This window comes from Sapajus apella, unplaced genomic scaffold (genome assembly GCF_009761245.1).
Source record: "Sapajus apella isolate SASKATOON/1434 unplaced genomic scaffold, GSC_monkey_1.0 scaffold58, whole genome shotgun sequence".
NCBI classification, from domain to species: domain Eukaryota; kingdom Metazoa; phylum Chordata; class Mammalia; order Primates; family Cebidae; genus Sapajus; species Sapajus apella.
In genome coordinates, this window is record NW_022436998.1 from 5,773,013 (window position 1) to 5,917,191 (window position 144,179).

Genomic DNA, 144,179 nt, shown 5'->3' on the forward strand with positions numbered 1-144,179 from the left:
CATATGAAAAAATGCTCATCATCACTGGTCATCAGAGAAATGCAAATCAAAACTACATTGAGATACCATCTCATGCCAGTTAGAATGGCGATCATTAAAAAATTTAGAGACAACAGATGCTGGAGAGGATGTGGAGAAATAGGAACACTTTTACACTGTTGGTGGGAGTGTAAATTAGTTCAACCATTGTGGAAGACAGTGTGGCGATTCCTCAAGGACCTAGAAATAGAAATTCCATTTGACCCAACAATCCCATTACCGGGTATATATCCAAAGGATTATAAATCATTCTATTATAAGGACACGTGCATACGAATGTTCACTGCAGCACTTTTTACAATAGCAAAGGCCTGGAACCAACCCAAATGCCCATCGATGATAGACTGGACAGGGAAACTGTGGCACACATACACCATGGAGTATTATGCAGCCATCAAAAAACGTTGAGTTTGTGTCCTTTGTAGGGACATGGATGAACCTGGAAACCATCATTCTCAGCAAACTGACAGAAGAGTAGAAGATCAAACACCGCATGTTCTTGCTCATAGGCAGGTGTTGAACAATGAGAACACATGGACACAGGGAGGGGAGCACTACATTCTGGGGTCTATTGGGGGGAAATAGGGGAGGGACAGTGGGGGGTGGGGAGTTAGGGAGAGATAGTATGGGGAGAAATGCCAGATATAGGTGATGGGGAGGAAGGCAGCAAATCACACTGCCACTTGTGTACCTATGCAACAATCTTGCATGTTCTTCACATGCACTCCAAAACCTAAATGCAATAAATTAAAAAAATAAAAAAATAAAAATAAATTAAATAAAGGTATAAGATATGAAAAGAAAAAAACTTCACTGAAATAGAATAAACAAAAGACAATCACAACTTCTGAAAATAAAGGACACACTTAGAGAAATGCATGCACTGAAAAGTCTCAGCAACAGAATCAAAAAACAGAAGAAAAAATTTTAGACCTTGAAAACAAGACTTTTCAATTAACCCAATCTAAAAATGACAAAGAAAAAAGAATAAAAAACAAAAGCAAAGCCTCTAAGAAGTTTGAGATTATGCTAAACAACCAAATATAAGAATAATTGGTGTTCCCAAGAAAGAAGAGAAATCTAGAAGTTTAGAAAACATATTTAAGATAACAATCAAGGAAAACTTCCCTGGTCAGGCTAGAGATTTAGACATGTAACACAAGAAGTTCAAAGAACACCTGGGAAACTAATTGCAAAAAGATCATCACCTAGGCACATACTCATCAGGTTATCTCAAGTCAAGACAAAGGAAACTATCTTAAAAGCTATGAGGCAAAAGCATCGGGTAACCTAAAACGGAAAACCTAACATATTAACAGCAAATTTATCAGCAAAAACCCTGCAAACTAGAGGGGACTAGGGCCCTATCTTTAGCCTCCTAAAACAAAATAATAATCAGCCAGGGATTTTGTATTCAGCTAAACTAAGCTATTAAGCTTCACAAGTGAAAAAAAAAAGATAGTCTTTTTCAGACAAACAAATGCTGAGTGAATTCAACACTACCAAGCCACCACTATAAGAACTGGTAAAAGGAGTTCTAAATCTTGAAACACATTTCAGAATACACCAAAATAGAACTCCTTAAAGCATAAATACCGCAGGACATATAAAACAAAAACACAATGAAAAAATAAAAATGCATTCAGGTAACAAATAGCATGATGAACAGAATAGTACGTATCTCAATACTAACATTGCATGTAAATAACATAAATGCTCCACTTAAGAGACGCAAACTGGAAGAGTGAAAAAGAATTCAACAACCAAGTATCTGCTATGATCAAGAGACTCACCTAATATATAAGGACTCATGTAAACTTAAGGTAAAAGGGTGGAAAAAGAATATTTCATGCAAATGAACACCAAAAACAAGGAGGGGTAGCTATTCTTATATTAGACAAAACAAACTTTAAAGGAACAACAGTTAAAAAAAAATAAAAATAAAAGAGACATTATATAATGATTTTAAAAACTCATCCAACAGGAAAATATCACAATTCTAAATATAGGTGCACCTAATACTGGAGCTCCCAAATATAAATTTGGATAAACAATTACTACTAGATCTATGAAATGAGATAGACAGCAACACAGTAATAGTGGGGGACTTTAATACTCCACTGACAGCAACAGACAGGTCACCGAAACAAAAAGTTAATAAAGAAACAATGAATTTAAATTATACCTTAGAACATATGGACCTAACAGGTATTTATAGGACACACTACCCAGCGACTATAGAATACACATTCTATGCATCAGCACATGTAACATTAATTCTTCAAGATAGACCTTATAAGCCATAAAACAAGTCTCAATAAATTTAAGAAAACTGAAAATTATATCAAGTACTCTCTCATATCACAGTGGAATAAAATTGAAAATCTACTCCAAGGAACCCTCAAAACCATGGAAATACATTGAAATTAAATAATCTGCTCCTGAATGATCAGTGGGTCAACAATGAAATCAAGACAGAAACTTTAAGATTATTTGAATTGAACTATAATAGTGACAAAACCTATCAAAACCCCTGGGATACAGCAAAGATGGTGCTAAGAGGAAAGTTTATAGCCTTAAATGCCTACATCAAAAAGTCTGAAAGGGCACAAATAGACAATCTAAGGTCAGCCCTCAAGGAACTAGAGAAATAAGAACAAATCAAACTCAAACTCAGCAGAAGAAAAGAAATAACAAAGATCAAGCAGAACTAAATGAAATTGAAACAACAAGAAAAATATAAAAGATAACTGAAATAAAATGCTGGTTCTTTAAAAAGATAAATAAAATTGACAGACCATTGGCAAGATTAACCAAGAAGAGAGAAAATCCAAATAAGCTCAATTAGAAATGAAACGGGAGATAGTACAACTGATACCACAGAAATACTAAAGATCATTCAAGGCATTTATGCCTTTATGCGTGTAAACTAGAAAACTTAGAGGAGATGGATACATTCCTGGAAATATACAACTCTCCTAGGTAAAACCAGGAAGAAAGGGAAACTCTGAACAGACCAATAACAAGCAGCTAGATTGAGATGGTAAGAAAAAAAATTGCTAACAACAAAAAAGTCCAGGACCAGACAGATTCACAGCTAAATTCTATCAGACATTCAAAGAAGAATCCTATTGACATTATTCCATGAGATAAAGAAAAAGAGAATCCTTCCTAAATCATTCTATGAAGCCAGTATCATCCTAAAGCCAAAACCAGGAAAGGACATAACAAAAAAAGAAAACTACAGACAAATATCCCTGATGAACACAGATGCTAAAATCCTTAACAAAATGCTAACTAACCAAATCCAACAGCATATCAAAAAGATAATCCACCATGATGAAATGAGTTTCATACCAGGGATGGAGGGATGGTTTAACATATGCAAGTCAATACATGTGATACACCACATAAACAGAATTAAAAACAAAAATCACAGGATCATCTCAATAGATGGAGAAAATGCATTTGACAAAATCCAGCATCCCTTTACCCTCAGTAAAATCAGCATACAAGGAATATACGTTAACATAATAAAAGCTATGTATGACAAACCCACAGCCAACATTATACTGAATGGGGAAAAGCTGAAAGCATTGCCACTGAGAACTGTAACAAGGATGTCCATTTTGAACACTTCTATTCAACATAGTACTGGAAGTCCTAGCCAGAGCAATCAGACAAGAGAAAGGAATAAAAGGCATCCAAATTGGTAGTGAGGAAGTCAAATTGTGGCTGTTTGCTGATGATATCATTGCATACCTAGAAAACCCTAAAGACTCCTTCAAAAAGCTCCAAGAACTGAGAAGTGAATTCAGCAAAGTTTTAAGACACAAAATTAATGTACACAAATCAGTAGTTCTGCTATACACCAACAGTGACCAAGCTGAGAATCAAATAAGAAAGTCAACCCCTTTCACAATAGATTAAAAAAAAAAAAAAGCTTAGAAATATACCTAACCAAGGAGGTGAAAGATCTCTACAAGGAAAACTACAAACATTGCTCAAAGAAAAAATCATAGACAACACAAACAAATGGAAATACTTCCCATGCTCATGGATGGGTAGAATCAATATTGTGAAAATGACATACTGTCAAAAACAATCTACAAATTCAATGCAATTCTCATCAAAATACCACCATCATTCTTCACTGAAGATACATCATTCTCACTTGAAAATACTATGCTAAAATTGATATGGAACCAAAAAAGAGCCCACATAGCTAAAGCAGGACTAAGCAAAAAGGAGCAACTCTGGAAGCATAATATTACCTAACTTCAAATTATACTATCAGGCCATAGTCACCAAAACAGCATGGTACTTGTCTGAAAACAGGCACATAGACCAACAGAACAGAATAGAGAACCCAAATATTTACAGCCAACTGATCTTTGACAAAGCAAACAAAGACATAAAGTGGGGAAAGGACACCCTTTTCAACAAATGGTGCTGGGATAATTGGCAAGTCACATGTAGAAGAATAAAACTAGATCCTAATCTCTCACCTTATATAAAAATCAACTCCAGATGGATCACAGACTTAAATATAAGACCTGAAACCATACAAATTCTAGAAGATAACATTGGAAAAACCCTTCTAGACACTAGCTTAGGCAAAGACTTCATGGCCAAGAACCCAAAAGCAAATTCAATGAAAACAAACAGATGAGACTTAATTAAGCTAAAAAGCTTCTGCACAGCAAAACAAACAAGAAACAGAGTAAACAGAAAACCCACAGAGTTGGAGACCTTTGCAATTTACACGTCCAATGAAGAACTAATATCCAGACATATCAGCAAGAAAAAAAAAATCCCATCAAATAGTGGGCTAAAAGCACAATTCTCAATTGCAAAATCATGGATCAGGTCCAATCCAAATGCCCATTCTTGCTTTGGCTATGTGGGCTCAACAAGTGGATAGAGAAACTGTGGTATGATGGAATACTACTCAGCAATAAAAAGGAATGAATTAACAGCATTCACAGCAACCTGGATGAGATTGGAGACTATTATTCTAAGTGAAGTAACTCAGGAATGGAAAACCAGGCATTGTATGTTCTCACTGATATGTGGGAGATAAGCTATGAGGACTCAAAGGTATAAGAATAATAAAATGTACTTTGGGGATTTGGAGGAAAGGGTGGAACTGGGGTGAGGAACAGAAGACTACAAATAGGCTGCAGTATGTACTGCTCAGGTGATGGGTGCTCCAAAATCTCACAAATCATCACTAAGGAACTTATTCTTAATACTAAACACCACCTGTATCCCAACAACCTATAGAAAAATGAAATTTTAAAAAAAGAATAGAAAATATTTGCCTTGTTATCTACTCCCCCCACCCCAAAAATGTGGGCTAAATACATGAATAAACAACTCTCAAAAGAAGATATACAAATGGGCAACAAACATATTTAAAAGGCACAACATCACTAATTATCAGGGAAATGCAAATCAAAACCACATTGCAATACCACCTTACTCCTGCAAGAATGGCCATAACCTAAAAACAAAAAAATAAGTGATGTTGATATGGATGTAGTGGGAAGGGAACACTTTCTCACTGCTGGTGGGAATGTAAACTAGTACAACCACTATAGAAAACAGTGTGGAGATTCCTTAAAGAACTAAAAGTAGAACTACCATTTGATTCAGTAATCCCACTACTGTGTATCCCTGAGGAAAACAAGTCACTATATGAAAAGGACACATGCACATGTTTATAGGAGCATGATTCACAACTGCAAAAATATGTAACCATCAACCAATGAGTAAACCATGAAATTAAATGTCCATCAACCAATGAGTAAAGAAAATGTAGTACATAAGGGACTAATACTCAGCCATAAAAAGGAATGAAATGATGGCATATGCAGCAACCTGAATGGAGCTGGAGACCATTATTTTAAGTATGTAGCTCAGGAATGCAAAACCAAACACCCTAAGTTCTCATTCATAAGTGGGAGCTAAGCTATGAGGATACAAAGGCATAAGAATGATACAATGGATTTTAGGGATTCAGGGAAAGGATGGGGGGGGTGAGGGATATAAGACAACACATTGGGTACAGTGTACAGTACTCAAGTGATGGATGCACCAAAATCATATAAATCACCACTAAAGGACTTATTCATGTAACCAAATACCACCGGTTTGCCTAAAACATATTGAAATAAAGATAATAATAAATTTTTTTTTAAGTCAAAATGAGGGAAACAGGCTTAAGGAAAGACTAAATTTTTTGGTGAGTTCAATGCTTGGGGAAACCAGAAACTTTAATGTGTATGCAAAACTCTGACAGAGGCCAAATATTTTTTCAAAGGTGTAAGTCATCTATAATAAATTAAGGACTTTGAGGAATCAAATCAGCCAGTAAAAAAAAATTCCCATGGAATGTCCCATTTGGTCACTCTTTGGGATTTGGCCAAAGCAACCTAGATGCATATTGCAGCCTATATGCTTTACAAAATACATGGAGAGGAAGAAAAATGCCCATTTGGATTAAACTGTAATTGCTGCAATTACAGCTGTAGTGATGGCTGGAAGCAGAGGTGAAGTAATTAGTACCTGAAGAACTTCTAGCTGGATCCAAAATAGTGAAGGGAAGATCAAGATTAGGAAGGCCAGGCAGCCAGGAGGTGAAGTGCAATTTCATATAGTAGATTAGGTTAAGCAGGACATCTCATTTATTGTTCCTCTTTTGGGCTGTGATAATAGGAAGACTCAGGTCAGTGAGAATATTCAGTATACTGGACTGTGACTTTACAAAAACCAAGTGATGAACAAACTTCCTGAAAAGCCGTTGGAATAAAACATAATTTAACATGCCCACCAATAAATCATATTTTCCTGAATTTCTTTGGAGCTATTTCCTTGACTTAAATATTCTTAATCTCTCTTGCATACTACTGAAGACTAAAAAATCACAATCAAAGAAGAATGCAGTAGCCATATCCTATCTCCATTTTTAGAGATAAAATAAATGGCTTTCTTCTCTTATGCTTTTAGATAGTACTTATCAACAATTTTTGGTAAGCATTTGCTAAATGACTTGTAATCACATAAAAGACATAACCTTCTGTAAGAAAAAAATAAAATTTTAAATCCATAAAACAGAAAGTGATTCTATTTAAAATTTACTTCCTTTACAAAAAGGCTTCACAACACAATTCCTCTAATGATCTTCCCTACAGCATTTAGAATGAATTCAACTTATACACCATTTCCTGTATCATCTATTGAGGAAGAATAGGGCCTGGAGTCAGGGAACCTAATGTCAATTCACACAGACTTCCTAGAACTAAATCAAAAGTAAAACTACAACTTTCCACACCCAAGTAACAAAAGGACTGGAAGCTACTCCCTTTGCAACACCCACCACTTTTTCTGTGTAGCAGATGAAAAATTGAAAGTATCTCTGATTGGTACCCTTCTGCAACCAATCAGGCTTGTGGCTGGCCAAGTCTTCATCTGACTGGGTATAACTTTGTAACTTCACTTCAGCCTTACTCTCCTCAACCAATTAGACATTTGCATACAGCGTAACTTTGTCACTTCACCTCTGATTTGTCCCGTCCCTCAACCAATCAGACTGATTGTGGGCCACTACTTCACTTCTGTTCATGTCCTGTTAGCTTTTGATATTGTTCCACTGGACACCAAGGCTCTGCTTTCTCCTTTCAATCTCCTTTATTCAGATTGTATAATTTACATTGTGTCTTCAAGCTCACTGACACTTTCTTCTGACACCTTCAATCTGTGTTTAATTTTATCTAGTGGATTTTTCATTTCATTATTTTACCATTCTGTTGCGAAATTGTTCGTTTTTATCTTTGTGCTTTCCATTTCTCTTTCCTTATTGCTTTACTCATTAAGATGACATTTCCTTTACATCGTTGAACATGTGCATAATAGCTCCTTTAAAGATTTTGCAGAATTCAACATTTAAGCAATGTCAAGGTTTTTCTTGACTGCCTTCTGTCTTTACTGTGGGATTTTCCTGTTTCTTTCCATACCTAGTAATTTTTTACTATATACATTACATTTTAAAAGATATGTTGTCAGCCGGGCATTGTGGCTTACATCTGTAATTTCAGCACTTTGGGAGGTCAAGGCAGGCAGCTCACCTGCGGTCAAGAGTCTGAGACCAGCCTGGCCAACACGGTAAAACCCCATCTCTATGAAAAACACAAAAATTAGCCAGGCATGACGGCGCATGTCTGTAATCCCAGCTACTCGGGAGGCTGAGGCAGGAGAATCACTTGAACTGAGGAGGCACAGGTTGCAGTGAGCCAAGATCATAGCATTGCACTCCAGCCTAGGTGACAAGAGCGAAACTCCATCTCAAAAAAAAAAAAAAAAAAAGATATGTTGGCAAAAATCTGCATTGTATCTTCCTCTCAAAGTGCTGATTTTTGTTCCAGCAGGCATTCTGATTACTAGATGGCTGCTTTCAACTTTAGTTTTATGCTTTATTAGTATAGATCTGTGAAAAGCTCAAGGTGTTTTGCAGTCCTTTTAATTTGTCAGGACTTGCTCTGTAAATTCTGTCTCCCTTGATTTTAATCCATATTCTGGAATGTGGATACTTATTTACAGTGCTGGAACAAGAAGGTAGAGTGTTTATCTTATTCAACCCCAGCTGGGAATGTGCATGTTGGGAAACTCAAATTTTTGTCACTGTGCACGTATCCACAACTGACTACAAAAGCACTGCATTAATTTAGGGTATATAAATACATTTTAGCAGGTCAGCAAATTTACAAATATAGAATCCATGAATAACGAAGACCAACTACTTTTTTTCTAGATAGCAAAATGAAAACATTTTAATGCTTTAAAAAGGCTATGTTGATATAATGTCTTTAATGGAAATTTTCCCTAAATATAATGTGTGGAGCCCCTAAACAAGAATCGAAGATAACTTGCCTTACTGACTCAGGGTCGTCATTTTAATAATCAAGTCAACAATGCTAAAATTCAATAAAACCTTTGTTTCAACTGTATCAATGTTATGTTCCTAAATTTAAAAGCCCCAGATTGCAATAATTCTTAAGGTTTCTGCTTTACCTTGTGTTTTTTTTTGCCTTTTATTGGTGTTTTTTTAAACCAGTAACTCAATACACCTTAATTGTATGACCTTGCAGAATTAAGTAAACTTTATGGCTCTTAGTTTTCTCACCTGTAAAATGAAGAAAATGTATTTCTAATGTTCCTCCAGGTCTAAATTATCTTTCTTTTCTAACTGTCATTGTTTTGGCTTCTAGATGCTCTCTCTTCTTCCTAATTTTCTATGTCTAATCTTCTGTGTCCTGAAAAAAATCAGAATGCCAACTGTATTATTAAAAAATAAAAGACAAGAGGTGTTGGAGCAAGATGGCAGAATAGAAAGCTCCACCAATAGACTCTTGACAAGGACACCAAGTTAACAACTATCATCTATCTACAAAGAAAAAACACCTTCATTAGAACCAAAAATCAGGTGAGCACTCATAAGTGGTTTTAACTTCATATAGCTCAGAGGCACTAAAGAGACAAAAAAAAAAAAAAAAATAGTCCTGAATCACCTATGCTACCCTTCCCCTATCCCCAGCAGCAGCATGGTATTGACAGCTTCTCTGGGCACTGAGGAAGAACATAGAAAATTATGAGGCACTGAACTCAGTGATGTCCTGTTACAGCAGAAAGGAAAGCTGAGTCAAAGCTCAGCTGACATCCACCCATGGAGAAAGCAATTACACCAGCCCTAACCAGAAGGGAACAAATCAGCAGTCAGAACTTGAGTTCCTGCAAACTTCATCAATGCCAGCTACAGGAATCTGTGTCTCCAAGTAAACTTGAAAGGCAGTCTAGGCCATAAGGACAGCAATTCCTGGGACAGTCTTAGTGCTGAATTAGGCCCAGAAACAGTGGACAGGAGGGGCACACAACATCTGAGGCAGTCAAGGGGATGCTAGCATAACCCCTCCGCTAACACCAGGCTACACAGCTCACGGCTCCAAAAGAGACCCCTTTCTGCCACTTGAGGAGAAATGAGAAAAGAGTGAGGAGGACTTTGTCTTGCATCTTGGATATCAGCCCAGCCACAGCAAGATAGGGCCCTAGTCAGAGTCATGAGACCCCCATTCCAGATTCTTCCTCCCAGAAGACACTTCTACACACACTCCAAGACAGAGGCGAACCCAATGCCTTCAAGGAAAGAAAACTATCCTGGCCAGCATTCCTCACCTGCTAAATGAAGAGCCTTTGGGCCCTAATAACTAGAGCAATACCAAGATACTACAACAAAGCCTTGGGTGAATCTCTGAGACTTGCTGTCTAGACTCAGCTGATTAAGCTGTGGTGGCTGTGGGGTAAAACTTCTGCTTGAGAAAGCACAGGGAAATGTAAAGGAGACTTTGTCTTGCACCTTAGATACCAGCAAGAACACAGTAGGGTAAGAGCACCAAGTGGACAGGGTCCCCAATTGTAGGACTTGACTCTTGGATGGAATTTCTGGAACTCCCTTGGGCCAGAGGGGAGCCCACTGCCCTCAAGGGTGGATAACAGGCCAGGCAGCATTTAAGACAAGCTGACTTAAGGGCCCCAAACCTTAAGGGAATATCCATGGTACTCTGTTACTACTCCTTGTGATGGGGGTGGGGAGTGGCTACAGGGTGAGGCTCCTCTCCCTTTGGAAAGGGGATGAAAGAGTAAGAAATACTGTGTCGGGTAGTTTGAATGCTGGCTCAGCCACAATACAACAGAACACCAGGTAAATTTCTAAGGTTTTTGACTCTAATCCCTGACTCCCAGACAACACTTCTGGACTCATCCAGGGTTTAGGGGCCCTCACCACCTCCATGGGAAGGACGCAGGCCTGGCTGGCTTTGCCACTTGATGATTGTAGAGCCCTGGGGTCTTGAGTGAAAATAGGCAGTAGCCAAGGAGAGGTTACAGAAGGCCTTGGGCAAGACCCAGTGCTGTGCTGGCTTCAGGTAAGACCCAGTGCCATCACAGTGGTGGTGGCCACAGGAGTGCTTGTGTCACTCCACTCTCAGCTGTTATTAAGGGGTTCAAAATACAGTAGAGAGAGAAAAAAAAAAAGGAACAAGAATTTCTGCCTAGTATTACAAAGAATTCTCCCAGGGCTTGCCCAAGACCAGCATGGCTGTACTCCCATACGCCTGAAAGAACCACAGTGTTACTGGGCTTCAGGTGTCCCTTAAAGTAGATACGGCTAAGATCACAACACCCAAGTCCTTTCAAATATCTGAAAAGCATTCGCAAAGAAGGGCAGCTACAAATGAGCCCAGACAGTGAAGACTATAATAAATATCTAACTCTCCAAGGCCCAGACACCAAAGAACATCTGCTAGCATCAACACCATCCAGGAAAACACAACCTCACCAAATGAACTAAATAAGACACCAGGGGCCAATCCTGGAGAAATAGAGGTATGTGACCTTTCAGACAGAGAATTCAAAATAGCTGTGTTGAGGAAACTCAAAGAAATACCAGATAACACAGGGAAGAAATTCAGATAAATTCTGTAAGAAAAATTTAACAAAAGGATTAAAATAATTTTTAAAAAATCAAGCAGAAATTCTGAAGCTGAAAAATATAATTGGCATAGTGAAGAACGCATCCGAGTCCTTTAATAGCAGAATTGATCAAGCAGAAGAATTAGTAAGCTTGAGGACAAACATTTAAAATACGGTCAGAGGAGACAAATAAAGAGAAATAAAAAACAATGGAACATGACAATAGGATCTAGAAAACAGCCTCAAAAGGATAAATGTAAGAGTTATCGGCCTTAAAGAAGAGGCAGATGGGTAGAAATTCAAAGGGATAATAAAACAGAACTTCCCAAACCTACAGAAAGATATCAATATCCAAGTACAAGAAGGTTATAGAACACCAAGCAGATTTAACTCAAAGAAGGCTACCTCAAGGCATTTAATAAACTTCCAAAGGTCAAGGATAGAGAAAGGACTGTAAATGCAGCAAGGAAAAAGAAACAAATACACAAGAAGCTCCAATATGTCCGACAGTAGACTTTTCAGTGGAAATCATACAAGCCAGGAGAGAGTGGCAAGACATACTTAAAGTGCTGAAAGGAAAATACTTTTATCCTAGGATAGTATAGCCAATGAAAATATCCCTCACACATGAAGAAGAAATAATGACTTTCCCAGACAAGCAAAAGCTGAGAGATTTCATCAATACCAGACCTGTCCAACAAGAAATGCTAAAAGGAGTAAGAAAGACAAGGGCATTGAGAAATAAACAATCACCTGAAGAAACAAATTTCACTGCTAGTAGTACGTACACAGAAAAACATACAATATTATATAATTCTGTACCCATGGTGTGTAAACTACTCTTATATTAAGTAGAAAGACTAAATGACAAACCAATCAAAAATAACTACAACTCAAAACATAGTACAATAGGATACAAAAAGAAACAACAAAAAGTTAATAAGCAGGGGTATGAACTTAAAAGGTGGAGTTTTTATTCATTTTACTTCTTTACGTAAAAAATTAGTGTTGTTATCAGGTTAAAATAATGGGTTATCAGATAGTAACTGCAAGCTTCATGGTAACCTCAAACCAAAAAAATATATAATGGATACAGAAAAAATGAAAAACAAGAAACTAAATATTATCACTAGAGAAAATCACCTTCATTAGAGGAGGTCAGGAAGGAAAGACCGACCACAAAAACAACAAAATGATAATAATGAGTCCTTACTTATCAATAAACATTAAACATAAATAAACTCTCCAATCTAAAGACACAGACTGACTGAATGGATGAAAAAACAATACCCATTGATATGTTACCTATAAGAAATATACTTTGCCTATAAAGACACATACAGACTGAAACAAGGAGATGGAAAAACATATTCCATGCCAATGGAAACCATAAAAGCAGGAATCACTACACTTATATCAGACTAAATCGACAATATAACTATAAAAAGAGACAAATAAGGTCATTATATAATGAAAAAGGGATCAACTAAACAAGAGGATATAACAATGGTAAATATATAAGAACCCAACACTGGTACATCAGATATATAAAGCAAATATCATTAGAAGTAAAAAGAGAGGCCTCAATACAATAATAACCGGAGACTTCAACACCCCACTTGCAGCATTGGACAGTCTCTCTTCACAGAAAATCAAAAAAGAAACATTAGACTTAATCTGTACTACAGACCACATGGATCTAATATTAAACAGATATTTACAGAACATTTCATTCAAGAGTTGCAGAATACACTTTTATCCTCAGCACATGAAGCATTCTCAAAGACCACATTTTAGCTCACAAGATAAGTCTTAACACACTCAAAAAAACTGAAGTATCATCAAACATCCTCTCTCACCACAATGGAATAAAACTAGAAATTAATAATAAGAGAAATTTTTGAAACTATCAAAATACATAGAAATCCATGTGCTCCTGAATGACCAATGGGTCAGTAAAGAAATTAAGAAAGAAACTGAACAATTTCTTGAAACAAATGATAATACAAACACAACATACCAAAACCTAGGGTATATAGAAAAATCAGTACTCACTGGGAATTTATAGCTATAAGTGCCTATATCAACAAAGAGGAAAAACTTCAAATAAATAATCTAACAATTCATCTTAAAGAACTAAAAAAGCAAGAGCCAGCCAAACCCAAAATTAATAGAAGGAATAATAAAGATCAGCACAGAAATAAACAAAATTGAAATTAAAAAAATACAATCAATGAAATAAAAAGTTGATTTTTGAAAAGTTAAAAAAAATTGACAAACCTATAGCCAGACTAAGAAAAAAAGACAGAGGATTCAAATAAAATCAAAAATGAAAAAGGAGACATTACAACTGATACCACAGAAATTAGAGGCTACTATGTGCAACTATATGTCAATAAATTGGAAAATCTAGAATAAATGGACAAAATTCCTAGATATACACAACCTACCAAGATTGAATCAGGAAGAAATCCAAAATCTGAAAAGGCCAAAAAGTAACAAGATCAAAGTTGTAATAAAAAGTCTGCCAGTAACGAAAAGTCCAGGACCCAATGGATTCACAGCTGAATTCTACCAAACATTTAGGAACTAATATCAATCTTATTCAAACTATTCTAAAATATAGAGGAGGAGGGAATACTTCCAAATGCATTCTACAAAGCCACTATTGCCCTGATACCAAGAACAGACAAAGATACACCAAAAAGAAAACTGCAGGCCAATGTCTCTGATGAATATTGATCCAAAAATCCTCAACAAATTACAAGCAAACTGAATTCAACAATACATTAGAAAGATCATTCATCATGATTAAGTGGGATTCTTCGATGAGCTGCAAGGATGGTTCAACACACACAAATCAATGAATGTGCTACATCTTATCAACAGAATGAAGAATAAAAACCCTATGATCATTTCAATTGATGCTGAAAGGGCATTTGATAAAATTCTACATCCCTTCTTGATAAAAACCCTCAAAAAGCTGGGCATAGATGAAACATACTTCAACATAATAAAAGCCATATATGACAGACATACAGCTAGTATCATGCTGAATAGGGAAAAACTGAAAGTCTTTTCTCTAAAATCTGGAACACAAAGATGCCCACTTTCTCCACTGCTATTCAACCTAGTACTGGAAGTCCTAGTTAGAACAATCAGAGAAGAAAAAGATAGAAAGGGCACCCTTGAAAAGGAAGGAGCCAAACTATCTTTGTTTACTAATGATACAATCTTGTATTTGAAAAAACGTAGAGACTACAAGAAAACTATTAGAACTGATAAATTTAGTAAAGTTGCAGAGTACAAAATCAACATATAGCATTTCTATATGCCAACAGTGAATAACTTGAAAAAGAAACTTAAAAAGTAATCTCATTTACAACAGCTACACATAAAATTAAATACCTAAAAATTAACCAAAGTGAAAGATATCTATAAAGAAAACTATGAAACACTGATGAAGAAAATTGAAGAGGATCCCAAAATATGAAAAAACATTCCATGTTTATGGATTGAACAAATCAATATTGTTAAAATGTCCACACTACCCAAAGCAATCTACAGTTACAATGCAATCCCTATCAAAATACCAATTACATTCTTCACAGAAATAGAAAAAAAAAATCCTACAATTTACACGAACCCACTAAAAACCCAGAACAGCCAAAACTATCCTAAGCTAAAAGGACAAAACTGAAGGAATCATATTACCTGACTCCAAACTATACCACAGAGCTATAGTAACCAAAACAGCATGATACTGACATAAAAGCAGATACAAAGACCAATAGGATAGAATAAAGAACCCAGAAAAAAATCCATACAATTGCAGTGAACTCATTTTTGACAAAGGTGCCAAAAACTTACAACGAGGAAAAGACAGTCTTTTAATAAACGGTGCTGAGCAATTTAGATATCCTCATGCAAAAGAATTAAACTAGACCCCATCTCTTGCCATACACACACAAAAAAAAACAAATTAAAATGGATTAAAGATGTGGATCTAAGACCTCAAGCTATGAAACTACATCACTAAGGAAAATCTCCAGAACATTGGCCTAGGCAAAGACTTTTAGAGCAAAATCCTCCAAGCACAGGAAATCAAAGCAAAAATGGACAAATGGGATCACCTCAAGTTTAAAGCTTCTGCACAGCAAGAAACACAATCAACAAAGTGAAGAAACACCACACAAAATGAGAGAAAAGATGTGCAAACTATCCCTCTAACAAGGGATTAATAACCAGAACACGTAAGGAGCTCAAACAACTCTATAGGAAAACATCTAATAAACTGACTTAAAAAAAAAAATGGGCAAAAGATTTGGATAGACATTTGTCAAAAGAAGACATAAAAACGGTAAATAGGCATATGAAAAGGTGATCAACATCACAGATTATCAGAGAAATGCAAATCAAAACTATAATAAGATACCATTCCATCCCAGTTCAAATGGCTTACATCCAAAAAGTAGGCAATAATAAATGCTGATGAAGATATGGAGAAAAGGGCCACTTGTACACTGTTGGTAGGAATATAAATTAGTACATCCACTATGAAGAAACATTTGGAGGTTCCTCAAAAAACTAAAAATTGAGCTACCATATGGTCCAGCAATCCCACTGCTGGGTATGTACCCAAAAGAAAGGAAATAGAGATATCTGCACTCCTATGTTTGTTACAGAACTGTTTACCATAGCTAAGATTTGGAAGCAATCCAAATGTCCATCAACAGATGACTAGATTAAAAAAATGGGGGACACATTTAGCCATAAAAAAGAATGAGATCCTGTCATCTGCAGCAACATAGTTAAAACTGGAGATCATTATGTTAATAAGCCAGGCACAGGAAGACAAAGACTGCACGTTCTCACTTATTTGTGGGATCTAAAAATAAAATCAACTGACTTCATGGACATACAGAATAGAAGAATGGTTACTAGTGGCCGATAAGGGTACTCGGGGTTGTTGGGGGAGATGAAGATGGTTAATGGGTACAAAAACAAAATAAAAAGAATGAGTATGACCTACTATTTGATAGCACAACAGGGTGACTATAATCAATTATAACCTACTTGTATATTTTTAAATGATTTAAAGAATGTAATTGGATTATTTGTACTTCAAAGGAAAAATGCTTCAGGGGATGGATACCTCATTCTCCATGATGTACTTATTTCACATTACAGGCCTGTGTCAAAATATCTCATGTACCCCATAAATATATATATGTACTATGTACCTACAACATTTTTACAAAATAAAGAGACATATCTAATTAATAACGAGATCTTTTCTAAATAATGTATATACATGTTCTGTGATCTGTACACACTTAATCTCCAAATCCTAGCTATAATCCAAACAGATATGTAAAATCAGTTGTATATCATAACAAAGTAAGAAAAATTCACAAGACATTGTTAAATATAAGTAAATCAAATACCTGACCTAGTACATCCTGTGTTGCAAAATAAATGAGAATAACAGCCTCTTTCCTAGGATCTTCATTGAACCAATGCCTGAGATAATAGGGAAATACAGTTTGAAAGAAGCTATTATTAAAAAGACTTATAAAAATACACAAATGTTGACTTATTTATTGAATTAAAATTATATTATGTATAAAACTGCAATCTATATGCAGAGCAATTTAATGTACCATAATATACACAATTATCTTGACAAGTCAGGATGCAAGTTCCAATGATTATGACTAAAAAATTTACATTAAACATTTTCCATAAGTGATTCATTTGACTGTTTTCGTTCGAAGTCGTCGTTTGAGAATCTGGTGATCACTCTCCTTCATTTTCTGGTCCATTAAAATCTGAAATTAATAATTTCATAGTTTTTTCAAAGCTTGTAAGTGAAAATAAAAACAAAAGCTTGTCTATAATGAATAAGACATGTTCATGTGCTTAGTAACTAAAATGATACATTAGAAAATATTTTTACTCTTAGACTAGAGATATACAGTCTTCTACAAAAATTTCTTTAAAAAATAGACTTTGTGAAAGATTTTACACTATCAAATTCTAGAATTAAAATAACCTAGAATCTACTGAATGCAAGGCAGACATAGCTTAAAATAATTACTAAAATATTTGGAGACAAATGCCTCAAACGATTTTTAAGAAATGATCTTTCGTGGCAACAAATGTATAACTTAGAAAGCAGAAAGTACATTATATAGCAACTAAGAAAATGATTTTCAGTCAAGGGAAGAAATTAGGTACTAATCAGACAGATGCTCAAAAGTGAGTGATGGAATGGTACTTACAACAGCATGCCCTAATCTACCCTAACTCCTTACCTCTTGCATTCAAGGATCAATCTCATATATTTCTGAAAGCTACTGTTGCAAAAAAGGTTTCTCCTGATTTTTCTTCGCCAATTCCTTTTGATTCAATTTTTTTACATTTCTTTTAATTACATTTTTACCTTCACTTTCATCCACTAAGCAAATGCAAGCATGACAGAAAATTACAACTTTCCCTGTGACAGCACAGACTGTTCTGAGTCAGAATGAGTCACAGAGTCAGGGTGATAACTAGTGATTTCTTAATAGACCCTCAGAGGCTTAGGGGAAAGATGGGAAGAAATGGCTTAATGTCAATTTTATATTTTTACCATGGGCCCAGATTTGTACAACTCTTGTGATTTAAAAAAGAAAAATTAAAAAAAAGAAAAAGATTTTGGAGGCCAATAAGTTGCTAAATGGTGACAATTCTATTATTGGAAATAAATTCCTCTGATGAATTTTCAAATGCAAATGAATGATACTTGTATACATTAATACAGTATTTATATTTAATTAGTATAAAATTAACACATGTGAGACCAAAAGCATGACCTTTAAAGCATGGGTTTTGAGAGATCTAATCTAAAGGACTGAAATTTAAACCACTGTAAAAAATTAAAAAGAACATGAACAGTTTTACATTGATGAAAGTGGGAATACTAGCTTACCACTTGGCCTGATATATCAATAGGAGATGAAATTTCATTTGTGTATAATTTCCGTTTGGCTCGTTTTGGTTGAGACACATTTTCTTTACTTGCTTCTACATTTGAGAGCTTTGAAGAGCTCATTGTTTCGATTATCTTCTTTGCTATAAGATATAAATGTTAATTAGCTCCTGAAATAAATAATTTTCTAACTGCAAAGGTGGTTTGAAATCCTTAATAAAGAATGGGCATAAGGAAACTAAAAATACTGCAATATACATATGGTGAAAGCACATAAATAATTCGCAAAGAAAAAAAATGCCAAAAAAAAAATGAAATAATGATCAAGAGCAAAAAATAGCAAATAAATAAAACATCATTTGATTAATATTCAATGTAGTAAAAAAACTGAGGTTCTTTAATGACTTGGAAGTGGTTTATGCTATGTTAAATAAAAGAGCAGGATATATACTTAGTGGACCACGCAGCATTAAAAATAAGGTGGTAGATGATCTAGTTCAATGATCACACACAAAGTTATGTACAATGAGTACTGAGTGAAAATACTCTGTAAACTCCTGAGAGTCCACACACAGACGAAACCAAACTGTTAACAATTGGTTGCTTTTAGAGAGTAGAATAGAAATGTTTAAATCCCTATGTACGTCGCTTTATTTTAATAGAAAATATATTTCCATCTGGGAAAATTCCTGAATACAAATTCACATACGTGTAGTATCAACTTTATTTTTAAAAAAATAGAAAAAACATTTAAGGAAATAGACTCAATTGAGAGACTATTTGCTAAGGGCTGAGCTGAGCTTGAACAAGCTGACAGTCCAGTATCAGAGTAGCCAATTAAGACAACAAGCCAAAATGAAAGTAACAATCTAGTTTTTTAACCACTTATAACAACTGTATATGCAAGAAGCTAAACCTGAGAAAGGACCAGCTCCTACCTCTTCCATAGTCCACCACAGAATAATATAGATCAGCATAGGAAGAAGTAGTCACTTTACTATCCAGGCAGCCCCAAACAAAAGGCTCTTGCAGTTTTATAGGCCTCAGGGCTGGAGGTTGGGGGTAGCTATCCGTGGAAAAGTACCAAGTTACAGTGGAGAAAAGTGACTTCAAGGCTCCCCCTCCCGTTCTCCTCCATAAGAAGGCCTCCACCAAAGGCCTCAATAAAGAGGCTCTGAATGGAGGTACTCAGGCTAAATACGAGTAAGAGCATGACTAGCTTCATGGGGCTCAATCACTGAATATAACTCCCTTAAAAGATCATAACATATTGGCTATGTATCAAATCTGATGTAGAAAGGGAGGCTCATCACGTAAGTCTTTGTAATTGCCTATGGTACAGCCTAAAATAATAAAACTGTTTAAAAATCATACATATGTTGGTACTCAGTAATATTCCTCACTCTGGTCTCTAATTCATCCTATTGCTATCAACTCATCACTCAGGTAACCTCACAAAAACCCGTTCCTCCACCTCACCCCTAAAATAGTCCTTCCACATTCCACATGTCAGATGCATCTTGCTGCCTGTAATTGCATAAACATTTCCTACATTTTTCTGATACTCTACCTGTGTTGAAACCCTTCCTTCTGCATACGAGCAGACACATATGTGTGTATATCTTAATATATACATAGGTATCAATATGTCCACATTATATTATAAAGAAAAAAGCACTAAGCATACTGTTTTTGCAGCTGAACAGGTATTTATGAAAATACATGTTTTTGACATATTATACATAAACAGGTAATGTTTACATATGCATAGAAAAAAAAAAAAAAGCTAGAAGGATATATACCATAATACTAACACTGGCAAGCTTGTCCAACCCACCTTACTTTGTTGTTTCTGTTCTGTTTTGTTTTGTTTTAGGCTGCTAGCCATGGTTTTTAGTTTCTGTCTCTAGTGATAAGCAGAAAACAAGGATGAGGAAGGGAATTTCCTGGCCCAACCAAAAATAGAAACTAAGAACCCATGACTGTATTCTCACCCTTGGACAGCTAGAGGGTGTAATCCTGCCCACATTCAATACACAGGGTAAATCCCATCTCTCCCATAAAATCTTCTCAAAGCCCCCTTATCAGAGTAGCTCTTTTCCTTACAATATTATCATACCTTTGCTTGTACCCCTATTACTATATTAAGCAGCCTGCTCTGGATCAATTACTTAAATATAAGCCTTTCTCCTCTAATGCACAGTGAACACCTAGATCTATCATCCTTTTACATGTTTCTTCCCACGGTACCTAGTATAGGACAATGCCTGTTTGAAGTATAATATTCACTGAACAATCACTGAATTTATATATCAATTAGGTATTAGAATGTGCCCTACATCCAATAGAAAAAGGTCATTTAATTAATTTTCTGCAAACCTTTTGATTGAAGAATTGCCGGAGAATGTTGTAAGAAGTCTCCAAATTTCTGTAGTGTTCCTTCTTTTTTGTTAGTGGCCAGGTTTACACCAATTATGGATGCCTGACTCCGTAAAGAATATGTTTTCTTAGATGATGGATGTGTGGAAACCTAAAAAAACAAACATTTTTTGTTATTGTTAATGGGAAGAGTTAGAAGGAAATAGTTATGGCCACAGTTGAATTCAAGAGGCTGGAGACAGATTATGAATTCTCAGGTAGGAAACTTGGGATTAAGTACATAAGGAAAGGGATAAAAGGACTAGAGAATGGCAAAAAGAGTTTGGCAGGGAGATTGTTAAAGTCAGAAGTAAACACATGAAGCAGCTGCTACTGGCCAAATGCTAATTTCAACTGAATCAGACATAAAGGAAAGAGAAGATAAATGAGTTATAATTGGACACAACTAGATTTCTGGATAATTGCTACAATTTTGGACAAATTAAAAGACAAACCTTTTGTTCCTTTTTGACAGAAGAATTTCTATCCTCTGAAACAGGAAATTTCAAATTAGTTCTAGGTGTAGTATTCTTCTTATTTTCACATTTCACCAAATCCTAAAAAGAATGAATTTTAGCACCAGTTAATTTCTTGACAATATTTTCTTCCTCTAGACTCAAAAAAGAAAATATGTAAAAAGCTATATCATCACTTAAAATAGTGATTCTTAACCAGGGGCAATTTTGAACTCAGAGGACAATGGCAATGTTTGAAGATATTTTGTCTTTGCCAGAAAGAAGGGGAGGGATATTATTGGCCAGAGTGGGTAGAGGACAGGAATGCTGTTAAATATCCCTACAATGCACAGGATAGCCCTTAAAAAGAGGTATATAGCCCAAAATGTCAGCTGTGCTAGAGTTGAGAAACTCTGACTGAAGGTGTGAATTTTTCACACATATCACAAGTAATGAAATTACATAAGTTAAATGAAAAACATGGAAAGAATACTTTTATTTGAAACTTTGCTTTAAAATACAGGATAGCAATATACCTACCTATTGCCTAACTCCCAAACAATACAAGCATCTATGTTTAAGTCCTCTCAATGACTGACATTTGACAATATCAAAAATAAAATAAAAACAAAACTTCATATAACCACAGGTAAAATATGAAAAAAATTAAAATATTATCTTTCTTCTCTTCTACATGGGCATGGCATCTTATTCTTCTTTTCCCCACATAACCTCACATAGTACAAAATCCTTTACAGACATACTCACTAAATTGAACTGCTGCAAATTCTAGTTGTACCAAAGATTATAAGCATAAAAGGGGAAAAAAAGGACAAGAAGAGAAGAAGATAAAAGATCATGAATGAACCTCCGAATCCGAGTTAGAAAGCAGAAGTTATAAGGGTCATGAGAAGCAGACGCCACGACAGGGGGAAAACAGACGGTAATCATGGGAAGCAAGTGGAAAGAGACCATGAGGCCACCTCCACACACAGTCATCAGTAAGAAGTTCTTTGGAGTCTTCACTGGATTAGAATATAGCATTGCATAAATGATTTTCATGAGGCCCGATGTACTTAGTTTATTACAGCAGCAAAGATCTAGCAAAATTAGTTAAAAATTTTGAAGTTTCTACGTGATGTATCTACAACAATCTGTCAATCTTTTCTGAAATATACATGAAGGACATATACCAATAGTAAAATTAATAAAATATTTACATTTTAGCCTTCTTGAGAGCTATGCTGTTTTTCCTTCTTCCTTGAAAAAAAAAAAGGATCAAGAAAAAGCCAACTAGATGGTGAAACTCAGTGTTTTAATGGTATTTTTAAAAATTAAATAAATATAAAACAGAAGTTAACTAGTAAGACTATACAAAACAATCTCTAAAGGTGTTACATGTGTAACAGAAAAACTATGCTAAATAATATTCACTCAGCAAATTTATTACCTAACAGAGAACTTCAGGAGTATGGTTAATACTATTTCTGCTCTTCCACCAGCTTGAAAATATACTACTCTTTAAAGAAGTAAAAGAAAGTTGAAGAAAAGTTATTTTGCTAGAGAGTCTGTAATTAGTTTTAAGCTCTAAACAAGTTACTTTAAAAATAAATATTACCATTTATTGTGTATCTGCCACTTGCAGAGCAAAAGCTAAGCATTTTTAAATATGTTAATCCACTGTCTCAAAAAGGAGAAAACAGGATCAGAAACCTCATCTGACTTGCCAAATTTCCACAGCTAGGAAATAGATTTGGCAACCCTACAATCAAGAAACTGCAGTATGAAGAGGTAAATAGTTTTTAGCCTAACACTACATAGAGACCCAAATTTTAACACTGGCTGATGAAAAAAGAATTCCTCTTTTAAAACTTGCTATGATCACAAAGATTAAAATTTTAGTTAAATGACAAAGATTATACCCAAGCAAGTTAGCCATGTCAGTTTCTCTGATTTCTACATCACCCTTTTTTCTCTTCCATTACAGGGAAAGTGACTTAAGTATGAACAGGACTTGTATACTGAAATAGCTCTCCAGTAAAATCCACCATGATTTGATGTATTATGGTTTAACTGAAGTAAGAGACAAGTTATATATTTTAATATACATAGCTTTTTATCTGAAGACCACTAAGCCACAATAATATTCTTTAATTTTTTGAGATCAAGTCTTGCTCTATCGCCCAGGCTGGAGTGCAGTGATGCCATCTCATCTCATTGCAATCTCTACTTCCTGGGATCAAGTGATTCACCTGCCTCAGCCTCCTAAGTATCTGGGATTACAGGTGTGCACCATCATGCCTGGCTAATTTTTGTATTTTTAGAAGAGATGGGATATCACCATGCAGACCAGGCTGGTCTTGACCTCAAGTGATCCACCAGCCCCAGCCTTCCAAAGTGCTGGGATTACAGGCATGAGTCACCGTGCCCAGCCCACAGTGATAGTCTTAAAGGGTATAAAATATACCATAAATTGTGATTTTGGTCTCTAACAGCAGTGCCTATGAACAGGAAGACAATATAGCAGAGTTTAACTATATACTATAACAGCTTTATAATAAGATTTGCTTGTTTAATTTACTAATCAGTTTTACCTCTTCCATTTCATTACTCTTCCTCTTCCGAGCTTTGGAAATCTTAACTGTCACTGGTGTGGTACAACCAGGGTGTTTCACTGCCATTTTGTTTGGCTGTAATGGTGTAAATTGAATCTCTAACTCAGGTTTTGGAAATCGAGTGCTTTGATCATTTTCTGCTGACACTTCACAAGAGTCAAGGACTACAGATCCATCCTACAACAGAATTTAAAAGTAAAAAATATTATTTGTAGAGTATCCACTTATAAACTACAAAGAATCAATTCTCTCAAATGCCTATTCAAGGCACTGCATTGGGAAAGACAAAAAGTGTGCTGGGTCACACCAAGGACAAAAGATTGAGTTATCATCTACCCTCTTCAGACTCTTACATGGTATGCTATAATTAGGGGCAACTCAGATATCGGTATTTCCCAAACTTGTATGATCATAAGAATTACTTACAGAATTTGTTTTTTTAAAAGACTCCTGGGCCTACCACAATCTCCTCCCTTGAAGATTTCTAGTAAATCAGAAATCTCCAAGGGAGGAGGCTGGAATTTTTGACAAACACCCTGCTTATACTAAAGTAGGCTGCAAATACTGCTACTCTTCCCATGAGAGTTTCTCATTCCCCTCTATTTGAATTTGGGCCTTATAGCCAATAGGATGTGGTAGAAATAACATTATGGTCCTCTAAGGCGCAATCATAAGAAGCATTATAATTTCTGTCCTGTCCTCTTAGAATACTTTCAGGACACTCTCCCTCAAAATGCTCCATCTCAAACCAGACACTATGCTGTGATATATCCATTCCACAGGCAGAGGCCACAAATTAAGTCCAGTGGAACACCCAGAATCAACTAACAGTTAAGCGAATTAATCATTTTGGACTTTCAGCCTAGTTAAGTGTATCAATTATATGAAGGCAAGAACAATACAAAGCAGCATAAAAATATGATTCCCCAAGCTGTGGAATATACAATAATTGCTGGAATTAGAAAATTGGAACCAGGAGGTTTTAAGACAACATACATAAATTGGTGAAGAAAGAAATGTTCCATTATATGTGTTTGTCCAATAAAAAATTAAGCCTTGTTTATGGATCAACTTCAAACTTTTCTGTGAACTCTGTGATTTGTATTAGTCCCCAAGGTCAGTGCTAATTATTTGAAACGTCTAAGAACTGTCAAGGAAAAACCAAGAGAAAAGGAATGGCTCATGTTATTTTCCCAGATTAAAATGCCCTTCTCAGTTGGGCATGGTGGCACACGCCTATAGTCCCAGCTACTCAGGAGGCTGAGGCAGCAGGACTGCTTGAGCCCAGGAGTTCAAGTCCAGCTGCCAGAGAAACACAGTGAAACCCCATTAAAAAAAAATTTTTTTTCTTCCCATTGTCTGCTTAATAAGCTTCTATTCATAAGACACAATATGGTATCATCTTTCACAACCACTCAGGCAAAATTCATTTTAACTTTTTCAGTGTTCCTTATAGTACTCACTTTATATTTCTACTATAACACATAGCCCATAAAGTAAAACCAAACAAGTCAGTCACTTATATATCTACCTTACTAGATTCTTTACTCTTTGAGGATGGCAATCATGTCTTATTGATATTTGTATCCTCAGTGCTTAGAATGGTTCCCAACACTGAATGCTCCCAATAAATGTGTTTTAAAAAGAAATTTAAAAAGTAATTTTATCTTCAAAAATTTTAAGTAACACAGAATTTTTATCTAGTTCATTTCCAATCTGAGAAACTCTGTAGTATCCAAAGTTATTCACAGAACCCCAAACCCAATACAAATTAAGGAAACTCATGAGTTGTTATTGAAGACTGGTGACAAAGCTATCAAACGGATACAATTCCAAAAAAATACTATTTAATACAATGCTTATTCAAGCAACCTTTAATGATAGCAAGTTATCCCTATTTTATCTTTTGTAGGATTTCCTATTTCTAACCATCAAGTCTGTTTATATTAACAGATCTATGGCTTTTAAGATGAGATTAACATCATTTGGGGATATGATCTCCCAAAAGAATTTCACCTCTCCTCAAAAGCCTCTAGTTTCACACAGCACAGAGCACACATAGTTAATTGTGCAGTAAGATATCTTCAACAATTGATTACTCCTGCAAATGTTATTTAGTAATGAATAGTGGATAAAGAGAATAAGTAAGTGGACTGTGCTGCCAAATACTTACCTCTACTTCACTTCTTGACATTTCAAAACTTGTTGATTGAGGCTCACTTTGAAGTTTGTCAGGATTTGCTGAACTAACATGTCTGGGCTTTAGAGCCATGATTTGTGTTTCCTAAAGTAAGGAAATATTAAAGCAACGGGGCATTGTAACCTGAAAATATATTGAAACACTTCACATAAAGAATATAAAATCAAGATTTGCGTAAAACTAAATAGTGGAAGTAAGTAAAGACATCTTTAATGACCACCTGGCCCTCCTATTTCTCTTTCATCCTCAGAGACTCAGTAAACGTTGGGTCACTTTCTAGTTATTGAGTCTGATCTAAGGAGAAATTTGAAAGATTGCTTGCAACTTCCAAGTGTTCTGCATACATTCTCTTGTTTTATTTTCATTGTAACTCTCCAGGAATGTCTGGCAAGAATCATTATTCCTACTTTCAAGATGAGGAAATAGAGAACTACACATGTTAAATGGCATGGTCATGCTCAGTATCCCAACAGTTGCTTTTGATAACACAATTTTGAAAAACTAGAGGCTTCTCAGGAATGCAACTACAGCACTAGAGTATAAAGGGCCATAATGAAAACGAAATCTTTTCTTGCAGCACATTCTTCATCCCATTTTCTCAGTCATAAAATAAGTTCTATTTCAAAACTCTACTTAGGCAATTTATAAAGAAATATCAGATTACATTTTTAAACTTAATAAATTCTAACACAGACCCCCTCATCACAGCCAACAAAACCAAAAGTCAGGTAAACCTCTTATGTCACTTCCCCATTACTGTCAAATAAGAAAGACTCTATTGAATTCATAAAAGGGGAAGTAACTAGCATGTATTGATTTCCACTGGAGTAAGAACTGTGCTACTTGTTTTACAATCTTCATTAAGTCCACAACTCTTGTTAGAAAAATACTATTATCTGTTTTAGATAAAGATCAAAAATGTTAAGTAATTATTCTCAAAGGTCCCAAAACGACAGCGACAGTGGTTGATACCAGGTTTTTCTGACTTTCTAGTCTATATTAAACAATACAATACTACCATTTTTTAAAGCAGGTAATCTCTCTTAGAATCATAGTCTTTTGATGTGACACACACATACATATTTTTCCTATTGTCTGAAGGCTTTAGAGTAGCAGATTTTTAAATACAGATTATTTATTCTGGAAAGACTAACTTCAGATGTACCCAGATCCTATTTACTGGGAAGCAGCTATGTGTAAAAGGCAATTTTCTTCTTTCAGGATTTCCAATCCCTAGGTAATATAAAAGTAACAGCTGAATGACTCATGGTGTCTCTCTACCATTAGGCTTACTTTCATAATTTGAATCTCTTTATAAAATAAGGATGGGCCCAAGTGTTCAAATTTACCAAGAGTTCATACTGAATCACATTTTCATATTTTAAAGGTATATTAAGGACTAAACCATAAATTGTTGATTTTCTAATTACTCTACCTGAGCGATATAACCAAAATATTGGAGAAAATGCTACATCTCAGTCATTAATTGACAAATCAATTTTAACGATAAACTTCAAAACTCAAAATCATGAGAAATCTCCACATTTTAAATACTCTTGATTTCTTTCTGGTCTATTCAGACTTACACCTTTTTTATCCTTTAAGAGTTAATCAATTAAGTAATTACTATGTTCAATTAAAAAGGCATAGAAAAAAAAGACTCTACTGACTATTTTAGAAGTCTCTGATACGATCCTTTTTAATTGTTCAATTTCATTATCTTTCTGTATATTACTGGATATCAGTGCTTTTAGCTGTATTTCTAAAGCTGCAACCAGTTGGTCTCGTTCTTCTCGCCACTTTTGAAGGTCACTATCTTTCTCTGCCAGCTGTGCTGTCAGTATTTCCTAACCAGGAAATAAATAAAACATTAAAATAAAGCTTGATATATTATGAATGTAAGAATGTTTAGAAATTATTATATGTAACACCATAAATATAGCTTCAAACAAGATATGACAAATTAAGTAGTCTAGATAAAATATTTAATTATAAAACAAAATACATATCATTTTATACATTAAATGTCTACATTTTTTTATCCATATCCCATCTCTTTCCAAAAATCGGCCTAATGGTAACTTCTTTCAAAACACATTTACAGCTATTGCTTTCAAACGAGTATCATCATTTCTGCCAATATTTGGGAAATTAGGAGGTAAAATTACAGCAATAGCAATAAACAATAGAAAAATAAAAATAGAAAACAAGACCATTTATAATGGGTTCAAAAATCATGAAATACTGATAAATTAAAGAAAACATGTAAAACCTAACATGAAAAATCATATAATATTTCTGAAAGAGATTAAAGAACACCTAAATAAATGGAGAGATTGGTCTGTGTTCAATGACCAAAATACTAAATATTGTTAAGATGTCTCCCCCAAATAGATCTATACAGTGAAAGCAATTTTAATCAAAATTCAGTATGTGCGAATATGTGTAGAAATGGAAAACCTGACTCTAAAAATTATATGGAAATGCAAATCATCTAGAATACTCAAAATTATTTTGAAAATGAAGAACAAAATGAGAACAATTAACTATGTAATTTCAAGCTAGCACAATAATCAAGACAGTATGTAAAGACAGATACAGTAATCAATGGAACAAAAGAGGAAATCTACCAATCTATGCTAAACTGACCTACAAAAGTGGTAAAAAAAATTTAATGAAAAGAAGGACAATCTTTCCAGTAAATGCTGTTGAAACAACTGAATAACCAAATTTAAAAAAAAAAAAAAAAAAAAACACACACACACACACCCAACCCTACTCTTACATCACATACAAAATTAACCCTTGGGCAAATGATTTATGACAAAAGTGGCAGAGCAGTGAGTAAGGAATAGTCTTTTCAATAAATATTTCCAGGTCAATTGGTAATCCACATTAAAACAAACATAAAGAGCTCTGACCCCTATCTCACACCAACACAAAAATCAATTCTAGTATCTAAATATGAAAGATAAAACTTCAAAGGTTCCAGAAAATAACTTAAGACAGCATCTCCAAGTCCTTGGGCTTCATTAAAAAAAAAAACTGGTAAAATTATCTATAGTAATACTGTAAAATTATCTATAATTGTAATATCTTCAATATCTACAATAATGATTTATAAAACTTCTACTCATAAAAACGCAATAAGAAAAAGCAAACTAGAGATAGAAAGAAGGTACTTGCAACACATTACAAAAACGGCTTCTATCCAGAAAAGTATAAAGAATTCCTATGAATAAGAAGAAGCTAGACAATCCAACAGAGAAACAGGTAACAGAACTTGTAAAGGCACACCCAATAAACAAATGAAACAATCATCAACTTCATTAGTAATTAGGGAAAAGCACATTAGAACCATTTTAAAAACTGACAATACCATCTCTTGGTGGGACTATGTAGCTATTGCAATCCTAGTTGGAGTATAAATGGGTACAACTGCTTTGAAAATCAGTGCAGCATTCTACTAGAATTTCACATATATATACCCTATCACTTAGTAATTGTCTTATATGTACACATACAACAGAAATATATGCACATGTGTACCAAAAGGAATGTATAAAAATGTATTTAAAAAAACCAGAAAACAATCCAAATATCTTCAACATTAAAATAAATTAACAGTGGTATATTCATACACTTAAATATGCTGCAATGGAAGTGGACTAACTCCAGATACTGCATGGAAACATGAATAATTCTCACGAACATAAAATAGTGAATGAAAAGAAGTCAGGTACAAATGTATGCATATATTTCAATTTACATAAAACCCCAAAACAGACAAAACTGAAATGTAAAACTGAAGAACAAATTAGTTATTACCACTAGAAAAGTGGCAGAAGTAGGACCTTCTAGGGTGCAGCAGTGTTCTACTTCTTGAAATAGGTATTAGTTAAGTGGGTGCTGGCTTTACAGTAACTCACGAAACTATGTTCTATTTACTTTCCATGTTATATGTTACAATTTTACAACAAAAATTAACACTGCATCAAAACCGTGTTTCTTAAATATGGCAAACACATACACAACCTAAGTATATTATAAAGAAACATACGAGAGAAAACAGTAAACTAACTTTCCCTAGATTTAAAATTCAAAGTGGGTTTACATGCTGGCATTGCTGCCAGAAAAACCAATGATTTGGAACTGGAGCAACTCTCACAGCCTTCTGTTTTAATTTTACTTATTGCCTCTAACTACTGGTCAGGAAGGTTGGGTGATAGGTATACAGGATCTGTACTCGTTCTGTAACTTTTCTGTAAATAAAATGATTTGAAAATCAAAAAGTAAACATTTTTTATGGGAGCAAAGAAAGTTTATTTATACCAGGTGACACGAGGACAGAGCATTCAACGCTAGTCCCTCTAGCTTCAGAAATGACAGATATTTCAACCAAAGGCTTGATTTCTAGAGCAGAATACATGTATGGTCTGGAGTTTAGCAAGTATGTTGTAAAGTTTAGCTCACAAAAGTCTCATTTTTAATAAAAATTGGCCAACTCTGACCAATGTTCAATGTTAAAAGCAGCTTTAAAGCTAGGGGGAAAAAGTGGGAAAACCATCCTTACCTTATTGAAAATTAACATTCCAGGCCAGGTACAATGCATAGTGGCTCATACTCACAATCCCAACACTTTGGGAAGCTGAGGTAGGAGGACTGCTTGAAGCCAGGAGTTTGAGACCAGCCTGGGCAACACAGCAAGTCTCCATCCCAACAAAAAAATAAAAAATTTAGTTGGGTGTGATGGTGTGTGCCTGTAGTCCCAGCTACTTGGGAGGCTGAGGTAGAAAGATTGCTTGTATCCTGGAGTTTGAGGATGCAGTGAGCCATGACTGCCCCACTGCATTCTAGCCTGGGTGACAGAGCAAGACCTTGTCTCTTTAAAAAAAGGAGGGGAGGGAGGGAGGGAGGGGGAGAGGGGAGAGGGGAGAGGACTGGAGGGGAATGAAGGGGAGGGAAGGGCAGGGCAGGGCGGGAGGGAATCTTCCAGTTTTTATAGGAAAGTTTAACTGTTTTCAGTCAAACGTGGTCATTAAAAAAAGGAAATGCCAAGAGATAACAATATGATACTGCCAAATTACTATTTTTATAGACACTGGTTTTTCATTTTAAAATTATCATTGTTGCACAATAGCTTTCCTATGATTAATGATAACGTTTAGCTTTTTTCCAATTGCCAACATTGCACGTCAAACAGACTAAGTGCCAATTAGAAAAAAAGAACACGCTAAGATAAAATTGTTACAAGAGCTACAGCTAGTAAATGTAAAACTGAAGGTCTTTTCTACTATGTGTATAGTCTTTTAGAAATTAAGTGACTTTATGTGATAAAATGTTCACAATATTAGAATCTACAGTTCAAAATGCAAAGTTCTAAAATGTAGTAGGGAATACTCCATAATGGTCAAAAGGAAGAGATTCTTAACTTCAATATCTAGATAGTAAGAGGCAAGAAGGTATTTTCCCAAGAGGCTAAATGGATAGAAACAAGTTAAAACAAGAACATTACTGAATGTCAAGACAAACTGGGACAGAAAAGTTATCTTATAAGACAACTTGCCTTTATAAAGCCAAAAACAAAACCATGTAGAAACTAGTAATTCCAGAAATACATTTAACACATCAAGGAAAGCAAGTGAAATACATCAAAGATAGAATTGTTACCAACCACTTGATTCTGTTGCTTTAAACAACGTTCCCTGTCTTCAGCATATTTTTTCATCTCTTTATTTCGTATATTCTCTGCTTCTTTCGCTTGAGTAATAAGCATCATTTTTTCTTCTAACCATTTCTTCCTATCGGCATTATATTTCTGTTCAGACTCCTATATATATAAATGGTATAAGTTATTATCACATGCCTACAAAGTAATCAATGCATGTTTTTATAATATTTTCATACTATCCATTACTTTTCCCCTCTGTAAAAACTAAGTATTTCACTTTAATGAAAAGATCAAAGTTTCATATTAAAAAAAAAAAAAAAATTAGCTGGTTTGCTTTCCTAAATTGTATTTCCTTTATAAACTTTATTTTGCTATGAAGTCCTTTTAAATACTTTTATCAGGGAGCTTAAGAAAAAATAAAAAATTTAAATTTCTGAAACACTTAAATTGACTCAAATCTTCCTAAATGCCAAAAAGATAAAAAAGACTTTGTTTGTGGTGGTCATTTCTAACTGGATGGTTCTAAAAATAAAATATTCCTGGGCCTCCAAGATGCCAAATAAAAAATAAGCTGCGCAACAACACAAACATTTACTAAAAGAATATCTAGAAGAGCTGGACAGAAAATACTGTTGATCAGTAATTTTCTTTTTTTTTTCCCCCAATTTATTTATTTTATTGCATTTTAGGTTTTGGGGTACATGTGAAGAACATGCAAAATTGTTGCATAGGTACACACGTGGCAGTGTGATTTGCTGCCTTCCTCCCCATCACCTGCATCTGGCATTTCTCCCCTTGCTATCTCTCCCCAGCTCCCCACTCCCCACCGCCCCTCCCCTATTTCCCCCCAACTGACCCCAGTGTGTAGTGCTCCCCTCCCTTTGTCCATGTGTTCTCATTGTTCAACACCCGCCTATGAGTGAGAACATGCGGTGTTTGATCTTCTGCTCTTCTGTCAGTTTGCTGAGAATGATCAGTAATTTTCAAACCGGTACTACGGATTCTTGGGGTTTAGAAGCATATAACAATATATATAAAAAGTCCAAGTAGAACTTCATTTGAAATAAAAACAATACTAAGACTCCTAAAATCACTGTACTACAAAGTATGGCAGTCCATTCCAGGATTACAAAGTTTATAATCTACACTAATGTGATTACATCATCTTAGAACAATGCAAAATACACAAATACTTCCTTTTGTTTTGTTTTAAGACGGGGTTTCACCATGTTGGTCAGGTTGGTCTTGAACTCCCGACCTCCGGTGATCCGCCCGCCTTGGCTTCCAAAGTGCTTGGGTTACAGGCGTGAGCCACCACGCCTGGCCACACAAATACTTTTTAATGCAAACTTTCTCAATATGGCTGATACACCTTTTTCATAATTAATAATGTATTTATTTTGTTCTAGCTGCTTTTGGAATTTCAAAATGAAAAGGGTAAATTCTAGAATATATAATATGTAATAACAAAAAAAGTATATTTTTGTATTTGTTTTTGGCATATGATTAATACACAGCCTGAATTTTTTTTTTAAATTTAGATGCACCCAATCTCCCAAAACCATTATGATGTTTTCTTCGGCCACTGTTATGAATGCCACTTCTAATAAAATGTACAAAAAACGGTATTTGGTAAATCCCATGAAAAAAAAGTTTCTCCTATATGTTGTATGTTAAAGCTGAATAGAATACCTTCTATATTCTATTCTATATACACAAAATAGAATTCTATTCTTCACACACAAAATAGAATATCTTCTTATAGTAGAGTTTTATATTTCAGTGTTCCAATATACAACTCTATTCCAATTTATTAATTAAACTTTGAAGAAATTATTTACAGTAATCAAAATAATTCTCCTGATGGTCATTTTCTCCACAGCAGTATTTGATGAGTAAGAAGTTTAAGGAGTAAAAAACTGAGCACAAAGACATTAGAAGTGGTGGTTTAAGAATTAAATATGTAAAATATAAAACTGAGGACCCAATCACTGTATTTCATTGGCACTTAATAGGCTGTATCTTGGAATTTCTTCCCCATGTCATTTTAATGTGCACTGAAAAGTTATATTTACATATTAACATTTGCCAAGTATTATTTCACTCATATATCTAAGTTAATTACAAAATATAAAATACTGAATTATCCTTTTATTAGAAATACAATGAAGACAGATACATACATACATAAAAACATACATAAAGTCATACCTGTAATTCATCTTGAAGATTACTGAGCTTTCTAAGTACATCTGTGTTGTCCTCATGTTCTTTATTTGACCTCTGATTGTTCTTCATTTCCAAATCTTTGCATTTTTCCTTCCATTTTTCCAATTCTGATTTGAAGACATAAAATTATTTTTTAAAGCATATGCAAAAGTTATACCATGTAGAGACACACTTGACAAGGGCTAAAGAAACAAATCAGTAGAGCCCAGATAAAGAACACAGACCAAAATAGGCCTGAGGCTACTCTGTAGTTGAACTTTTAGGAGTTCTTACTAAATTCTTAGTGAAGGAGAACTACAGGGACCTCTTAGGAACCCAACTGAATAGTGTTCATAGCATAGTATAATAAATTCACTGTCAACCTTATTACATAGGAAACTTCATGCAGTTCTCAAAAAAAAAGGTTTTTCATGTCCATGAAAGTGGCTAGAAAAATATGAAGTCACACAGGCTCATTGTCCTCATCCTCATCACAATTTCATCCACCAAAATACAGTTATTGAGTTTTAGGGCTTACAAAGCACTCTTATATTTTTTCATCTCAGCTGATCTTGATAAGAATAATATACAATATGAATCTTCAAGTCAGACGATTTTAAGAAAAGAATAATGTGCAATAGTATATAAGGCATTATCATCATCAACCACATTTTCCAGATGAAGAAAATTATGTTGAGTAAGCACAAGTGCCCTGCCAAGATTATATATAAAATGGCATAGGCCACTTTCTAATTCTAAATTTCTTGCCCTTTCTACAAAAATCACACATAACTTTATTATTAGTAAATGTTATGTTTTTCCATATATACTCTAGAAAAACTCTGACAGTATTCTGAAAGCAATGAAATAGAAATATTTATTGAGATCAACATTCAAGATAATGCTAAAACTCTGACAAAGGTGAAACTCAGTTGAAAGCTTTCTCTTAACATCTGGGGAACATTGCAAGTTACGATACATAACTTGCAATTTTTAATTCGTAAGTTATCATGGCCCTTACTCCTTTACTACATATAATTTTACTGAGATAAAACCATTTTTAACACAGTGGAAAATGACAAGTAATAGGACATTCAAAAAACACCAAATACTTTTCCATTATGAATCACTGTAAATTCATACTACTTTAACAAGGAAAGATCTAGGAATTTTTTTTTTTTTTTAATGAAAAAGTATAGTTAGAGAAATTTAAGTAATCTTGTTTTACCTGTGGCCAGCCTTTCAACTTCCTCTAATTTAGCCTCAAGCACTTGATCTTGTTCTACCTGAGTTTGTTCCTGTTCTTCTAGTGTCATTCGCATGTCTTCAATTATTTTCTCTTTAACATTTAGCTCTAAAAATTGGGGGAGAACATTGTAGAAATTAATAGCCTCTAGATATCCTATTTTTCTTAAGTTCTTCTAAAATTAAAATATATTTTTATTAACTATAATAGAATATTAGTTCCATATAGGCAGAAACTTCATCTTATTCATTACTATATCCTCAGTGTCTACAGCAGTGCTGGTATACATGACATACTAAATATATATTTGGTATAAAGATGGATGCTTGGATGATTGCAAAAGTGGATGACTGAAAAAAGTTTTTTCAGATAAAGTTAACAATTTCTAATACAACTAAACTATTCCAATAAAACTAAATTATTACTATAAACATAGATCTTAGGATTTAGGGGGAAAAAACATTATTTTTTAAAATACTTATTTTCAGTGTTAAATATTCTCAAATCAAAACTAAAATCTTTACCACCTAAAACTAAAAAAGCTCAAACCCAACTTGAACTGCTTTTTTAATCTCAAGTAATTACTTTCTAGAAAAATATTCAAAGTCAAATATTTCTTTCTATTTTAAATTTTTATTTAAAACCAGCTCCTCAGAAATGCCTTTTGGAAAGCTATTATTACCAGCCTTATTAAAATTCTTTCTGGCCCTTGAAGAATGACTACAGCAATTACTTGTAAGCAACTCTATATTAACCCTGTCTGTAAGAAACGGATAAAGAGAGAAGATCAGTTTGTTCCCTTTGATGATGGCATATAGTAGCAGGGCTCATTTCAGAGAACTCTTACCAACTAAAGGTGATAAAGGTATAAATGCGTAGCTCAATCTCAGGCTGCTTTTAGTAACACAAATGCCCAAAGATGGCTGCCTCAAAGTGCACATAAAGCAAATGTAAAATAAACTAAACAGTAAGAGAAAACTGTATGAGCAGCTTTTAGTATTTGTCCATTGATGTAGGCTTCCAGCTATGCTAGTAAAACAGAATTCCTCCTAGGATTAAAGTTATCTTCATATCAACATATAAATCTTTTCTTTCAAAAAGCATGATTTTAAAATATATTCATATTACACAATTAATTATAATTTTATTCAAAGAAGTCCCTCCCTTTTACACTTTGCATTTTGACTCTAAACTGAGGACTAGAAAAATGAATCACAAATCTAGTTATCAATTAAGAAATTCCCAGAACACCAATGATAACCTCACTAATGGCTAGTCACCTATTATTTGAAAGCTAGCAAACTACAGCAGTAAAGGAAAAAAGATAATTATCTAATCAGTCATTGCCTACAGTAATTTACATTTTATTTCAGAAAAGAACCCCAAAATACACAACCAATAAAATGGAAAATAAAGCAAAGAAGTTTGAGATAGGTATCTCATTGTAGCTATCAAAAGATATATCTAAGGATAGCTATGAGCTATCATAGCTAAGTAAATGACTATCAAATGAACAAGTAATCAAGTGCTTCACATTCAGCATTTGCTTACCATCCCCAAGAAAATTAAAAATATAAGTTTAGTCAAAAACTTGCATATAAATGTTCGTAAAAGCCAAAAGTGGAAACAACCCAAATGTCTATCAACTGATACATAAATATGTGGAATATTATCCAGCCATAACAAGGAATAAAGTACTGATACATATACAATAAAGGGGAAATTTGGAAACATTATTCTAAGTAAAAGAGTCAAACACAAAAGGTCACATATTGTATGAACTGATCTAACACGAAATGTCCATAATAGGCAAATTCATATAGACAGAAAGTAGATTAGAGGCCAATAGGGGCTGGAGAAAGGGGTGAATGGGGTATGACTGCAACGGGTATGGGGTTTCTTTTTGAAGAGGCAAAAATGTTCACTTTTGTCACTTTACATTACTATAAACAAATAGTAATTAGATATTGTTGATGGATGCACAATTCTGTGAGTAGAAAGTAAAGCCCACTAAACTGTACACTTTTAAAAGGTAAATTTTATGTTATTTGTATTAGATCTACATTGTTTAATAATTCAATATTAAAGACAGGTAAATGAAAGGCATTCAGCAAACAAACAGAAATTTAGGAGGCAGGGAAAGCCTTAAGAGTTGAAGATATAGTTTTGTTTGTTGTTTGTAGGGAAATGTTTCATACACAACTAAAATCATAGGAGCATTTTTTCTCTAAGGGAGAAAATGAAGAAATAAAAGATGATGATATCTTAATCAGGAAAGTTGCCAGAGTGGCTGAGACTCACTCTGAGACAACGGTGGTAAATAGTACAGAATAAATTATAAAGCTGAGACAGCAGAATTTCAAAAAAGAGGAGCTATACCCCTTTGTATTTAGAAGAAGTACACTACAATAAATACTACTTTATAAACATAACAGAGGAAAAGAAGAATGTACAATAACATCAAATTAATAAATAAATAAAAAGCAGGGATTGCAAAATGCTGGTAGATTTTAAAATATGTAGGCTACAGGTGACTTAGAAGCAAAGAAAGATGGAAGTCAGATTAAAGTAGTCACGGTAGGCCTATGCCACTTCTCCATATTTGGCAAAAAAAAACCCCAAAAATTTAAATATGATAAAACTATAGGACATTCTAGTCCAAGGGTAGACTTTTTCAGAATATTTAAGATGTGTCCACATTCACCAACGGGGACAAAGAAGCCAAAGTAAAGGGGAATCCTAAACGATAAATATGAACTATCTCCTATGAAAACAGTACTGTGTGCAGAGATACAGTTTCACATCCAAGTTATCCATCAGGTTAACCCCACCAATGTACAAGTCAGCTAAATAAGTAATAATCTGCTCATCTTACCCTTTCTTTCGTTGCCTAAGTACAAATAACATGGATTAGTAAAGAGCCTGAGACTTAAGACTGAAACAGACCTGGGTTCAAATCCTAGCTCTCTCACTCACGGAATAAAGAAATTAAGGAGTGAGTAATACAGAGGAGAAGAGTTTGTATAATTTTAATAAAAGAAATATGTATCATCTATAAAAGTAACTTTGTGGCCAGGCACGGTGGCTCATGCCTGTAATCCCAGCACTTTGGGAAACAGGTGGGTAGGTCACCTGAGGTCAGGAGTTCGAGACCAGCCTGGCCAAATGGCGAAACCTTGTCTCTACTAAAAATACAAAAATTAGCCAGGCATGGTGGCAGGTGCTTGTAATCCCAGCTAGCTACTCGGGAGGCTGAGGCAGAAGAATTGCTTGAACCAGAAAGCGGAGGTTGCAGTAAGCTGAGAACGCGCTGCTGCACTCCAGCCTGGGCGACAAGAGTGAAATTGTCTCAAAAAAAAGTAATTTTGTAATATTTGAAACAATAAATCAATATAATCTGAGTAAGAAAAGCATAATTCATAACTCAGCACCTAGGATTGGAATCTAAATTATTAAGTGGCTTTTAAAATCTTTTTTAAAATCCTGTTTTTTTAATTTAAAGATATTTTATTTGAAGTATATTCTTTACACAATTTTGTCCAGAAATCTATGCCATTCATTGTGATCTATATAAAACTTTGACTGGCTTTATTCTTCACAAAATACCGGCCATTACAAGAAATCAATGTTGCTTTGACTGAGTATTTGTTTTATTTTTCTAAGAATAAAGTTTAAGTTAATAAGCTATTCATCAGAATCACTACTTTTCTCTTTTGATAAAGCTACATCTTATGTTGCCTTTACTTCACTTCAGAATTTTCAAAGAAAAATGTTAAACAATTCTTATTGCAACTACCTATTTTATAATCGTTTTAGTACTGGAAGTGATACGGGAGGTGGGCAGGGAAGTGCTGGGTACAAAAAGGCAGGGTCCCTGGTGAGGGCTTCACCCTCAGGCCTGTGCCCACAGACATAATTGAGGAGAGGCACTCCTGTTTTCACACCCAAATGTTGCATTTCCCAAGACCAGCCTGGCACTCCTGTTTTCACATCCAAATGCTGCATTTCCCAAGACCACGCCCCCATCCTGTGCCTAGAAAAACTCCAAGACCCTAGCAGGCACACACACACAAGCAGCTGGATGACTAGAGGAACACACTAGCAGAAGAACACACTGGCAGATACCAGCAGATGCTGGCAGGCCATCCACTGTGAGATAACACGGAACTCAGTTGGGGGCGGTCAGAGGCGAGTCCAGCCACCCAGGATAAGACCACCTTTCCGCTCCATCCCCTTTTGGCTCCCCATTCATCTGCAGAGAGCTAACTCCACTCAATAAAACCTTGCACTCATTCTCCAAGCCCACATGTGATCTCATTTTTCCAGTATACTAGATTAAGAACCCTGTGATACAGAAAGCCCTCTGTCCTTGCGGTAAGGCAGAGGGTCTAATTGAGCTGATTAACACAAGCCGCCTATGGATGGCTAAACTGAAAGAACACACTGTAACACATGCCCACTGGGGCTTCAGGAGGTGTAAACACTCAACCCTAGACACAGCGGTAGGGTAGGAGCCCACACTCAAGACCTGCCATCTGCATGCTCCCACTAGGGGTTTGAATTGCAGGGCACCAAGAAGCAAGCCATACCTCTATCACATGCCCTGCAAGGGGGGAAAAGGGAACTTTTCCCATTTCAGAGGTACAAACTTGTTACTGACCTTTGCATGCTCTCTCATACTGTTGTATAGCTTCTTCCACTTTCTGATTATTTAACTGCTCCTACAAATTGAAAGAATATGAATTAAATATAAATTAACTTAAAAACACAATATTTAACAGTGGATCCTGAAAACAGGGCTCAATATTAAGTTTCAAACCAGTCTCCTATAAAGCTGGCATACCAGCTGGTACCTGTCTTAAGCTTCCAAGTTTCTTTCATCTTGGAGAAAAGAGTAGGGTGAGAGCAGGAAAAAGATACAGAGGGCAAAAAAATATATACTTTTAATCTAAATTATGACCCAGTTATTTTACTTAACATTTTAGGTAAATGTTTTCTCACAAACCACAAAAAGCAGAAATAAGGGAAAATCAAGTTCTATGCATTTAACGTAGAAGGAACAAGAAAAACCATTAAAAAGTTCGTCATTGATAAACTCAAAATGCAGGAAAAAAAGAGTTCTCCACCCCTTTTACCTAGAAAGTAGCTGCAAGATTTGGATTAAAAAAAAAAAAAAAAAAAAGCTTTAAGAGGCAAGATTAAATTATGAGGACCAGAGGGCCTACACTTCTAGTTTTAACTTATCATATAATCCAAACCTCACCCCCAAACTCATCTGATGTCACCACTGTTCCTCACTTTGTAAGTCTGAGTGTGAATCATTACAGAACATGAAGCTCTCAAATTCTATTGTTATAGAATGCTTTATTATGATTATATTCAGTTAAGAATTAAAATCATGTATTTATACCTGAATATTAGTTTTGCTTCATTTAAAAGCAAACATGAAAATAATATAACAAATCTATATTTTTTTATTGTTGCCTCATCCATTTGGTTGATACCAAGCAAAAAATAACCATATACAGTAAAGGGATTTTTGCCTTTTAAGTATCATTTTTGAAAGGAATTTGTTGTAAGACCTGGACTACTTTTAGTTTCTTTGCATTTTATTTCAAAATAATTTTAGCTTTAATTTAGCTTTGCAAGAGTTCCAAAGACAGCTGTATAACCTCAACTCAGCTTCCCCTAATGTTATCATATTACACTCCCATGGTACCTTTATCAAAAAAAGTCAAGAAATTAATATTGGTATACTACTATTAATTACACTGCAGACTTTGCCACTGTTTACCACTTTTTCCACTGCTGTCCCTTTTCCACTCCAGGATCCCATCCAGAATATAACATCACCTTTAGTCATCATACCTCTTTAGTCTTGTCCAATCTTTGCTAGTTCCTCAGTCTTTACTTGTCTTTAATGACCCTGACACTTTATACTTCATACCGGTCAAGCACTATGTAGAACATCCGCAATTTGAGTTTATCTGAAGTTTTCTCATGAAAAGGCTGAGGTTATAAATTTAGGGAAAGAATACCAAAGAGGAAAAGTGCCCTTCTGGTCACATCAAACCAGGAAGCACATAGCATCAATATGACTTACTAATGGTAATGTTATTCTTAAACCCTTGGTTAAAGTGGTATCTGCTACGTTTCTTCACTACAAAGTTATTATTATTTTTTTTCTTTTCCATATTTGTTAGAAGAGAGTCACTACTGGCCGACTTAATTTTATCTTATTTCTTCTTTTCTGCCTATTTAATTTTAAATAACTTATTTCTAGATTCTAGAAAAAGTCAAAACAGAATGTTATTAAAAACAAACTTGTACATTTTGTGTACACTAAAATATACCAAGAGAATGCACTTTAATCATCTTTTAAAACTGTTTACCTTGAGTTGCTGAATGGTTCGCTGTTTCATATCTATTTCCTGAGAACACTGGTTTTTCTTTTTCTCTAGTTCATTAATTTTAATCCTCAGTAATTTCTCCTCATCACGCATTATGGATACCTACAAAGTAATATTTATAAAACAAATGGAATATTTTTAAAATATTAATTGCTTTTTGTTGTTTAAAATTCATGGCCACTATGTTCAAAGATTCACACCCTTTAAAGTCTAAAAGAAAAATAAGACTCTAATATACTATAAATCAAACATACTACAGCTTCAAATTATTAGCAAATGTTTTAATACTCTATTGAAGAATGTATATGAAAAACTCAATTTCTTGTTCCATTATCTTAAGAATCTCAAACTTTGTAAGTTCTCTCAAAAAAGGATCATCATAACATCTGTATGTAATAGCAAAATAATAACCAAGGAAAAATCAATAAAGATATTCTGAGGAAAAAATACTGATTCAAATTTCCAGTTTATTGAGTAATATAATCCAGTAATACAAGAAATACTTTAAAAACTAATAATAACATGCAGGGAAGAAAATGGAACAATCACAATGTCAAAAGGTATCCACGCAAGTGAGGGTCAATTGATTTCTGCTGTTGCCAGTAACCTAATTCCATAAACATAGAGAAATCAGAGGTAGTATGGACTAATATGTAATTCCTCACCCAAAAAACTAAGGTAGGTACATCCTTATACTAGTTTCCATCATAACAATCCTCTCTGGAACCTTTCAGTACATCTTGCCAGGATTTCCAGAGGGAAGTTATCTGACTGGCAGCAGAGCCTTTTCTTCTGGACTTTTGTGGAGCTTTACTGCCAAAACTCCATTTTCACACCTGCTAGAGAGCTCAAAAACTGAAGGAAATTAAATGAAAAGATGTCTTATAAAAAGCATGGAGATGCCCTTATTATAGTAGCTCAGAGTGGTATGGTTTCAGAGGATTCTTATATTGTTTTAAGCTTTATATTCCAATATTACATACATGATAATCATATATTCATATTTACTTATTTTGTTTAAAAATATGAGGCTTCAAGTAATAAACACCATCTTCATCAACTATACAACTGACAATAACAGAGGCTATGTGTTGTACAAAGATGCATGTGAGGACTGCCTCAGTTTCCATTGTGGCTCTAGCACTTACTGCTGAGTGAATTTAGACAAGTCATATAGTAGTTCCCCCTTATCCACAGGGGACATGTTTCAAGATCCCCAGTGGATACCTGAAACACTGGATAGTATTTCAAGGTTCCCAGTGGATAGTACTAAACCCAGATGCCATCAATTGAAACACATTTCTGTTCACATCCTCCACCCACAAATTTAATGCCTTTTCCAACTTAGCTAAGCAATTATCATGAATCGTGGCCATAACTTTTGCAGTGAGGTGCACCAACAAAACTAGCATAAATTTCTTTTTCCTTCTTCACAATTTCACAGATGGAAGATTTGTTCTTACCACAGATATTAGCAACCTCAGATTACAGTATTTTTTTCTTTATTAAGAACTTTTACCTTTTCACTTAAGGGAAGCCCTTTACAACAACTTTTTGGCTTATTTGAATTGCCAGCATACCTACTTTTGCATGTTGGGACTGTTATTAAGTAAAATAAAAGTTACTTGAGCACAAACACTGTCCCTGATGCCGTAACAGATGATCTGATAGTTGAGATGACTAAGTTTTAATAGGTAGCACAAACAATGTGGATATGCTAGACAAACAGATAATTCCAACTCTAGGCAGGACAGGACAAGATAACCCAAGCTTTCAACACACTACTCAGAATGACCTGCAAGTGAGTTGTTTATTCCTAGAATTTCTATTTAGTATTTTCAGCCCACAGTTACCCACAGGTAACTGAAACCACAAAAGCAAAGCTGCTGGTAAAGGGAAACTACTGTGTCTCTCAATGTTTGTTTTCTTTATTAACAAAATGGAGGTTAAAAACAGTATCTAGGCAGGGCGCAGTGGCTCACGCCTGTAATCCCAGCACTTTGGGAGGCCGAGATGGGCAGATCACGAGGTCGAGACCAAGACCATCCTGGCCAACCTGGTGAAACCCCGTCTTTACTAAAAATACAAAATTAGCCGGGCATGGTGGCATGTGCCTGTAGTCCCAGCTACTCGGGAGGCTGAGGCGGAAGCATCGCTTGAACTCAGGAGGTGGAGGTTGCAGTGCGCCGAGACTGCGCCACTGCACTCCAGCCTGAAGACAGAGCAAGACTCTGTCTCAGAAACAAAACAACAACAAAAAAAAGTGTCTATATCTAATACAGTGTGAGAATTAAAGAAGATAATATGGCAACTCAGCATAGTAGCAGGCCTAGACTAAGTTGCTACAATTATTATTATCTGCCTTAAAACTACACATTTGAGAAATAGAACACACTTTTAATACCCATCACTAGAGTAATGTTAAATAGTCATCTATACAGAGGGGGATCCTCAGCCTCCTGGCCACAGACCAGTACTGGTCCATTGCTTGTTAGGAACTGGGCCACACAGCAGGAGGTGAGTGGCAGGCAAGGGACTGAAGATTCATCTGTATTTACAGCCACTCCCCATCGCCCACATCACTGCCTGAGCTCTACCTCCTGTCGGATCAACAAAGGCGTTAGATTCTTGGGAATTCTATTGTGAACTCTGCATGTGATGAACCTAGGATGCACATTCCTTATGAGAATCTAATGCCTGCTGACCTGCCACTGTCTCCCATCACCCCAGGTGGGACCATCTACTTGCAGGAAAACAACCGCGGGGCTCCGACTGATTCTACATTATGGTGAGTTGTATAACTGCTTCATTATATATTACAATGAAATAATAATATAAATAAAGTACACAATAACTGTAACGTGTTTGAATCATTCTTAAAGCAGCTCCCACCCCATCCATGGAAAAACTGTCTTCCACGAAACCAGTTGCTGATACCAAAAAGGCTGGGGACCCCTGATCTATACAATAAAATATTACTTGAAAGGAGGTACCTCTATAAGTAGCAATACAAAAAGATCTTAAAAATACAATAAATTAAAAAGTAGCCAGGGCATGGTGGCACACCTGTAGTCCCGGCTACTAGGAAGGCTGAGGTGGGAGGATTGAGCCCAGGAGTTCAAGGTTACAGTGAGCTACATGATCACACCACTGCACTCCAGATTGGGTGACAGGGCAAGACCCTGTCTCAAAACAAACAAAATACATAAACTTAGAAAAAAAGCCTCCTTTTAATCAGACCTGGATTTATGCTAATAAAATAGCTTTGAGTGAGGCTCCTTTGAAATAGCTTAAGGGTGGGGCTTAATCACCAAAAGACCAAAAATGATTAGAGAGTAGAAATTTCAATCCTACCCATGGACCTCTATGGAAGAGAGGAAGGCTGGAGATTGACTTATAAAAACTATTGTACAGTGAGATTCAGTGTCTCGCTTGGTGAGCGCATTGAGGTCTTCGGAGGGTGGTACACCCTGAGAGGGCACAGAAGCTCTCCACCACCCTCCATCCCCCATAACTTGTCCTGTGTATCCCTTCTAGTTGTCTGTTCTTGGGTTGTATCCTTTATAATAAACCGGTAAATGTTAAAAAAAAAAATACAGCATAAAGAAAAACTACACTTAAAAAAGAACAGCACAATTAAAATATGAACAAATGACTTCACAGAGCAGAAAGTGGGACAGATAAAAAGCAGAAGTACGATTAGAAGCTGAACTTCATTAGCAATCAAAAGAATACAAATTAAAACTACCATATAAGATAACCCTTCATATCATCTCACCCAGTAATTCCCCTCCTGTTATATAAACTTTTGCACATGTGTACCAAGAGCATTAGAGGATATTCATATGATTTCTATGGGCAAAAAAATAATAAATAATCTAGATGTCATCAACAAGAGACTAAATAAATTGTGGTAAGTCATACAACAGAGCTACTATACAAAGCTACTATACAGAGGTGAAAATGATTAATTACAACTGTACAAAATAAATCAATCTCAGAAATATGTGAAAAATGGAAGTCTGAGAAGAACATGCTGTTTAGATTTTAAAAACAAATATGGTTAAATTATATTTTTAAAAGTTTAGATAAACACAACATTCAGTGCAGTCACTTTTATAAGGCAGAAATAGCACTTGTGGTATTAATATTTGTCAGACCTTACACATTTAAGTATTCTTTAGTAACTATCTCAAAGTGAAAAAAAAAAGTGTTCCAACCTTTAGAGAAAGTCTAAGTATGACAGAAAATGATGTGGTCATAAAAGTAAATGGGAAAGAGGGATAAGTGCAGAGCAAAAAAGAAACTGGTAACATTTGATGCCATGAAGGTAAACTTGACAGCTGGGAGGAGTGGGATGGATTTTTTTCTCACTGAATACATCTTATTATATTTCAAATTTGGAATGAGATTGCATTCCCTATTTAAAAATTAAATTATAATAAAAACTAAAAAAATCGTACTGCACATTCTCCTAAGCACTATCTGCAAACAAAAGGTGCTTTCCATTTTCTAAGGACTTATATTTAGCAACTCTTAAAGAAGAAAGAGGCTAATCTTTCACAAGGCACATATCTTTCTTCATGTTGGACATTCTTCAGCTTGTTTAAATTGGCTAAATTTTCTCTCATGAAGTAACTGCTCTCATAATTTTAAGAAAAATTATGAAGTGGATAAATGTTCTGTTCAATTCTAAGATTAATGTCTAAGCTTGCTATACAAGGAAAACAATCTTAATCATATTAAACTGGCCACATAACTTTTCAAATAACCTACCTCTTTCTGTACTTGTTCAATCTGCTTTTTGGCATCAGTCAGTTTCTCTTTCAGCTCAGCATAATCTTCTTCCTTCCTCTGAAGATCTGCTTTCAGATTCTGGGTAAGAGCAGAGCTTGAAGAGAGTTCCTCTATCAATCTAAAAAACATAAACCACTTTTCTATGGTAATGCACCATTAGCCACATAGAATCATACATGTAAAATGGCAACAATCTTTACAAAATTACGTCTTTTCACAAATTTGGAATATCCAAACTATGAAGGAGTTCTTCAGAGAGGATTTCAAATGATTTTTATAAACACATCTTTTCATATAATCTATGGCTCCAAAGGTTTATATGGACAAAGTTCAAGGTCTTCACTCATCATACATGCTGTGCTTTAGCAGATTAAGTATGACCATCTAATTGTTTAAAAGCTACATAGCAAAATGAATGCTGTGTATTTTAAAATATTTTGAATAACATTTAGCTTACTTTTCTGTCTCTTGCCTGTTGATTTCTTTTTCTTCTTCTTTTAATTGAAGTAAATGCTTCACATCTTGCAAATTATTTGTTAATTGTGTGATTTCTTCTTTCAATTTGACTTCCTTTACCCTTAAATCTTTGGTGTTTTTGATAGAATCCTGAAGATGTGCTTGCAATTCCTTCGTATTTCTTTCTAGCTTTAAGATGACAGATTCCTTTTCCAAAATGTCTTGTTCTAACTTGGCTGAACGACTACATTCATCTTTCTGAGTCTCTAAGATTGTTTCAAGTTCCTTTATTTTTGTCTTATAGCAATTAACAGTCTGTGTAAGTTCTGAAAGTGCTCTCTTTTCTTTAACTACATGCTGTATTTGAACATTTTTTTCTTGCAATTCTTCTTTCAGTTGCTGTATAAGAGTTTCTTTTTCTTTTAGTAGGTCATCTTGGTTTTGATGTTCCTTCTCCTCTATTTTTAGTCTACTGTTTTCAACCTTATAGCCTTTTACTTCTGCCTGCAATTTTTCAATTTGTTGTTCCAGTTCCTGAATCTCATGACTTTTTTTGGAGGAGGCCTTCACAATCTCCTTACATTCTTCCCAAATAGCTTCAATACTAGAGTGGAAAGAACTTTCCCTACTGGGTTCCTGAATTTGATATTCTTTAACTTGCTTACTTACCAAATAAGCATTACCTAAAAGGTGTAACTGTGTGTTCGGAAAATTATCCTCCCCAGAACCATTTGACAGATCCCTGAGATTGAGCAAATCTATGTTTGAGATCTGAGAAATTGAATCAAGGGTACGTAGTTCATCTATTTTCGTGTGCATTAATTTTATCTGTGAAACATTATTTGTAATGCTTCTTGTAGCAGTTTCTATCTCCTCTGACAGTTTCATGACCTTTTCCTCCAGTTCTTTATTTTTACTTTTCTGCACATGTAATTCTGCAACTGCACTGTCATAATTTGACTGAATTTGTTGGACCTCTTTACTTAAAGTTAAATTGTTTTTTTCAGAAAGAGAAAGTTCCTGCTGCAAACAAACAATCTGTTTATTTACTTCTGCTTTTTCTTCCTTTTCATTTTTAAGTTCATTCTCAATATTGAGTAAAAGTCCTTTCAGTCCTTCATTATTTTCTTGTAAAACTCTAATATCTTCATCTTCTGTAATGTTCTGCTGCATTTCTTCACTTTTCTTTTGGTCTTCAGTGATAGCTGAACTAACATGGATAGATCCTTTAAAAATAAGAAAAGTGTTATTAATCTAGCAAACCTTAATAAAACAAAAAGTCACCATACCATATAAGCCAATATTCAAACATACAAAACATGTAAAAGTAAACGTCCAATTAAAATGAAATAAACTACTGAGAAAAAAAAAAAAAAAAAGGTTACAAAACATGTGTAGGAGCCCATTTATGTAAAAAATATTCTTTTACAAGGTAATATAGACAAAGTTAGCAAAGGAAAAAGCTGTTGAGAAAAAAAAAAACAAGTTACATAACATGTGGTATAAGCTCATTTATGTAAAAATTATTTCACAAGGTAACACAAAGTTAGCAGAGAAAGTACCCCAAAATGATGGCAGCTACATAACTCTGAGTAGCATTACCAGCTATTTCTAATTTTCTAACTTTCCGTATTATTTAAATTTTTTAGCACAAATCTTTATTTAATATCATTTTAATATGGGACAGAGGGGAGAAGATGACAATGAGAAACCCTAGGCAGACATCACATATCCTAAAGAACGGTTTTAAACTACAATTATATTGTGGATTTTACTATATTAGTGATAGGCAAACTGAATACCTTAAATTTTCATAGGTAAAATTAGAAGAGAAATGGTTAAAACTCTGGGAATTCATATAGTACAGCCTAACTAGCTGGATAACCGCCAATAAACTGCTTCATACTATGACTGTTTCCTCAAATGTGAAATGGAAATAATCATACCACCTATCTCAGAGTTGTGAAGATCAAGATAACAAATGTGTTTACAACACTGTGCATTGGATAGATTTAACTATTAATAGAACCTAAAAATCTATACAGAAGAATTCAACTAATTGAAAATGCGTAAGTTTGCTTTTTTCAGGCTTAATATCTGTATTTCCAGAATAAGGGTATCCCTACTTGACCAACTTACTCTACAGAATAATGCTAAGAAGCTAAAATGAACTAATACACAATGCAAGTTAAATGACTTTGTAAATGTTAGATACATATAAGAACTTTAACCATTATAATCAATACAGATTAAATTATACTCTGAACAGACACACTATTAGCTAAAATTTAATTCCTAAGTTCATGCTGACAAATAAACTCACCCCATATACATTATTATATTCTATTATGCTTTCCTCATAGGTTCTATGATTAAACCTTAAAATATAATTCTCAATCTTCTAGATACATAAATTTATACCTACATATCTTTTTATTTTTCATACAATTTCCACTAAGGGTCAGAGTGTCTCAGATCCTTGAAACCTTACTTCAAAATAGGCAAGAATCTCTTATTTTTAGAAATTTTTTCCTGTTTTGTTATACTTCATGGTTTGATGTTTACATAATGTTTTTAAGTGGACTTTGTAACATTGTTCTGGTACAATTTGTATGTGAATTTTCTACACCACATTCCTTTAATACAATCAATTTCATATGTTCTCATGATCCCCATTCACTCTCTCATTGACCATTTTTCTGTTGCATTCACCTGTATTTTTATGTGGTATCCTCACCAAGTATGTAAGAATCAAATTGCTCATGCTTAAAGATCCCAGATATAATATAAAGTACAAGGGTTACTAATTTGTAAGAGCAGAAGACAATTATAAGGCTTGAAATCCTTGTAGTTAAGAAAGCTACTACTTTCAGTTGGTATCTAGCTGACTCTCAAAAGTAGATTGTATGGTTTTCTTTTTAATGAGCCCTGAATATAATCCTACGCATCTTAGCTCTTTATATTTTATTGAAATATGTTTGTCTCTCTCATCTGCTAGATTGTAAACTCCCTGATGGTATACCCCATATATCTTACTCATCATAAACAATAAACCTAAATAAAATGTAGTTTTTTTGAAGCTTAACTATACCACACATATGTTTTTATTTTCTATCTCTAAGACATATCACTGTACAGAACATAATCTTTATAAATATAATTTTTGCAATAGTAATTTATTCTGCTTCTAGATATGTAAGTTCATGAATCTGACATATTCCAGTTATATTAATTTGGTTACTTTATGGTAACTTTGTTTAAAATTTTAATGTTCTCTGTTTAAACATTCAAAAACATTTATTTACACAACAGTGATTTTCTAGTTTTATTAGGAGGAATTATCCAGCGATCTTATTAAAACGCAAATTCCTAGCACCAAATACTAAAGATACTCATTCATTTGGTAAGTCCGAAATGTATTTTACATGCAACATTTTGAGAATTAGTGTTTTGGGCTATTATTTTTGAAAATTTCTAGAAGTTGACAGTGGCTTCTGTAATACCTTTGGGATCTTAACATATCAGTTTGTTGTATTACAAAGCCCCTAAGTGACAGCACTCCTGCATGTAATTGTTCCTTAAGAGCCAAATGTCAAACCTCTTGTAGTTGTGAGATTCAAACCAAGTTTTAGCCTGCCTCTCACAGGCTCTTGTGCATCTTAGTTGTGAGATGATAGTAGCCCGTAGGATTCACAAGCAATGAATCTGTTCAATGAAGAAGGTAGCATCTTTGAGATCATTAAAAAGCTCTTTAAACTGAAATCTGCCATGTCATACGTAAATGAATTTCTATTTTCCTATATACTAATCACAGTTGAAACTATGAGCAAAATAAAGGAAAAGCCAAACATTAATGAAAGGTCCTTCAGGTACTACTATAAAGAAGAGACGAAAATACTTATGTGATTGTTTGTTTTCAGTAAATACTGTGACCTCCCTGCTTTTTTTTTTTAAGATGGAGTTTCATTCTCGTTGCCCCAGCTGGGGTGCAATGTGCGATCTCAGCTCACTGCAATCTCTGCCTCCCAGATTCAAGAAATTATCCTGCCTCATCTTCCCTAGTAGCTGGGATTACATGCATGCACCACCACACCAGGCTAATTTTTTGTATTTTTAGTAGAGATGGGGTTTCAACATGTTGGTGAGGCTGGTCTCGAACTCCTGGCCTCAGGAGATCCACCTATGTCAGCCTCCCAAAGTGCTAGGATTACAGCTGTGAGACACTGTGCCTGGCCTATAACCCCTTTTGGTAAATTTAAATCCCCTAGCTCTCTCAAGATACTAATTTGTCCCCAATGAGAATATGCCCCTACCCAAAAAGAATCACTATAAAATATGGACTCTTACCTCCCTATCCCATCTAGAATTTACCTAGTTTTACCTTCAGTAATGTATACACAAAAAAAAACCATTATTTGTAAGTCTTCATTTTTCAAATGCAATCTAATTCTACAAACTCACTGGACAAGGTTTGATTATCTATAATTTACACTGTCTCTCCAGCCTCAAAGAGGAAGCGGTAAAATATGGCATTATCTCTGCTGTATTTTCTTAAAAGCTGCTGAGTTTATTTTTGAAGTTTTCCTTATGTTTGCAGTTTACATTTTCCTAATTTATTTCCTCAGTATTTTCGGTTTATTCTAAAGAGTCCACCTTCTCTAGAATTCAAAGGTTTGCCCTTCTTTATATTTACAACAAACTTGCCTATTTACTCTTAAAGATTTTTTAAAAAATAATCTTCAACATGTATTATTTTTCATCAGACTGTCTCCTGGTATCTCAAATACAGCATGCATACATTTATTATTAGTAATATTAAGTTCATTGTCTTACTGTAAAATATCCTTTTCTCCAAATGAATAAAGAATGCAAAGTAAGAAAACAAAATGATGTGCAGGGATTTGGGCAGAAAATACTATATTTATGAAATGAAAAAAATGAGTTTTAACTATTATAAGCACAGAAACTATTACATAGACATGCAAAATAAACAATAAAAGCACAATTTCTAAAAACATATTTATTAAAATAAAAGCTTTAACTATGCCCATCCCTAGACAGTTCATAACTTTCCATAATAAAAATTCGTGACATTTAGATTTTCTCGACTTTTCCTCAGGCAAATGAATGTCCCTCTATTTGCATCTTTCTATTTACTGGTTTAGAAACTAGCTTTCTTAAGCGCCTGCTGCTGGCAGCTGAAGTAGTACCTTTCTTTGCTGGTGGTTCATCTTGTTGAGGTTCATTTTCATTCACTCTTTTTCTTTCTGAACAGGTTTTAGTTTTGTTGTCCTTAGGCACTTCAACTGTTTCATTACAAATCAATTTATTGTTTATTATTAAAGAAGATGTATCAGCCTTGTCCTAAAGCAAAATAAGTTAAAAATAATTCACATATAGAAAGCTACAAAAAATGTACAAACCATAAATTACATAGTGTACCATAAAAAATTTTTCACATTTGTTGAGACCTTTTCTGTTATTTCTTAAGTTTTGCCCTAAAATAACTGATGGCTCTAGCAAATAAGTAACATTTGGGGATAACTGGAGAATCCTAAGAACACTAATCTCTGAAGTCGTATCAGAAATATACTTGGAAAGAAAAATATGAGACTCAACTATTTATTTTGTAGCCAAAGCCTCTTAAAGATTAATATTGTCTTAAACGTTAACAACTTTCAGAAAAATAGTTTTGACCTTAGCTTTAAGTCTACACATATTCAAAGAGACAGTCTACAGACAGCTTTAAAACTGAGCTTCTAGACATTTCACTTAGACTTTTTTTTTTTTAAGTAAAGACTGCTTCCCTTAAACAGGCTAGTAGCAACTAAGAACAGGGGCTCATGCCTGTAATATCAGCACTTTGGGAGGCTGAGGCAGGAGGATTACTTGTGAGCCCAGGAGTTTGAGACCAGCCTAGGCAACACAGTGAGACCCCATCTCTACAAAATATTAAAATGCCAGGTGTTGTGGCCCATGCCTGCAGTCCCAGCTACTCAGAAGGCTAACGAAGGATCTCTTGAGCCTAGGAGTTCAAGGCTGCAGTGAGCCACAGTCACATCACTGTACTTCAGCCTGGACAACAAAGTGATGAGACCCTACCTCTAAAAAGAAAGAAATGGGGTGAGGGGAGGTTGGGGGGGAGACTTCCAAAAAGAGGGTATAATATGGACTTAGAAGAAGGGTAAAACACAGCATTTAAGTGCAAGTCTATAGAGTAATCAAAAGTATGGTAAAGACAGAAACTTCTGGCAATCAATTTGAAAAAACAAAGTATATGATAAAACAGAGTGCCAAAGTGTCACTTACATCAGCAAACATTACCAAAAGATGCACATAAAAATAATTTTTTAAAGTCATAAAGTAATGGGTTAAGAAAAAAAGCAAAGTTTTTCTAGCTATCCCTGAACAAAGGATGTGACAAAGAATAATCTCCATGCTTTCTCACAATTAGTATCACAATTAGTACCTTAGCGTCATTGATAAATGACAAAATCATGCGACAGGCAGATCACACCTCTGACACAGCTCCATAACAAGGCCAAGTTGTTCCTTCCCTGACCCTTAGTACCTATCAGAATGACCCAGTCATTTTCCCCACTTCAAAATATACAATCCTCACCAAAAATCTATCCAGAAGTCACAGTTATGGAAAGGAGGGTTTTCTGCTCCCAGGGTATGCTTGGGTAGAAAAAAAAGAATTCAAACTAAATTTTTTCATTATTGGAAAAGTGTTTGTTCTCAAGACAAGATCTGGAACTTGTTGATCCTAGATCAAATGTTAATCAGCACAATTAAGTAAGTTCCAAACTACTTTGCATTTGTTTTATGTATTTAAGTGAACAATTTAAATTTAGCACACTGTATTAAGTTAGCTGATAAAACAAGGTCTAGAATCTATAAAGTTTATTTATAGGCAAGGACTAAATTACAAATATTGCTTTTTTACTATTATTTCCTTAAACACTGCTAATATATTATGGTTTACAAACATACTACAGAAATAAATATAATCCCATGTGAAATTTCCAACTATTTTCTTTTGACTTTGTAGTCACCAGAAATGATCTGTCTCTGACTTTCCTTTTTGTTTTTATTTACCAAATCAAAGATCAGACTTAAAGAAAGCAAAAAGCATGTGATGACTAACCAAATAAAAGTTCTGAGGGCTGGAGGCCCAGCAATTAAGTTACTGCCCCAAGTCTCAGAAGTCTTACATCCCCTTACTTCACAAATCAATTTCCTCTTCCTTAATCTCTACCACTAGTACCCTAAATCGAAGTCCTCATCAACTATTAACTGAACTGTTCCAAGAAGTAGCTAACTGGTCTCTCTGGCTGTAGTCTAATTCCATCTCAAACCTATCCTCCAAGTTTTCAAAAACATCTACTCAAATTAAAAACTCCTCTTTGCTATTCCTCTGCTTAAAATGACTCCCCACTGCCTCCCCAAACTCTTCAATGCAGTTATTTAAGGCCTTTCATCTTATCCTATTTTACTACTCCTAGCCTCATTTCTCACCTCTTCTTGCTTCACACTTTCTTCCTGAACAACCAATTGTTTGTATTTTCCTGCACTGACTGAAAGATTTCTCATTTCCATGACTGTGCACTCTGACCCTGGTACACGGAAGGCCAGTGTATCTTCCTGTCCCTTGTGACAACCGCTGTCCCCTTCCTCTACTTTCAAATGGCTAGATTTTACCCACCCTTTAAGGCTCAACTTAATCATTATCATCTCCACACAATACTTCCTAACTACCCTCCTACTCTCAGCTTCCTGCACGCACACTACCATTGCACATTGCATTATAACTATATGTTGTTTTTTTCTTATTGAGGGATTTTAGGGGAGTAGATTTTATTACTCTGCATAATTCCAATAATCTAGCACAGTACCTGGCACACACTGGACACTCCCTAAGTGTCCTTATTAAATACTACTTATTTACTAAATAGTTAATTATCAACATATTAAATATTAGGATATTTCTCCCAGTTCAGGTACAGAAAAGCCAGAGATTAAATAATGTATCTAATAATATCAAAAGAAAGGCCTGCTACAGGAGATTAGACAGCGTGCTCTTCTAGAATGCTTCTCATTTAACCCTGTGATATCAAAAGCCCATTTAAAGTTCAGATCATTCAGGGAATGTTGGTGGGTATTAGAGTTGACAATCAAGATACAAAGGAAACCCAACAGTCACTTTTTATAAGATACCACACCTACTTCTTTTGGTCACAGAAAAGACATAAAAAAAGCACCTTTCAACAAAGCAACATGGTTAGCTCTAAGTATACTCAACCTACTACATTATTACCATATATTTTACCATTTCCATATAAAAAAAATTTGAAGGAGTTTAGCTCCAAAAAAGAAAACCAAAAGCCATTTTTTAAAAAAAGGATTAAAAGAGAAGCTGATCATTTTAAGCTGAACTGAATATGAAAGTATCTAAATTTGCATGAAAGACAAAAAAAAAACCCTGAAGTCTTTACATGTAACAATTCATAATATAACTTTTTAGAAAAAAAATCCTTGCTACTAAGCATAGAAACAATAGCAACAATACGTATAATAAAAGCAAGCTTCTAAAGAAAACCCTAATTTGACTGAATTTCATGTTATAGTTCCCTGAAACATCATAATCTAGTTATCGAAATACATCTAAATTCCTTTCTCCTCAAAGCTCTTCTCCCAACTAGCTGAGGCTTAAACTTCCAAAGGCTACATATTCTTCTCCTTTTCGTGTGCAAAGCACTGCAGACTAGTCTGTCGAAACGTATGTTCAAAGACGTCAAACACCCTCTTCTAAGTTCTCAAAAATTCACATTTGCACAATAGTAAATTGAGTTCAATGTTGCATAAGTAAATGAACATTCTGAGTAAATTAGTCTTAGTTGCACAAGCCATTTTAAATTATTTCCTTTAAAGCAAAACATATGCTTTTTTATCTTATTTATTAATAACACAAAGTTAAATTCTTACATTGCATTTAAATCCATCTTCCATATACAACTTTAGGTTCTGAAATTTGTTCATAGTATCTTCTTTTTGATCAATTATATTTATCAGTTCTTGAATTCTTTGATTCTGTGTAATTATTTTCTTTGGAAAGAAGAAAAAGTAATGTTCCACGAATAAACTTTGAGATAACTAAAATGCAAACAGGATTAATAATGCAAAGTTTGATAATTCCTCCAAATTTTAAGGTTAAATAAAGAATCAGTGGCAACACACTATGCACAGCATGATCTTATTTTTGCCTTTAAAAAAATTACATATATAGGCCAGGCACGGTGGCTCACATCTGTAATACCAGCACTTTGGGAGGCCAGGTCAGGCAAATCATTTGAGGTCAGGGGTTCAAGACCAGCCTGGCCAACATGGTGAAACTCCATCTCTACCAAAAAAAAAAAAAAAAAAAAAAAAAATTAGCCAGGCATTGTAATTCCAGCTACTGGGAGGCTGAGGCAGGAGAATCGCTTGAACCCAGGAGGCAGAGGATGCAGTGGGCAGAGATAGTGTCACTGCACTCCAGCCTGGGTGACCGAGCAAGACTCCGTCTCAATAAAAAAAAAAATTACATACATAAGATAGACAGATATAGATAGACAGACAGACAGATACATAGATAGATACAAAGAAAAGAGAAGCTATATAGCATATAAGAGGAATCTGGAGCAAGACTGCTTGGGCTCGAATCCTAGCTTCTATACCTTTTAATATGTCACCCTGGGCCACATACAGTGGCTCACGCCTGTAATCCCAGCACTTTGTGAGGCCAAGGTGGGCAGATCACCTGAGGTCAGGAGTTTAAGACCAGCCTGGCCAACATGGTGAAACCTGGTCTACTAAAAATACAAAAATTAACCAGGTGTGGTGGCAGCCACCTGTGACCCCAGCTACTCAGGTGGCTGAGGCAAGAGAATCACTTGAACGTGGGAGGTGTAGGTTGCAGGAGCCAAAATCACACCACTGTACTCCAGCCTGAGCAACAGAGCCAGACTCTGTCTCAAAAACAAAAACAAAAAAACCGTATGTCACCCTGGGCAAGTTATTTAATGTCTCTGTAAAAAACAGGAAATACTAACAGCATCCACATAATAAAGTTGCTCTAACACTTAAATGAGTTAATAAAAAGCATTTAAAAGAATGTCTGGTAAATGTTAAGTGTTCTATAAATATAAATACATATATAAAGTAACAGTTTAAAGAGCTTCCAAGCAACTTGGTTTTGTTTTGTTTTAAATTTAGGAGGAATATTATGGGAACCTTTTTATTTTCTATTTTATATTACTTAATATAATTAAATAGGTACAACTAGTGTCTACTATTTTCATAAGCAGAAAAAATACAAGATAAGAATTGTCTAAATAGTTATGCAATTTTAGTTAGTTCTTTAGTTCTTTAAATACTGGATACTAAGATACCAAGATCTTGAATTATTTATATCTGATCATATTTTAAAATATTCAGCTTTTTGAAAGGATAAATGTAAGTTAAAATAAGGAGAACCAAGCCAGAAAAGAAGAGAAAAAATAACAGAAGAAAACCAATCCCCCATGCACACCAAGAGACAACTACATTACTGTTTCTTTACTTATTTTTTAAAAGAAACATATCTGGTCATCATTCATATCCCTTTGTTAATACCTTATCAAGTCAAAATAAAGCTTAAAGCATTACCTTATTAGACGTCTCAAGCTCTTGAATCAATGAATTTGATTCTGAAAAAGTAAAGAATATTGAAAATAAATATCTAAGCATCTAAAAATACATATCACTGAATAACTATGAAACATATGCTGCTGTAGTAACACTTAACTGTTACGTTCAATAAAAAGGATTTTGATGGCACTAGAAGCACACCCTATTCATTTTTTAAAATCTGCTAATTCAACCACAACAGGGTAATGTTCCAGAGAAAAGCCACTTTTAAAACTTAGGATAAAAATAGGTGGCATATGCTAAATAGTAAAGAACTGGCATAACATCAGAGAAGAAAAGAAGCTAGTGCCTTTTTAGTACATTTCATAATGCAAAGGCACCACTTACATGTGATTTTCTACCCATCTTGTTTCACACAAGAAAGGGCAGAGACCAGGGCAGTTATTGCAACTAATTCTTAAAATGCAGATATTATAAACAATTCTATATCTGTATATAAAATGCCCTCAGCATGGTGGCACATGTCTGTATTTCAAGCTACTCAGGAGACTGAGGTGAAAGGATCACTTGAGCCCAGGAGGTGGAAACTGCAGTTTCCATGATCATGCCTCTGCACTCCAGCCTGGATGACTGAGTGAGACCCTGTCTTTAAAAAAAAAAAAAAAAAAGGAAGAAAGAAAAAAAGAAAAAAAAAATGTCCTCCTACTTAGACTGAAGCATCAATCTAACAAATTGCTTTAAACCACTCCACAGTAGTTACTCTACCCCAAGAGTTAATCTTCTAAACTGCGAGAGTTCATAAAGAATATAGAACAAGGCCAGGCACAGAATGGCTCGGGCCTGTAATCCCAGCATTTTGGGAGGCTGAGGCTGGGAGGATCACTTGAGCCCAGGAGAAGGCTGCAGTAAGCTGTGATGTCACCCACCACTCACTCAGCAAGACACTGTCATTTAAAAAAAAAAAAAAAAAAAAAAAAAAAAAAATATGTAACAAAATTTACAGCTTTACTTTTTATAAAGTTAATACTTGGTTTGATTTTTTGTTGTTGAGAAGCTCATTTTCTAACAACATTGGTACAAAATAAATGAAGGTCAAAAAACATTTTTAGTAATAAATTACTACAAAGTCATACAAATGGTAAAATATTAAAATACGTTACCTAGATGAAAGAATTTTCTGGTCAGTATGGTAAATGAGCTACATAAATCTTTTATACTTACCAAGAGTATTTTTAATGTGTTTACAATATCTAAATAGAGGTAAAATATATCCACTTACCATTTTCCTTCTTTTTTAGCTTTTCTTTGGTTTTGATTAATTCTTCTTTGGTTTTAGCTAATTCAGCTTTAATTTGATTAAACTTTAGTTCTAAGCAAGCAATAGCTTCCTGGGGGTCAGCAAGAGATGCAATATATAAGTGAGCAATTTCAGCCTGTTTCTTAATATCAGCGACATTATCTTGAAGAGAATCAATAATATCTTCAAATCCTACATAATTATGTGCTTCCTAAAAATAGCAAAAACCACATGCCTAATATTAACAGTAGAGTTCACCCTTTACATGCGGTACCATCTAACTTAGACAGTTTTTTTAAAAAAGCAAAAAATTCACCACTTGAAATTCTTGAAAATAAATTATATAGAAGCATCTTCAATTACGAAAACACTGTATTCTATTATTTATTTCCTGTTGTATAGACCATGAGGCATATTTTCTCATAAAAACAATGTTACAAACTGTGACAAGTCATTATAGAACAACTATTATTATCTAGTTCAGGTATAGTTCCAATTACATAATGAGCCTTAAAACACTTTGTTGGGATAGTACATGAAACAAACCTCCATTTTCACAGCTCAGTCAATCCCAACACATGTCAAGGATATGTAAGGTTTGACAGAAGTCTGGACATCACTGTCACAGACCCCTGAGCTGAGTGATTAAAAAACAAAAACAAACAACTCCCCCAAAAAAGCTGATCAATTTCAGCTTCAGTGGAAGCAGCAGAAAAGGATAAGTTTCCTTACATTACAAATAAGAGAATAAGCTGAGCACAGTGGCATGCACCTGTAATCTCAGCCACTTGGGAGGGTGAGGCAGGAGGACTGCTTGAAGCCAGGAATTCAAGATCAGCCTGGGCAACACATTAAGACCCTATCTCTAAAACTATAATAAATAAATAAATAAATAGACAAATAAACAAAATTTTAAAAGAGTAGGAAATGGTAGTTGCCCAGTAAGAGCAACCATTTTACATATAAACATTTTTGTTTTAATCAGAACAGCAAGTAAATGACCTCTTAGGTCTCTTATACCTTTAAAATATTTTTTATTTAAAAATGTTAAGCAAGACAAATCTGAGGGGGCTATTCTATAATCATAGAATATAGAATAATAATAGCAAAAAAGAATCTATCTGCCGACAATACAATGTTTCAAGCAATACCAACATAAGATACAAATATAACAGAGTTATAAATTTTTCAAAGACCAACTACTACATTTAAATTCTTTTTGCTTAGATTCCTAACAAAACATGCCTAATTATAATAAAGTTACAACCCTAAGCATCGTTTTAATTCTAAACTACCTGATATTTCTCATCATTGATGTGGTACACTAAACCCTGGAACCAAAACCTCATTGGATATATTTAAATATTTCAATTAACAAACCTGAGTTTCAACTTTCATGGCACAAACCTCTCTTGCTGGTTCTTCTTGAGTGTCACATTTACCAACCAAATCCTTGAAGATAGCCAAACGACGTTCAGCATTTTCTTCTAATATCTCTCGTTCTTGAAGCAGAGTTTCCCTTCATAATACAAATGAAGCCCATTAAAAAACAGAAAAGAAACTACTTTGTGTTTCTGTTTTAAACATCTAAGATTAAGTATATTACAGATTAAAAGAAAATTTAGGCCAGGCGCAGTGGCTCACACCTGTAATCCCAGCACTTTGGGAGGCTGAGGCAGGTAGATCACTTCAGGCCAGGAGTTGGAAACCAGGCTGGCCAACATGGTGAAACCCTGTCTCTACTAAAAACACAAAAATTAGCCGGGTATGGTGGTGCGTGCCTGTAATCCCAGCTACTCCGGATGCTAAGGCAGGAGAGGCTAAGGCAGAAGAATGGCAAAATCCTGGGAGGTGGAGTTTGCAGTGAGTCGAGATCGCACCCCTGCATTCCAGTCTGGGTGACAGAGCAAGACTCCATCTCAAAAAATAAAATTAAGGCTAAAATTTTAAAAAGAAAGAAAGAAAATGTACATAACCATGCATGGGATTAGTAACAGCTATAACCTTTTCTTTTTTTTTTCTCTCTGAGACAGAGTCTCACTCTGTCACCCAAGCAGGAATGCAGTGGCACAATCTCAGCTTACTGTAATCTGCACCTTCCAGGTTCAAGAGATTCTCATGCCTCAGCCTCCCAAGAAGCTGGGACTTCAGGCACACACCAGCACACCCAGCTAATTTTTCTATTTTTAGTAGAGACGGGGGTTCACCATATTAGCCAAGCTGGTCTTAACCTCCTGACCACCCGCCTAGGCCTCCCAAAGTGCTGGGATTATAGGCATGAGCCACCACACCAGACCAGTAACAACTATTTTCGAGCTTGTATAAAAAGATCGTAATTCAGAAGCCACCTAATATGAAAACAAGTAAGTTAAGTCAAATAAACTTAAAAAGTAAATAAAATCTTCAATTTTTACCTGGACATGAAATAAATAACTTACTTAAAGTCTGCTTCCCGTTGAGCCCAATATTGAGTAAACTCCTGTGTAACTTCTTCTCGAATTTTAAATTCCAATGTTAACTTCTCCTTCTTTTCATTTATCAGTTTTTTTTTCAAGTCTTCTATTAAGTCCAACAGTTTCTGTAATATGTGTAAAAAAATCTTATAAAAGAATAAATATATCCCAAGAGAAATACCATCCAACTGTTCAAAAAATTAAACTTTTCATTTAGTCAATTATGTGTCCTTTTTAATAGTGACAATGTTTTCTCTGCAAAAATTATACATTTGCAGAGATTCATTAATCTGAAAAATCAGGTTGCCCTCTCCACTTTTTAGAAATAGACCTTTGGTAACTGAAATGTCTCACTGTGTAGTTACACTAAGAAATAAGTAAAGTATAATTTCAGCATTTATTATCTATCAAGAACGACTCTGGGGAGTTCCATATTTGTTTCATTTAATCCATACAACTTTCTGTGAGCATGGCATCATCCACATTTCATAGGTGGGGAACATAAGGATCAGATCTCTGGTAAATGCTAAAAGTTTAGTTTAAAAGTGGCCTCTAAAAGTTTAAAGCCCAAGGATTGTATACAGCAGAAAAGTTGTTAAGAACACCCACTAACCAATCTGTCAAAGAAAGATGTTACATAAACTTATCTTATTAGGCCGTTATAACTATCCAGATGTCAGCAGCAATTCTATAGCCTTTGAAATACATAATCATGAAAAATGTACAATATATAAAGCAACAAATAAAACATGACCAGTATACATTTATAACATAAATTGTAGCATTACAAAAACAGCTTCATATTCTTTTTAATGTTTCTAATTAAAGCTACTGAACAAATTAAACAATAAACTCTAAGCTACGGATCTTTCAAACTTTATTTGAAAACAGTTCTATAGATAGCCTGACTTTGAAACTCTGCCTCTAAGAATTTATATTAAAGAAATAATTATAAATGACCCAAACCCATATTCTGGCTGTATGAACACTGATCACCGTACTGTTGTTCTGTGGTAATAGTTGTGTTTAAATAAAGAAAAAGTGAATCCAAATTAACCAAACTTAAGGGATTGGTTCAATTATGGTACTATCATACAGCAAACCATTGTAATCAAGAATGATAACCTATACTAATAATTCCAACTTTTCTTTTTCTTTTTTTTTTTTTTTGAGAGAGTCTTGCTCTGTTGCCCAGGCTGAAGTGCAATGGTACAATCTCAGCTCACTGCAGCCTCTGCCCCGCCACATTCCAGCGATTCTCCTGCTCCAGCCTCCTAGGCAGCTAGGATTACAGGAGCCTGCCACCATGCCTGGCTAATTTTTGTATTTTCAGTAGATACACGGTTTCACTATGTAGGCCAGGCTGGTCTCACACTTCTGATGATCTGCCTGCCTCGGCCTCACAAAGTGCTGGGATTGCAGGCATGAGCCACCATGCCTAGCCAACCTATATTAATAATTCATACTTTTCACAATTTATTTTTATATAAAGAATACCAGGTTACAAAACAGTAATATGTAATAAAAATCCATTATCACTGGGTGGTAGATTTGAGAGATCTTTATATTTAAATTTTCTTTTTCACTCTACTATACATAATACTACTTTAATAATTTTAAACAGCTACACACTTTCTGTGTAAAACAATAAATAATAACTACCGAAGGAAAAATCAGAATGAATGTGGAAAAACCCTGGGAGTTTAATAGTTTTCAATAATTAGGTTTTAACATTGTTAGCATCTGATTAAGTTGTTGCTGAAAAATATTCAGGCTATTATTGCCAAATGAATTTAAGTATATGTATGCTAATATCAAGGTATTTTATAATGGTTTTTAAAAGTCCCAATCCTCTCATTAAAATGTGAATAAAGGGCTGGGCATAGTGGCTCACATCTGTAATCCCAGCGCTTTGCAAAGCAGGAGGATTGCCTGAGCCCAAGAGCTCAAGATCAGCCTGGGCAATAGAGCAAGACCTCATCTCTACAAAAAAATTTTAAAAATTAGTTAGGGGTGGTAGCATGCGTCTGCAGTCCCAGCTACTCAGGAGGCTATGGCAGGAGGATCACTTCAGCCCAGGATTTCCAAGTAGCAGTGAGCCAATGACTATACTATCACACTCCAGCCTAGGAGACAGAGCAAAACTTTATCTCTAAAAGAAAAAAAATAAAACAAAGCATGCAACACCTAATTATGTTGATTTTTAAATGTCAAATATTAGACAACATCTTGATGAATTTCCTTAAAATATCTAGTCAATGTTATAAGATATGCATTTGCACTATATAATCCATTGCAAACTATAGCATTAAATATTTCTCTCTAGTAATTTCAGAAATTTTACTAACCAACATTATATAAAAATTTCAAGTTTGAGATGAAAAAGAGTAAAACTGGGTTTTTTAGTTTGTCTGTTTTAAGACAAGGTCTCACTCTGGTACCCAGACCAGAGTGCAGTGACGCAGTTATGTCTCACTGCTGCCTAGAAATCCTGGGCTCAACCAATCTTCCCACTGCAGCCTCCCAAGTATCTGGGACTACACGTATGTGTCGTCATGGGCTAATTGTTTTATTTTTTGTAGAAATGGGGTCTCACTATGTTGCTCAGGCTGGTTTCAAACTCCTGCGCTCAAGCAATCCTCCTACCTCAGCTTCCCAAAGTGCTGGAATTACAGGTGTGAACCAGTACACCAGCCAATCTAGACTATTAATGGCTCCCTTTTGTCACTGCAGGAGGTACTATTTAATACATTACAAAAGACAAAGTAATAAGGTCTAATCACACAGTGAGCAGATAAACTGAGACTTGTACTACATCTGAAGCTATCATTCTTGTTTCCAAACATATGTTCAATAATCGCTTTCAGGGACATGAAAGTAAATTATTAAAATGAGTATTTAACCCAATATATCATCCATCTACTTGTACTTTTACAATCCAAAAGGGTACTGTGATATGTGATATGTCAAGACCATTAAAGCACACCCATGAACACGGGTCTACTAGTGTTCCTCAGGCACTGGTAAGAGGACTCCATGTATACTCACGGAGTTATAGCCAATTAAAGAGGGGAATGGGTGGCCAAATGCAGTGGCTCACGCCTGTAATCCCAACACTTTGGGAGGCTGAAGCGGGCAAATCACGAGGTCAGGAGTTTGAGATCAGCCTGGCCAAAATGGTGAAACCCGTCTCTACTAAAAATACAAAAAAAAATTAGCTGGGCATGGCGGCGTGCACCTATAATCCCAGCTACTCAGGAGGCTAAAGCAGGAGATCGCTTGAACCAGCGAGGCAGAGGTTGCAGTGAGCTGAGATCGTGCCATTGCACTCCAGCCTGGGCAACAGGGTGAGACTCCGTCTCAAATATAAATAAATAAAGATATATATATATATATATAAATATAAATATACATATATATTTATATATCTCCATAATTGGACACAGGCTAAAACAACAACTGTTAAATCTTATTTATTTGTCATAAAAACAAGATAACAAACAATTTCTGTTTTTGAAGATATGGGATCATAGGTACTTGGTAGGTATTTTTAGCACTTGTACTTGAGACTGCAAACTAAAAGTCTGATGGAATACATAAAATCACTTAGAAAAAGGATACTCACATGGTCTATAAGTATCACCCCATAGATAATACACTTTTAAAATAAAGATTTGAAATACTGTATCTTAACCAAGTGAACAAAACTTAGCAGCTCTAAGAATGGAAAAATCAGACATCATGTGGCTCTTGGTGTGATTCGATGGGAAATTCACAACTTAACCTATATAAAATGCTTTCTTAATGTATTAAACCTCAATCATGAAGAAATAATCAGACAAATATAGGCTGCAGGTATTCTATGAGAAAAGTAGCACCCACTTTTCAAAAATATCAATGCTAGATCAGAAATGACTGAAGAAACACAAGAATCAAAAGCAATGTGTTAACTCTGGCTGCAGACAAAAACAAAGTGGCTATAAAGAACATATTGGGAACACTGGAGAAATCTGAATACAAACAGTATATGAGGATATATTAGTGTATCAGTGTTAAATTTCTTGAATATGAAAATTTCATGGTCTTGTTATCATAACAAAATGTCCATATTCTTAGAAAATATATGTTCAAATATTTAGTTGTAAGGTATCATTATGTCTGGATCGTATTTTCACATAGTACAGGCCAAAAACTGTGTATCTGCATACTTATAAAATGATAACTGGAGAATCCAGGTGAAGAGTAAATGAGTATTCATTGTACTAGTCTTTCTACAGGTTTGAAATATTTCAAAATAAAAGTTGAACACAAAGACTTCAGTGTATTGTTGAAAAAAACTGACGAGAGCCATAAGATTTAACCTTAACTTCAGAATAAAAAGGCAAGCATAGAAGTATGAGTTCTTAATACATACTCTGTTCTCCTCGTGGCTAATGAATGCCTTATTTTCCTCTAATGTTTTATCTAGATCTTCATTAACGAGTTCACTTTCCACATTTTTAGTATCTTCAGCGTTTTCTAGCTCCTCAATCAAATCCTCGTCTTCCACCAAATCTTCTAGACTATTTTCCCATGAAATGGTGGCTCTTTTTACATTTGATATTTTATTATCCGAATTACTGTCTAGTGATACATCTTGAGAAGATCTGACAGATCCAAATAATTTCTCTTGAGAGGAATTTAAAGTGTCTGGAACACAAACCTGTTAAAATAGTCAATGTGACTTTTAAAACAGAAAAGACAAGAATTGTCCACTAGAAAATGATTATTTTAAAAATTTAAGTCAAAAAAACCTCAGCATTAAAGGAAAAACTATTCAAACAAACATACCAACAGGAACTAGCATCCCTAAATGAACATTCTGATAGGAAAAAACTTTACATATGTAAACTAGAGAAAAAAATCTATCTTCCTGGGCTAAGTTCTTAGTATTAATCTTTGCAGAGGGTTTTCCAATTACCTAGGAGTACTAAATGAACCAGATGAATGGCAAAAACACAATTCATTCCAAAAATACTCATTAATTTCTAACTGATGTTTATTATTAACTCATTACTAAAGGTCATTTTAATCCTAGCATGGGCAACCTTCAATCCTTTTTCATGTCTTCCTACTTGGTCAAATACTTACATTTTTAATTTTCAGTTATCTTTTAGGCTTACTGTATTAAGTCTAAAATATTTATTTCAAGAAAAACAATATTCTAATAATAAGAAGAGGCTTAATGAAATACATATTTACTTTTTGTGCAATGGCTGAGAACTTCAATACATTGAGTGTTTCATCATAGGCTAAATAACACTGGCTGATGTTGACAATCATACATATTTTCCCTTTACCATTAAAAAAGCTTTGAAAATAGTGAGTCAGTTTACTTTCCCGGAAAGGCACATGCTGTTGAAACCTATGAAAAAAATTTTCAAAAAACATTGTAAGTTAAAACAAATCTCATGAAGTCAGGGCGCTAACAAATTTTACAAAGAAATAATTAATCCACCTATCATGAAATTAAACTTTACATTAGTGTTTAGTTCCAAATGTAATAGTCCCTCTCAGTTTTCTTTTTTCTTGTTTGTTTTTATTTCTGTTTTGAGACAGGGTCTAGCTTGATTACCCAGACTGGAGTACAGTGGCACAATCATAGCTCACTGCAGCCTCAACCTCCTAGGCTCTAGCGATCCTCTTGCCTCTGCCTCCAGCGTAGTTGGGACTGTGGGTGTCTGCCACCACATCTGGTTAATTTTTTATTTTTATTTTTAGTAGAGATGAGGCTGGTCTTGAACTCCTGGGCTCAAGTAATCCTCTTGCCTTGGCCTCCAAAAGTGTTGGGATTATAGGCATAAACCACCATGCCTGGCTGTTTGTTTTAACTGCTGCTACTTACTAACAATAACCCACTATGTAAAATACAAAGAAAATCACATTTAACTGGTTATGTTCCCTAGTATAGAGCAACTGTCAAGAGATGTCCTGAAACACCTTAACTAGAAATGATGAAGGCTGATTTTTATTTACTCAGTCTAAAATGCTAACTAATGCAAAAATCTATTGCATCTAGGACCACACACAACGCATTAATAAAGTGGTTTTAGATTTTAAACCAGCATTAGAAGCTTCTCACTTACAGTGCCTGCCATGGAAAATACTGACTTTTCTTGAAGAGTTATTGGCATCAACTGACATTCCTATCATTTTCTTTAATCCAACCCCTCTTAAGTACTTTAATCACAATCCATACACAGTCATTACATAAGATACACGTTAAAAATCAAAAAATAACTTCCTAAGAACAAAGAAGTTGAAAGTTTAAATACTATAATATTTAATATGCTAGTAACATTTTCAGAAACACTTACTTTGACTTTTCACTATTCTTCAAGACATTAATACACTTTCCTAGAGTCAATAAAGAAGTGTTGATATTCCCAGTCTCCCTTAACCTTTCACCTTCATTCTGTGTCTTCATGCTTCGTTCTGAACCAGCGAGATCACATAAAGATAATCTGAATAACAACAACAACAACAAAATTACTTTAAAAGTTCTTCAGAACAGTTATGAATAATTACCATTTAAAGAATACTTGTTCGGGCGTGGTGGCTCACACATGTAATCCCAGGACTTTGGGAGGCCAAAGTGGGTGGATTACATGGTCGGAGTTTGAGACCAGCCTGGCCAGCATGGTGAAACCCTGTCTCTACCAAAAATACAAAAATTAGCCAAGCATGGTGGCACACGCCTGTAAGCCCAGCTGCTCGGGAGGCTGAGGTAGGAGAATCACTGGAACCCAGGAAACGGAGGCTTCAGGGAGCTGAAATTGTGCCACTGCACTCCAGCCTGGGTGACACAGCAAGACTCCATCTCAAAAGCAAAAACAAACTAAAAAGAATATTCAACTTACTCACTGACTCGAATTACACGAGACACTTCAGAATCTTCAATCTGTAATATTCTAATAGTGAATATGCTGTGGCTGAAATACAAAGATCAAATGTTATCTTTACATTTTTAAATTCTGCATTCTAAATAGCAATAGCAAATATCCAAGCCAACCTTATTTTTACCCTAGTATTAACTACAGTCCACCATTGCATTTTCCAACTAGCTGCTAGATATTTCAACCCAATGTTCTGTCACCTACATATCCAAATGCCTAAAATCATATCTTTTGCCTAGCCCTAAATCCCTCAAATTATTTCCTCTTGGCAGTCCAACTTCTAATAACACCATTTATAATAAAGTCACAATTTGTTTGAAAAAATATTAGTTAAAATGGTATTATGTACAGCTAACATTCTGAAAATATACCTAAAGCAAAGCATACATTTGACCTATAGATCCGTATCTTGTATTGTCCCATGCCCAACTATTGGAATAGGGCTCTTTCTCTCTTAAGAAAAGGCCTGTTTAATTATCTCATTGCTTAAACTGATTTCCTTTGCTTCTCATCTTCCAATCCCATCAAAAACATCTTTCCTTAACCCCTTGAGATTATAGCCTCATTCAGTATATATATAGTATTCACAGGATAAGTGAGAAAGATCCAGAAAAAAGGCCACCATTATTAGCAACTCCAAAAATACTAAGCTTAGATACTGACATTCTGAAAGAGTAAAAATACCTGAGAGACTTCCTATAAATTAATAAACCTACTGACAGGGTAGAAAACAGTATTGATAAATGTTTTTAGTGTTATTTAGTTTGCAAAATATTGTTTATGCCATATGAATTTATTTAACATGAGCGAACTTACTGCCCACTTTAATCTAAAATTAGCTGTATTTAAATTAGCATAGAATACCATGTGTGACAGGAGTTTACTCTTACAGAGTTTATTCTTTACCTTCTACTGGAAGCATTATTCAGTTTTGTGAAGGCAACACTCTGGTGCTTTATTCCTAGTTTTAAAAGTCTATAGGCTTCTTTGGAATCAAATACTTGAATCCATTGTAGATCTTTAAAAAATAAAGAGGATTATATATTAATTTGTTGAAACAAACAATGTGTTCTACAGTGTAATCTCTTTCAAAGTCTTTTCCTAGTGACATATAATGAAATCTTTCTTCTAACAACACATCCTAGCTAGTCAATTCAGCTATTTCAGGACATACGAGAGGAGATTATAACAATGTTCTAGTATTTAAATTACGCAAACACACGAAGTAAATGTTTTTCAACAGAATCTGCCAAAGGGAAAATTAAATACAGTAACAATTCCTTAGAATTAGACACTAGGGGAAAAAAGGAGAGGCAAAATACAATATAGATTAAACCTATAAAACTACCTAGCTATTAAACACTCAAGATTGTAATTTATTAGTGAATCATAAAATCAAATCTATTGAATCATGACCAGTATTTTTATTTTGTTTGTTTGTTTTTTGGAGACAGGGTCTCACTCTGTTGCCCAGCCAAGAGTGTAAAGGCATGACCATGGTTCTCTACAGCCTCGATCTCTTAGACTCAAGTGATCCTCCTGCCTCAGTGTCCTGAGTAGCTGGGATTACAGATGCATGCTACCGTGCCAGGATAATTTTTGTATTTTTTGTACAGATGGTGTTTTGCCATGTTGCCCAAGCTGGTTTCGAACTCCTGAGCTCAAGTGATCCACCCATTTCAGCCTCCCAAAGTCCTGGGATTACAGATGTGAACTGCTGCATCTGGCCAGCATTTTATAGAAATGACATAGAATATAGAAAATATCACAGCACATTCCTTGTAGTAAAAGTATAATTAACAAAACTTCTGAGTTGTAAATATTCCATATGCATATATACACATGCATGTAGGTACTGAGTCATGATGTTATTAACATGTATTTCCGGCTGTGAGTAATTGTTTCAAAAGGTTAGAAAAATCACTCTGGAAGGACAGTAACATTTCATAGCACCAAAATTTGGACACTGTTACAAAGCAGGAGAATTATGTGAATATAACCATACACAGCTTTTTCCATCACCACAAATCCAACTAATGATACTCAAGCAAATACAATACCAAAATAGACCCTTTTATATTCGTTTAATAAATATACCAAAACATACTTCCAAAGCACAAAATTCTCTTCTTCTCTTAATGTTAATAGTTAGTGTTACAATTTTCAATTTCCTGTTTGCTTTCCTACAGCTATCACAAAGCCCAGGGACGGAACTTTGGAGCAATGAAATAAAAATATTCATTAGTATACCTTTTATAAAAGAATAGCCCTTTATATCTTGGGAAAGGCGCAGCATCTTTCTCTTTTGGAACTTAGACGATACAGGAACAAACAAATCATAAATACACTCATTGTAAATTTCAAAGAAAGAAACCCACACAGAAAATTTTATATTATTAGCCATATTCAAACGAGCTTGTTCACAATCTTTCATGGATCCTTCAAATTCTGAGACATTCAAAGAGTTTGTTAAACTTCCTACAAAAAAAAGAAAAAAAAGGAAAAAACAATAATCACCTTAGTAAGCAACTGACTAAAAATGTGACCAAAGTATAGATCAATTCCCAGACTTGAAAAACCAAGTATGCTTGATCTTTTGACCATCTATGTTCAACATTTTTTGTAACAAAGGAAGATATAAGTAATATTTGGATTAACCAAAGTTAGACTACTTCTTATCCTTCCTTTCTTTTTGAAAATATGTTAATGAACCAATAGAAATCAAATGTAAAAGACAAACAAGTGTCTCTCAAATTTAATATTAAAATTGTAACCAGTAAAAGGAATATCTGCAATATTTAATACAAACAAAACATTACAATGACTGACATTTCATATAAATATGCATCATTTTCCCAGTATTACCAACTATGTCATTTATAGAAATTAAATTCTTAGTAATCACAGAAGAGGTCTACAAAAAACAAATAAGTAAATACAATTTTTAAAATTTTTTTTTCTTTTTTGAGACGGAGTCTCGCTCTGTTGCCAGGCTGGAATGCAGTGGCGTGATCTCAGCTCACTGCAACCTTCACCTCCCAGGTTCTAGCGATTTTCCTGCCTCAGCCTCCAAAGTTGCTGGAACTCTAGGTGCACACCACCACTAAAAATACAAAATAATTTTTGTATTTTTAGTAGAGATGGAGTTTCACCATTTTGGCCAGGATGGTCTCGATCCCGCCTTGGCCTCCCAAAGTGCTGGGATTACAGGCATGAGCCACCGCACCCGGCCTAAAAATTTTTTAATAATAAAACATCAGGAAGTGATTTAAAAATTAAAAGCTTCTCAAACGTACTTCATATGATCAACATAGCAAAGATGAGTGAGCAAGGAAACCTTACCATAAAGAGTATCATTACTGTCATTATGCAAAGTAACCTAAAAAAGAAAGATTGATTTAAAAAATTAAAAAAACATTTTAGTTAAGGTTAATCAAGATATTAATTATCTATCCAAATACATCTCCACCAAATCACAATCTTTCACCCACTCAATTCAATGAATTCTTTAATTTTTCCTAAAGAATATAGTTTGATGGAAAAATACAGAGAACTATGAAAAAGAATATTATCATGCATAATCCTTGCCACTCTGGTTACTATTAATATTTTAATATATTCCCCTTCTATTCTTTTCCCCATTCTTACATTGTAAGCTTTTTAGCCCCATAATCAAAAATTGTTTACAACATTTGATGGCTATATAACAGATATGAAATGACTGAATTATTCTCTTATTATTAAACATCTAAATTATTTACCAAGTTTTGCCAGCAACAACACTATGACAAACATCTTCATGTATTTTCTTCTGCATTCTAATTATTTCTTTAGAAATAGAAATAAACCCATTTCCTTAGAATATACAACTAAAACTGAATTGGTGGATGAAAAGATATAAAATATTTTAAAGCTCTCACTCTTAACATAGTATTGCCAAACTGCTTTCTAGAACCATTTACAATGTATGAAAGTACGTTATCTCATTCTTTTAACACTTAAATAATTTCATAGGTGAAATAATATTTTGTTTTAACTGGATAATTTGTTAGGATTTTTTTTTTTTTTTTTGAGACAAGCGTCTTGCTCTGCTGCCCAGGCTAAAATGCGGTGGCACAATCTCGGCTCACTGCAACCTCCACCTCCTGGATTCAAGTGATTCTCTTGCCTCAGCCTTCCAAGCAGCTGGGACTACAAGTGTGAGCCACCACGCCCAGCGAATTTTTTGTATTTTTAGTAGAGACAGGGTTTCACTATGTTGGCCAGGCTGGTCTCAAACTACAGGCCTCAAGTGATCCACCTGCCTCAGGCTCCCGAAGTTCTGGGATTACAGGCGTAAGCCTCCATGTCCAGCAAAAAAATTTTTTCACTACTAATGATTTTAATTTCCTCTATGAATTAGCTATGCCGTTATCCACCAATCTCCATAAATTTTGTTAAAATACTATTTTACTTTCAGAGACCACAGTCATAGGTTCAACTTTGAACTCCACTGGTAACACCTTTTCATTGCTTTAAAACCCTGGTTTCTAAATGTTTTACAAAAGAAAAATTTGCATTAATAGGTTAAAAATATTTATAAAAATTATTAGTAGTTTTTAACAGCCTTGAATAATGTCTGAAAACATAATACAATATCCAGAAAGCACAAAAGGAATAAACAAAAAGGATAACTTCATCTTTAAAAGTTGATATGGTACCACCTTATATAAAATAACACTTCCTCACAGTATATTACCTCTTTATTTATTGTCAGTCTCTATGAAGGCAGTACCATTTGTCCTCAAAACTGAAAATATTGCCTGGAAAAATAACAGGTGACAATCAAATTTGTTGAGTAGATGAATACCGAAAAACACAATGGGCCAGGCTTGGCAGCTCATGGAATCTCAACACTTTGGCAGGCCAAGGGAGGAGAGATTCTCTTGAGTCCAAGAGTTCAAGTCCAGCCTGGACAACATAGCAAGACCCCATCTCTAAAAAAAAAATCAAAACAGCCAGGAGTGGTGTGATACAACCATAATTTCAGCTACTCAGAGGAAGTTGGGGCAGGAGAACCACTTATGTCCAGGAGTTCAAGACAGCAATGAGCTATGATCATATCACTATAATCCAACCTGGATGATAAAGCAAGATCCTGTCTCTAAAAACTAAAAAAAAGAAGAAAAAAAAAAGAAAACCACAATCAGGGCAGAAAATTTGCAACCCATAAACTAATGCATTAATAATGTATTGATTTTTTAAAATAAATTTTAACAAATCAGTAAAAAGAAAAAAATGCCAAACAATACTAGAGAAATGGACAAAGAACGTATGTAACAATTCACAGGAAAAAATTCTAAGATGTACTAATCACCTAATTTATAATTAAGGAAATATAAAGTAACTCAGGTGAGCCACTTTTCACCTATCAAGCCAGACATTATTAAATATCCAATTTTGGCCTGAGTTTGGGAAAATTAGCAGCAAATATATTTGCAATAGAATGTTTCTTCACTGAAACACTGTTCAAAATAGTAGAACACTGGAACAGCATAAATGTCCATCAGTGGAGACTTAGTTTTAAAAGCTGATTTAAAATTAAAACAAACAAGTTAAACACATAACTTAACAGATAAAAGACACATGATTTAAAGTAGGAAGAGATGTAGGATACACTAAATGAAAGACCAAGTCATAGAATGATAAGTATAGTAAGATCTCTTGTTTAACCAAAATAAATAAAAAAAAAAAAAAAAAACAAAACTATATTCTACATATAAACACAAAGATAGGAAGACATAAACATCATGTATATGACCACATGTACACATATATACAGATAGAAAGCTCTGGGTATGGATTTTATATATAGAGAGAAAAGGTCCAAAAAAGATACTTTCCAATCCACTAATGATTTTTTCTTTCTTTTTTTCCTTTTTTTTTTTTTTTTTTTTAATTTAAAAAGAAGGGGTTTCACCATGTTGCTCAGGCTAGTCTTGAACTGATCTCAGGTGATCCGCCCACCTTGGCCTCCAAAGTGCTTGGATTACAGGTGTGAGCCACCACGCCCAGCCAATTTTTTTCTTTAGGAATGAAATTAAAGGAAACTTTTACCTTTTGTTTCTCACACTCCCTAGTTTAACTTTTGGGTATATATTACTTTCACAATTAAAAAACAAAAATTTAAAAAATCATACATTAAAAGTACAGTGCTGGCTCTACAATAATCAAAAAAGATTTCAGAACCATCTACATTTGTATTGTTTAAACAATCTTGCTGTTTTTATAACATAAAATAAGTAGAAAAGATGTCTTCAAACATCAAGTTTTAAATATTTTTTTCAAAAAAATAATAACAAAAAACACTACCACCACAAAACAGATTCCAATATATGATGAAACAATCTAAAGGGTTTATAAGAAGTCAGGAATTATATCCATACCTCTTTAATTTGCCGTAGCAATGCACTTTTGCTAGCAATTTCTTCTTTCTCTTGTTCTGACGATAACCGTAAGTATTCTCTGGATCTATGTGGTTTAAAATTCATCTTTGTATACAGTCTTTCCTGAAGACTATCAAATAATACATTCAAAGTTCGAGGCAAAATGCCAATATTTTCTTCTGTGCCTACAAAAGGAATTTTTATGTTATACTCTCTCAGTCTAGTAGGAAAGAGGAAACTTTCCTTGTCTATTAAAGCTCCTTTTATACTGCCAATAGGCAAGAGTCAACAACTAAAACAAAAATGAGAGAAGTTGAGGATTACTCAGTTTTTCATCACTTTGGTATTCACTGTATTACCGACATTTTATCGACTATTATTCTGATTTAAAATCTGAAATTTTACATTCAGATAATGTAACTATATTAAGATTTGTAATCACTCATAATCATAAACTACAAAAGTAAAATGAAATATAAAATGTCTTCCTGGTCATCTATGCTTAATTCTCCGTATCACATCAATACTTTTTCTGGATTTTTATCATCATCTAAATCTCTATCAATGGGTAAAGTATTTTTACAAATGAATTAAATAAATCTGAATTAAAAGTCAACAGCAAGGCCAGGCATGGTGGCTCTTGCCTGTAATCTGAGCACTTTGGGAGGCCAAGGCAAGTGGAACAACTGAGGTCAAGAGTTCGAGGCCAGCCTGGCCAAAATGGTGAAACGACATCTCTACAAAAATATAAAAATTAGCTTGGCATGGTGGCACAGGCTTGTAGTCCCAGCTACTCTGGAAACTGAGAAGCTGAGGCAGGAGAATTGCTGGAACCCGCCAGTGGAGGCTGCAGCGAGCCAAGATGACACCACTGTACTCCAGCCTGGGTGACAGAGTGAGACCCCATCTCAGAAAAAAAAAAAACAACCAAAAGCAATACATAATCAATATGCTAGTACCATTAAAAATAGAGAAAACACTTAACTAGATAATGGCAACATAACTACATACATGTATTATAAAAATACTGAATGATTATTACGGCTTTCTGATCCTTTCCAACCAAAGTATAACAATATTTACCTTGAAATGTATATGTTTTTCCTGAATTGGTTAGCCCATAAGTAAAAATCAGACGACTTTGTCCTTTCAAGAGGTCTTTTATTGGCTGCATAATGCAACCCTGAAAGAATTCCTTCTGTGTAGTTGTTGGACCAAAAACCTAAGTAAGCATTTTTAAAACAACTGTTTTTAGAAAATTCAAGTTAATATTAATAGTGTGCTCCACCCCATCACTATTGTTTAAAAATTTTTTAAGAGTTATTCTTAAAACAGGTGCCACATCCCCACTCCCACAAATACACTTGATAGTTTTACTACCAGAAAGTTTTCAAGATAGAAATCTACCAGGGAATCAAGTATTCACTTAAGTTTTGAAAAGAATATTTCTTAAAAATATATTAATAATATTTTTAAGAACACTACAGTGATCTATTTATACCCAATTATATATTTCCAGACCTGAGATTTGAGTCTTATCTTTAAGGAAAAAATACTAGAACCTAAACTCTAAGTTGCATAAGCAAAAAAATATATAGTTCATTATATACAATTATACAGCAATTTAGCCTAAGCCACGTCTTCTTCTCTTTAAAACAAAAAACAAAAAAACCTTCAGTTTTACCTTGGAAAAACTGAATTTCTGTGCCATCTGCCCCGAGCTTTTCTCACTTAAACGACCAAGAATGTTTTGAGGCTCTTTCAGCACAACCGTCTGTGAATCCAGAATATGCACACAGCCCTAGAATGCATACCCCCAATAAATAAGAACTGGTATTTTGCCAATTTAAATGAAAGTAAAATATTAAAATTTGATTAAATTCAACACAAACCTCAGACTCATGTTCTTTTTCTGACTGTGTAAATGGTCTTATCCGAAGACAAACGTGGAGATAATCTTTAGATTCGAAACTGTTTGCCTTAAAAAATAAAGGAGAACAAAATTTTGTTTTTGAAAGATAAGGCTTTTCAGAGACCATCTTTCCTTAACATGGCTAGTTTTTACATAATAAATGGAGATCATAAACAACTTCTAAGCAGTCACTATTCCGCTTTCAATCATGTTAGAAAAACAACAAATCTATTTAAATAAAAACAAAATACACCACAAAAGATTCCATTTCCTCCATCTTCTGTATTTATATGTGAAGTTTATAATAAGCCTTTTTTCCACAAAAGCCTAATTAATGAGGCCCTAAGTCACTGGAAAATATAACTCTAGAATAAATCAAAAGTAACTAGCATATTCTATTATCCAAATGCTTAATAACATAAGGCATTCAGAATTTTTTTACTGTGTACCATTCTCCTTGTTACTTTTTCTGAGGAAGAAATGTGTTTAGTTTATTTTTAAATATAATTTTAAAGAAATGTTTTAACATTTTTCAAAAAAGATAAAAAGGAAACAACTACTTGACAAACGCAACTTACCAAAACAGACATAACTAGAAAATCTGAATAACCCAACTTCTATTAAGCAAATTCAAAAATTCAATCCATTTTCAAACAAAATGATGCCACAAATAAATAAATAAATAAATAATCCAGGCCCTGGTAGTTTAACAGTAAATTATATCAAACATTTAAGAAAATAATCACACAAATTGTACATAAACTCTTTAAGAAAACACAGGAAGATAAAAATACCTTAACTAATTTCGAGTTTGCCATAACCTGAATAACACAACTGATAAAGATACCCTCAGGAAAAATTAGAAAACAAAATACCACATTAAGATATATGCAAAATTTCCCACACAAAATACTAGCCAATATATAAAACAGGATAATACATCTGACCAAGAATGGTTTATCCTAGGAATATAAGGTCGGTTTAGCATTCAAAAAAAATCAACCCAGGCAATTAACCATATTAAAAGAATAAATGAAGAGAAACTTTTATCTCTACAAATGGAAAAAGAGCATTTGACAAAATTCAACATCCATTTGTAATAAAAATTCTCAGCAAAGTGTAATGAATGCAAACTTCCTCACCCTGATAAAGGGCTCGTAAAAGACCTATAGCTAACAACCTTCTTAATAGAAATGATGCAATCTAAGATGAGTAGCAAAATGAGTAATAAGAAAACGCTTTCTGCTTCCCCATTTCTAGCAACATTGTATTAAAGTTTCTAGGCATGAAGCGGGAAAAGGGATGGGGGAAGAAAAAAGGAGAGGTAAGGGAAAGAAAAAAAAAAAGGGAAGAGAAAAAAAGGGGAAGAAAGGTAAAAGGGAAGAGAAGAAGAGAAAGAATGTGAGGGAAAGGGAGAAAAGGGGAGGGTAAAGAATAGGAAAGAAAAATGGAAGAATAAAAAGAAATGAAAAGACAAAAGTCATCCAAATTGAAAATGAAAAAATAAAATTATCTTTATTTAGAAACAACATGAACATATACATATAAAATCCAACAAATCTACAAAAAAACTAATGTATACTAACAGATGCTAATCACAGGTTACTTAGAGGTGTGATGGGAGGGAAGACTTACAAGGAGCCTCAAGGAAACCTTTCAGGGTGATGGATATACCCACTGTCTTGATTGTGGTGACAGTTATACAAGTGTATGCCTATGTCAAAACTTGTCAAACTGCATAATTTAAAATATATGCAGTTTTTCATTATGCCTAAAGCCACTAAAAATATTATTCACAATAGCATCAAAATAACATGTTTATAAATATATTTGACAAAAGTCATGACAGTCCTCTACATTGACAAGTATAAAAATAAAATACTGCTGAGACATTAAAGACCTAAATAAAATTAGGAAGAATGCCATGTTCATGGATTAGACTCAATATTGTCAAGAAGTCAATTCTCTCCAAATTGACCCACAGATTTAATTCAAAGTCAAAAATCCCAAGATGCTGTCTTGTAGAAACTGGTAAGCTGATTCTAAAATTTATGAACATGCAAAGGATTTATAAAAGCCAAAATTTTCCTAGAAAAAAAAAGCAAAGTTGGAGAATTCATACTACCTAATTTCAAAAGTCATTATAAAGCTACAAAAATAGACAGTGTTGTGTTGGAGTAAGGACAAATAGGTCAATGGAAGAGAACAAAATCCACATAGATCCTCATAGAGAAATAGATCCACATATACACAGTCATTTGACTGTCAATAAAGTCACCAAAATAATGGGGAAAGTCTTTTCAATATATAATGCTGAAATAACTACCTCTATCTAGTTAAAAAAAAAAAATGTATGGAGGCTGAAAAAAAACAGAAGGAAAAAGTTAATCTGGGTCCCTATATCAACTGTACACACAGACTGTTCAAAATGAATCACAGATATAACTACTCAAATAAAAACTGTAAAATTTCTAGAAAAAGTAAGACAAAAACTTTGGAGAAGGCAAAGGTTTCTTAACAAGAACACACCAGAAAAAAAAAAAAAGGTAAATTGAATGTCTTTAAATTTTAAAATCATCAAGACAGTATTAATCTGATAAATGATTTCTATCTAGAATACATAAAGATTTCTCACAAAACACTAATGAAACAACCTAATTTAAATGGAGAAAAGGTCTGAAGAGATGCTTTACAAAAGAAAGTAGGAAAACGGCCAAGAAATAACCTGGAAAAAGTGCTCACTAGAGAAGGGCAAACTAAAACCACAACAGGATACCATTACATGCTCACTAAAAATAAAGATTTACATTATCAAGTGTTGGCAAAGAGGTAAAAGCACTGGAACCTACAGACATTGCTGGTGCTGGTACAGCCACTTTGAAAACCAGTTTAGTAGTTACTTATAAAGTTAAACCTACAGTTTCTCTTCTTAGGTATTTACCAAAGAAAAATAAAAACACAAGTCCACAAAAAAGCACATGAATGTTCACAGTGGCATTATTTGTAATGGGCTTAAACTGTAAACTACCTAAATGTCCATCAAATGGTAAATGGAAATGTAGCTTATCTGCACAACAGACAAACTACTTAGCAATAAAAAGGAAAAAAACTACTGTTATATGATCCATGATAAATCTCAAAAACATCATGCCAACTCAGGAGTCAGTAAATTTTCTCTGTAAAGAGCCAGATAGCTAATATTTTAGGCTCTAGAGACCCTATAGTCTCTGTCATAACTACTCAACTCTGCTGTTACAGTGCCACAACAGATGTAGTAAATAAGTAAACCAACAAGTCTGGTTGTGATGCAATAAAACTTTATGGACAGTGACGTTTGAAATTCATATAACTTTTATGTTATGGAACATTATTCCTATTTTGATTTTTCTTTTACTATTTAAAAATATAAAAACCCTTCTTAACTTGTATATAAGTATAAAAACAGGCAATACAAAAACAGGCCATTGTTTGCCAACCCCTGCATTAGAAGGAGGCAGACACAAACAGCTACATGACATACAATTCTGTTTACATGCCAAGAGACACTTATCAGAATTCCCTCCTTTCTTTCTTCCCTCTTTCTTACTTTATTTATTTATGATATAGTAAGTTAAAGTTTAAAAGGGCTTGACACAACAGGTATTAAATAAGAACTGTTATTTTATTATAATCCTAAATCCCCCTTCCTCTTCCATCATTCTTTATAAATGGGTTAGTTATCTCTAAGGCACCAAAAATTAGCATAAAATGTAACAAACAAATTATGAATGGATTGAAAAGTAAACGTATAAAGTCTACAAAGACACATAAGCAAACATTACACCCGTAGTAAGTAGGGTGGTAGAAGGGTTCTTCTTCTTAGTCTAAACACTACTAAGTTTTTCTAGTTTTAAAAAAATCTTCATAATTTTCAAAATGAAGGTCCACAGTTCCTAGAAGCATAGTGGAATGTTTCACATCTTTGGCAAAATCACAGCAATACTTGACCTACAAGGAACACCATGAACTATTAGCTGGAGTTCAGTTTCAACATGAGATCACACCATCTCTTTTGATGGTGTCGGCTCTCTGCTAAACTGGATCTCTCAGTGGTTGCTATGATAAAGAGGAAGTATTACATGAAAACAACAAAGAACAAGAAATGTGGGTGGTAGTATCTAATCTGATTTTAAGGTTTGAGAAATTGTCCAGTGTGCAAAAGGCATACATATTCCATTAGTAAGGAACTATAGTTATCAGAGAATGAAATGTTAAATTTTTTTGGCCAGATGCAGTGGATCACGCCTGTAATCAGCACTTTGGGAGGCTGAGACAAGAGGATCACTTAAGCCCAGGAGGTGGAGACAAACCTAGGCAACACAGTGAGAGCTTGCCTCTACAAAAAATTTTCAAAAATTAGCCAGGCATTATAGAGCACACCTATAGTCCCAGCTACTCAGGAGCCTGAGGAAGGAGGATTGCTTGAGCCTGGGAGATTGAGGCTGCAGTGGGCCATGAGTACAACACCGCATTCCAGCCTGGGTGACAAAGCAACATCTTGTCTCCAAAAACGAAAAAAAAAAAAATTTCTTAAGCTTGTGTCATATGGCTACTAGGTTATGGCATAGATACTTGTTGTTTAGATCTACTACTTGAAAAGGAACTGTTATATATTCATTTTGGTGTAGGACTCCATGAAAAAGTACTGAGATACAAGGTTGCCTTAAACCCAGAAAGTCTGAGAAACTCTGTTCCAGTCATATGCATACACAAATATTTCCACTCAGTCATGATAATAAACACAATACTTTCCTCGTACTTACCTCAGCATTTGGAGCAACTAAGGAAAATTCATGAGACAGATCAAGCTTAATGCCATCAAAATTTATTTCTGAAGGCCTTGCAATTGGATCAGCACTAAAAACATAAGATGGTCGAGATACTCCCTCTTGATTAAAATTAGATTCCATTCTGCAAGAATAACAGCAACTTCTTTAACAACCTTAATAAGTCAGCATGTAAGCCACCCACACTTTTAAAAGTCTAGCCCAATACTTCCCTCCAAATAACTAGATTTTAGAAAAGAAAACCATTACATTGCTTCATTTGTAACACAATGGCCTACAGGAAAGACAAAAGATCAAATTATATTTACAGACTCTGTATCTAATAATTCTAAACACAGCCTACTATTTTCATAGGATATCCATTCAAAGAGGTTTCATGAGTACAGGTAATCTGTAAAGATGGTATAAAATGTTTACTCTTTCCCTGAAATCCTCTCAAAACTCAAAGGAGATCACAGAGTAAATTATAACCTTATGTTATTTACTGACTCCTGTAGAATGTTACTTACAGACTCTTTTAGCATTTAAAAGTTAAACTCAGTTATCTGAAAAATTACTTTCAATTTCAAGTAAAAAGTTAAACAATATATATAAACACATTCAAAACAATACCTGACACATCACAGGTTTTAAGTTAAATAGGAATAATGCATCAGCAAACTACTACAATTGAATTAAACATCAAATCACTAAACTCAAAGGTAAACTTAAAGATAATCTTAACTGAAAAATACTAACATTCTAGTATTTACTGAGAATCTACTAGGTGAACAGTTCTAGGGAGAAGGGGAAGACTCTTGCTGTTTTTTGACAAGATTATAAAACATCCAGATCGGTGACTACCAAACTAAGGTTCGTAGTTCAAGAAAGTCGTAATAATCACCACCCACAGGTATTATATAAAATGGACCAAAGATAGCCCTTGTATAATGGACCTATATTGTATATTTCTTCACAGCTGGTAGGGACCTTAGCTCAAAAGCCCACTGGATCAAGGACCACAAATGTTTAAAAATTTAAAAGCCTGCTGGGTTGCCAAACTCTAATTCTGAAGCATTCATCTGCTTTCAATATAGCCCAAAATAAGCATATTTTTAGCCATTTAGAGCCTGCTAGGTTTGAATGCCCCATGAAATTGCACCCAACATTTGCCAGACATACAAAACCTGGGACTATCAAGGCCACTGCTGCCCTTGAGAGTTCTATGATCCAGAGACTCACCACTGTGCAGTATCACTTAGACATCTAAGCCCCTCTATGATTCTTTTCCGTACCTTGCCCCATCCTCCTTTCCCTCTTTCCCCTCTGGATGGTGGCCCCTCACCCTGGTCTAGAAAAGGTCCCATACTGAGAGGGATTTCCTTTGCCTATAATCCTGTCAAAGCCCTGCCCACATAAAGTTCCTTGTTTACTCCTGCCACCTTGCTGCCATCTTTTTCCTTGATCAGGCGGAAATTCAAACTCATCACAAAAACATGGTTGGATTTTTTTCCCCTCAATTGCAAAAGGACTAAGGAAAGCACTGATTTAGATCATGGGGCGGGGGGTGTTTGCAAAATGTTAAAGTACCAGCTTGACATTTCATAACACAAAGTTCATGGAAATTCCCAGAAAATTAAGAAACAACTGTGGCTTCAAATAATAATTCTTGGTTTAAAGAAAATTGTTGATGAATATTTTAAATTGCTGAATTAAAAAGAACATTCCTGTGTATTAAAAGCAGTTATAATAAAGGAGTATTTGTTCATATGTTCATTTTTCAATGAACAAACTACTTCCTAGCATTTCTAAAACTGTTGAGATATACGGTAACTTCTTGCAATTTTAAATGACTTCTACTTATACATGGGCTTCCCAACTAAACTGGTAACTTGTTGATGCCAAGAACCTTGTCTTACACCATCTGTATCCCCTACAACAAATTCAACGACTTATGTAAGAATAAAGACTCCCTGACTATGACTTGAAATAATGGTTATAAAGAAAATACTTTCTACCAAAAAAAAAAAAAAATCCTAGTCTGTAATATTATCTTTTGTGACAGCAGACTTCAAAACCTCATTTTTCATTTCATTTCTGCTCTGACTGGAAAACTGCATCTTTATGTATCTTCTCTCCAGTAAGAATCCACAGTTGGAGACTTTGGTGAAAAATAGTAGCATCTGCTATTGAATGAGGTTTCTGAATGTGATCCACAACACACAGCCTCAAAAATAGTCTTCACGACTAAGTGATGAATATTTTATGCTATTTTGCAATTTAAAATCTGGAGTCGTGGACCTGCAATAAAATACATACACTGTTACACTACCTAACCCATAAGGCATGAACTTGTGTCAACTAGTACTTTAGCAAGGAATATTAGAGAACTGTGCCAGACAGGCATCACTGAACCAGGGAGTGAATAGAAATGGAGAAAACCTTCTAAATTGGGGATCACAGCAGTCACTGTGCCACAAACTCTTCAGCCTGGCACTGCAAAACCCTAGAAGGGCAAGCCCCAAGCACCAGGAGTCCGGAAATAAGTGCACAGAGGCCACCACAGGGCTCCCCCCGCAAAAAAGGCCGTGTTACCTACCAGCCGAACGAACTGCCCACCTCAGAGCTTCGAAAACTAGGTGTGGCAAAAGAGGCCTGTTTCTCAACAACAATATTAATGACTGCAAACATTTAGTACTATTGTGTGCCAGCACTAACAACTTTACATATTACCATTTAATCTTCACGAAAGCCGAAAGAAGTAGATACTTTATTTCCGCCTTTTAACTGATTAAGAAAACTAAGGTACAGAGAGACATTAAATGAATTGTCTTGGGTCACTCAGCTAATAAGCAGTGGAGGCGAGATTTAAATCCTAACCGAATTAGTATGACTCAGTCCTCGCTGCGTACCCGGTGTTCGTATCGGTCCGCAACCCAGTTCCTGAGAGTAACATCCACGGGGGTACGAGGTTACTGTCGGAAGATGTCCACACTGCTAAAGCCGTTTCCCCGTCTTAGGCCCCATAAATGCGCAGTCACCCACCTCCTCTCCACCCCTCGCTTCTCCCCCGCCGGTTCACCCCCTCACCTGCAAAGGTCGCCTGGCTAGCCCGACCCGCGAGCAGCGCTGAGTAGCTACCGTTTTCAAATTCAAACAATGGCGGCCAGGGCACCGCACTGAACGCTGGGAGTGGGTGGGGCTTCAGAGCGCCACCCGAGAGCCCAGCCCGCTCGCGCTGCGGGCTTTCCAGTGGCTCCGGGAAGAAGCTTTCGAATATGGGGGCGGGTCTTGAAACTCGGGCAGCCAATGGTCGCTTTCTCGTGGCTGTTATTCAGTACCACACTGTTGACTGGGACGCCGGTCTCTGATTTTGTCTCAAGGCAATGAAGATATGGCAAAGGCCGGAGGTGAGGCCGCTGCCACTGCACTTAGTCCTGCGACTCCCCTACGGACGGGCTGAGGTGGCCGGCTAGCCACTTCCCAGTCCTGTCCCTACGGGGCCTAAAAAGGCCCCCCATCCCGGGATCCGGAGGGTCGCTTCCCTCGCTGCGTCCCCATTTTGCAGCTGCCGGTCTAAAAATTGATGTAGGTAAGCTTATGAACGCTAAAAACTAATGAATGCAAGATGCTAAAACAAACATTAACTGAAAGGTTCGGAGCAGAGAATGTTAGTATGTTAAAGAATCACCCTACCGGTCACTTCTTATTATAAAAGGGAAAATATAATTTTACACTGAAGAGATTTATCAGACATCCCTTAACCAAGTGAAGATACTTAACATCACTAATATTACCTAATACTATTTGTGCTAGAAATTTTTGACATGATTTTAATCATGAAGAAACAATCAGGAAAAAAAGCAGTGTAGAATATTCTACAAAACAACAGGCCTAGGCTCTTCAGAAGTGTCAGTGTCATGACGGTAAAAAGAAAAAACCGAAGTGGAGGGTTGCTTTTGTCAAGAGTCAAAAAAAAAACCAAATGAAATTTGTGAATCTTGGTTGGTTCATAGATGTTTACTTTTCTTTCCTTTTTTTTTTTTTTTTTTTGAGACTGAGTTTTGCTCTTGTCGCTCAGCTGGAGTGCAATGGTGCGATCTCTCTGCTCACTGCAACCTCTGCCTCCCAGGTTCATGCCATTCTCCTGCCTCGGCCTCCCAAGTAGCTGGGATTACAAGCAGCTGCCACCACGCTCAACTAATTTTTTTTTATACTCTCAGTAGAGATGGGGTTTTACCACGTTGGCCAGGCTGGTTTTGAACTGCTGACCTCAGGTGATCCACCCGCCTTGGCCTCCCAAAGTGCTGGGATTACAGGTGTGAGCCACCACGCCCCATCAGAATTTTTTTTTTTTAAAGTAACTGGGGAAAGATATTTGTAGACATTTGGGGAAATTCAAATATGAACTACATATTAGTTGATACTGAATCAGTTTTAAATTGATTGTACATGAGAATGAATCTGTGATCAAGTGGAAGAATGCCTTTGTTTTTGAAAGGAGCTTGCTGAAGTAATTAGCAGCAAAGTCATAGTGTTTGCAGCTTACCTTCAAAAGATATGGCAAAAAATAAAATACAGAAAGCAAATATGGCAAAATATTAGTAACTGGTGAATCTAGGTGAAGGGTATAATGGTATATATCATACACTCTTACAACTTTTTAAAATAACTTGGAGATTTTCTAAAATAAAAAGAGGAAGGGGAAAAAAGGAATAAAGTTCTGATCTTCATGACCTCCCAGGCCCTGCACAATCAGGTGTTGGCCGAGATCACTCCCACTCACTGTGCAGTAAGTTGATCTACTCTGGATACCTCAAACACCAACTTCTTTCCTGCATGTATGAACCTTTGCACAATTTGTTCCCTCTACCTGAATTCTCTCTTCCCCATTCAACACATGGCACTTCCCTTCATCCTTTAGATTACATCTAAAATAGTACCTTCTTAAAGAAGACTTTCCTGACTACTGTATGGCAAGTGAGCCCTCTTTTTTTATTTGCAGGTTCAATTTCATTTTTATACTTTTTACAACTAGCAATTGTTGTTGTTCTCCTAACCCCTAAAATGTAAGTTCTGTGAGTATAGGAACTGTATTTTGCTTAGCCACTAATGTATACTCAGTGACTATAAACACAACACAAGCAAATCAATATTTGTTGAACAATGAATAAAGGCTGATGTGGCTGGATAGAGACCATGGGGAGGAGTAGAGAGTGCTTTTGGAGGCATGGGCCAAGGCCAGACCCTGTAAGTCTTAGCCAGGTTACTGACTTGAGTATTATGAAATGTTTACTGGGTAACCGATTTTAAGCATGGGCATGGTATATCCAATGTCCATCTATCTTTTGAAACGGTTAATCTCTTGGAGAAATTAAAGGCAGTCAAGGAGGAGGCTACTGAACCAGTCAGGAGACTGTTGCAAGAGATCCCAGCAAAAGATAATGATAATGTGGACTTGGGAGATGGCAGAGGAGTTGCAGAAAAGTGTCCAGATTTCAGAAATATTTTTTTCTACATTTTTCATTTCAGCACCAGCCACTGGGTTTTCCCTTAGAGATGCAGAGCCAGCTTGACTGGGAAGTGCTTAAGATTTAGTGCCTATTCCAAAGAATTCCATCTGTGCCCTTGAAATGAATATTAACATAAAATGAAAAATTTAGTAAGTTATATCAAGCTGATTTTCTGCCCTAACCACAGTTTCGACTGTTACTAATAGCTAACTTTCTATATGCAAGGTAGTAGTCTTAGCATTTTATATTCATTTAATCCTAACAGTATCTCTGTGAGGTAATTTGTTGTTATTATCCCCAATTAATTGAAGAGGAAACTGAGACATGGAGCTAGTAAAGAAATTGTAAAGGTACCTACTAAATAGAAGTGTTGAAGATTAAAGCAGGTAATAGTGTATTTATAAAAGTATCTGGCACATGTTAAATAATAACTTGCTTAAATTTATATAACTAATAAACAGGGAGACTGGATTTTGAATCTGGATGATCTGGCTCCAGAGTCTGTGCATTCTTTGGCCTCTCAAAGTTTGGACCCAACACCCTTGGAGTTCTCGTAAGAAAAAAAACAAAGTGCTTAACTCCTACTGCAAAGCCATCTTCGAAAGCAAGACTAACACAGCTCACTTTTCAACCCCAAAATAATACTTTTGAATATGTATTAATTGCAAAGGTTTAAATAACAAGTCCAACAAAAATTTATCAACCACCCACTAAGTGGCAGATGTCTCTACCCTTAAAAGTCCTTCCATCCAAAGCAGCCCTTCTCCACCTGGGATTTTAAGAGACAGTTAATCCCTAATGCCTTTCAGCACCCATTGTGTGTAATGTATTAACCTCTTTCGTATGCGTCTAGAATAGCACTAGTTCTGCACCATCCTGAAAAAACAGTCAATTTTTTTTATCCCCTGTGGTTCATATGGGGAAATCCATATGCAAAGAATTTCAAAACATGACAAAAGCTGTAATAGAAATGAATAAGGAGTAATGGAGCAGAGTGAGCATAGCTTAACAGTAGTGGCTGTGAAGTCAGACAGACTTGAGATTGAGTATAAGCCCAGCCACTGCTAGGGCTCATAAAATTGTTGTAAGGATTAAAAATAGCATTTATAAGTTATTTAGTATTATCCTGGCACATAGTAGGTTTCATAATGGTAGTAATATTTATTAAATCTGTTTATTAAGTCACTAGAATGCAAGCTGTCTTGGTCCTCTATAGTCCCCACATTTAAAACTGTGCCTTGCACAAAACAAGTACTCAATAAATACTTATTGATGTAATAAGGGATGTCTACTAGGGAAGATTTCTTAATGTAGCATGTAGGCTGAAGAAAATATTGGGATTTGCTAGTGAATTGCAAGAGGAGGCCATTCCAGGCCATGGAAAGCTATGAAACAATGACAAAAAAGGACAAGAGTTCATGAAAGATTCCAAAAACTAAATACCTATTTCAGCATGACTGTGAACATATGGCAGGACATAAAAAAAGTAGGCAGAGGCTAGATCATAAGGGGCCCTGTAAAGTGCTAAAGAAGAGCTAGAATTATATTCTGTAAGGCCTAGGTTTTACCCAGCAGAGTTATGGAAGGAAGAGTGTAATAAGAGAAGAAACAAGATGGATTGAGTCTATGTCTATAATACCAAAATCTTACAAAGTGAAAGTCAAGAAATTACACAACAGGATGTAGAAGTTTAAGCATATCATTTCAGTGTGCAAAGGTAACCAGAACAAGCAAAAATATATGTAACTCTCTAAAGCTAAGTGTTTATCTGTCTTTGTAGGAAGTAAATAGATATCTGTTACTGATACATAAAGAAATAACATTAGGAGGAGCATATCATTTAAAGATGGGTATAGTAATTTCCAGAAATTCTAAAAATAAATTATAAAAATAGTTGCCTCTGGAAAGCAGGCCTGGAGATGTAAAAGGGTGAGATTCTTTTATTATATTTTTGAATTTGTAATAAACTTTTTTTTTTTTTAATTTAATGTGTCCTGACTGGGCTTAGTGGCTCATGCCTGTAATCCCAGCATTTTGGAGGCTGAGGTAGTAGGATTGCTTGAGCCCAGGAGTTCAAGACAAGCCTCGAAAACATGGCAAAGCCACATCTCTACTAAAAATACAGAAGTTAGCAGGGCGTTGTGGTATGCACCTGTAGTCCCAACTACTTGGGAGGCTGAGGTGGGAGGATGGTTTGAGCCTGGGAGATGAAGGTTGCAGTGAGCCAAGATCATTTCATTGCACTCCAGCCTGGGCAACATAGAGCATGTCTCAAAAAAAAAAAAAATTTAATGTGTCGGAAAAACGAGGCATTTCTAGTTAATCATTTACTGTGTATTAGGCTATGAGATACCATTTCCTCCATAGTGAGTGAATCTGACAGATTTTTCTGGTTTGTAATTTGCATGTAGAAAGTTTTTCCAAATGTAAGCTATGGTGGTGTTTTTTTCTTCAGAGCCAACTTGACTAGCTTTAGTCTCAGGAAAAATGCAGTAAAAAAAAAAAGTTAGCTGTAAGACAGCTTCAAACAGGTCCTTTAGGAGTTATTCTAGAAGAAGGCATTGTTAGAAAGCTATCATAGGAGAAGATAGCTTCAATTGTGTTATTGCCCCTGAAAACCTTCCAGTGGAACAAGATATGAATGTGGAAGACAGTGATATTGATGATCTTAACCCTGTGTAGGCCTAGACCAATGTGTGAACATCTTAGTTTTTAACAAAAAGATGTATATATTTTTAAGTTAAAAAATCAAAAAGCCCAAAAGGGAAACACCATGGAGCTGGGCTGCACAACAGTCACACAGTGCACTTTGCTGCAAGGATAGCCCCACAAGGCTAGTAGGTGACCCAATGTCCAACCAACCTACTAGTCCACTCTGTAGCCAGCCCATCCCCAGAAGTTCTATTTCTTGGTGAGGAGTGTTCCCACAACTTCCAGGTCCCCAAACCAAACCTAGCATCAGGTCATGGCCCCAGCTCTGAGATCCCCCACAACCAACCTAACCAATGACTTTAATTGTACCAAATTGCCATTTATTGTCAGTTTCTATTTGACTTAATCAGAAGTCTAAGGTTTTTCTTATCTGAACAGGCAAAGAAATGGGTAGCCCCCTGCAGCAATAATCATTCATTACAACTGCTATCAATTACCTTTAATGCTAGATGTAACTCTTGGCTAGGCATGGTGGCTCACATCTGTAATCCCAGCTGAGGGGAGAGGATTGCTAGATGTCCGAAGTTCAAGACTACCCTGGAGGACATAGGAAGACCCTGTCTCCACAAAAAAATTTAAAAATTAGCCAGATGTGGTAGTGTGCTTGTAATCTTAGCTACTTAGGAGGCTGAAATGGGAGGACTGCCTGAGCCCAGGAGTTTAATGTTACGGTGAGCTATGATTATGCCACTGTACTTTAGCCTGGGCAACAGAGTGAGATCCTGTCTCTAAAAGAAAAAACTGTAGCCCTTGCCAGTGACTCTTTAGTTACCACAAACCCAAGGTCAAGTGTTTTCTTATAGTATAAAGTAAACCTTGGTACCCACAAAAGCCCACGATATCAGGGAGTTCAGTGTAAAAGAACAGAACTTTGGACCCACCTACTACTCTTGGGGCTCCATAAAGAAGACAGAAGACTCCAAAGAGGGTCTGGCATCTTTTTATGTTCCTCAAGGAGTTCCAAGGTTGCTAGAAGTCTCTTCTAGGTCACTTTATGTGCTAGGCAGAATTCTGATGTTTCTTCTTAGTAATTTTGTATCCACTAACTGTCGAATTGAGGTGGTATGGGCTTCAAGGAGAAGATATCTATGATTAAAGAGAAGTAGTTGGAAAATCAAAAGTGACAAAAGGAAGTAGGGACAGAAATAAATGGAAGACGTCTTAGAAGAGCCAGAATGTGGAGATCTTAAGCTTCCGAGAAAAGGCCAGTGAACTTTTACATTTTTCTAAACAAAAATTATACCAATAAGAAAAGAAGCAAACAGAGATCAAACATACAATTGAAAGACAGTTTCAGTGAAGTGAAAAAAGAAAATCCTATGAAAGAAATAAGATACAGAACAGAGAAGCCTTTAAAATGTATGTATGTGTGTGTGTTTGTGTCTGTGTTATTTATATATATATAATCTGAATATCAGCTCTTAATTAAGCTGACTTCTGACCATAGAGCTCTTTAAAAATTGTTGTTGTTATTGTTTCTCAAATCTTTTGTTGTCAGATTTCAGCTAGGACAAACAGAAAATATTCCTGGCTTTAAAATCTTTTTTTTATTTTAAAATAAAGGTACCTACCAAGTGACTTAGAACCAAAACCAAAGCCTTTTGTGGCTTAACTAAGTACACATGAGGCCTTTCTAAAGCGATACAAAGATGCCGTGCTCTCAGGATCCAGAGCCTCCCCCAACAACAGCTGGAAGAAATAAAGATTTAGATAACACCTTCAGATCTGGCAGCAGTTGGTGTGTTAGCTTTTTATGGGGGTCTCCAGCTTTTCAGTTAGCTGCTTGCACAACATGCCCAACAACCTGTGCTCCTGATAGGTGGCAAGCCAAGCAAAGTTCTTAGGTCACAAAATGAGACAAACAGGAAAATAGCTATCCATGGGAGGGAAAAGAACCAATAACAAATAGTTGCCCCAGAATCAGATTTATACAAGAATCACCATCCACACAAATGAGTTTCTCCTGCCAAACCAAATTTGGAAAGGAAGGGATAAGGGGAACTTTTTATCTTCCATTCTCAACCAGGCATTACAGCTAAAGGTCTCCTAGAACTGACCTTGGTAAAAATTCTTACCCTTTTTTTTTCCCGCTGACTTGTTGTTAGTCATCCCAGGACCTCATTTGCAGGCTCCAGAGTGAGTCAGGTGTCTCAGCTATCACCTTTTTTTTTTTTTTTTTTTTTTTTTTTTTAACTTTCTACCACTTTTATTCTGTTGTGTTGAGGCCAGCATTGCAATAAACAAGCTAAAACTACTTACACTGGACTCATTTTCAGTAACTGACATTTACAGGAATATACTAGAAACGGCACTAAAAAGTTTAAGAAAAGTTACGGTAAACTTGCATGCACATCATACAGAAAAGTAACATTTTAAATATAAAAAAGAAAAACTTCCTGGAAGCGTTATGCCAGTATTAGAGAACAGCACTACACTGGATGTGATACATTCTTTATGTGGGTTGTTACTCTTTCCCAAAAGACTGTCAGAGGCGTGAGTGCTACAAAAGAAGAAAACCGAAAACAAACACAAAAGAAACCGTGTCTTACAGTTTGTAAGCAAGATGCCACCACCCAGCACAAAGAGGGGTCTGGAGTTCAGTTCACAACCGAAGCCTGCCCCCTCGGCCTCCAGGGGTCACTCAGAGCGTTCTCAAATCCATTTCCCACACACGACTTGTCACTGCTCCTTTCCCCTTGAAAAAAGCACGATAGAAGCTGCCCTACCGGACTCAGCAGTGGGACAATCTAATTGAATCACCACGGCCTTCTAATACAGAAGAAATGGATGTGGCCGTCACCCTCAGCCCGCCGGCGAGGGCATTGAGGAAGACATCAATCCTTTGAAACTGAAAAGAAACCAGTGTTGAAGTCTGGACAGAAAGCCTTAAAAAAGTGACAGCACCAATGCAGCTGCTCTGTGTGCCCTTGGTGGGCCGTCAGGGTCAGCATCAGCTATCACATTTTTGTCACCAGAACTATAGGGGCAGAAAGTGGTCAATCCCTTTTCCCGCCATCACAAAGGTTCATCATGGCCAACAAAAGTAAGACATGACAAATTTATTATGTATGCACTTGTACACAGGAGTTAGGTAAAACATGAAAACTCAAGAATTAAGAGCCAGATAAATGAATACCCTCTTCACTGGGGAGAGGGAAGTGGAGGGGTATAGGAGTAAATTACTGTCAGGGGAAATGGATGGACCCAGGAGACAAAAATTAACTTGTAAGTGATTCTCTTTGAAATTTGAATGATCTTGAGAGGCAGACATTTTCTTGTTTAAAAAAAAAAAAAAAGGCTATCAGAAGTGATTGCATTTCTTAGCCTTCTTTTCTGTGATAAATAGTGAGAGGATAAGTAAGGAGGGGAAGGAAGGCAATCATATTCCTCTTTTGGGGGTTAGTTTCTAGGTAGTTAAGGAAACTTTAGAGAACAGCCTTAATCTGTGCTTTGTGAGAGACAAGGTTGAAGAGTGGAGAGAGGGAAGGCTAGAGAGACCTTGAGGCCGCTGCTTTAATTCAGCATATCAAAGTGCCATATTTGGGGGTATCAGTTTCTGAGCCCCAACAATTCCGAAGGTATTAGGAGTTGTATGCCAGGAAACAAAACAAAGGCCAAATATATATTTCACCATATCTGAACTGGGCAACCAGGAGATTTTTACTCCTTGAGATAATACACCATAAGGCTGTGGATAAGTGAGGGTATGCCTTTCTTAAGTGGGAGAAAGAAGCCGGGCACGGTGGCTCACGCCTGTAATCCCAGCACTTTGGGAGGCCAAGGCAGGTGAATCACGAGGTCAGGAGATGGAGACCATCCTGGTCAACATGGTGAAACCTCTTCTCTACTAAAAATACAAAAAATTAGCTGGGCGTGGTGACAGACATCCATAATCCCAGCTACATGGGAGGCTGAGGCAGGAGGATGGCTTGAATCCAGGAGTCAGAGGTTGCAGTGAGCTGAGATTGCGTCAGTTTTCTTCAGCCTGGTGACAGAGTAAGACTCCATCTCAAAAGAAAAAAAAAAAAAAAAAAAAAGGAGAAAGGATTATAGTGAAGTGACAGGAATACAAAATGTTTGCTCAAGCCAAAGAAAAGAGTATGTTGAAATAAGAGGGGAAAGTATGTAGGGCCTTATACTCAAATAGATGGGTGGATTCTGGACCCTTGCATTCAGGGGTTTCTAATACTGGGCAAGAGTGAGCCAACTCTTTCTAAGTCTAATGCTTCTTAAATATTAGCTTCTCTATGTGCCAGCCTGACCCACAGAATATAGCCAATAAACTGTAGCTCTTATTGCAATGTAATAGGAAGGACTAACGTAGAAAAATAATATGAGAGTGATAACCCCACCAAACAAAATATGATCTCTTCTTTTCCTCAGGGAGAGAATCCTCACTGGATTTTATTGACCTAAAGGGGAAAAAAATGGAAGCAAACATCATAAGTAAAGAATTTATTTGAGCTAAGTTTGAGGACTGTAACTCAAAAGCATACCTGAATTACGCTCCAATGAGTAGCAGTAACAAGTGAGTTTAAAGGAAAAGAAGAGGTAGTTCTTAAGTTGTTCTCCAATAATTTATATTAAAATAGCATACACTAATGATTGACTATACATTGTTGTTTGGTATCATAAAGTCCGGGAACATGAAGATAATGAATCATACAGTAGTCAGGAACAAAATGCCTTTAAACAGTTTCTCTCCTAAATAGAGGGGGTCAGGTAATGGTGAATTCTCACACTCATTTTTCTCTGGGCCTGATAAGTTTTGCATACTTCACATAGGTCAACTGCTCTATTTTTCTTTTCTCAGTATTATACATTTCTCATATTTACTATAATATTTTTTCTTCTCAACTTGTATTTTAGGCTCAAGGGGTACATGTGCAGGTTTCTTTCATTAGTAAATTGCGTGACATGGGTGTTTGTTGTATAGTAATGGTATCAACCAAGTATTCCACATCATACCCAATTATTTACTAGAATTGAAACTCTTCTGAATTATACTGTTAATGAAAAAGAGTCAAATCCTGGAAAATATTTGAAGGGATCTATTATGAGCCAAATATAAGTGACCAAGGCCTGAGGCGCAGCCTCAAAAGGTCCTGAGAACATGTGCCCAAGGTGGTTGGGTTACAACTTGATTTTACACATTTTAGAGGGGCAGAAGTTACAGGCAGACATCAATATATGTAAGGTGTCTATTGGTTCAGTCCGAAAGGGTGGAATAACTCAAACTGGGAGCCGACAGTGCAGGGAGGCTTCCACGTCATAGGTGGATTCCAACAGTTTCTAATTGACAATAGATTGAAAGAGTTCAAATATTATCTAAAGACCTGGAATCAATGGAAAGGAATGTCTGGGTTAAAATAAGGGGTTGTGGGCCGGGCGCGGTGGCTCACGCCTGTAATCCCAGCACTTTGGGAGGCCGAGGCGGGTGGATCACGAGGTCAAGAGATTGAGACCATCCTGGTCAAAATGGTGAAACCCCGTCTCTACTAAAAATACAAAACATTAGCTGGGCATGGTGGCGCGTGCCTGTAATCCCAGCTACTCAGGAGGCTGAGGCAGGAGAATTGCCTGAACCCAGGAGGCGGAGGTTGCGGTGAGCCGAGATCGCGCCATTGCACTCCAGCCTGGGTAACAAGAGCGAAACTCCAACTCAAAAAAAAAAAAAAAAAAAAAAATAAGGGGTTGTGGAGACCAAGGTTCTTATTATACAGATGAAGATTCCAAGTAGCATGCTTCAGAGAGAATAAAGGGCAAATGTCTCTTATCAGACTTAAAAAGGTATTATGTGAGACCTTTAGTTAGTCTCTCCTGGATCAGGAAAATATCTGCAAAAGAAAAAGGATTTTCTATAGAATCCTTTCCCCCACAAGAGACAGCTTTGCAGAGCCATTTCAAAATATGTCAAAGAAATATATTTTGGGCTAAAATACTTGAATTTCTTTCAGGACCTGCTGTCACGTGATTCTATACTGGAGTCACGTATATTTTTCTGGTATCTTATTGCTATGAAGAGTCTGTTTTGTCAGTCTTAAGATCTCCGTTTTAACGTTAACGCTGATTAGTTGTGCCTGAATTCCAAAAGGCGGGGGAATAATGAGGTATGCCCACCCACCACCCCTTCCCATCATGGCCTGAACTAGTTTTTCAGGTTTACTTTGGAATGCCCTTGGCCAAGACAGGGATCCATTCAGTCAGTTGGGGGGTCTAGGGTTTTATTTTTTGTTTTATAGAACTGTGCTTTACTCATTTTTCTAACAGTCCAACCAAAGGACTGCTCTTAAACCCAATAGAAAAAGAGAGAGAGACTTAGAAGTGCTTTCATAATCTTCAGGCATTAGTAGCAGTTCATATTTGACATTTGAGGAAGATCTAAACAAATATGGGGAAGATAAGAATGAGGAAGAAAAGCTGGCCTTCCAATAGGAACTTATAAAAGAGTACATGAAATAAGGCTCAAACCATAGAAGCTTAAAAGTCATTACAAATTCTAATGAATTCTTTCTAAATTATAAATTAAAATAAACATTTTATTAGAATGTCTAAAATGGGTTTTAATTCTGAACTCGATTAACAATTCTGAGTCACAGTTGGGATGTACAATTTTCAGAACAGTTTAGAAACACTCAAGCAAAATGCCTTTTTTTTTTTTTGAGACAGAGTCTCTGTCACCCAGGCTGGAGTGCATGGCATGATCTTAGCTCACTGCAACCTTCGTCTCCCAGGTTCATGCAATTCTCTTGCCTCAGCCTCCTGAGTGGCTGGGATTACAGGCACGTGCCACCACGCCCAGCTAATTTTTGTTTTTTTAGTAGAGACGGGTTTCACCATGTTGGTCAGGCTGCTTTCAAACTCTTGACCTTGTGATCCGCCTGCCTCAGCCTCCCAAAGTGCTGGGATTACAGGCGTGAGCCACCGTACCCAGGACAAAAAAAGCCTTTTAAATGAGTGGATATTTACGGAAAACTTGTGGGAGTGTTTGGGACATTTGCAGTGAGCTCTTTCATTTTTCCTGATTTGCTCACTGTGAAGCAATAAGTAACCAGGCAGTAAGTACCAAACAGATCATTTGGTATAAAAAGAAAAATCTATATTCAATAACTATAAATTTAGGAACTCTAACCTCTTGCCACAGCATCTCCATGTTATTCAGCATTGAGGCTCAGCTACTGATTGTGTCAATCAAATGGCCAAGAGTATCAGGTTCCTGTGCTAAAAATATTCCAACTCAAATCATCTTGACAGACAATACCAGAAAAACAAACATTTTTCTGTCTAGTAAAGTGACCAGATTTTAGGAGACTAACTATAAGCAGAAAAGACAAGTAATAGCTGTATAACCTTGAGCAAGGTACTAACTGAGCCTCAGTCTTTTAATCATTAAAATGATATTTTTAATGCAGGTCTACAGTCTCTACTCTGTATTCCAAAACAGAACAAAAAAACAAAAACACTGTGACACCCAAAAGTGTTTTTATAAGTTTGGCACCAGGATTATATGGCCAAAAAAAAAAAAAAACAACCCAACTGTAAACAAATATGCAGCCTCTATTGTCTCAGCACTTGTATCTGTCAGTCATACATGCCTCTCTGATTTGCTGACATTTTCTGACCTGAGGACTAATTCCATGGAAAATGTCAAAAAGAGCTAAAGATATACCTATGGGTAACAGTGAAAAGAAAAGGAAGCATCTGTCTTTATCAGTAGCTCAGAAAGTGGAGTTATTGCAGATCAGTTGTGCAATAGAACTGTTTTATAAAATAGAAGTTTTTGTTTTATAAGAACTGTGCTTGATGGTGGTATGTCTGTGAGGTGTCTCACTGAAGAATATGGTGTGGGAACCACAACAATATATGACTTAAAGAAACAAAGGGCTGGGCACAGTGGCTCACACCTGTAATCCCAACGCTTTGGGAGGCCAAGGCAGGCGGATCACTTGAGGTCAGGAGTTCAAGACCAGCCTGACCGTGGTGAAACCCAATCTTTACTAAAAATACAAAAATTAGCCAGTTGTGGAGGTGCATGCCTGTAATCCCAGCTACTTGGGAGGCTGAGGCAGGAGAATCGCTTGAACCCAGGAGGCGGAGGCTGCAGTGAGCCAAGATCATACCACTGCACTGCAGCCTGGGCGACAGAGTGAGACTGTCTGAGTGAACCAAGATCATACCATTTCACTCCAGCCTGGTGACAGAGTGATACCCTGTCAAAAAAAAAAAAAAAAAAAAGAAACAGACAAGTTGTTGAAATTTTATAGTGACGATAACCAAGAACTAATGAAAAACAGAAAAACATTGCATAGAGCCAAAAATGAAGATCTTGACTATGTGTTCATTCAATGAATTTGACAACAAAGTAGTAAAGATACACCACTGACGGGTTTGTTGGTCATGAAACGAGCTAGAATATTCCATGAAGAACTGGAACAACCTCTTCAAGATTCTCAGGCAATCAGAGGTAAAGAACATTCACTGCATGTATATGTAATATAGGTTAGTTTTCATCAGTATAAGTTTTTAAATTTTACTTAAAATTTCCTTAGAAATAAGAAGTTTTTCCACAAGTGACAAAATACATTAAAAGCTTATGGTATGTGTGATCTATATTTATCCTGCTATTTCATTTACCAATAAACTTATTTAAAAATTTTATTTACCAATAAATTTACTAATATATTTTTGTAAATAAATTGCAATATTATTATGGTTTTGTTTCACTTCGTGTGAATTTTCTTATATTTATTTGCAGAAATAGTAAGATTAATGTGTTTCATAACATAGTACAGTTCTCTACCCATTTGGAATGTTACCAAATATGCAATTTATGTACTACATTTCAAAGGATTCCAATTTCTTCCTGAATTCCCAAAAATTCTCATTTCCAAACATATCCAGTCCCCAGAGTTATAAATAAGAGATTATAGACCTGTGATTCTTTTTTGTTGTGAATGATCCAGTGAAATGATCAATGTAAAATGTCTGGCACAAAGTAAATGCCCATTAAGTGTAGTTGCTATTATTAATATTCTATTACTCTACTTTTAAAATGTAAGACAAACTTTCTGATATTGAAGTTAGCAAGTTCACATAGCATAGGTAATGATAAGCATTCTTCAAGTTTTGTTATTCTAAGAGATGCTTTGGCAATGTGCTGCTGGTAAAGTGTGTTAGAGTATCTCCTAAATCTTCATCCCAAGAATGGAAACATTTTGAAAATCAGAGGATAGAAAATGTTATGCTACATCAAATTAAACTGTATGTTGATAAAATATGAACACATCTAGCTAGCCCTTATTTTATTAATCAAAGAAACATAATATTTTTTATCTGCTGCTAACTATCCCCTCAGCTCCCTGTGCCACAAGCACCACACAAAGAATAATTGAATCTCTCTTGTGAGTAAAGATTGGTTTTTAACCCTCTTTGTATAACTTCAGCTACTATTGTAAGATCTTAAACATAGCTGCATACATAAAATTGGTATTCTGTTTTGTAAACAAAGCTGTTATTAGCCTAATGAATGTGAATTGATTCCTGTAGCCTGGTCTTCTTTGTTTTGTTTTATTTTTTGTAATGTTTGTTCATTTAAAATATAAGATGTGTTGCTTTTCTCTCATTATAAAAGGCATATGTCTTTCTTGTAGAAAACATGGAAAATATAACAATTTATAAAGAAGAAAATAAGTTCATCCTTAATGTTACAACCAGTGATATAATCACTCTTAACATTTGTTTACTTTCAAAGCCATCTGTCATATTAAACTGTCAGCCTTACAATGGCAGAAACCATGTCCATTCATTCCTGTTCTCCACCCTATCCTTGCCATCTTACCATAGTAGGCATATAACACATTTAAAGAAAACACACACTCACACACTTAGGGATCAAACTATATTCACAGGGTTTTTGGCCACATTACTTTTAGTTAACACTGTATTGTGAGCATTGTCCATATGAATTCTATTTTATTTGACAAAGCCAGATTTTCTACACTGCATTTAGCTTATCCTCTTTTCTTCTGGGACTTTCTACTCACAGGTCCAAGGGTAAGCATTATCCTGCAGTCCTTCTGCCAAAGTACCTTGTTCTCAACATTTTTTCCATCATAGTTGCTCCTCTTATTTCCCATTAGCTCATGCTGAAGGTTTCTGCCCACTACTCTTACCAGCTGTAAGAAACCTTCACCATCATGTAAATGCATATATGACCTGACTGGTGATTGGCTCCCATTCTCTATACAACGTATTTCTTCAATTGGGGTGAGCTAAACTTGCACAGGAGAGACTTGACTTGGAAAGTAGAGAGAATCCCAGAGGGGAGAGAAACAGTAGCAACTCCATCTTGGTAAGTAGGAAAGTGGAGGGTGGGTCCTTTTCTTTTAGGATCAGTCATAGAAATAAGTCCCATTCAATTGGAAGATGCCTGGAGTCACTATGCTGACTTGGAAATCTCAGCTAGGCACATGATTAACAGTCTTCCCCACTGATAACTAAAATGAAGAACTGGCCACCAGGTGATACTAAACCTTGTATCATGAGCCAAACCCTAGGAACTGGCCTCAGGTCATTGAATTTTTGAACATCACTTACCATGTTGTATCAGACTTTTTCTGTAATTTGTGCAAAATTCTAATGATGGATGAAGTTCTCTCTCTTCTCCAAACTAATATGGTTTATATTAGCTGTTCATTTCTTTAATCTAGGGATAGGAGTCATCCATAGTGTGAATTCCATTTGCTTGGTAGTGGCTGCCTGAAATGCATGTCTGAAAATTTGGAGCCATGTTTTGGCTTAGTGTGTGGTGGTCATTTGTTGACATCAGCCATTGGTACAGAAAGTAGAAATGGCAGAACATATGCCATCTGTCCCTTGTGGGGCCCTTAAATTTTCCTGTTTATCTTTGGTTTAGACCTTTTGCGTTGCTCAGTTAGCGTAATTTATAATTGATCTCACAATCTCATATTCTTATTCTGCATTATATTGCTCCATCCATGGACAAGGACCCCTTTTCCTTGACATACATGCAACCCATTTGTATGTGTATATTGGTCACAATTAAAAGGCTGTGGTGATGGAAAGGTTTCTTTCACATAAACCAGACATTTAACTTTGGACACTCCTGCCTTTAAAAGTCCTTCAAATGAAATAAACCCTCTGATATTGAATTGGAATCTAATATATTAGTATGAACTCATAATTTTTATATTTTTAGAGACAGAGTCTCACTCTGTCACTGAGGCTGGAGTGCAGTGGCATGATGATACCTCACTGCAGCCTCAAATTCCTGGGCTCAAGCGAGCCTCCCACCTCAGCCTCCCAAGTAGCTGGGACTACAGGTGCATGCCACCACACCTGGCTAATTTTTTTTTTTTTTTTTTTTTTGTAGTGACAGGGTCTCACTATGTGCCCAGGCTATTCTCAAATTCTTGGCCTTGAGAGATCCTCCCACTTCTGCCTCCAGAAATTCTGGGATTACAGGCATGAGCCACTGTACCTGGCAACTCATCATTTTTAGTACATATACATGGTTAGATACAGAAATATAGAAGTATGTACACACAGGGGTTAGTATATAGGCATATATGCCTAGTGATAGGGCCTAAAAGCAATGATACTCCAGTAATAATAAGCTCACCTAGTACCCAGATTTGATTTTTAAATACTATTCTTAAATAAAAGCAACCAGGGTTCCTTCAAGAAGTTGTTGGTCCCAGGCATGTCAGGGAAAGTACAAGATGAGCCTGGAATATCTCACAGTGCCAGAAAGTAAGGAAATGCTTTAACACCAAGTAAAATTTGCTAAAGGTACATAGGCATCAACCTAAAGAATCTCCAAAAGACCAAAGCTGGAAAAAATTTGAACAAGCTAAATAATAACCATATTGACCATAGTGGATTATAACCCACATGGTAAAATAAATATTCCTGTCACCGTATATTTAAGTAATTGATTAAATAAATAAGTGGGAAAGAAGGGACAGCTTCTTCTTAGAGTAGAATTCTGTGGTGGCTAAAGCAACTCCATCTTGGATGATGCTCCACCATGCTGACTTCTGATTAACCCCTGTTCTGGGAGGGCTTCTAAGATTTCTAGTTTATCTGTTGTTTTTGTGTAAGAGCAGGCACTTACCTTAAATCCTGACCTTAGGCTAAATAACCTTGATGTTATCATACTTCAATTATCCTACACATCCTTTCTGAACTACCCCTCCTTTATTGTATATAAGACCTGGGTCTTGGCGGTAATGATGTGGGACCCACCATCTCATCTTGTGCTCATTTCGTTCGTTTAATGTTTCTTTCTAAGAAACTGGATGTTTTATTAAATGTTTCTTTCTAAAAAGAAACTGGATTTGTCAGCATCTTTCTTTGGCCTCTCAGCTTCCTCAGACTTTGGGGCATGTTTGCCCAGATCTGCCCACTGCAGAAAAAAAGCCAACTAATAAAGGTAGAATGATAGAGAGAAATAGAAAATCACCACTAAGCAAACACCACAATGATAATTGTAGCAGAAAGGATATATAGATGGAATAGATTGATGCTAAAATCTGTGAGTGAAAGTTTGAGTTAAAACAAACTGCACAGTCTCAACGCATCTTCTCCAGACATTGATTTACTATCCAGAGAAAAATAATAATAATACGGTGGAGAAACTCAGCAAAAACCTGCTTAATCAAGTGGTAGGTCAACATCACTAGTAATATAACAATAATGAATCACATTATATGAAGCACCTATCCCATTACATGAGGATGCAGTATCATTTCTGTGGTATTCTTGCCGAAAATGCATAAACTCAATCCAATCAGAAGAAAACTTGCTGGGCACGGTTGTGCATGCCTGTAATTCCAGTCTTTGGGAGGCTGAGGCAGGAGGATCGCTTGAGGCCAAGAGTTTGAGACCAGCCTGATCAATGTGGCAAGACTTCATTTCTACTAAAAATAAAAATAATTAGCAGGGCATGATAGCACCTTCCTGTACTCCCAGCTACTCAGGAGGCTGAAGTGGGAGGGTCATGAGCAGCAATTCAAGGTTATGGTGAGCTATAATCATACCACTGCACCCATCCTGGGTGACAGAGCAAGACCCTGTCTGTAAAAAATTACAAAAAGACAAGAAAATCCAATTTGAGGGACATTGAACAAAATAACTGATCAATACTCTTCAGAAGTATCAAGGTCATGAAAGAGAAGGAAGGACTAAGAAACTATTACAGTCTACAGGAGACTGAGACAAAATAACAACTAAATACAATGTGGGATTCTGTATAGGATTCGGGAACAGAAAAAGGACACTGATGGAAAAACTGACAAAATTCAAATTAGAGCTTTAGTATAATAAGTAATATTATACCGATGTGGATTTCCTGGATCTAATAATAGTACTGTGATTTATGTAATGTGTTAACATTTAGGGAAGCTGTGTGAGGGGTGTATGGAAAACCCACTATACTATTTTTGCATCTTTTTCATCAGCTTAAAGTTTGTTCACAGTAAAAAGTTAAATGATGTTTTGAAAATAAACAGCCTTTCGGCCACCCCATCTGAAGGGAACACCTCCTTCCTAGCCACCGTTTTCTGCAGGTTCAGACTCCAGCTATGATATGCAAGCTCATCTCATTTCACACCTCTCAACCTCCAGCCTTCCCCGGGTCATCCTTCTCAATTTATTATGCAGAATGACTTCTGTCTCCACCACTAACTGGGGGCCTACCCTTGTACATCAAAATCTCGTTAATATGTTGAAACACAGAGTGGTGTAGTCCAGGTCTTTCCTTTCTCAGCCCAGAGGAACCAGCAGAGGTTTCATAATTTTGGGCTTTTCTTTCTCCATTTCCCAGATCCTGAGAAGAGAAGATCAGAATAAAGATTGATTTCCTCATTCATGTGAATTTTGTCACAACCGCCATCTTTGGAAATCAGATGTTACTATGGCCAGTTTAGGTTTAAATAACACTTCCGTTTTCTCTATGTTACATTCCTAAGGTTGTTAGGATCCTAGGAGTCTATTTAGTTGTTTTCTTTAAATGATGGCATATCTAAAAATTTTCTCATTTTATACTTTGAGAATATCATTAGATTATCTTAAAAGCCTCCATTTTTTTGTTAAGTAATCAATTTTTTTTTGGCTTTGTTTTCTTTTGAGAGTATTAGGATCCTTCTCTTTAGTTTTCTCAGACTTTACCATGAAATGTCAAGGTATGATCTGGAGTCTTTCAATTTGTGTTTTTATTTATTTTAAATAGCTCATGGGCCCTTTCACTGGCAGTTATATTTCTTTGATTAATAATATTTTATTGTTATTCTTTGTATATTCCCTCTCTTATCCATTCCCACCATTCTCTCCTGGAACTTCTCTACAATTTTCCTCAAATGTGTGGTGATTCTTTGTTGTGTCCTTAGGTTTACATTTTTAGTTACCGGCTAATCTGCCTGTCTGTCTGGGAGTACTTATCTGTGTGTTGTGTTCTGCTTCCTTTGGTTCCAGAGGTGAGGTAGGAGATACCACCAAGCTAAGGGGTTCATTAGCCCATCTTCTGGGCATGGGAACCCCCACTTTCTTTTGGTGGTACACATGCCCATTGAGTACTCCCTGCTTGTAATATGCAAGTGTTCTCATTTGCCGGAACTGCTTTTGCTGCTTCCTGCATAGCACAAGTGAAAGGATGAAGGGAGGAATGTCTGATTGTTCCTAATACTGTAACATTACAAAAATCACACTGATATTGATTTGGGACTGCCTCTTGGTCCCCATATCTGCTTTCCCCAAGCTTGGAGCAATACTGAAGGCTGTCCCGTAATTTACAGGTGCCCTCCTCACGAATTTGGGGCAGTAGTTCCCTCCTGCAGTGTTATCCCAATTCCTTCTTTCTGCAGTTCCCCCAGAATGTTTGGTACATTTAGAGCCATTTGTCTTCTAAGTCGGCATGACTTTCAAATATCACGTATCTATGTGTATATATGTATACATATAGCGTTTGACTCAGGAAAGGAAGAAGACTGGACAAATATGCATTTGTTTATATTATCATCTTGATCTAATATTTCTGTAGAAGTTTTAAAATATTTTTAACAGATATACTACTTTTCAAACAAAATGTATTCTTACAATAAAGTAAGCTAGAGAAAATAAAATATTAAGAAAATCACAAGGAAGAGAAAATATATTTACTATTTATTAAGTGGAAGTGGATCATCATAAAAGTCGTCATCCTCATCATCTTTACATTGAGTAGGCTGAAGAGGAGGAAGAGGAGGAGGAGAGGTTGGTCTTGCTATCTCAGGGGTGGCAGAGGTGGAAGAAAATCGGTATATAAGTGGAACCAAACAATTCAAACTCATGTTGTTTAAGCATCCACTATATATATTTTTGAACAATAATTTTCATATTTCCAATAGAAGGCTTATTTTAATACTGTTTCAAACAACCAAGAAGCTCATTTTGTTCTAAATTATGTTTGCAATGTAATATGAATTTGTTATTACTCAGAAATAAAATTTTAAATAGCAAAAGGAGTCAAGTCGCTGAGAAAACAGAGCCACTTAATTTTACATGTCTTTGTTTTTATGTTTACAGTAGTATTTTTATATTGACCTCAACTAATAAAAACATGTTAAAAATAAAAAAATGCAGGATGGAGGTGGTGGTGTGAATCCTCTGAACAGCCAAAAGAGAAGTAATAAAGTTGAGGTTTTCATAAGTGATAACTTTGGACTCACAGTATTTTGTTTACCCCAGTTCATTTTTTTCTCTCAGTAAACATTTTAGATGTGTTGTTGGCTATGAAAAAAGAAAAAGCAAAGGTAGAAAGAATAACTCTCCAAAGATCCACCACCCAAAGGCTACCACTGCTAACATTTTGATCTATTAAATCTATTTCTTTTGGAGTGTTTTCCTATATATATTTTCAAATTTTGACTATTGTTAATGTATGCTTCTTTTTTTTTCTTTTTTGAGACAGAGTCTTCCTCTGTTGCCCAGACTGGAGTGCAGTGACTCACTGCAACCTCTACCTCCCAGGTTCAAGTGATTCTTATGCTTTAGCCTCCCTAGTAGCTGAGATTACAAGTGTGTGCTACCATGCCTGGCTAGTTTTTCTGTTTTTAGTAGAGACAAGGTTTCACCATGTTGGTCAGGCTGGTCTCAAACTCCTGACCTTAGGTGATCCACCCACCGTGGCCTCCCAAAGTACTGGGATTACAGGCATGAGCCACCACACCCAGCCTGTTTCTTTTATAGTCATGTTCAGACAGTATTTATGTACTATCCTGTTTCTTTTTTTTTTAACTTATTATTGTAAGTATTTCTCCCATTTAATGAATAGACTCTTCATAATCCTCATTAGTGGCTATTTAATAATTGTTCATGTGGCTGCATTATTTACTTAACTAGTTCCCTATTAATGTACACAGAAAGGATTGTCTTCTAGAAAATTCATTCCTGTGCTTTGCCTCTCAAACTAACATTGGTGTATGTGGCTAAGTGCCAGGAGTTTCTAGATACCAGAGGATACGTATCTTCTTAGACTCATAATTTTTTCACAAAATCAGAAACAGGATTCATTCTAAAATAGATCTAATTCTGATATATTATAAAATATAATTAGAAATGTATATGAAATTTTATGATGAACCAGGAAAATAATTTTAAAAATCAAATGAAATGTGGTTGAAACTATTTTGTTGAAAATAATTTTAAAAATTAAATGATATGTGGTTGAAAACTATTTTGTTGACATATTTGTGAATTATAGATGCAACCTGTATGGATAGAACTATGTGGGGGTCTTCTGTGGTACTTGAGTTTACATCTTTTGTAGGTATACAAAAGAAAGCAGTGTCTATATGAATTACTTAAGAAAACAAACAAACAAAACCTTGACTTGCTTTCACTGAAGGGTTTCTAGAACCGTGTATCTACATCCTGCTCTATTTTGAGTATGTTTATCCTTTGATTGTATTTTAGATAATAAAACAAGAAACTCTTCTTGTTCAATATTTTGGCATTGTTTTCCTTATTTTTTTCTCTTTTTGCATTATTTGAAGTTAGTTTTATTCCTTTTCTGTATCTTTTTCTTTTTTACTGGAAACATGTTTTAGGTTTAAAAATTGATTTATAAAGGGGCTTTTGTAACCTCATTGTGATTAAGAAGACACAATATAAAATTTACCATCTTAACCATTTTTAAGTGTACAGTTCAGTAGTGTTACACACATTGTTCCACACATTGTTGTGGAACAGATCTCCAGGATATTTTCATCTTGCAAATCTGAACCATTATAACCATGAAACAATAACTCTCCACTTCTACTTCTCCACTCCCAGCCACTTCCCTCTGGTAATAACCATTCTACCTTTTGTTTCTATGAGTGTACTTCATATAAATGGACTCACAGTGTTTGTCTTCTTGTGCCTGACTGTCTTAATTCACTTAGCTTAATGTCTTCTGGACTCATCCATGTTGTAGCACATGACAACATTTCCTTCCGTTTTATAGTATTCCATGTGTGTATCTTCCACATTTTGTTTATTCATTCACCTGTTGATGTATAGTTGGGCTGCTTCCACCTCTTCACTGTCATGAATAATGCTCTTATCAACATGAGTGTGGAAATATCTCTGAAATTCTGTTTTTAATTCTTTTGTTTATATATTCAGAGATGGAATTACTCAATCATATGGTGGTTCTATTTTTAATTTTTTGAGGAACCTACTTACTGTTTTCCACAGTGGTATAACCCTTTTTTAAAAAGAGAGATATCAAAGAAATACTCTGCTGGTAGAGGGTTCTGTTGGACCAACACTCTAGATTCACAATGGTGGGAATTCACTTCCTCAGCGTCCATTGCTCCCATTCCTTTCCCTGATAAAGCCCTGGTTTTCTTTAGGTATCTACTCTTCTTTCACAAGGCCCATGACTCAACGGAATTTAATCTTATCACCAACTTTAGCACTGTGTCTTCCTTACACTTAACCACTCATGGTAATACCACCTTCCCAGTGAATGGTTTTGAAACTCAGACTTAATTCATTTCCTATATGACTTTCCCCTGGGGAGTGTTATTGGTAGAGTGGTCATGTGACTTAAGTTGGCCCAGGCAGACTGAAGGGAAAGGTTTCTGTAGTATGGTTGGGTAAAAGGTTTTGTTTTTCTTCTATAGTACATGAACAAAGAAACACATATACCGATTTGTTGCTGAAAGCCCTTGCTTACTAGTTAGGGCCTTAATCTCAAGACAAACCTGATACACCCAAGAGAATATCAAAGAAATGGAATGATGCCCTTATAGCATTGGGCCTGGAACCCTTCTGAGCTCAGGATGGTCTGTTAGTAAACTCCATTGTTTAAGCTAGTTTAAGCTGAGTTTTCTGTTACTTGCAGCCCAAGTCATCCAACCTGATATAATTGTCCCCTGCTGTTCAGGAAACTTGGGGGAAAGTTTTAGAATCACCTACATTACAACTCTGAGGTCTAACAAGAGCTCCTCCTAAATTTCCTCTTTACACATTGGCTGGTCAATTTTGTCTTTCAACAGCCGACCTGGGGCTGTCACTCCTCAGGATATTTTAAAGTCCTGAGAGGTTTCCATTCGGTTGCTGAAGGAATGATAAGGAAAGGGGTTATCTCTTCTTGCCAGGACATAGTATGTGACTAGGTCTAATGCAGAGAAGGAGAAGTTGTACCTTGATGGTGGCTTTGAAAGGGATAGAATGCAGGGCCATGGCTAGCCCATATGGTTCTTTTATGTAAACTTTTTTAAAGCTTCTTCCCAAGGCACTACTTTCACATGATGACAAACTGTCATAATGTATTAATTTTGTTAGAACAAAACATTTTTCTTTCATTTGCCAGAAAATTTTCATAATGAACATACAAATATATGCTATCTAGGGTGTAAATAGCTCTCTCTCAGATCTGGCACCATTAAACATGGCACCCTATTAGAGAGAGACAGAACACAAAATGCAGAGCAGATGAGAAAGCTGCTGGAGATATACTTAGAGTCCATTTACTTTTAGTTCAGACATCATTTTAGTAAGTAAACAAGTCAACTAGGAGATAAGTTTTTTTAACTTTTTATTTTGAAATGATTTCAGACTTATAAAAAAGATGCAAAAAAAACCTGTCAGCAAAAAAGCATAAAACAGTTCTCATATATTTTTCACCCTACATAATAGTAGTACAATTATAAAAACCAGGAAATTAACTTTGATATCATACTATTAACTAATATACAGGCCTTACTCAAATTTTACTAATTGTCATACTAATGTTCTTTTTATGGACCTAGATCCAATGTATACATGGCACCTAATGGTCACATTTTCTTAGTTTCTTTCAATCTAAGACATTCCCTCATTTTTTCTTTGCCTTTCATGACATTGACCCTTGAAGAGAGAACTAGCTACAGTAGTTGTTTTGTAGAATGTCCCTTAAAGTGGGTATGTCTGGTATTTGCATGATTAAATTCAGGTTATGCATTTTCCATAAGAATACCACATTATGTAATGCTGTACCCTTCTCAGTGCATCATTTCTGGAATCACATGATATTGGTATGTCTCATTACTAGTGAGGTTAACTTTGATTACTTGGTTATGGTGACGTGTGCCTGATTTCTCCACTATAAAGTTACTCTTATTCTCTTTGTAATTAATAAGTATCATGTATGGAGATACTTTGAAAACATGCATATATCCTGTTTCTCCTTATACTTTTCCCACTAATTTTAGAATTCACTGATGATTCTTATCTATGACAATTATTATTGTGGTATTGGTCAAATGGTGAGACCAAGATTTGAAATGTAGAATAAAGTGTGGAAAGAGTCCCCAGAAGTAGGTGTTAGACATCTTTTAAACTGATGGTATAATATGGTGACCAAGAGCAGGAGTTTTGCTATCAAACAGATCCAAATTCAAATATTAGCTCCACTGTGTAGTAGCTATGTAATCTTACGTGGATTCATTTCTGTGAGCATCAGTTCCCTATTTGTGGAGTAGGGACTGTAAGTCTATATTATGGAGTTTTCATGATGAACATAGTGAATATAAAATACTTTGCACAATGTCTGGCACATAGTAAATTCTCAGTAAATTTTAGTTACTATGATATGAAAATGATTGTTGTTATTGTAGAAATCTTCAGGATAAAGAAAACCCAAAAGTTACTTTCTTAGCATACTTTTGTAAAAAAAAATCCTTTCTCTTTTTAAAAAAATTTTTAACTTTTTATGACGATTACAAGAAACCAGATTGAATGTGCATGCATGCACATATATACACACACACTATATGCCCAGTATTTTGGATATTATGACAAGGGAGAGAGAGACTAGCTGAGATAAAAGTCACCATGTAAATAATATTTTGGATTATTGAGCCCTGTGACAGATACTGCTGGTTGTTTTTGTTTTTCATCCTGTAGCCATTCTTCCATTTATAGTATTAAAACTCTGCCATACAGGTGAATGGAAATGTCCCCAGCTAAAAAAAAAAATCTTAATTTCCCAAGTTCCCTTGCAACCAGTGGTGGTTAGTATGGCTGATAAGCAGAAGTCTACTAGATGTGACTTCTAAGAAAGCTATTGAATTTTGATAAGGGAAGTACACTCACCTAACATATGTCATTTAACCTTCATTCTTCTCCCTTCTTCCTGCCTAGAACTCAGAAGCAATGCTTGTAGATACAACAGCCACCTTCTTATCAAAGAGCTGAAAGTCTCACACTACAGATGGCAGAGAAGGAAGATAAAAGCTGGCTGATTCCTTGAGCAGCCGTTAATTCTCTTTTTATAAGTGAGGAAACTGAGGATCAGAGACGTTAATTATCCCTGGTCAGTTACTGCTTAAACAACGGAGCTGGGTTTCAAATCCAAGTGTAATGACTTCAAAGTTATTTATTTTTTACTGTATTTCAAAGTTTATTAAAGGGATGAACATCTTTAGAACCCGTTGTCCCCACATTTACAGATTGTGATGGCAAAGCAACCTGTGATGGACAAAACAAAGTATCCAATGTCTTTGACTCAGAACTACAATATTTCTTACATGTTCTCTTTATTAACTATTAACAATTCCAGCCTAACAAAAATAACCATGCAGTTGTCTGTCACTCATCTTCTATTGATGCTAGTAAAAAAGGGCATCAATGATCAGCAACTCATGAGTGTCACCAACAAGTAGTTGCCACCCAAAGAACACATATAAGAAAATGGCCTAAGGCAGAGGTCACAAACAAAGGGATGATGAATGTGTTTTGATTGGTTACCATGTATGTTAACTAACTTGCTTGAGCTCATATAATTATCACTAATAATTGAGGTTTCTTGCTGTTTTAAAACTCTGCACCAAGGCCCGGCGTGGTGTCTCACACCTGTAATCTCAGCACTTTGGGAGGTCGAGACAGGCAGATCACCTGAGGTAAGGACTTCGAGAGCAGCCTGGCCAACATGGTGAAACCCTGTCTATACTAAAAATACTACAAATTAGCTGGGGGTAGTGGCAGGTGCTCTGTAATCCCAGCTACTCAGGAGGCTGAGATGGGAGAATCGCTTGAACCCAGGAGACAGAGGTTGCAGTGAGCCAAGATCGCATCACTGCACTCCAGCCTGGCAACTGAGTGAGACTCTGTCTCAAAACAACAACAACACCTCTGCACCTGAATTCTTAGGTGGCAACAATTAACCGGAGCTGCTCCGTCCCAGTTCACCATCCCATTCCATACTCCTTCTCTGACTCAGAGTATTTGTTTCCAACTATCATCATAATTTGTTCTATTGCTTTTCTTGTAATAGAAAAATATTCTATCTTTATCAAATTTGATCTCTATCTAAAATAAAAATAGATGGATAGAGCTGCCTGAATATACCTGGCCCACTAAAGTATTTTAAGCTACCTGCCAGAAAGCACAGAATTTGAATAGACACTCAGATGTGTGCTTCCTAAATCTGTTTGGAGAACAATTCCTCCAGATCATTCACAGACTCCCATTTCACATACCTTACTTCAGCAAGCCTCCGCAGCAACTACTGAAGTGAGTAATATCATTCTCATTGGGATTGGAGAGGTTAGCTGATTTTTCTGAGATACTGTTCTTTTGTAATAGCTGTGTTGTTAGAGTTTAGCTATTTTGTTGATTTGCAAAACTGTTATCTCTGAATATCTGTTTTGGGAAAACAGGAATGAGTAGGATAGGTAGACTAATGGACCTTTGTCTCACCTACCTTGGGACCTAACATTATTACGTTTTCATTACCTTCTTCCTTTCTTATAAAGTTAGCTAACATTGTTGAACACTATGTACCAGGTACTGTATTAATTGCTTTACTTGCCTTGATTAATTTAGTCATCATAATAACACTCTGAAGTATGTTGAAGGATAAGTTTTTTAAGAGGAATCATGATTGACACACAAATATAAAATGAGCATGTCTATGATTTTATATCAATGACTAAATCAGTAAAATATTATAATCAGTTAAAATGAGGATCCAAAGAGGAGACAAATAAAGTAACCCATCAGGAATGCTACAATACATTTACTTTATAGGTGCAAAACTGATAGCCACAAGACAATAATCATTCCAACCTCTGCCTCTCAGATTCAAGTGATTCTCATGCTTCAGCCTCCTGAGTAGCTGGGATTACAGGCATACCACTAGTTCTTTGTGGGGTTTTTTGTTTTATTTTTTATCTTTTTGTTTTGTTTTGTTTTGTTTTGTTTTGTTTTGTTTTGTTTTGTTTTAGAGATGAGATCTCTCAGTCTGTTGCCCAGGCTGGTCTCTAACACCTGGATTTAAGGGATCCACCCACCTAAGCCTCCTGAGTAGCTGAGATCACAGGGTCCGACCACCACAATTTGCATTCCTTTGAATAAGAATTATTTGTATTACTCTGTGTTTTGCAATTTATAGAGTCATAAAGTACCTCAAAGAAAATAAAATGCAGCAAAAATCCATAAGTGTAAGCCAGATAGGACATCCACTAATCTATCTTTGTTGTATTTCAAAGTATTTCACAAATTTTCCTGAGTATTTTCATTGTTATTCCCCTTTTACAAGTGAGGAAATTGTTAAGTAAATTTTCCAAGGTCCTATAACCAGTAAGTGGGAGAAAAAAACACAAGTCTAACTGAATCTGGAAAAATAATTCAGTTTATTGAATCAGTCTTCCTCTTGAATTTATTTTTGTGCTTAGAAATTCAATTCAAAGCAAGTATAGATAAGAAAAAAAAAAACATTTTTTTTTCTACAGTTTTAGAAATTGTTCATTGGCTGGGGCCCTACAAATTAGACTGACAAAAGACAGATTAACAAAAGAAAAACAAACAGGAATTTATTAACAAATTTATTAACATTCATCAGTGATGAGTAACTCAAAGGGGTGGTTAGAACTTAGTGCCTATCTAGCATCTTCATAAAAGAACAATAAATCTGTAGAGAAGTGACAAGACAAAGGAAAGGGCTTGCAGTTCCTAGGGGAACAAATTGTGCAAAAGTGAATATATGGGAAAACTAATGAAAGATAAATGTTGTTGTAGCAAGGTTTGTTATATAGCTTTCTCTGGTGCCATTCTGGGCTGGTAAGAGTCTAGAGTTTGGTGATTAAGTGTGGCCTGCCGTTCTTCGTAGAGAGGGTCAGGGCAGAGAGCTTTTCTTGTCTGCCTTTTCTCAACTGCCTGTGGCTCAAAATGAATCCCAATACCAGCGTGGCATATTTTGGGTGGCATTCTCTCTATAGACATTATAAACTGGCAACCTGAATTCAGGCAAAGGAATTTTTTGTTTTTTACCTGCACAATGTTTAAGTAATATAAATTAAGTATGAACTTTTATCAATACCTATTGTTGTACAACAAATTACCTATAAACTTAGTGGCTTCATCAGCCTGGCAACATAGCAAGACCCTGTCTCTACAAAAAATAAAATATTACCCAGGTGTGGTGGCACACACTTGTGGTCCCAAGTACTTGTGGGGCTGAGGTGGGAGGCTGCAGTGAGGTATGAACATACCACCACACTCCAGCCTGGGTGAGAAAGCAAGACCCTGTCTCTAAAAAAATAATATTATAAACAAAAATTTAAAACTTAGTGGTTTAAAACAACATAAAAATTGATTATCTCACAGTGTCTTAGCTGGGTGGTGCTGGCTCAGGGTGTCCCATGAGGTTGCAGATGTGATATTGGCTGGGAACTGAATCATACAGCAAATCTGTGCATGAGAGTGCCTTGGGGTTCCAGTTTTGGCTATGCCACTTACTAGCCATGTGACCTTATACAAGTACCTTAACCATCTTAAGCCCTTACTTTTCTCATTTGTAAAATGGGGATAACAGTAGAAGTTACCTTGTAACACTATTGTGAGCATTAAACAAAATAACATCATTAAATACATAATATAGTGTGTTGCAGACAGAAAGCATGCAGTATATATTTTCATTGTTCACAGAGGTTCTACTCTGTACAACGATTTGTTTTAGTTATTTCCTTATACATCTCACAGGTAGGGAGGGTACTCATGTTTTTCTTCAACTTAGAAATCAGGAAACTGGCTGGGCACAATGGCCCATGCTTGTAATCCCAGCACTTTGGGAGGCCGAGGTGGGTGGATCACTTGAGGCCAGGAGTTCCAGACCAGCCTGACCAACATAGCAAAACCCCCTCTCTACTAAAAATACAAAAATTAGCCAGGTGTGGTGGTGCATGCTTGTAATCCCAGCTACTTGGGAGGCTCAGCAGGAGAATCTCTTGAACCTGGGAGGCAGAGGTTGCAATTAGCCGAAATCATACCACTGCACTTTAGCCTGGGTGCTGGGTGACAAAGCGAGACTGTCTAAAAAAATAAAGGAAGGAAATCAGGAAACTAAGTCTCGGGGCAGTTAATATATTTGCCAAAAGCAGCCACTTTTTAAGTGACCAAGGTAATGCATGTCATCTGCACCAAGCCTAGAGTTCTTGCCATTTGTGTCAGTCAGGGATCAGGAAGTAGAGACCACTGCAGATATTAATACACTGAGTATTCCATTGACCTAATACATTGAATTATTTGCAAACAATTCCACTTATTAAGGGGGGAGTGGAATTCTGCTTTCAACGTTTTGACTAACTAGAAGCAATGTGTGGACACTGCCACTCCACATCAACTAGATCCCAGATATAACACACTGTGTGAAGAATTTCTTATCTCAAGAAAGGTTGGAAAGGTCTCTAGCAATGCTCCTTAGTTAACAAATGAAAGCTGAGCCCAGAGCAGGTAGGGGGCAGCAACTGAGATATCTAGCAGTGGAGTTTTGACAGAGTGAGATCGTAAAATTCATTTTAGAAATCATTTGACATGATCTTATAATATTGCACTTTCTCATATCTTAGGATACAGCAGCTGCACTCCTGTATACAGAAAGTCACTTTTGCACATGCATAGGAGAACCTATTTCCAATAATGTTCACAGAAGCATTGCTCCTAATACAATACTGGGAGAAATGCTGATTAACTGTATGTTAGGGTAAGAATTGTGGTTTGTTTGTATAATAGAATATTACACTGTAGTGAAAAATGAATGAATTTTAGCTATATGCAACACCATGAATACAAGAATGGATCTGAATTATAGTGAATGAAAAAGCTAAATCCCAGAAGATGACATAGTATGATACCATCTTTGTAAAGTACAAAAACAAAACTTAAACAATAGTTTGTTTAGGATTATATACATATGAGATAAAACTGGGGAATAAAAGGAAGGGAACTCAACATTGTGCCTATCTTTGAGATGATGCAGGAAGATAGGTTGAAGGAAGAGCACATAGATAGGACACAGATAAGTTATTGGCCATGTTTTGATTATTGCCTTCAAGGTGGGTTCACGGATGTTAATTATGGCTGTTAATTGCATCATTATAAACACACAAATAAAAATAAATAGAAGTAGGAATTAAAAATATATATATTTTATTAGAAGGACTGAAAGACTGGGCTCTCAGTGGAGTTTCCAGAAATCACTTCTAGTGCCCTTACCTAACTGGCCACATGGGGGATCCCTACATGGGAAGCCAAGGCAACTGAATTCAAGAACACTCCATTGTGTCTGTTAGCTAAATATTGGAAATCACAAAGCCACTGCAATTGCCACTAAATCTTGATACCCAGAAAGTTGAAAAATGTGCACTGGGGGTTGTGCTGCAGAAAAAAATTGCTCCTTTTTATAATGCATTTACCAGTAGAAAGCAGCCTCATTTCTTTCCTCCAGATTTTATTTGGGTAATTTGCAGAACCAAATTAGCAGACCCAACTTAGCACCTGGAATTCTAGCTGCAAGGAGTTGATAAAATAATAAGTTTTAGCTTCCCAGCCTTGGAAGTATGGAAATGCATATCAGAAAGGTGAAATGGAAATTGAGCAAGCCACTTAATAGTATATGTGGCCGAGACAATGCTGTTTTCATCAAACCTATTTCATTTCTTCCTGGACATAAAATTAAATTTCCCATTCCCCCATGATGTTAGTAATGCCATATGATAGACTCTAGCATGTATACAGAAGTGATATGCTACTCACAGGCTTGGTTCCTGAAACATGCCATGTGATCATGTTCTCTGTCCTCTCCTAGCTGCTGGCTGCAAGTTGGAGAACCTTGGGGGTCATGCACTAAAGATGATGGGGCCTCTGTTAGCTTAGTCTCTGCTTGACTGAAGAGAGGAGAGTTCCCTCTCTCCACTCATTAGCCCTACATTGGACAGTGGAGTGAGAACTGAACTTTATGTGTGTATTGTGTTAAGCCACTGAGATCTGGAGATTGTTTTTATACAACTAGCACTACTAGTATGACTAAAACCACAAATGGGACCTTGAAGTAGGTTGTTCCTAAAACAAAAACCTAAAATAGATGGCACTGGCTTAGCATACCAGTTGTGGGAAGAAAGGAAACTAATGCCAGAGGCAGAAAAGGTGGCAATCCATGCTATGCAGCAGCAAAACATTTGCCAAAAATTCTCGCTTATAGTAACTTAATAGACAGGCCATATGTTTACTGATCTGTCAGCCGCAAGAGACGCAGCTGGAAAGAACCAGATTGTTAGTGTACATTGGCCACTACTGGCTTGCAAGTATAGGCAGTGTACAAGGAGAAATGAAAGAAAATAAGAAAATTACATAAATTTGGAGTCTTAAAGTAAACTACTACTTCTAGATCCCAAATAGAAGGAAATAAGATTGGGCAAACTCTGAGAAACAAAGGCCTGCTAGGTCACTGCCTTATGGCAAAGATCACATTAAAGTTGTGGCCTTCCCACTCAGTCCTAACAGAATCAAGGTGGCTGCCAATAGGTAGGCCACCTCTTGGGAGAGGCATGGGAAAAAAGACATAAAGAATATGAAGAGCTATGTCAGGAAAGTATTTGGGATGTTGTTTGTGGCACAGGATCTGTCTAGAAAGAAGTCAGTGAGAAGCCTGTTAAGTTTCTGAGGAAATTTTATTTCCAAAGAAAACATAAGTCTGGGACAAAGAATAGTCAAGGCATAAAACAACAACCACCCTTGGGCTCTCAGCTTTACATGAGAAGGAAGCCGACTCCAAAATCTACATAGCCCAGAGACAACTTACTCACTCTCACCCACTTCAAATATCACCATAGAGGATAATGGCAATGAAGAGAATTCCCAAAGAGTGGAGCCAGAGAATCACAGAAAAATGGGCCAGATAATTTCTGCCACAGAACAGAAACAGTCCAAGTAAATTTCCTAATGCTTCTTGGTCAGGGAAACTTCACAATGCTTACCAGACTGCTTTAGGCAAGTGATGGCTTTGTGTCTTTGATCTTTCACCTTTCCAAATGAGACACTGCAGTTCTTTGTCTCTGCTAACCATTGTATATTTGGTGATGGGAAAGGAGCAGGAGGTAGAAAGCTCTTCTTTTTAGTTTATAAATTACTCAATGAGAAAGAACCACATGTATACTAGATGGACATGAGTCCCAGGGCTTTTAGCTGAACACAATGCCTGGGAATAATCTCCAGGGAAGTGTGGTGGGGGAGTATACGCTATTTATGAGAGGAAGAATAAAATAAAAATTTATTGACCAAAAGGGTCAACTGTGGCAGAGACTGGCCATATGTTTTCCAAAATCATTTCTTTTTCCTTTTAGGCACATCGTTAAACTACATTTCTCAGCCTCTCCTACAATTAGGGGCCATGTGACTGAGTTCTGGCCAACTAGATGTCAACACATAAGGTCCCTAAATAACTGCATGGTACAGAAACCCTCAGCTGACCACATTGAACAGTTTGTGAGCAACTAATAAATCTCTTACTATACTAATTTAATATGAAAGATTATATAAGACAAAATGCTAAGCTAAATACTTATTTAACATTCAGACCTATAAAAGTCTTATTTCAGCTGTTAGATGTGATTGTAGGCCAGCCTATTTGAAAAATACATTTTCATTTTCTAACAGTTGCATTTCTGATACAAATATACCCACTCATATTAGAATAATGGATGTCATATCTAAATGTACCTAAGGGTTAGACCAGAAAGGGATGCCAAGTAAAATGGTTAAAACCTTAAAACTATTTTCAGGTACAGTCCTAGGTTTAATCCTGATATTTGGATCTGTGCCTCCACCCAAACGTCATATGGAATTGTCATTCCCAATGGTAGAGGTGGGGCCTGGTGGGAGGTGACTGGATCATGGAGGTGGATCCTTCATGAATGGTTTAGCACCATCACCTTGGTGTTGCTGTCATGACAGTAAGTTCTCACGATATCTGGTTGTTTGAAAGGGTGTAGTACCTCCCCCGTCTCTCTTTTCCTCCTGCTCTGGCCATGTGAAGTGGTGGCTCTCCCTTCATTTTCTGCAGTGACTGTAAGTTCCCTGAGGCTTCCCCAGAAGCTGATGCCACCATGCTTCCTATACAGCCTGTGAAACCATGAATCAGTTAAACTTCTTTTCTTTATAAATTATCCAGTCTCAGGTATTTCTTTATAGCAGTGTGAGAACAGACTAATAAACATCCCAACTCAACAGTATAAATGGTCTATCATTCAAGGTCCAGCCAGGAAAAGAGAAACCACCCTGGGTATTCAGGGGACAGAGAATGTAATGTATGAAGAAGCAGACAAGGTAATCAGATGACAGTGAGGCAACCCAGACATTAGCAACACCAGGAAGCCACCACCATGGTCTGGCAAGGCAAGAGGTAAAGGTGGTATAATCAGAGCCCAGGAGTTAGGAAGGCAGAGTCAAAGCAGATATGTCCTGTAGGTGCTAGAGACTCCAGAAGAGGGGCAGCAGCTGTAGGAGATGCTATCCAAGGCAGTGAGGGAAGGAGATAAAAACTTTGCTATTCTCCCACCAATGAATCTCAGTGGCTAAAGCCAACTGGAAGACAGCTGGCACTGGACCCTGAGAAACACAGTCTGCGGGAGTCAGCCCTCCTCCCTTACAGAGCAGGGTACAGTGAGTGGGCAAAGGGTCTGAGCATACATCAGCTTAGGATCAGCAGAAACTGGTAAAGATAGAAAGACACTCTATTAAGTAATATCAAAACTCAAGTGTTAGAGCAACTTAAAAGAGCATTACAATCAAAAGTCGGGTATATTACATTTTTCTTGCATTTTAGAGTTCCTGTTCTAGTTTGGAGATTTAGTGTGTATCACTTTTTTTCATTTTTATTCTAAGTCATAGAAGAGCCAGCATGTGGGGAAACTTCTTTATTCTGCTGTCCAAATATAAAATCTATACAGAAGTAGCTCCTTTGTCCCTTAATCTTAGTAAGCAAATTTGATTAGGCATTTGAAAGCTACAGAGGTGCAAGGTGGGAGAAATTCTGCCTCTGCTATTTGGCAGCTCTATGACATTGGGCAAACCAGTCTTAGTATGTTTATTTTCCTTATATCCAAAATGACATAATAATACCTTCTTACTTATCTTACTGGGTTACTGGAATGATCACAGTGTTTGTTTGGTTGGTTGTTTCAAGGAGGTAATAATATATGTGAGAATAATTGGTATATGGAAAAGCATTAAATAATAGTGCTGAAACATTATGCATATTAACATGCCTTTAAATCTGTCTCCCTACCATTCCATCATTTATTTTGGGGATCAGTTTTACTGAGATACAATTAATGTGTTAATATAAGTGTACAGCTCAGTGAGTTTTGACAAACGTATACAGATATATAACTACTACCACATCATGATATGGAATATACCAATGGTCACCCCCAAATTTCCTCATGCACTTTTGCATTTTTATACTTTAAGAGTCAATGTATACCCAAGAGTGATTAAAACATACCTTCCAAAAACTTGTACATAAATATTCTTAGCAGCATTATGTACGATAGCCCCAAAGTGGAAACAACCCAAATAACTGTCAACTGATAAATGGATAAAGTGTATATCCATGCAGTAGAATATATTTCAGCCATGAAAGGAATGAAGTACCAATGTCTTCTACAGCATGGATGAGCCTTGAAAACGTATGTTAAGTAAAAGAAGCTAGTCACAAAAGACCACACATTGTATGACTCCATTTTTATGAAAGGTCTATAGGAGGCAAATCTACAGAGACATTAAGTAGTGTTTGCCTCATATTGGGGGTAGGGGATAATGATGAATGACTGCTAATAGATATGGAATTTCTTTTGAGCGTACTGAAAATGTTCTAAAATTGATTGTGGTGATGGTTGCAAAACTCTGTAAATATAAACCATTGAATTATACCATTTTAATATGTGAATTATATGTTACATGGATTATACCTCCATTAAGCTATTAATTTTAAAAGTTAAAGAATTAAAGAAAATCTAAAAGAAAGGCAAAATTTCAAACACAATTTCATTTTAATTTGCTATACTAGTTTTCAAAGTTATAAGAGAGTCATGAAGATTTTCATCTATAATCTTAATATCCTAAGAATCAAACTATTTTGATTATTTGTTGTCTTTTCCTCGCCTCATCTTTGACTATGTTTGCTTGCTTTGTAGTGATAATGGTACAAACATGATTAGGGTGCTTTCATCAGTTAATATTAGATCATGAATATTTTCCCAAAGTGTTACAAAGCCTTTATAATAGTCATTTTAGAGATCATATGACATTCCCTCTAACTTACCACTTTCCTCCATCTGCTCAGGCACCCAAGCCAGAAATCTGAGCCATACCTAAGTATCTCCTGCCACTGATTTAGTTCAGAACAACATACTCTCTCACCTAGATTACTGCAAATGTTTCCTTACTGGTCCTCTTGCTTTTTGGTGGTCTTCTATCAATCTGTCAAGCAGCATGCAGCAGCTAGACATCATATAGCAACCAGGCCTAAATTATGTTTCTTCTGTGACTCCTAACCAACTACCCAGTAGAGGCCAAACCACTTCTAATGATTCACACAGCCCTTCAGATCCGGGCTCTTGCCTACACTTCCAGACTCATCACTGTCCTCCCCATCCCCTCCCCAGTGCATATTTCCTGTTTTCCCTGAAAAGCACACAATGTAGTGTATACTACTTAAACACCTACTTACCCTTTAACATTCAGTGTAAACATCACCTCCTATGGGAAGCATATCTTCTCCTCCGCAGAATAAGGGAGGTCCTCCCACATCCACACTCCTAGATACCTTTGTACGTGTCACCATTTTGTTCTGGACTTCCTATGCATGCTCCATGCTTATCTTTCTCGGCAGAGTAGAAATTATGGTCTATTCAACTTGTTAATTCCAGCACTTCAGCATCTAGCAAATAGTAGATTCCAGTAAATGTTATTTCAATAATTTAATAACTACTGCTAATTCAGCACTATTTTCCAGTACTGTTCATGTTACTTCTCACATATTATCTTACTTAGTCTTCTAAACAATCCCATAAGGTAGATACTATTATCATCACTATTTTAAAGATGAGGAAACTGAGGCACAGGTTAAATAAATTGCCCCAAGTCATCACACAGGTAGGAAGTGAGTGGCACACTCAGGATTTGAACTCATGCAGTATGATTCTAACTCTGGAGTTCATGTTCATAATCATTACACTACATAAAAAATCTTGACTATATGACCCATTATCTTATTGCCTAACACATAGGCTACTTGTACTTTCTCTCTCCCTCTCCTGCGGACCACCCCACCTTTATTCTTTTGAATTTTTTGAATTTGGCTTAAGATAAATTCCCTTGAGTAGAATTTAAAGATGTATCACAAGATGAGGACATTTTTCTGGATCTTCATATGTCCAATGACAACTTTACCTAACAAAATGTAGTGCATGCCAAAGGAGTGAAAGTTTCAAGGCCATCAGCCATCCCAGGCTGATATGGCATGATTGGGCAAGTTGGATCAAGAACTCTGAAGACAGTTGCAAAACTAGTGCAAGAAGGTGCAGACTGCTGTAAACCAGGCTTGGCCAGCAGTTGGCCTAGCTTTACAATAGTTTTTAATCTAATTTTAAGATGAAAGAATGGAAAGCACTCCTATGTTGCTGCTTCTTAAAAATGCCCAAATATTGATTCAGTTGCTAAACTGCAGCACCAGTTTTCACAATAACATTTTTTAATGCTATAAAGTAGGTTAATCTAAACAGCATGACTATACATTTATGAAGCCAGCCACCATGTAAGTCTAGCTATCCTGAAATTGCTATGCTATAAGAAAGCCTAAGCTACCTGAGCAGAGATATCATATGGAGAGAATGATGACCAGCTAGCCTAAGCTGCCCAGTCATTTCAACCAAGATGCCAGGCATGGAAATGACGAAGCCATCTTATACATTTCAGCTTCAGTAGATATGATGTGGAGAAAACTGAGAAACCCAACTGATAGTCAGAATTAAGGCCTTAGTATTTGCCTTAGTTCATTTGGATTGCTATAACAAAATACTATAGACTGGGTGGCTTACAAACTCCAGAAATTTATTTCTCACAGTCCTGGAGGCTAAAAGTCGAATATCAGGTTGCCAGCATAATCAGGTTTTGCTGAAAGCCCTCTTCTTTCTAAGTTGCAGATTGCTGACTTCTCCCTGTGTCCTCACATGGTGGAAGGAGCTAGATCTCTCTGGGGCTTCTTTTATAAGGACACTAATCCTATTCACAAGGGCTCCACCTTTATGACTTAATCACCTCCCAAATGCTCCATATCCTAATACCATCATGTTGGGGGTTAAGATTCAAGCATGTGAATTTTGGGGGTCACAGACATTCAAACCATAGCAGATATGTGGTCCCAGTTGAACCATTCCAACCATTTATGTCCTTTTGAGCCATCTCAGTCATCCTAGTCATCATGAAGTAGACATGAGCTATTCCTTCTGAGCCCTATTTGAACTCCAGACCCATAAAATAGGGATTGTACTAAATGTGATTTAATACCACTAAAAAAAATAAGCTTTTAAAATAAACCCTTTTTTTCACCATGGAATTAAAAAAAAAAAACAAAAAACAATATTTGAATGAGAAACAATGGCTGAAAATAAGCTCTCCTCCTACCCTAGCTACAGAATTGGCTACCATGTTATAAAGCAGTTGCTCACCACTGGCATTGACTTTGATCCAGTCATGTGTGTGCCCTCTGCAGAGCCACAGCAAGGATGGCAACTGAAGGCTTATCCTGGCAGTTTTCTTCAGCTGCTTCAACCCAGAGGACCACAAGTGATCAATGAAAGCTGGTGCTTCTCCAACTGCCAGAGGGTGCTCTAGCCATTCAGGGTGTTTGCCTGACACCCCAAACTACCTCGGCCTGTCTGGGATGGTGATGAAAGCTCTGGCTCTAATAGTAGCTTACTCGGAGTTCAAATCCCAGCTCCACCACCTAAATTAGTTGCATGATCCCAGGCAATTTACTTAGCATTTTAAAATAATGATAGAGTGCCTGTAGTCCCAACTATTTGACATGCTAAGGCAGAAGGATCGCTTTGGCTGAGGAGTTCAAGGCTGCAGTGGACTAGGATGGCACCACTGCACCCCAGTCTGAGCAACGGAGTGAGACACTGTCTCTATAAAAAAAAATTTAAATAAAATTAATGATAGCTAATGTTTACTGAGTATCTCAGGAATGTAAAATGATAACCTGTTTACATTCCTTATCACTATCCTCAAATGGTCACTCAATACTCACAGAAATTAGCTACTTTTTTTTTTTTTTTTTTTTGAGACAGGGTTTCTCTCTGTCACCTAGGCTGGAAGTGCAAGGGTGGGATCTCAGCTCACTGCAACCTCCAACTCCCAGGTTCAGGCAATTCTCCTGCCTCAGCCTCCCAAGTAGCTGGGATTACAGGTGTCCACCACCTCGCCCAGCTTATTATTATTATTATTTTTTTGTATTTTTAGTAGAGATGGGGTTTCACAATGTTGGCCAGGCTAGTCTTGAACTCCTGACAGGTGATTCATCTGTGCTGGCCTCCCAAAGTGTTGGGATTACAGGTGTAAGCCACTGCACCCAGACAGATTTCCCACTATTTCATGCTCTTCCTCTTCCTCCCCCATATTCTCTTTCTCCTCACTCTAAGCTGATTTCCCTCATATTCACTGATAAAAGAGAAAAACCTTATCTTTCAGTCACCAAATCTGGACTTCTACCCGCATTTGCATCTACTCCTCCTTTCCTATTTCAACATTGGAAGAAGTGCCCTTCCTCCTATTAAAGACTAGTCCTTCCATTTGTGCTGGATCACATACCTTTCACCCCCTTCACTGGTTCATTCTATCAGCATTCAAATAGGCTCCACTCTTTCTTATCCTTGAAAACCTCACCTTGACCCCCAATCTCCCTCCATCTTCTTCCTCTCTCTGCTCCCTTCATAGCAGATTCTCAAGAAAGCCTCTATACATGCCATTTCCACTTCATCACCTGTTTACTCTTCAGTTCACTCAGATTTGGAATGCAGCTCTACCATTCCTCTGAAATTGTTCTCATCAAAGTCATCAATGACTTCTGATTGCCAATTGCAATGTCCCCTTTACTGTTTCTCATTTTATTCTACTTCTCAGCAGCACAAGATTCACTTGGACTCTTTACAACACTCCTTTGTTAACTTCTATGACACCATACTCTGCAAATTTTTCTTCCCCTTCATAAATTTCCATCCTCAGTCCCCTTTCCTTTCTCAATGCAATGTGTAAATGTTTATGTCACTCACGATTTGATCCTGGGTCCTTTTTTCTTCTGTACCTACACATTTCCCTAGGTGATCCTATACTGCACAAGATTTAAATACAGTATTATGCTGATGGCTTCCAAATATACACTGATTGTTCAGGCCTCACTTATTATCTCCGGTTTCACATAATTAATTGTCTAATTGACAGTCACTGGGATATTCAATTGACACTTGATGGTTACTTTTTCTAATTATATTTTGTTGCTAAAACCGGACAATAAGAAATCATCCTTGACTCTTCCATTTTCTTAATCTTCCACATTCATTTAATAATTTATTAATTTTACTTCCAAAATAGATTTCAAAACTGTTTACTTCTGTCCACCTCCCATCCTCTCTCCTCTGAATAGCTGCCTCCTCTCTGGTCTCTCCATGCTTTCCCTTTGGCCCCTGCCCCAGTCCATTCTCTATGGAGCAGCCAGAGTTATTTTTCCAAACATAAATAAATCAATTCCTGTCTTCTGTCTACTTCATAACTGTCAGCAGTTTCTTATAATGCTTTGGATAAAATCCAAACTGCTTACCATGGACCACAATGTCCCAAGCCTTCAAGCCTCTGCCTACACCTTAACCTGATCTCACCCCACTCATCTCCTTTATGATGCTTCATGCACGTTCCCAATTTCTTCCTGTGCAAAGGCCTTTTGACTGTGGTGTCATCTAGCTTGCCCTTCGCCTTGATAGCTCCTTTTCATATTTTGGGTCTTAGCTGTATCAGTGATGAACAGCCTTGCCTGCAAATAAAATAAACCCCATCTAAAGTGGTTTAAACGTAGGAAAGTTTGTCTCTTACAATAAAATTTCCAGAAGTAGGCATCATAGGGCTGACACAGCAGCTCCATGAGACCACAGGGACTTAGCTTCTTCCTACCTTTCAGTTCTATCATCCTTCATATATTGACCTCATGTCTTAGTCTGTTTTCTGGTGGTATAACAGAATACCACAGACTGGGTAATTTGTAAAGTAAAGAAATGTATTTCTCACAGTTCTGGGGGCTGGGAAGTCCAAGAGCATACACCAGCATCTGGTGAGGGCCTTTGTGCTGTGTCATAACATGGCAGAAAGGCAAATATGCACAGGAGACACAGCGAGCAGGAGGGGCAGACTCTCTTTTATGATAACCCTCTCTCATAACTAAGCTACTCCCATGATAATATTAATCCATTCATGAGAGCAGTAGACCCCATCTCCCAACACTGTTGCATTGGGGATTAAGCTTTCAACACATAAACTTTTAGGGGGTGCAGTCAAATCATATAGTCTTATGTATCTGACTTCATACTTGCTGCCTCATGATCACAAGATGGCTGCAGCACTGTTAAGGCAGAAGCGGGAGAGCAGAGGAGTAAAGCCCACTTTTTATTTAACTTTGTATTATGCAGGATTTCAAATATAAAAAATAGAATAGTATAGAGAGCTCCCTCTATCCTCATTATTATGAAGGATAATCTAGATATTCTATCTTCTATCATTGTTTTCCAAAGTGTTTTACTATGTATTCTAAAAGATAAAGCTTTCCCTTTTTCAACATAACCACAATACTATTATCACACAAAAAACAGCAATTCCTGGCCAGGCACAGTGGCTCATGCCTCTAATCCCAGCACTCTGAGAGGCCGAGGTGTGTGGATCACCTGAAATCAGGAGTTTGAGACCAGTCTGACCAACATGGTGAAACCCCAACTCTACTAAAAATACAAAAATTACCTGGACATGGTGGTGCATGCCGGTAATCCCAGCTACTTGAGAGGCTGAGGCAAGAGAATTGCTTGAACCCAGGAAGTTGCAGTGAGCAGAGATAGGTGCCACTGCACTCCAGCCTAGGTGACAGAACGAGACTCCATCACACACACACACAAAAAAAAGGCAATTCCTTAATGTCATCAAATTTCCAATTATTCCATAATAATTCAAATTTCCAATTATTCAATAAAAGCTGTATTTTTTTTTTATAGTTTAAAGTATCTAAACACTTGCAAATAAGATACTTACAGTTGACACATCCTTGAAGTTCCCTTTAATCCACAGGATCCCCCTTCATCTCTTCTCCTTTCCTATTTTTTGAAGAAACTAGGTCATTTGTCCTATAGAGTTTCCCACGATCTGGATTTTTCTGATTGCATCTCTATGGTGTCCTCTATATGTCTTGTAAGTTAATAGTTGGATCTACAAGTTTGATTAGATTCAGATGTTTTATTGTTCCTTTTTTTTTCTTGGCAAAAATACTTCATAAGGAGGTATTATGTTCTGCTACCCAGAGTGCCTAAGGAGTGGTTGTCTCTCTTTTTGTTACATTAACAGCTTTTGATGATTAATGTCTAAATCTATTAATTCTTTATGTTATAAAATGATAATGTTTTAAGTTTGTCACTCCTTCTTCATTCGTTAGCTGGAATACTTTTATAAAGAGAAACTTTCCCATTCTATTTTTCAGTTACCCAATAGGTATAAACAATAAAGGAAAGATTAATACCTGATATTTTCCCTTAGTTTACCAGTTTTCAGAATAGTAAATTGATTCATTAGCATCTTCTAGCGGAAATCAATCAGGCTTTTAAAAAATTATCTTGCCCGGGCACAGTGGCTCACACCTGTAGTCCTAGCATTTTTGGAGGCCTAGGTGGGTAGAACATGAGGTAAGGAATTCGAGACCAGCCTCGCCAACATGGTGAAACCCCATCTCTACTAAAGATAAAAAAAAATTAGCCAGGTGTGATGGTGGGCACCTGTAATCCCAGTTACTCAGGAGGCTGAGGCAGGAGAATCACTTGAACCTAAGAGGCAGAGGTTGCAGTGAGCCAAGATTGCACCATTGCACTCCAGCCTGGGCAATGGGGCGGGACTCCACCTCAAAAAAAAATTGTAAAAATTGTGTATATATACCTTAGTGAATTCATTGACTTAAACATATCTGATGTGTTTAATGCATTGCAGTTATTAGCCTTACTGATACTCAAATAATCCAATTTTGGCCATTGGGAGTGTCCTCAAGTTGATTTACAGTTCCTTTTTATGAGAAAACCCAAAACTTTCCAGAAACTTAACTTGTACAGTTTCTCATCTCACTGGCCTGAGTTATGTCAGTTGGCCACCCTGAGCTGGAGCATGGCAGTGGACGGAGTTTGAATCATTCATAATCTCCTCAAACAGTCCCCTGATGCCTCACCTAAAGAATGCACCCCCCTATTATTCTGCAGAACACTATCCTGTTTATTTCCTTTATACTACTTTATCATAAACTGTAGTTACTGTATTTGTTAAGGGTCTGACTCCCTCACTTGGTTATAAGCTTCATGATATTTTCCCTAGCACAACATTTGCAGGTGCTCAAAAAAATAATAAATATATGTCAAATTAATAAAACAAATGAAGTAGATACCATTTTATTCCTATTGTATGTATGACTGTCCACAATCCAATATAGTATCCATTATTTACATGTTACTATTTAAATTTAAATGTAACTAAAATAAAAAATTAAAAATCCAGTTTATTACTCTCATTAGCCATATTTCAAGTACTTGAAAGCTATGTGTGGCTAGTGACTATCACATTGCACAATGTAGATACAATGCATTTCCCCCGTCACAGAGTACTGTTGGATAATGCTGGAGAGAAGAAACTGGCTATGAGATAAATCAACTTAATCAAGGTCACAGCTACTAAGAGAAGGAGCTGGATTCAAGCCTATCTCTGAGTGATTTCAGAAATAGAAGTTATAACTGTTGTTATTACTTGATTAGTTCTGCTTTCAATTTCAGTCTGTCTAGGGAAATTTATACGGGGATTCAAACCTCACTATCGCATAGAGTAACTGACTGTCTCAGTTTGCCTGGGCTGAGGATGTTCCCAGGTTGCAGAAAAGTCTCAACAAACCTTGCTACCTAATTATCAAAATCTGTATTGAGGTTTGTGACAGGTAAGTACATGGGTTCACTCAACTCCATTTCGACCATCTCAATATGCCCTATTGCATGCTAGAAGTGCGAAAGTTAAAGTCTCCCCAGATTTCCTCACAGATTTGGTCCTGTACGTGGGTTAGCTCTGCCAAGCAGATGCATTTGGGCAACATCTGGAAGGCCTGATTGAGGAACAGGCTGCACTTCTGTTTTGTCTGGCAGGCAATGCAGTGGCAGCAGAGGTCTCAGTGTCCTGTCCTTAATGTCATGGACTTGGAGAGGCAGAATATGGGGCATGTGTTTTGCATGTGTAGATTCAACCTGAGCTGGTCAGTCCTGAAGCCAGCAAAAGGAGCATTGACTCCTTGATTTCTTGTTTTATGAATGTAACACAAGTAGCTACTCCCTTAGTCAAATGATTCTGCTGTAGAAAGAATACTACCCAAGAGAGTCATTACTGGGACCCAAACAAGTAATGGCTGTTCCTTTAGCTTTTCCAGCGATTTTTACTCACCCAATTTCTTATAGTAATTCATTTTATGCTAAAACAAGTTAAAGTGTTGTGATATCATAATATAGTAAGAAATGTATATTTGGTTTCTTCTCCCAGTTCTTGACACAGAGCTCTTAATCCCTTGGAATTTCCCAGGTGATAGGATTGTCTTTTGTTGTATTGTGGCAAGTCTTGGTGGACTCCTGGATGGGGACTGGTCACCAGAAAGACTAAGCCATAATTAGAAGCTTTGAAGTTTCCACTTCACCCCCTATCCTTTGGGGAGGGCTGGAGATTGAGTTAATTGATCATATCTACATGATGAAGCCTCCATACAAATCCCTGAACTAGGGGGTTTGGTGAGCTTCCAGGTTGCTGAACATGTAGAGATGTCTAGAGGGTAGTAAACCTGGAGAGGTCATGGGAGCTTTGTTTTCCTTCCCACATACTTTGCCCAGTGTATCTCTTCATCTGGCTGTTCATCTGTATTCTTTATAATATCCTTTATAATGACTGGTAAGTATAAGTAAAGTCCTTTCCTGAGGTTTGAAAGCCATCCTAGCAATTAGACCTGAGGAGGGAATCATGAGAACCTTAATTTGTAGCTGGTTGGCCAGAAGTACAAGTCACAACCTGGGACTTGTGATTGGCATTTGAAGTAGGGGGCAATCTTGTGGGCCTGAGTCCTTAATCTATAGGATCTGATGTTATCTCCAGGTAACTAGGGTAAGAACTGAATTGTAGGACACCCAGTTGGTGTCCATTGGAGAATTGCTTGGTGAGTGGGGAAAACTCCCCACATATATTAGTCACAGGAGTGTTCTATGTGGTGTTATGTATGAGAGTACATACCCTCTGTGATAGACTCAGGATAAGGCCAGACATCAGAAAAATCAAGTGATTAAAGAATTAGAGGGTTGGAAATTTCAGTCTCACCCACCAGCCTCCAGGAAAGGAGTGGGAGGCTAGAGATTAAGTTCTCTGAAACTCTTAAATAATGCAATTTGATGAACTCCAAGGTTGCTGAATATATAAAGGTGCTAGGAGGGTAGCTGCCCATCCATGCCCTGCTCTATGTATGTATTAGTTCATTCTTGCAGTGCTCTAAGGAAATACTCCTTAGGTATGATCAAAAGGGACCATTATGAATATCAAAACACTCTCTTTTTTTCCCCATACTCCAGGAAATTTTGAGTGTTTTAGGATCTCTGATAGGAATTGGGACAAAGACCAAATATATTTTGTTTTATACAGCAGTAAGTTCTGGAGCCATCCAGACCTGTGTTCAAATGTCAGTGGCACTATTATCCACTGTGTGAACCTGAATAAGCTAATGAGCCTCTCTAAGCTCCAGTTCCCTAATCCGGAATACAAGGATAATAACAGTACCCAATTCACATGGATATTGTGATGATTATAAAAAGATGATATTTATAGTGTGCTTAGTACAGTATATGGCACATGAGGACTTAATACATGTTAGATAATATGACTATTATAATTTTGCTGAACTCAACTCCATTCCTGAAATTATGCCCAATACTTGGGGTCATTCTGATTACAGCCTATCGAATTTCTAGGCATCCATGCTCCATCCCCCTCCATATCATAATTAGTAGGTGCTCAAAAACTATTAGTGACTGATAGGAAGTTTATTCATGCGCAGTGCTTTTCACTCTTGCACACACAGTTATTATCAGTAGTGGCAGCTGCTGATGCTATAATTTTCCCTCTTTGTTGACCAAAATAAAACAAAACAAAAAATAGACAACAAGTGTATCTTGGGTATGTGTTTAAAGAAAGTACTCCATCACGGGAGAGAAGGAATAGTAAAGAGAAAGGGATTACTCTCATGTGGTCAATATGAGAAAGCACAAGGGCTTGGCTTCAGCTTGCCCCCATTAGAGCATTCTTTCATACATTCCCACTGACCATAAAACCCACACCGCTACCTCGCCGATTCTATACCTGCTAACCCTAAGGCTTTAGTCATACAAAGAACATAGCCATTCTTCTTGCTCTCATAATGTTTAGCCATTATCTTTTACTTACAGAATTTCAGAAACTGGCTTTAGGGGATCCAAAATCAAACCAAGGTTGCAGACTGTCCTACCTTGGAAGAAATGCTGAAAATTTGATTTGTAGCCATTTTGCTGCTGTCAGACAACCAGTTGGCCCATTACTCAGGAAAACCATGGCAACCAGATATGCTGACATGCATACCCTACCCCTCACATGCTTTGCCCAGACCAGCCTGCATATCTTAACCCTATTGTCAATTCCAGCACTTGTCTCACAAAAAATCCCTACCAGCTCCTTTTCAGAGAGTCACCAGAGGATCTTTCTGCCTCTGTTGTCTCCCTTGCACTCAAGCACAGACCCCAAGATAAAAGCCTTGTCTGAGAAATCTGCTTGGCCCTATGCTGATTTTTATTGCACAGAGAGCCTGTGGTCTGTAACAAATTATTATGAAAGACTGATGACTAGACACACTGGCCTAAACCTTCTCCAATAGTTTGTTCCAGTGAATCATTTTCCTTACACTTGATTTGCCCCACTGAGGGAGACAGGTTCAATTCATTCCTTCAATCAACAAGTATTTATGAATTACTTACAATATTTATGATACGACAGACACTGTGAACACCTCTTCTACATCCACTCCAACCTTAGTTAACTTCTATTCAACATTCAGACCTCAGTTTAAATACCACTTCCTCTGCCAAAACTTATATCTAGGCCAGGTCAGCCTGGTATGTACTCTCATGGTACAAGGGGTCTTATATTTTATGCATTTTGAAGTATGCAGTAATGTCTTTGCTTTTTTGGTGAGGGTGTGCTTAAGTCCTATCTTTTATGTAATGTGGATGAGAGCAGGGACTTTGCTTTTGCTCAAGATTATAACTCTGGTACTTATCTTGGTACCTAACTAAGCAAGAGGCTCTCATGAATGAGTTTCAGAGTCTCACTATAATGCTACTCACCAAAGTACTTTTTGTTTTTGGTAACCTCTGACTGCCTGGGGCTGCTACAGAAACTACAGTGATGAAAATCTGTACCTGATGGGTAGTCTTTTGTATGAGGTAACCCCATGGTGAATCTCTGGGGAAGTTATAAACACCACCAACAAAAAAAGCAAAAATGAAAAAAGAGAAAAAGAAGTCCATCCTGGATCAATATTATTCTGGTAGTCAACATTCTAATAATTATTTTAAAACTATGTCTTGACATGTGCCTTTTTTCAATGCTTACACCATAGCTAATGTGTTTAAGCAGATAAAGACTTGGGCATGTTTGACTTTATTTTCACTTTAGCAAATAATTAGAATTTCTACAGTGAAAACATGCAGTGATGCCCTGGTAAAGAGGTTTTATCAGCGTGTCTTCAGAAAACAACAATAAGTTACAAGTCTGATTAAAGTTTTTTAAAACTAGGTTACAAACCCACATTGCAGACTTCCTTCTTTAATCGAGAAAAAACTATAAACCAAAAATAAAATTCTAAGCCCCTCAGCTGACTGAGTGGACCTCCCTTGGGCAAGGGGATTCAAAAGAAACACCTGAAAAAGTACTTCAGGCCATGATGGGAAGGAGGGGGTGAAACATGCCTCATTATACCTGCCTTTCTTTTCAGTTTAGACACAACTGACCAATACTGACATTAAAACAGGGATCTTAATACTGACAAGACAGACTCTTTGTAGCAATAAGATAACAGATTCCAGCCTGACTCTGGTATAACATTACATGACAGCTAGTGGGCCCTGAAGGAAATCAAATTATTTTACCCCAAAATATATTTCTTTACATATTTTGAAATGGCCCTGCAGAGCTGTCACCTGTGGGGGAAAGCTTCATGTTCTGTAAAGATTCCCTTATTAGGTGTTTTCCAGAGAGTCTGTTTCTAAGGTCCAATAAGAGACATTCACAACTATTCTCTCTGAAGCCTGGAGGCTTCATGTACATGACAAGAACCCTGGCTTCCACATTGCATCCCTTTACCTTAACTTCAGCAGACATGAACTCTGTTCAGCAGACATCAGTTTGTTCAGAGAGTTAAGGCAGAGCTTAACTCTCTCAACAAACTGCCAATCAGAAAACTTTGGGGTGGGGTGCAGTAGCTCACGCCTGTAATCCCAGCACTTTGGGAGGCCAAGGCAGGTAGATCACAAGATCAGGGATCAAGACCATCCTAGCCAACATTGTGAAATCCTGTCTCCACTAAAAATACAAAAATTAGCTGGGCGTGGTGGCCTGCGCCTGTACTTGCAGCTACTCGGGAGGCTGAGGCAGGAGAGTCGTTTGAACCAAGGAGTTGGAGGTTGCGGTGAGCCAAGATCACACCATTGCACTCCAGCCTGGCCACAGAGCGAGACACTGTCTCAAAAAAAAAAAAAAAAAAAAATCTTTGAATCCACTTATGACCTGCTAGAGAAGCTCCTGCTTCTAGCTGTTCCACTTTCTGGGCCAAACCAATGTATACCTTGCATGTATTGATTTATGTCTTTGTAACTTCTGATTCACTAAAATGTATAAAATGAAGCTGTACCCCAACCCCTAAGAACCATTGCCCATGACAGCCTCGGCCCGAGGCTGTGTCATGGGCAATGGTCCTTAACCTTGACAAAATAATCTAAAACTGATTGAGACTTGACTCAGATACTTTTTGATTTACAAAACCTTTCCCAGAATCCCCCAGGCTTTCCCTCATATTTCACTGGCCAGACAGCTCCTAAGTCAATCACAAACTTAGGCCAATCAGAACTGCTCTCCTGAGTCTGGGCCCACTTCCCTAGGGAGTTTTACTATCTATGGTCAACACAAACTGGGACCTCTGAGCCAGGAACAAGGAACCTACTTTGAAGACAATCCCTATTGTGTGCTCTTCTTCTCTGCGGCCTCAGCTTCTTCACCACTGCAGTGGGGGGAAATTGCATCCTTCATTGATTCCACACACACTTTTCAGCTCCCATTTTGTGTCCAGTACTGTGTTGAGTCCTCAGGATTCAAAGATTCCCTACTTCTTGTTTGTGAAGCTGAGACCTATCAGAAGTGCTTCATGGGCTGGGTATTTAAATTTATACACCTAAGTGTATAAATTTATCCTACTTACTTTTTAATTTAAAACACACAGCTGGTCAAAAAGAACACCTCTTGCTGGAGGGAAAGGGGGGATTTGGTTTCTTGTTTGCAGATCCTTGAGGAACCCCCCACCAAAAAAATTGCAATGAAATGTGTTAAGTGTAGCATTAGGCTGAGATAGGCAAAGAGTGATATGGCTTACACCAGAGAGGCACCAACCCAGCCTAGGAGTGATGTAGTCCAGGATGGAAGGGGGATCTGCTTAGATCTGCATGTTGAAACCACATCCCCAGCTGCCCAGCCTGGAAACACAGAAACAGCCCAGCCATACCTCTCCCTTACCCTCCTACTGACCAAGTCCTATAGATTCTATCCTTAAATAATTCTTAAATCCACCCAGTGCTCTTATTCCAACTGCTGTGTTCTTTATTCAGTCCCTTATCACTTCTTACCTGGTTCTTTCCTGTAGTCTTCTTGGTCTCTCTGACTAGGAATCTTCTTCCCCAATCTCTTTTCCAGGCTGCTGCTGAGGATCCTCCCACAGTGCAAATCTAGAAATTTTTACACTGCCTAAAACTCTTCAATAGTTTCCCACGTCCCTCAGGTAAACTCCAAACTGTTTCCTATGGAATAGAAAGCCATTTGAGATTTGAATCCCATTCAATTGAAACCACCTTTGAAAATTACAACAGTGAGAAAATTAAGACAGTGAAAGAGATCTGATCTAACCAACAGCCATCTTGCCTTTACCCTCCAAACTGCATTTAATCATTCCTGGGCTTGGGCCAAGCTAACTTTAGGAAACATTTAGTTTATAGTTTAAATGATAGTAGCCCTTCCCCAAAACTAAACTGTCTTTGCAGGTTAGGCAGATAAGAGGAGCCTGAATTCTGCTGAAGTGTAGACATAAATGATTACCAGTTATTATTCCAGAAGTCACAAGATTTACAACTTTCACAAATATTCCTACAGATAACATCACTATTGTAGAACCTAAGATTGGCCTTTTCAGATGTCTTTTCAGGATTTTGCATTTTTGACAACCAGTGGCTCCACCTGGACCTGCCAACCCATCCTGTGGCCTCTCCAAGAGGCAGACTCAGCACACATGCAGGAGGACCATTTTCCACACTCCTACGATTGCATCCCGAACCACTCAGCAGCACTCCATTCCCTGGATTGCCAAACTATTATTGAAAAACCCTAGCCTCTGAATTTTCAGGGAGACTGATTTGAGTAATAAAACCCCAGTCTCCTGTTCAGCTGGCTCTGAGTTAATTAAACTCTTTCTCTTTTGCAATTCCACTGTCTTGATAAATCGGCTGCATCTGGGCAGCAGGTAAAATGAGACTGTTCGTTCGTTACATAAACTTTTCAGCCATTATTGCTCACCTTCTTCCTTCTCAGGCTGCTCTTCAGCCTTACAGAACCCCTGGCAGTTTCCCAAAAATGCCAGGTTGTTTCAAATGCACCCACAGAGTCTTGGCTCCTTCAGTTCTTGGTGGATTCTTTTAAACCTTCCCTCCCTATTCACCTGAAGAAAGGCCAATATTATTCAAAATTCAGTTTAAGGGTCATTTCCTTCCTGAACCCTCTTTTAGCTTCCACCTCAGCACCATTCCCTGACAACCTCCCTCCTCTGACTCTGTTATTGCTTACTCTCTGGAGTCTTTTGGAGTTACCTCCTGCAGCATAGATGGCATACTTTGCTTCCTTCATTGTTTCTCCAAGCCACGATGATCATCTGCATCATATACCCTGTTTTTGAAAAAGTTATTTTTTAAATTTTAAAAATATTTATTATCATCTTCATTATCATCATCATCATCATCAACTGCTGATGAATCACTCTATGGACCTGGGCCCAGAATCTGTGCTTACAAAATTTCCTGGGATGCCAGTTACACTGGGAGTAGTGTAACATTGATGTTAACATCGAGTGTAACATTGAAATAACAGGTATTCACGTTTTGCAAAATACCTTGAACTTTATAAGATATGCATACTTTTCTGTATGTATGTTAGTTGTAATACAAAGTTAAAAAGGAAAAATTTCCTAGGTTATTCTTACATAACACTGATGCTGATGAATCTTTGACTTTTCTCTCACTACTGAACTGTAAGCCCTTTGAGGGCAGTGAAGCCATCTACTTTATTTTTGTATTCCCAGCATCTGTTTTAGTGCCTACAACATAGTACACACAATAAATGATTAATAAATAAGACCCAAGGGAGTGCACTGGTTTGTGGGTTTCCTTCTCCCTCACTTTCTTCCAAACATTTGTTGCACGCCCCTCCTGGAGCACATGACAGCTTACACCTCCTACACACACCCCTGAATAAACCTGTGAGATGCCACCTGGCTTCTTCCCTACCACACGCTGGGTGTAACTGATCCAAGCACCAGCCTGACAAGGGTAGGAAAAAGGAAGCAGGTGAAGGACATTCTGTCCCAGTACCAGTACTTTTGCTCTGCCTGGGTCTGAGCCACCTGGCTCAAGCCTTCCTCACTAGGCCTGGGAATTGAGCTGGAAAAAATATGTCCTTGGAGATACTGCAATGCTAAAGCTTCTATTTGTATCTCTGATGTAAGTTGCTTCCTAAGCCACTCAGCTCAATTATGTGGGAATTTGAAAATGATATATTTGAATATTTAGGAGTGGCTGGTGAATTTTTAGCAAATTTATAGTAGAAAGTGAGGGGGACTCTGTGTGAAATATCATCTAAGTCAGGGGTATCCAATTTTTTGGCTTCCATGGGCCACATGGGAAAAAGAATTGTCTTGGGCCACACATAAAACACACACTAATGATAGTTGATGAGCTTAAAAAAAAAAGTCACAAAAAAATCTCATAATGTTTATGAATTTGTGTTGGGCCATATTCAAAGTTGCCCTGAGCTACATGCAGTCTGTGGGCCATAGGCTAGACAAGCTTGATATAAGTCATTTATCCAATCACAAATAATTACCAAGAGCTTCCTAGGGTTTGAGTGATGAACAAGTCATCTGCCTTAAAGAAGTTTACAGTGCAGTGGGGTGAGATGGGCAATCAAATAATAATAATGTCTAACTTTTTCTAGCACTTACAGTGTGCTGGACACTTTACATATGTTAACCTTAAATAATGAGATTTAGAGAATACGATTAAGTATGAAGTTTGATGCAAAGCTTTAGGATAGACACCTGGAAACACTAACTCCAAATGAGTGGGATCAGCGCTCCAAAGTGAAGTTAAGATTTCACTTATACTGTACAGGCAGAGATGGAGACATTCCAGTAGAATTACATTTTCCATACAAGACCAGTGCATATGCCACAGTAATTTGATTGGTTATAGACTGCTGCATTCCAAGGCAAATTGTTACTCTGTGAGGAGAGGCAATGATCCGAGGGATTCGTATCTCTGGCCCTGCTCAGTCTTCCTAATTATTTACAAGGAAAAAAGGCAAGGCTGGGCATGGTGGCTCATGCCTATAATCCCAATACTTTGCGAGGCCAAGGTGGGAGGATAGCTTGAGTGCAGGAGTTTGAGTCTACAGTAAGCTATGATTGTGCCACTGTACTCCAGCCTGGGGGAAGGAGCAAGACCCTGTCTCAATAATAATTTTAAAAAGCAGAACCTGTAGCTGCAGAACCACATTTCTCTGAAGTCTCACAATAAACTAAAGTTTCAACAGCCTGAAGTTTGAATTGTTTAATTTTACACATCTGTTACTCATTTCATCATTCTAACAACTCAGAGATGTCCTATTATTCTTCTCAACTTACAAATGAGGGAACAGATGCACTGTATAGTTACAAACTGATAAAGAGTCATAAAGGGAGTACAAGGAATAGGAAGAGGGTATGCCAGGGAGACCTAATGTAGCCCTCAGGGTCAGGGAAAATTTCTCTAAATATGAGAAGTTGAAGAGGAGATCTAAGAGGCGAGTTGCAGTCTAGTAGACAAAACAGATCTTAGGGCAGAGAACCGCAGGCAACGGAAACAGCAGAATGATGTTTAAGGAATTGAAGGCAGCACGGGGAGCCCCTTAAGGCAGGAAAGGTAGGCAGGGGCCAGATCACCTGGGTTTTTTTCTCTGTCTTTAAATAGCATGGTAAGGTTAGGGAAGCCAGGAGAGTTGAGATTTAGGGTGTAGTTCTACCTTTGCTCTTAATAACCTCAGTCATCTGTTTGCAGCTCAGTTTCCTGATGTGAAAAAAGTGTGCAAGAGTGGATGGGACCAGAGTGCTTCAGTGGCCCCCATGGTTCTCAAGCTCTGATTCTAGGTAAAACTCTGCTGGAAGGAATTGCCAGATGCAAGCCCTGGATGCTCCTGAATGCACTGAAGCTGAGAGGCCCAGCAACCCAGTAGCCAGCCAGCACTTGCCAGGCTCTGACTCTTCTGTAGATTATGTACAAATCATGGAGAATATCGCAAAATAAATCACACAGTAAGTATGGCTGTAAGCATCGTTTGTTCCCCTCCATCAAAACAAAGGGTGAACTGCTAATCATAACAGCGTAATACGGATACTAATTGCCTTTCTGAGCATTTACTGTGTGCCAGGTTACCAGATACTTTTAGATTTTCTCACAACAGCCCCCTGTTATGGAAAGGAAAGTGAGGCCTCAAGAGATTGCATAACTTTGGGAAGATACCACTCAAATTAGTCCTGCACTCTGATCATGGACAGTCCTGTCTCCTGTTGTCAAAAGTGTTACCTTGAGCAATAACGTTCTCTGGGTTTGCTAAGTGGCTGAGTTGGAATTTGAACCCAGTGCTAACTCCAAAGCTCATAGTGTTGGTCACCATGTGATGCCACCTTCCTTTCTTAAAAAAGAGGCAACTCCTTACTCTATAAATAACATGACATTGTCTTTTGCAGTCCTTTCTGGGTGAGGAAAGTGCTTTTTATAGCATGGAATTGCTCCTGTTTACTTGGTCTCTTTCAGCACAGATTAATACTGCCTAGAGTTTTGTCCTTCACTGTCCTTACACTGTATTCCTAGGTTTCCTCCCTGCAAAAGACAACTCCATGAGACCACATGGTGTTTGTGTGTGTGTGTGTGTGCGCGCGCGCGCCAGCAAAGAAATTTCACTCCCTTCCCTCCCCAAGTCTGCCTACCTTTCTATAAATAATTGTTCTCCTCCCTCCTCTCAGGCCTCTGAGTAGTTTGGTCACTTAACCTAACGCACATGCACACATGCGCGCGCGCAAGCACACACTCACAAAGCGGGGAGGGCAACGTGAATGACCTTGCAAAGGTATCTTGCCGACTGGGGACAGGATTAGCAAACCTGAAACCTCTGCAAATATTTGTCTTCCTCCCGCATTCCTCCTGAAGCGGTTCGCTCCTCTCGCTGTCTCTACCAGTCCCCTCTCAGTTTTGCTCCGCCATACAAAGCCTAACCCACCCATCTCCTCTCCGCAAGCCCAGAGAACTTCATTCCCCATGTTGAAACTCGTCGGTGGCAGTGGCGGGCAGGACTGGGCATGCTCAGTGGTGGGGACAAGTCTGGGAGGCGAGGAAGCCGCGTTTGAAGTCGCGCGGCCCGGGGGTCGGGGAAAGGCGGGTGGAGGGAGCCCCGGCTGGGGGTGTGCGGGGATCCCGGATTCCGCGCCCGGGGCTGGCGTGCTCCAGGCTGGCGCCGCGGGGCCGGCGCGCGGGGGGCAGGGCGCGAAGAAGGTGGGGGAGTCCGAGGGAGGAGGGGAGGAGCGCCGGGTTCGCCATCCCCAGGCGCCGGCTCTGCGGCTGCTGAATCGGAAGCCGCAGGGAGGATCCGGGGAAATAAAGACGCCCGAGAATGACCTCCAGCGAGGCCGCCTGAGCCGGGGCCTGCGCGCAGCCCCGCCAGCCCCCGGCATGGGTGACCGCGGTGGGCAGCCAGAGCGCTCGCCCCCGCACTCCCCAGGGGCCCCGGTGGGCACCAGCGCCGCCGCTGTAAACGGGCTGCTGCACAACGGCTTCCATCCACCGCCAATCCAGTCACCGCTCGTCTGCAGCCGGGGTCCCGTGGGCGGCAGCGACGCGGTGCCCCCGCGCCTCCCGCTCCTGCCCGAGCTCCAGCCGCAGCCACTGCTCCCTCAGCAAGACTCCCCGGCCAAGAAATGCCGGCTGCGGAGGAGGATGGACTCGGGGAGAAAGAACAGGCCGCGTAAGTCCGGCTGGGAGGGGAGCGCGGGCGCTAGGCAGACGCAGCGTGCTGGGCCCGGGACTGGGAGCGGCTGGGGCAAGCGCCACGGCACGCCCCGTGCGCCCCAGCGCCTGCGGCCGAGGGACTGCACAGGGGGGGTTCCCTGAACTGATTCTTTTCCTATAGGGTGTCAAGCACTAAAGGTCGTTGCCTGAGCCTGCCCTTTTGCTCGCTCGTGTCCGTAGAATGGGCGGTTTGGACACGGAGCTTGAGCGGGTCCCTAGGTGAAGGAGCTATAATAGCGAACGCCCTGTCCGCCCTTCTAATTGGTGGCTGGGAAAATGCATGTGTGTGAACATTTGCTGGGATCCGGGAGTGAGGATAAAGCGCGCTGCACAGCCGAGCGTGCTCTCTCGTTTCTCAGCCCCTCTCTCCCCTCTGAGCGCGTCCTGCTGGGACTGCCTGCCCTTTGAATCACGGAGTAGCCGGCAGCGTCTCGGGTCTACGAGAGAGCGCAAGTCTGGAGGCGTGGAGTTTAACAACCCCCCAAAATCACAGCCTATTAGACGCTGTTTTTTCACAGCCAATGAAAGGGTTTTTTGAAAGGGACACACCCACTGATGCCATGTGGGCCGGAACTATGTGGACCAATGAGGATTGGAGGTGGATTTTTTTTTTTTTTTCAAGGAGGGAGGAGGTTGAGTTGAAGGTTTGTAATTGTAATATACAGAAAGCCGAAGTGCATTATTTCACAATCTAAAGCTTGTATATATAATGGTAATTTGCAAAGTGTACCTTCCCCGCAGGACATTGTGGGATGTAAATTTGTAGGTCGAGTTTACAGCTGGTTTTTCTAAGCTGAACCTCATTCAACTGGTTACTTCTTTGTGGGTGCATTTAATGAAGCTTATAAATGGCAAAAAGCAAAGTAAGTAGAATGAATGCTAATAAATGACTGCATTTGAACACTCACCTTTTGCATGGAGGTTGTGTTGTTTGATATAGGGAAATTGTTAAGTAGGTTTTGGATTTCTGTAAAAATTTGATGATTAGCAAATAGCACCTTCAAGTTTTCCTGTTTCTTTCTGTGTTTTTTGACTTTTAGCCTTTCTGCATTGGATTAAGGTTTCTAAGACTTTGGAAACTACTTTGATATGACTGTTTGTGACTCCGATACTTGTATTTTGTAGGTCTGAAATGTTAAGATTTTGTGTGGAACTTTGAAGCCAAACAGCAGATTTGGCTACTGTTGTAAGGTGTAAGGTTGTAATCTAGCACCTGAATTTTTATTTGCTTTTGTTTTTGATGCTTGTTAGAAAACAACTTTCATTAGTATTAATATTTTAAGTCAGGACTTAATATTGGTTACCTGTGATTTATAAGCCTGTTTTACTTATTTTGAAGATACATTTCAGTTATTTCTCTGATCTACATTAACAGAATGTACTAGAGTTTACAATGAAAATAGCCAAAATATGATGAAAGGGAGCTTCTAGCTTAATCTTCTATGTTTAATTGAGGCTATAACACCTCTTGAAATAACTTCTGAGGAATTGAAAAATACACCCTCTAAGAGTATCTTGAAGACAAAAATACTAATCTGAGCCTTAACTTGGGCTTGCAAACCCATGGAAAAAGCAGTTCATCAAAATTGGATTTACACTATTTGCCATGTTTTCTTCCCTCAGATTTGAACAGCCATTTCTGAAATAAATTTTACTGTTCCGAGGAGTCACATCTGGCCTTTTCACTACCAAAATTTCATAGTTAAAATGGTTTAACTTAATATCTTTTTGTCTTGCCTGTTGACATTTCCATATCTTTATAAAAAGAATATTGCCTAATCAGTTGATATTTGGTTACTCTAAGAGGAATCAGGTACTGTAAGAGGAATATTTAGGCACTCTATGAGTATTTACACACTCTAAGATTATTCCTATTTGCTGATGACTGGCAGATTTTACATGAGCAATTTTTGCAAAGAGAAGTTGGGTGCTTTGAATGTAAACTTGAAAGTGTCCCAGTGGTGAAACATCAAGCTGGACAAATAATTATTTCTTCCTTGTCAGTTATAACAATTTGGCCTCTGTCCAACTGGATGTGTTTTAAGACAGCCAGTATTAATACTTGTAAAGGCACCTCAAATGCATCTGTGAATAGATATGTTTCTATTTTGTAATATTGTAGGTAAAGGGCAATACACATTAAAAATACTTCATGTTTGAAAATGATGGATGGAATAAAACAGATCAGTATTTTTAGCTTATTTAAAACATTTTAATCTGACCTCTCAGTGCAGAGACTATTCACCATCCTGCAATCTAAAAATCAGTTCAATGGCAGGGTAATTTTGCTAAACCAGGGAAGAAGAATATTGTCCACTGTTTTCATCTGAAGTGCTGTCATCTCACTCTACTTATCCTTGGAAGGCTTTTCTTAGACTATCTACTTAATATCAGGCTTCCTTAGACACTTTACCCACCTCTGCTACATAGCAGCAGTATGATCTTAACCAAGTCACTAGGTCTCATCTTGAACTGCTGGAGCTAGGTTAGCTGATCTCCAAGTGCTGTTTCCTGTACCTTCAGAATTCTATGGCACTTCAGAGCTGACAGTTCTTCTTACTAGATGACACTAATTATCTGCTCTGCCGTTGACTTAACATTTAATTATGAATGGATTTTTTTGCCTTGTGCTGATTTTATCACGTGTTGTATGTGTTATTTGTCTCGCAAATTGTCTGATTATAGACGATACATTTTTTTCTCATATGCCTTGCACCTTGGGTACAAGGATATATGACTGATGTCACAGAAAAAAGGTACAAGTAACCCTATCACTGTCTCATTGAGGAAGCCATTTCCACCTCCACAACAGACTTTGACAAAAGTCCTTCAGTGGCGTTTCCATAAGGTATCAATAGGGAGATTCCTTTGGTCTGCTTCTTGGCCTTGGTGCGACGATTCTTTGACGCACACTTAAGTAGCACCTCATAAGGTCACCTCATTTACCAAATATTTTGAAACTAATGATAGTTCTAAGATGCTGTGAATGCTAATGTGTTATAAATGGTGTGCTCACTTAAGGGCTTGAATCGTAGCTGGATGATCTTAGTTACTTTACCTATATGTTTCAGTTTCACATCAATAAAATGGAGATAATCTTACTAACTTGTGGAGTTGATATGAGGATTAAATAAGATAATATATATAAAGAATCCTCTTTGGTACATAGCACTTATTTATAAATAGCAGCTGTCTTCATCACCGACACACTAAACATTGTCCACCATTAATCCATAGGACAAGGCAATTGAGCTGGCACATACAACCTCAGGCTGACTTTCTTTGTTTTTTAAAAAAAATACAGGCCAGATGCAGTGGCTCATGCCTGTGATCCTAGCACTTTGGGAGGCCAAGGCAGGAGGATCTCTTGAGCCCCGAAGTTCCAAAATCAGACTGAGCAACACAGGGAGACCACATCTCTACAAAAACTAAAAGTAAAAAAGTTTAGCTGGGCATGATGGTATATGCCTGTGGTACCAGCCACTCAGGAGGGTGAGGCAGGAGGATTGCTTGAACTCTCAGGGTTAAGGCTGCAGTGAGCCATGATTGCACACTGCACTCCAGCCTGGACCACAGAGCAAGACCCTGTCTCTAAATGAATAAATGAACAAACAAATGTA

At 36.7% G+C, this 144,179-nt stretch overlaps 2 protein-coding genes and 2 long non-coding RNA genes across 16 annotated transcripts in view; 2 read left to right on the forward strand and 2 right to left on the reverse strand.

Moving 5' to 3' along the window:
• Nucleotides 1-16,427: 16,427 nt before the first annotated feature.
• On the reverse strand, nt 16,428-84,769 carry KIF20B (kinesin family member 20B). 7 transcript variants are annotated; one of them, XM_032245572.1, is made up of 34 exons: nt 84,603-84,692; nt 84,425-84,487; nt 81,510-81,657; nt 76,688-76,774; nt 76,480-76,596; nt 75,879-76,017; nt 74,796-74,980; nt 71,713-71,749; nt 70,621-70,848; nt 69,277-69,388; nt 68,335-68,406; nt 67,792-67,938; nt 66,677-66,839; nt 65,850-66,137; nt 61,421-61,560; nt 60,363-60,501; nt 58,965-59,073; nt 57,704-57,744; nt 56,003-56,122; nt 52,225-52,378; nt 47,016-48,240; nt 46,538-46,676; nt 41,744-41,863; nt 40,012-40,072; nt 35,334-35,459; nt 34,109-34,233; nt 31,901-32,056; nt 27,897-28,073; nt 26,200-26,310; nt 24,006-24,203; nt 21,412-21,513; nt 20,918-21,068; nt 18,539-18,681; nt 16,428-17,396 (listed from the first exon to the last, which is right to left on the reverse strand). In XM_032245572.1, exons 2-34 carry the CDS (start codon nt 84,466-84,468, stop codon nt 17,319-17,321), a joined length of 5,382 nt encoding a protein of 1,793 aa, XP_032101463.1. In that variant the 5' UTR covers nt 84,469-84,487; nt 84,603-84,692; the 3' UTR covers nt 16,428-17,318. The 7 variants fall into 7 exon arrangements, with proteins under 7 accessions (XP_032101463.1, XP_032101459.1, XP_032101461.1 ...); XM_032245568.1 differs by having other exon boundaries at nt 58,965-59,193; XM_032245570.1 differs by having other exon boundaries at nt 58,965-59,193; nt 84,393-84,487; nt 84,603-84,652.
• A 67-nt stretch (nt 84,770-84,836) lies between these two features.
• LOC116528348 lies at nt 84,837-97,248 on the forward strand. 2 transcript variants are annotated; one of them, XR_004258993.1, is made up of 2 exons: nt 84,837-85,104; nt 97,150-97,248. It is a non-coding gene; the product is annotated as an uncharacterized LOC116528348 (long non-coding RNA). The 2 variants fall into 2 exon arrangements; XR_004258994.1 differs by lacking the exon at nt 97,150-97,248 and adding an exon at nt 86,257-89,000.
• On the reverse strand, nt 91,746-92,776 carry LOC116528350. Its single transcript, XR_004258995.1, has 2 exons — nt 92,699-92,776; nt 91,746-91,898 (listed from the first exon to the last, which is right to left on the reverse strand). It is a non-coding gene; the product is annotated as an uncharacterized LOC116528350 (long non-coding RNA).
• Nucleotides 97,249-138,754: 41,506 nt separating the features above from the next.
• The window catches only part of PANK1 (pantothenate kinase 1), a 62,602-nt gene continuing 57,177 nt past the window's right edge, over nt 138,755-144,179 (forward strand). Inside the window, exon 1 of one of the 6 annotated variants that reach the window (XM_032245578.1) lies at nt 138,755-138,809. In XM_032245578.1, the coding sequence (XP_032101469.1) occupies nt 138,770-138,809 (40 nt within the window). In that variant the 5' untranslated portion in view covers nt 138,755-138,769. Of the gene's footprint in view, nt 138,810-139,520; nt 140,516-141,113; nt 141,423-144,179 lie in introns of those variants that run through there. The other 5 variants (XM_032245576.1, XM_032245575.1, XM_032245580.1 and 2 more) reach the window with 5 other exon arrangements.

Excerpts from the sequence above, each read along its gene's own strand:
- KIF20B (XM_032245568.1), bottom strand. The coding sequence starts at position 84,468 with ATGTTACTCTCAGGAACTGGGTTGCGGACCGATACGAACACCGG. Across the intron at positions 59,194-60,362 it reads CCATGAAAGTTGAAACTCAG|GAAGCACATAATTATGTAGG; the intron begins GTTTGTTAATTG and ends TGCTATTTTTAG. Across the intron at positions 21,069-21,411 it reads CTGTCAAAAAGGAACAAAAG|GTTTCCACACATCCATCATC; the intron begins GTTTGTCTTTTA and ends TTGTTTTTTTAG.